This window comes from Pelobates fuscus, chromosome 1, assembly GCF_036172605.1.
Source record: "Pelobates fuscus isolate aPelFus1 chromosome 1, aPelFus1.pri, whole genome shotgun sequence".
In the NCBI taxonomy this organism is placed as follows: Eukaryota; Metazoa; Chordata; class Amphibia; order Anura; family Pelobatidae; genus Pelobates; species Pelobates fuscus.
In genome coordinates this window covers 382,118,009-382,262,187 of record NC_086317.1, presented here as the reverse complement: position 1 = coordinate 382,262,187, position 144,179 = coordinate 382,118,009, and the positions used below count along the sequence as shown (strand labels likewise).

At 42.6% G+C, this 144,179-nt stretch overlaps 1 protein-coding gene across 3 annotated transcripts; it reads left to right on the top strand.

Annotated features, from left to right (window-relative positions):
- Window positions 1-36,944: 36,944 nt before the first annotated feature.
- Window positions 36,945-129,411, top strand: LOC134567661 (nck-associated protein 5-like). Of its 3 annotated transcripts, XM_063426047.1 has the most exons (14): window positions 36,945-37,109; window positions 38,185-38,279; window positions 97,284-97,345; window positions 111,357-111,460; window positions 115,133-115,201; window positions 116,856-116,894; window positions 117,211-117,330; window positions 118,239-118,334; window positions 120,661-123,173; window positions 123,367-123,532; window positions 123,616-123,682; window positions 125,085-125,387; window positions 125,888-126,003; window positions 128,511-129,411. In XM_063426047.1, the coding sequence occupies exons 3-14, from the start codon at window positions 97,339-97,341 to the stop codon at window positions 128,739-128,741; spliced, it is 3,831 nt and encodes a 1,276-aa protein (XP_063282117.1). In that variant the 5' UTR covers window positions 36,945-37,109; window positions 38,185-38,279; window positions 97,284-97,338; the 3' UTR covers window positions 128,742-129,411. The 3 variants fall into 3 exon arrangements, with proteins under 3 accessions (XP_063282117.1, XP_063282119.1, XP_063282118.1); XM_063426049.1 differs by lacking the exons at window positions 36,945-37,109; window positions 38,185-38,279 and adding an exon at window positions 38,926-39,017; XM_063426048.1 differs by lacking the exons at window positions 36,945-37,109; window positions 38,185-38,279 and adding an exon at window positions 91,302-91,388.
- The last annotated feature ends 14,768 nt before the right edge of the window (window positions 129,412-144,179 follow it).

Here is a 144,179-nt window from a genome sequence, read left to right as displayed (position 1 = left end):
GGGTGATTGTAAGAGGGAGGGGGTGATGAGGAGAGGGGGGGATTGTGAGAGGGAGGGTAGGTGATGAGGAGAGGGGGGTGATTGTAAGAGGGAGGGGGTGATGAGGAGAGGGAGGGGGGTGATGAGGAGGCGGGGTGACTAAAAAAATTACCTTAAGTCCCTGGTGGTCCAGTGGGGGCTGCCTGGTGGTCCGGTGGGGTCCCTGGTGGTCCGGTGGCCCTCATTTCCGGTCTGCAGCTCCGCAGAGCTGCAGACCATGGATCTCGTGAGACCCAATCAGAGCGTTGCCATGGTTACCCGCGGCAACGCTCTGATTGGGCAGTGCACGCGAGATCCATGGTCTGCAGCTCTGCACATTGCGGAGCTGCAGACCGCCGGTCTCGGCGATCGCGGCAGGAGGGGCATTGCAGTCTGCCCCGGGCACCCCCCTAGTAAGTGGCACCCGGGGCGGACCGCCCCCCCGCTCCCCCCTTAGTACGCCACTGGTCATATCATATGCGTAGAATTTCTCCTTATTTTCGGTTCAGTGTTTTAGTGTTCACTGTTTTTAGAATAGTGTAATTTTAATTTTGCTAACAATTTGAATGTAGGCCCCTCTTGATATTGAGGCCCTAGGCTGAAGCCTAGTTAGCCTATAGGAAAATTCGGCCCTGGCAATACCCCAAACAGCCCCTCACAGACAAACACAATGTGACATATCCATCCACACACAATTCCACAAGCAACCCCACATACACAGCCCACATTCATAGATATCATACATAACACCCCAAACTACTTGTGAACATATACAATATAATAGCTCATATACGCACAAATACAATGATACAAAGCAACTGCAGTATAAATAACACAAGCAGATTACGGCAACATGCATACCTCAATTTAAAAAATAGGACTGGCACGCTATAGGACTTTACAATCTTATTTCAGCACAATGCTGCTAAAAGGTTGCCTACCCCTGATTTAGGGTTTGGTGTAGAATAAGATTTGGGTTAGTCTAAATTAATGCATAACCCTAATTTTAACCTCATGAGAGATCAGATACCAGATATACAAATTAACCAACTTTTGCATGACATCAGCATATTAGCTGTTAAGCTAATGTCAGCTTTCTTTGTAAAATATACACATTTATATAGCATTGTGGGTGAAGAAGAGCTTGTTAATTTAAATTGAGCATGAGGAATGTAAAAACCGAGCCCAAATTTATGGAGAGATGTCTGCACGCCCAGAGCTGATCTCTGTGATTCCCCACACTCAGTGTAAGGAAATGAGAACACATCTGCTTGACTTCTGTGTTAATCCCCCTGGTCTGCATGACACCTCCTTGTGCCACAGTTCCCCACAGCGACTGTCTGTTTAACCAAGAGGTATAGCCGGCCCTGTGCTTGATGAAATGAAAGCTTTTCGATATGGTAAAATAGCACATGTGGTAAAAAGGTTGATAAAAGCATTGATACCGGAGAAACTGACGGAAGCGAAGCACAGAGAGATGGACACAGGTTTCTTCAGGAAGGAAGAGATTCTTTATTGGATCACCGATCGGGACTCAGAGGGACTAGCGTCACCAAAATACCACAAGTTCTGAGCCCCGGACAATAGTGCAGGCTCCTTATATAGGCACATAACTCCTCCCATATTAAGCTCCACCCGCACATTCTCTTGACCAATCAATACAAATAAGAATTAACTTCCTGCTTGACCGCATGGCCTGTCCAGCACAATGGAGGAGGGGAATACTACATCCTGTATTCTTGCACATGCTCCGTACACTACTGATCGTATCTTGCCTCGTGCAACCAACTGATCGATACGTCAGCATATGCACGTACACATGCCACGTGGTAATCTCGGCCTACTAAATTTATTTTTACCGAGATTCCACCACATTCCCCCCTTTGATGCCTCTTGATATTTCACAATTACTTGAGGCATCACTTAACCTTGGTTTGCATACACCGCAAGTTACCCTGAACCAGACCAGACTTAACTTATGATGTGAATCTTCAACACTCATCTTCCTGCATTGGTTCTCCCTGATCTAGAGCCTCATATTTATAAATTGCCATTATCTGTGCAGCAGCCTTCCTGTCTGCTATATTTTCTATCAGGCTTTGCACAGACCTAACTACTAAGGGTATAAGACACGGCAGGAGTAGACACAACATTAAAATCAGTAGGACTCCACCTACCACTGCCTTAAGCCCTCCAAACCACTCATACCAGCTACCAAACCAACTACTTGGATTATACCCTTTCCATACCTGAGTAGGCACATGCGCTAGTTTAACCATATGGCTAGTAAGCTCAGCTATTGCTTGCCCTTCGTCATCTATTTGAAGACAGCAATTGCTCAGGTTAAACTTCCCACATACACCTCCCTCTACTGCCAAAAGGTAATCCAAGGCTAATCTATTTTGGTAGACTGCTGTCCTCATCCTGGTATTGTGCTTCGCTAGAAGATTGAGCGCTTGTGATGTCTCGTTAGTAATAATCTCAACCACCGCCTGTAATCGTATAATACGGTTGAGCATATAAATAGGGGTTCTATAACCAAAGGTACCATCTTCTGCCCACGTGGCTGGCCCATAATAATCTATAATACGCTGGGGAGGCCATTCATTATCTTCCCAGGCGCCTATCTCTATGGGTCCCCTTTTCTTCCTATGATTCACATCATATACTTTAACACCTAAAGTCTCACCTGTTTCAATAGGTAACAAGAAGAAGGATGGTTTGAGCATACCTAACACACATGCCCCTTCCCAGTCCTGTGGCAACTCCGAATAGGCTTTCTTACCACAGATCCAGTACAAATTTGCTGGGGCTCTCCAGGTAGATGTGATGGATAAATCAAACCACACATCCTTTAAATTGGCGTATCTAGCAAACGGGTTAGATGGTTCTGAGACATTTGAAGCCGACCACCAAGTTGTATTCTTTGTATCATCATCATAAGCTTTTTGCCCTAGACAAGTTAATTCTCCTACAGAAGTATTATACATTATTCCTTTCCTTGCTATGCAAACATAACCTATGATGGAGGTCTTTAATCTCCACTCAGATTTACCTCTAACACTCATATGATAATCGGCTTGTGTAGATATTAGTTGGTCAACTGCCTCAGAACCGGACATTACCTCCTTTGCTTCCCAAGGCCATTGGTCTCCCATGTTAGTACCTCCACACACATAGCAGTTGGTAACATTAAGACTACCGGCAATACTTTCGGCTAAATCAATGAACAGGTTTTTAGCATTATGGGGGATCTTATTATCTATACTCATCTCTTCATAAAAGGAATGGTATACTTGATGAGTCTGGGAGGATACCGTATCAGTCTCTATCCCTATAAACAATACTGTCCCAGGATCTAAACCCGTCCCATATATTTGAAACCCAAATAAATTACCATACTTGTCTAAGAACTTGTCGGGGTTATTTATAAGTATATGGACTGGATTGCATTCCATAGACTTACAATATGGGCTGGTAGGCAACTTAGTCACAATCATGTCCTTGTCTACTGTCTGTCCCCAAGTTGCCCACCCCACACAAGACCAATATGGGCAAAAGTTATAATCTCTATTTGGGCATCTAGGACTCACATATTTATTTTTACTACTGGGACAAATATATTTATCGTTAGACCCATACGTCCTCTCCCATCTAAGATCCCCACATACATTCCACGGCTTTCTACCACTCGATATCGCCTTACACGCATCAAATAGCAGAACACCCGAAGAATGTACGGATTCTAACACCGTCTTATTAATTAGGGTCCCCTGAGGATCTCCATTCCTGAGAGTCAACCAAATTGTACGAGGTTGATACTCCGGACTGAAGCACCTAGGTTCTCCTACTCCTAAATGACACACACTATAGTCTATATTAAGGTATCTACATCTTGATACATCTCCTTTACACTCGTATTGTGAATGCCAAATTAGGGTTTGGGAAATATGGTTACCTGTTCTTGTAGTCTTAATGCATACCTCACAGCTAGGAGTGTCGGTACCTCTACCTTCCTGAATATAAAAATACACATAAATAAACATTATCATCAACACATCTTTCGCCGTCATCCTCAGTCTTCGTCCGTGCGAAGGCACCTCAGCTTCCAGGATGTAAGGGCTGCAGGGAATGGAGTTCTGCTCGTCTTCACAGGAGTCCCTTCGAGACTTTCCCTGGCTTATACACTATACGTCGGTGGGCGGACAGGCTTTATTATGGCCTTCTCACTCACGCACCAAATCGCAAAAATAATAAAATTTTGTAATCCACAATAGTTCCTCGTTACTCCGACTGAGTCGTGCGTTTTAACCGGATCTTGCAGGGATTCTCTGGATCTGCTGTAACTTGCCAAGAATCGACTGCTGCTGGTTTAACCCTGGAGTGATGTATCCACGGAGTCACTTCGGCTACTTTTATCGCTGTAGGGGTAGACAAAAGAACAACATAAGGACCTCTCCACTTGGGCCCTAACGGTACATTATTCCACTCTTTAATCCACACTTGATCTCCTGGATGATAACTATGAACAGGGGGATAAATATTCACAGGTAATCTATCTTGTACCCATTTCTGTACCTCCTCCATAGTCTTACCCAACTCTACAACCTGCTGCCGGGTAATTCCTTCTCCCAACTGACTCAAATCCCCCCTTAAGTTACCAAGTACGGGAGGTGGTCGCCCATACATGATTTCAAAAGGAGAGAGACCCATCCTTCTGGTAGGGGTACTGCGGATTCGCAATAGAGCTATGGGTAAGAGAACGTTCCACTTAAGTTGGGTTTCCTGACACATTTTAGCCAACTGATTCTTAATAGTTCTATTCATTCTCTCTACCTTACCAGAACTCTGGGGTCTATATGCCGTATGAAGCCTCCACTTTATACCAAGCATATGAGTCAGTTGTTGTAGGCACTGATGAACAAAAGCTGGACCATTGTCCGATCCTATAGAACAGGGTAGTCCATATCGGGGTATTATTTCTCGTAACAGGAATCTCACAACTTCTCCTGCTTTCTCTGTACGAGTAGGACATGCTTCTACCCAGCCTGAATAGGTGCACACAATTACCAACAGGTAACGATGTCCACCCGATTTAGGCATCACTGTAAAGTCAATTTGTAAATCGGACATGGGGAGTCCCCCCATAAACTGGACTCCTGGTGGCTTTACTGGTCCTTGTCTTGCATTATTTTTAGCACACGTTACACATCTTCGTACAATGGCCTGAGTCAAGTTGGACAATCTTGGTATGTAGAAATGTTTTCTGAGAGATTCTTCTGTGCTGTCTCTCCCAGAATGTGTCCCGTTGTGATAATTTTGGACAATTTCTACCGCTAGTGATGCTGGTATGACTATTCTTCCATCTTCTAGCTGATACCACTTGTTCTCCAAATACTTTCCTGGTTCAGTCTTTAACCACTCGTCTTCTTGAGCTGTATAAACTGGAGTCCATTGAGACAGTGGAGTTGGTATAAGAGCAGCTATATGCCCCACATATTCCTGTCTTCCTGATTCAGCAGCACGCTTAGCTGCACTATCTGCCATCCGATTTCCTTTGGTTACATCACCATCTCCTCTCAGATGCGCTCGGCAATGTATGATACCGACTTCTTTCGGCTCCCACACTGCTTCCAATAGTTGTAGGATTTCAGCTGCGTACTTGATTTCTTTGCCTTCTGAATTCAGTAGTCCTCTTTCTTTATACAAAGCTCCGTGGGCATGAGTGGTTAAAAACGCATATTTGGAGTCCGTGTAGATGTTCACTCTTAAACCTTCAGCCAATTGTAACGCTCGTGTCAGTGCTATCAATTCTGCCTTTTGTGCTGATGTTCCTTTCGCCAGTGGCCGAGCTTCTATCACCTTGTCTATTGTTGTTACTGCATATCCTGCATAGCGGATCCCTTCTTTCACATAACTACTGCCGTCGGTGTAATATTGAACATCGGGGTTCTGGATGGGAAAATCACGAAGATCTGGTCTACTTGAGAATACTTCATCCATTACTTCCAAACAATCATGTTGACTTTCAGTAGGTTGTGGCAAAAGGGTAGCTGGATTTAAGGTGTTTACAGTCTCTAAATGCACTCTTGGGTTTTCACACAACATTGCTTGATACTTGGTCATACGGCTGTTACTAAACCAATGATTTCCTTTGTAATCCAACAACGTCTGTACTGCATGTGGGACTCGTACATAAAGTTCTTGACCCAGAGTGAGTTTATCGGCTTCAGCTACTAGCAGGGCGGCTGCAGCTACGGCTCTTAGACAAGGTGGAAGTCCGCTGGCCACTGCATCCAGTTGCTTAGACATATAGGCAACAGGTCTTTGCCATGATCCCAAGTACTGTGTCAATACTCCCACAGCCATTCTTCTTTGCTCATGTACGTACAGGTAGAATGGTCGTGTGTGATCAGGTAGACCTAATGCTGGGGCACTCATCAAAGCCTTCTTCACATCTTCAAATGCCGTTTGCTGTTCTTGAGTCCATAAGAAGGGGTCGTGCTCTGTACCTTTGATAGCTGCATACAGAGGTTTTGCCAGTATCGCGTAGCTGGGAATCCATATCCTACAGAAGCCTGCTGCCCCCAAGAATTCTCGCACTTGTCTTCTATTCTTGGGTATCGGTATTTGGCACACAGCTTCTTTTCTCTCAGGCCCCATAATTCTTTGACCTTCAGAGATATGGAATCCCAGATATTTGACAGTTGGCAAACACAACTGAGCCTTCTTTCTAGACACCTTGTATCCTGCCTTCCAGAGAATGTGTAGTAGATCGTGCGTTGCTTGCTGACATATTTCTTTTGTAACTGCTGCTATCAACAACTCATCTACATACTGTAACAATACACACTCTCCTGGGATGGACTCGAAATCCAGTAGATCTTGACTTAGAGCTGAACCAAATAGGGTAGGTGAATTTTTAAACCCTTGGGGCAGTCTTGTCCAGGTCATTTGGCGTTTTGAGCCCGTTACAGCGTTCTCCCATTGGAAAGCGAAAATACATTGACTTTCTGCGGCAATTCGGAGGCAAAAGAAGGCATCTTTGAGGTCTAAGACTGTAAAGTAAGTAGCCCCGCCCGGAATTAAAGCAAGCAGGTTATATGGATTGGGTACAACTGGATGTATGCTAACAACCGCATCATTGACTGCTCTCAAGTCCTGCACAGGTCGATACTCATCTGTGCCGGGCTTTTGAACAGGCAGCAATGGGGTGTTCCAGGGGGAAGTACAGAATTTTAGGATACCATACCGTATGAACTTATCCAGATAAGATTGGATGTTCTTCTTAGCCTTCTGCGGGATGTGGTATTGTCTTAGGCTCACTGGATAAACCCCAAGTTTTAGTTCAATTTTAATAGGTGGAATATTGCGGGCCAGTCCTGGTGGGTTGTTCTCTGCCCAAACTCCTGGTATGTTGAATAAGGACTCATCACTCCTAGGGTTTTGGCTAGTCAACGCTGTATAAAGTCGCCACTCTTCTTCCTTTGGTACGGATAATGTCATAATACCTGAAGGTCCATTAAACTTTAAGGATGTTGTTCCATTTGGTAGGAACGTAATCTGCGCTTGTAATTTAGATAGCATATCACGTCCCAGCAATTGGACTGGACATTCAGGCATATAAAGGATTTGATGTTTTACTACGTGGCCTCCCAATGTACAGAGTCGACTTTTAAGAACCGGTTTTTCAGCACTTCTTCCAGTTGCTCCTATTACAGTAATAGTCCTTCCAGATGGAGGAGCAACTAGATTAGTCACCACTGAATGTTCAGCACCAGTGTCGATCATGAACGCACTCCTTTTTCCCCCTATTGATACATCGACCATAGGCTCCGCTCGACCAAGGGGGATGGAGCCCGGTCGGTATCAATAGTCCTCCATGACCGTGTCAGCCAATCCTACAAAGTCCCTGCCTTCTCTATCGCGGGACCTTTGCGCTGCTGGGAAATACCTATCTTCCCTAACACTTCCTCTGTTCCCATTGCTCCCTCTATTACCATTACTCCCTCCGGGGCCTCCTCTACCTCTCGCTCTGCCTCTAAAGTTTCCATAACCTGTCCTAGGTCTGTCTCTCTCACACTGTTCTCTTCGAGGACACTCATTTCTCCAATGCCCTTCTTCCCTACAGTATGCGCACTGATTTCTACTTAGAAATCATTCCACTTACTATCGCCTCTATCTGGGCCCCGTCTATCTACGCCTGCGATCGCTACCGCTAGCATATCTGCCTTTCTACGCATCTTGCGCTCTTCCTCTTTCTTACTTTCTGTTTCCCTGTTCATATACACCTTATTCGCTACCTCCATTAGTTGGGTGATAGACATACCTGCAAACCCTTCTAACTTCTGTAGCTTGCGCTTAATATCTCCGTAAGCTTGGCTGACAAAGGCGGAGTTCACCATTCGGGAATTATCTGCGTCTTCCGGATTAAAGGGGGTATACAAGCGGTATGCCTCCAATAATCGGTCATAAAAGACACTGGGCGCTTCATCACTTTTCTGAATCACCTCAACTGTCTTCGACATATTAATGGCTTTCTTTCCTCCGGCTTTCATGCCAGCAATTATAGCGTCTCTATAGGCTCTGAGTTGAACCATATCAGCACCATTTACATTCCAATCGGGATCGGTGTTGGGATAATGTGTTGCGGCCCATGCTGATGGATTGGCTTGATTCAAAGTACGGGCTTTATCCTCTAGCGCTTTAATGGCCGCTTGATTAATTCTTGTCCTTTCCTCATTGTTAAACAAAGTCATTAATAACTGCTGGCAATCAGCCCATGTCGGGTTATGTGTCTGTACTATTGAGGTGAACAGATCAGTCATAGCTTGTGGTTTCTCAGTATACGAGGAATTGTGGGTCTTCCAATTTAAGAGATCGGTTGTCGTGAACGGGACATATACGAAGACTGGGTCAGCATGTGCCATTTGACCTGCGGCATCGATATAGGCTGACCCGGGATTCAGACGAAGAGGCATCTGATAATGTTTTAATTGTTGGGTACCGGTCAGTTGTCGGGTTTGTATGGGGCTACGTAGAGGGGCGTCAGTTATGGGTTCCAGTCGGGGAGAAATAGGGCATGAGGACGTGGGAGCTTGGTTTTGGGAAAAGGTAGTAAATAAAACACTTCGAGCCGAGCTAGAAGAAGCTTGACCGGAAGTCTGAAGTGGCGCCAAATCAGGATATTCGGATCTAATGGGGATTGGCTCTGGTTCCGGAAGGGGAGATTTAGTACGAGAGGGGGTGGATTCTGTACTGGAGGAGGAAGCGGAAGTGGATGAGGGCAATGGGGGAAGGGTTGCAGGACTTCCTGCATTTGCGTCACTTCCTCTTAACGGAAAGTAAGGGGGCGGCAAAGGGATCTCGGACTCAGGGGGCGTGTCCAAAATGGGCCTAACACCAGTCCTAGTGGACAAACAAGTCCTAGCCACCATGAGGCGACATTGCTCCTCGTGGCATGTCTGAATCCATTTTGGCGAGTCATTTACGGCCTGTCTCCAACAATCAATATAAGGAAACTGGCCGTAAAGTTCAGGCCTACCTGATACAGCCACGTGTAAGCGCTGTACCAGAGTTGGATCCAAACTGCCACGTGGCGGCCATGCCGCAACCAAAGTAGGCCACTCCCTAGTACACAAAGTGACCAAACGTACAGGAGACATTTTAACCCCAAAATCACAAGTTTTGAATCCCTTTTTAAAATTCTTCACCATACAACCTAAGGGATCCGGAATCGTTGACTGCGACGCGCCCATACTTATCAATGGAACGTCGTTGACAACGAATACTATGCACGCGTACTATTCAACAGTCACACCCGTTTCCTCTGGCAACAGCACCACGTGGTACAGTTACCAAGTGAAACGTACACAATAACACAATAAACACTCAGGGAATTCCCGTACACACACAGCTGTTACACCAGTCACTAGATAATCAATATTATGCCCTTTGGCGAAACTATACAGTCACCCACGCTATAATTCTCTATATACGAATTACCCGTCTATAACACACCCCAGTAACATCGTCTTTTACAAATAGCGGTTACAGTACGGTTAGCATAGGTCAAAGCACAAGTTAAGGTCACAATACAATTATTAGTGGTTATGGTGTTAAACATGCAATGGACGACAATGATTAGTACTTATATACAGTGTCAGTAAATATACAGGGTTATGGTACCGTGCACTATAATACAGCAACACACTATTAACACTCTCGCTAGACGGCTGAGCTCGCGCTATCTAACAAGATATACACTTTACTAACAATCTTTATCACATTTACAATTCCCAACTAAACTATTGGCCAGTACCTTGAATGGACTACCAAAAACAATCTACATACGTTTTGGTTAGCCACACTGCCCAAGCACCACATATAGCGAGCTAGAGGACCGAATTTACACAGACGCCTCTTAGTCGATTACTATCAAAAATCTAGTGGGTTCCAAATTTACACGCCTTCCCACTTAGCCAAGATAGGTTGAGAGCTAGCGAACCGAATTTACACAGACGCCGCTTAGTCTCCCGGTCCCTCCGACCTAGCGAACAAAATATACACCCTAGAACGCTAGTCTAGATAAGACACCGGTGTCCGGCTAGGGCTATTTACACCAGAGCCCCGCCTGACTAACAAAATCAAACGGTCTGACTAAAGAGCGTTCGATCGAGCGGTGCGCCTTCGCTCCTTCCCTCCGACAGAGGGGGCAGATTCCATACACAATTCAAACCCCTGATGGGCCTACCGCACAATCGGTATACCCCTAGTGGGTCTGCCGTCTAAAACAGCAGTTGTCTTACCTCCTCGTTCCTGAACCTGAGTTCACACTCATCGACGGGGACACCCCAGCACTTCTCACGTAGAGGCCGATGATCTCCTGGACAACAGACCAGTGGCGCCGAGACGAAGGGAGGTCCACGCAGAAGTTCAGGGGTGCAGCCGTAGAGAACGTGGGCAAAGATAGACCGTCTCACGCCTCTGCCTCTCAGCTACCGTTGAACGATGAGCTTCCCGGCCAATGCACCAAATGATACCGGAGAAACTGACGGAAGCGAAGCACAGAGAGATGGACACAGGTTTCTTCAGGAAGGAAGAGATTCTTTATTGGATCACCGATCGGGACTCAGAGGGACTAGCGTCACCAAAATACCACAAGTTCTGAGCCCCGGACAATAGTGCAGGCTCCTTATATAGGCACATAACTCCTCCCATATTAAGCTCCACCCGCACATTCTCTTGACCAATCAATACAAATAAGAATTAACTTCCTGCTTGACCGCATGGCCTGTCCAGCACAATGGAGGAGGGGAATACTACATCCTGTATTCTTGCACATGCTCCGTACACTACTGATCGTATCTTGCCTCGTGCAACCAACTGATCGATACGTCAGCATATGCACGTACACATGCCACGTGGTAATCTCGGCCTACTAAATTTATTTTTACCGAGATTCCACCACAGCATGACTTCAAATTTTATCAAAACCTATATTTTGATACTAAATAAAAGTCAGTTGGCCTATCTAGTCTGTTCACTTGTGAACTAAAAATCAGAGGGAAATATGGATGGAAATCAAAGTTTATATTAAAACGTTAATGAAGAAAGGCACCTAAACTGCTTTAATGTGAATTTTTCTGTAGGAGGGAGTGGGGTGAGGAGTTCATGGAGATACACATTACCCCCTGCCTAGAGAATATTTATCTAACCTGGATCAATATAGTCATTATAGTCAACGGCTTCTGGTTAAGTCCCCATGCTCGCTAAATTCATCATCACTTGTGCAAACTAAATGTAAGATTGTTACCTTTCGAATGTTTTACATTCTATTCAATCACTATTTTTAAAATTGTATTGATTAATTGTGTGTTATCTTGTAAATGGGGAGCTTGCACTAAAGTCTGTAGGATCTTTAGTTTTTACCCCATGTGTAATATATTACAGCACAAATTCCTGAACTGTAAAATACTCCATGAAATAAATGAAACTTCCAGTAAATAAAACCTCAAATGTGGTACTGGGATACCCTCAAATCCTAAAAAATGAACAGCATAAAATACACAAAAACAGGTTGCGCCAATGAATGGATATGAGTATTAGAAGTATATATTGAATAAATAATAAATAGATGTATAAAGTCCAATATTCACAGTCCAATTATCACAATCCCAGCTGCTTTACATTCTTGATAGGTATCAGTTCTTGATTAAGGTGCTTGTCAAGAGATGTAAAAAGATACAAAATGAAAGATAATAGTGCAGACTGTTTAAGCAGGAAGATAAAACCCTCAATAATAATGCTTGAAATTGCACTTACATTTTGTAGACCTTAAACTAGTTCTAAGTAAAATTGCTTGCAGCGGTACAATCCCCACTGAAACATATTAAACTCTGAAGGCCAGTGTCTCAGTGTACAGATGGTTACATAAAAAACAAAGAGATGGAGGCGGAGCCAGTGCCTGAACGAGCAAGACGCAGTTTGCCGCACAGCTCTGCGTTCTGGGCCCAATAAAATGGATCTACCGGTTTCTGAAACGTACCTATTGGGCTCTGAGAAGATCCCCCGAGTACCCTGCACCATGGGGAAACAAAACAAAGAAACACAGGGCTTTGACTTCTGAAATCCGCTTCTCAGTGTCCTTGTGTGTTCCCAGCTTGCCTCATTGCAGTCTATAATGTATGAGGTGGCTGGGCTGTTCTTCATGTCCGACTGTACTTCCCACATCTCCTCCCTCTGTCGGTCCTTACACTGGGTTCTTGTAATATTTAGGGGTCAATTTTAAATTTGGGTACTTGCTGACAAATCTCTGGTCCTACCTATCTATCCTCACTAAAACACAAGTATGTCCCGTCCAGGCTCCTATGCTCTGCTGAAGACCTGTGTCTATCCACTGTTTGTACTCACACCCCTGACGCCCACCTTCAAGACTTCTCTAGGGCTGAACCATTCCTATGGAACTCCCTTCCCTGCTCCGTTAGACTCTCTCCCAAACTCTGGTCCTTCAAAAAATGTATTGAAAACTCACTTCTTTAGGAAAGCATATCAATTAAACTTTGAATAGATTTCCCTCTCTGCACCTTGGTGACCCACCCTGCATCCTCTCCTGCAACTGTGTCATCCAAAAACACTAACCCTTCATTGTAAACTCTTCTAGCAATGTACTTTTGAATTACATCCCACCCTTACCTCTTATGTCACTTTACCCCACTCCTTCTAGAATGTAAGCTCAGGGCCTTCCACACCTGCTATTCCTGTGCGTTCCTACTCGTCTTGTTGCAAATACTTATCTGTTGATCCACCTATTTTACAATGATGCAGAGTTCGTTGGCGTTTTATAAATATTAATATAATATAATATATATAATATAATAATGTTTTGATAATTGTTTTGGTGATTTGTCAACTGACCACAACTTTTCTATTTTCCAATGGATACTATTTTCCCTGTCCTTCAGAAATTTATTTACAATAGAGTAAAACTTCTTGGAGATCCTATATGTGACGGGGCTCCCTGCACCCCACCTGGGTACCTCCACCAAGCTTGCTCCCTAGCTGGAACTGGGAAACCTGAAGCGCTTTTGCCACAGTCACTGAAGCTTGACTGGGGTCCTTCTGGAGATTTTCCAGGCTGCAGCTTTCCTTCCAGGCAGGTATCGTCCCCTCTGCCTATTCCGCTGCAGCCCTTCTTCCAGGCAGGTATTCACCACTGCCTGCAATGTGATTTCTATTGCCTTTACAAAGGAAATTGCTGCTCTTAGGCCTAACTCTTTTGGCAAGAGGAATCATTCACCCAGCCAACAGGTCCAAGCAGGGCCGGCGCATCCATAAGGCAGCACATGCGGCTGCCTTAGGGTGCCAGAGCAGGGGGGAGCAAAGATCTGAATCCCTTGCCTCTGGCTGGGGACTTGGATTTTTCAACTTACCTCACTCTCCTGGCAGCCAGCATATAGGAGCAGTGCAGTGAAGTCAGCCGTCCTCTTCTGGTGATGTCAGAAGGGGGCAAGACTTCAACTGCTCCTAGACTCCCCAGCAGTCCTGACTCTATCTACAGTTCCAGCCTTCAGTGCAGCCCTTCCCACCCGCCCACCAGGGGTAAGGTTCTCCCCTCCCTGGCCCAAGGTAAGCCTCTGGAAGGTGGGTAGACCTTTCAATATGCTTTTTTTTTTTTAAAGTTTTTTTAAATGAAAAGTTTTTGGGTTTTTTTTAGCAGCCCCTCTCTACTGCCCCTGTGCCCCTCTACTGCCCTGGCCCCCACCATACTGCCCCTGCCCATTCTACAGCCCCTTCCCCCATCACACTGCCCCTGCCCCTTCTACAGCACCTCTATGTCACTCTACAGTCCCTGTCCCCACCACACGGGCCCTTCCCCCCTCTACTGCCTCTGTGCCCCCTCTACAGCCCCTCTATTTCCCTCCACAGCCCCTGCCCCCACCATACTGCCACTGCCCTCCCTCTACAGCCCCTGTGCCCTCTCTACAACCTTTTTTATTTTCCCCTACAGTCCCAGGGGAGAGACCCACAGAAAAGGGCTGTGGGAAAGAATGAGACACACAAAGGGGCTGGGGGAAAAAAGAGATACACTTGGGGGATAGTAAGAGACATACAAGGGAGTGTAAGACATATAAAGGGGGATACAATACACTAAATGGGGTAGGAATTTAAAAAGGCTGGATATGAGACACTGCTTAAGATGCATTTTATTTGTGAGTGTGGGGAGGAGACAAAATTCATCTTCGCCTGTGTAGCCAAAAATCCTTGCACCGGCCCTGGGTCCTAGTACTCTGTCAGTGGGATCCCTAAAAATCTACACAGAAACCATGTTGCAAAAGGAACTGACATGCAATACTAGCCTATATGATCATAACATATACATTGCTGTGACAAACATATTAAAATTCGAATAATCAAAACATGTTACCAAATAAAAAGGAAATTACAATAGCATAATAACATATTGATAAAGGGATTGGGAAGACAATAATCAGCACAAAATATCTCTCTGCAGAAATAGCAATATGCAAATCTACCTGAGTATGCAAATTAGCAATCCTTGCTATTCAGGTAGTGCACACAGTAGTTGCTAGATCCTTGCAACCAACAGGTGGCGCTGTACAGGCTCCACAGCCAACTCCACCTAGTTGATTACAAGCATTAGCAATACAGGAGAGTACACTAACATGTAACACTAAACAATTACATGACACACACATAATAAACACCCTGCACTTATAATGGGCACAGGGTGACTTAGACATAAGAGCCATTTAGGAACCATTGTAAAGTGTCCTCCCAGTGATGGTGACTACCATCACACTGTAAAAATATCAGCTCTTTATAAGGAGATCTAAACATAGACCAGCTTCCACATAAACAATGGACGTTTCCTGGTTGTGGAAGCATTATCTCACTGCTAACCAGTGGTGTATCCTGGTTTTGTGCTGCCCTAAGCATGACAAAACTCAGCCCCCCCTGCCTTCTAAATACACACACACACACAGTGGTGTATCCTGGTTTTGTGCTGCCCTAGGCATGACAAAACTCAGGCACGCCCCCCCCACCCCCCCCGCCTTCTAAATACACACACACACACACACATTCACTGACAGACACTCATACACTAGCTAACAGACACACACACACTAACAGACACACTCACTAACAGACACACACACACACACACACTCACTCACTAACAGACAACAGACACCCACACACACATTAACACACTCACTTTTTTTTTTAAATTCAATCCTCCCAGCCTCCTTACCTTTGGGAATGTGCTGGGGGGGGGGGGGAGGAGGGGGTGGGAGGGGGTTCTCCCTTTCCCTGGGATCCAGTGGAGCTGCTGGGCTGCTGGGCGGGCGGCGTTGACGAGGGAGCACTGATTAATGAGCTCTCTGCTCAGCTCCCTCGCGCGCCGCAGAGTGATGCCCGGAGCCCGCCTGGATTGTCAGTTAGCCGCCAGGCTAACAAGGTATTTGCCTGGGCATTTGGAGACAGCTTTTTTTGCCGCCCCCTGGAAAGTGCAGCCCAAGGCAAATGCCTTGTTTGCCTCGCGGCTAATACGTCCCTGCTGCTAACACATTAGGATTATTTACTAAAGTGAGAATTCAAAGTTAATTTAAATTGAATTTCAAATTTAAAGTCAGAGTAGTTGAACTGAAAACATAGCTAACTTAGATAATAATTCCAGCTCAGCTATGCTAAACTTAAATTTGAAATTCACGTTAAATTCAGTTTGAATTTTCACTTTAGGGAATAACCCTGCATGTCTCTAGGTTTACATCACAGATGTTATCATAGGCAGAAGCACTGGCAGAACAACCGCGGTTGCAGGGGTCGCAGCTGCAACCGAGCCTGTCATTCCAGGAGGCCTGGCTACCCTGTCGATCCCTGTGACCGGGGTGCCCACCAGCATTTTGATGCGGCCCCGACCGTGCAGAAAAAACACCGGGGCCGCATTGAAGGAGCCCATCGGATAACCCATGCTCTTGGGGCCACGTGATGGCAATGGATTTCCTGGGGCACTTTAAGAGCGTGACTGGGCCCCAGTGATGATGTCAGAGCTGGGAGGAAGCCGTCACGTCCTCCCAGCCAACAGAGCGCTGCGCAGGAAAAGAGGAGGGAGTCAGAGTGGGAGCTCTGACTCCCATCAGTATGAGGCAGCCACTGGATCCCAGGTGAGTCACAATTTGTTTTTGTGTGTGTGTGTGTATGATAGAGAATGTCTGTATCAGTATATCTGTGTGTGTCTGTCTGTATGTGTGTCTGTATGTCTATGTGTGTTTGTCTATGTGCGTGTGTCTGTATGTCTGTGTGTGTGTCTGTATGTATGTGTCTTTCTGTATGCATGTGTCTCTGTGTGTGTGTGTGTCTGTATGTATGTGTGTCTGTATGTATGTGTGTGTGTATGTATGTGTGTGTGTGTGTGTATCAGTATGTATGTGTATCAGTATGTATGTGTCTCTGTGTGCTTGTGTCTGTATGTATGGGTCTCTGTATGTATGTGTGTGTGTTTTATGTATGTGTCTGTGTGTGTGTGTGTGTCTGTATGTATGTGTGTGTTTGTGTGTATGTGTTTCTGTATGTATGTGTTTGTCTACATGTGTGGGGGGTGGGGACATGTGGGGCATCGGGGATGTATTAAGGGTGGGAGTTAGATGTATGGGGGCGGGGACGAATGGAGTGGGGGGGAAGACATATGGGGGGGCCCCAGGGCAATTTTTGCACCAAGGCCCTGTGGTTTCTAGTTAAGCCTCTGTTTCAGTACAATAATTAAACAATAAAAAAGAGTCAGACCCAGGGGCGGATCCAGAACCAAATCTCGGGAGGGGCACTGGTGCTGGGCTGTAGCGGGGTGAAAAGCACTGTAGCGGAGGGATAGGGGGCTCTAGTTTAGAGGATATGAGGCTGTACACATATGCGGCCACACACAGGGATATGGAAACACAATAACACACAGATACACACATGTACCCACACTGACACATACACGCAGATACAAACATTTACCTTCAGACACATACACTGGCACACACACAGATATAAACATATACCTACACAGGCACACACAGATACACACACATACCTACACATACTGGCACACACACAGATACACATACCTACACATTGATACACATAGAATATACAGGCAAAAATCCAGGTACTGAAGGTGTATTTATTGGAAGTAAAACACCCCATAAAAGTGCAAAAGTGTGACGTTTCGGCCTAAAAGGGCCTTAATCATGCTTAAGGCCCTCTGGGGCCGAAATTTCGCACTTTTATTGTCCCTCCAATAAATACACCTTCAGACAGTACCTGTAGTGTTTTCTGTATATTCTATTACCTTGTATTGTTGGATGGATTAACATTATCTGTCAAATGCAGAGCACCTTGGAGGCCCAGAGTGAAAAGTGGAACCTGAGTGCAGGGGACTTCGTTGTCTGTGGTACACACAGATACACACACACACATACATACTCACAGATACACACTGACACTCACAGATACACACAATAACACACAGACATACTCACAGATACACACTGACACTCACAGATAACTACACACATACACACACACAAATACACAGATACACATGGACACTCACAGACACACACATATGCACACATATACACACACAATTGCCCATACACACACAGATACACATAGATACACATAGAATATACAGGCACAAATCCAGGTACTGAAGGTGTATTTATTGGAAAGTAAAACCCCATAAAAGTGCAAAAGTGTGACATTTCGGCCTAAAAGGGCCTTAATCATGACACACATATGCACACATATACACACACAATTGCCCATACACACACAGATACACACACTGACACTCACAGATACCTTCACATACACATACAGACACACACAAATACACACAGATAAACACTGACACTCACAGGCACACAGATACACACACACACACACACACACACACTCACAGGTACACACTGAAACACAGATACACACACATACACACTAAAGGGGCTGATCCTGATGAGAGTCTGAAGCTGCAGAGCACTCCCTCGTCCTCTCTCTGCTGCATCCTGTGTCCTGCCAGCCCGTGTGGTCTGTAAGCTGGAGAGGAAGTAACAGTCACTTACTCCCAGCACTCCATGCAACTTTTTGGCATGGTCTTCCAAAGGGGGGCGTGCGGTCTTCCTGATGAGATAGCTCCACCACTGGTCAAACCAAGTGTTTTCATACTCCAATGCTTCCCCATATAAAAACATTGGGAGACTATTGTGCAGGCGTTGCAAAATGCCATGCTGCCAATCAACTTCTCCTCATAGAGATGCATTGAATCACTGTATCCCTATTGGGAGCATTAACGTAGGAGCTGCACACTGTGCAGCACTGATCCAGGAAGCACTTCTAGAGGCCATCTGAGTGACTGTCACTAGAGGTGCTATCAGACAGCAATGTAAACCTTGCCTTTAGTCTGAAAAGTCAGTGTTTACATTGAAAAGCGTGCAGGGACAGTATATAGACTCCAGAACAACTACATTAAGCTGTAGTGGTTCTGGTGACTATAGTGTTCCTTTAAGAATTGTATTTTTGACGTTGAAAAAAAATCTGGCTAACTTTTTTAGCTGACTCCTAGATTTCAAGCACATTTGTCAAGCCTTGCTTTAAGAAATATGATAGAACACTAAAACCAATCTATACATTGTGCTTGCAGCATTGATAACAAATGCATAGAATGTCTTCAACATCTGTTTAAAAATTGCACCCTCTTCTCACCTGTCAATCAATGTCAACCAGTGTCATAAAGGTCTTATGAGGAACAGGAGAAAGACAAATTCACTTACACTAAATATTGCAGGAGTCACATTTTTCACGTACCTGTCACCACCAAGGAGAGGTATTTGCCCAGATAAAAATAGAAGATGGGGGGGCGGGGCCGGACCGCCTGGCTGGACGGTCGCAGGCAAGAGAAGCTCCTGCTACATGACTCAAAAACCATTAAAAACCTACATTTCTCGCCAGAAAAACTGACCGACAGCAACACTGACCAAAGCAGAAGGCCGGCTGATACCAGGGAGAGGCTGGCTTACCAAGCTGCAGTCCCCTGGAGGAGAATACTCCGTGGTCCCATCTGGGGCCTTCTCCGGCGGTGAGTGGGGCGGACGGCCGCCGCCCCACTACCCTGCCATACAGCGCCTAGCCTGGAGCCAGAACCTGGGCGGACCCGGCCCTGTTTCCCCCCCCCCCATGGACCGGGGGGGTGATCCCGGTCCCCACCCGGAGATCTGACCACCGGAGCTCAAAGGTACCGCAACCACACTCGAGGGCCCGACTGCATCACCTAAGATGGCGGCTGCCGCGTGCGCCGGAGTCCTCAGAGGGGCCTACCTTTCAGTGGAGCTCGAAACACTCAGCGTGACCGACAAGCACGGGCTCATGGGACCAGAGGAACTGGTGGCTCTGCCTCATCGCTGCCCAACAGGCAACCTCAAACCTGCACACGCCACGAGACAGGCGAGCAGCAGCGGAGGCCTAAACGGAAGCCTGCCTCAAGTTACACACACCGCCCGACCCACAGCTACCAACAACCCTACGACAGCCAGGAAAGATGGCGGAGAATCGAACTGCCCGTTTTCCAGGCACAGAACGGCGAAACTACAAATGCAGCTGAAACAAAGAGCAGGAGAGCAGCCATACCCCGGATAAAAGACCCACCTCAACGACTCCCATCATGCCCAGAGATCTACCGCACCGAACCCCCACCGCAAGACTCTGACAACTGGCCACAGTGAGACCTGCTGGCGACAAGCACTTGGTGATCATAGGACTCTGGGCACAACGCTAAGCCCGCTAATAGGTGCACATAATCTGCAGCCGGTGGACTCCCTCTGGGTGGTAATACCCTCATTTATCCTGTAACTAAATTCGCCTGCAAGGCTAAGTCCCAATACATATATGTGTACAATCTGTTTTTAGCTAGTCTAAGTTTAATTTCGTCACTATCTAGAGTCGGAATTGTATGTGTATGACTACTAGATCAGGCTGACTACAACTGTACATATTGCATATTGTGACTAACAAGCGTCTAGTTTACTTGAAAATAGCACATATACGCAATCTTGAGAACTTCAGCCTACCACACATTTAAGCGTAACTAAATCTGACATACTCACTACTAGCCTAGCATGCTTAATGTAAAATGCTAAAGATACACACGCTGTTGTTTTCATGTCCTTTTTTAAAAGACAAAACAATTTGTGTTGTTTAACCTAACGTGGGCAGCAACTGATAATTCTATTGCAAAACTATCTTCCTGTTTTTTCTCTTGATGTTAATAGAATCTCAATTTATACAATGCCTAAACAGCGTGATTTAAGCGTGTTCATATGTATGTATAAAAAAAAAATAGTGCACCGTACTACTATACCCTAATGCTCTCTATGCTATGTGATCTTTGTTTTGAAATACGCATGTGGATTGCCTTTGGGGTACCATGTACCTGTATGTTACCCTCATGTGCACTGCAAAAATAAAGAATTAAAAAAAAAAAAAAAATAGAAGATGGACTCAGAGACGGACGGTCAGTTTTAATCCGGGATTCATTAAACTTCTAATTCTAGGATATATAAATCTGAAATTGGCACATTAAAGCTAAAATAGCTAGCTCATCGGGAAGAAAATGTTGACTAAGGTAGAGTACCAGCTTGACTATTGTAGCTGTTGTTTTACTATTTTTATTTTCATTGACTACAATTTGGAGTTTAGTGATTAACGTTAAGAGTGTGTGTCTCAGTGCTAGCTCACAAACATGATGTTAATCAGTTCCTACATATGTATTTCAGGCGTTCACATGTTGACAGCTGCAGTGCACTGCACACGTACTATATAAAAGATATCACGCACATGTATCCCAGGCTGTGAGTGATGCTAATTACACGCATGCGCACTTTAATGGTCAGTCCAAGCCTGCTGGTACACTTGATGCGTTTGTGTCAGTGTTTTGTATGAATATCATGTATTTTTATATGCAATTTAAGAACAACTTTTTGTTCTTTCCATCTTGCACCAAAGCTTGTTTTTCTGATTCTCTTTACATAACTACAAAGCCTACACTGACCAATGCACATATAGTAGACAGCTATAGTAATTTTTAATCTCAAAGAAGAAATCATTCATGTAGCATAAACAATGATACCTGACAGCACAAGACAAGTTATGAAAAAACATATGTGTGCTTTCTCCAAAGGGATGTCATCTTCCATGCTGGAGGCATGTTATGGCAGGTTCCTTACCTTGACACATCTAGTTACAAAATATGTAATAAGAGGATACGATCCTCTCATGTGAAAAAGTACCATGAAAAATCCCAAGCTCCTCCAAAAGCGTTACTAACTGTGGAATACTCTTCAGACAGGGGGACACGGATCAAGAATTAGCCTTGTGCCTTTCATCATCTGGTTTAACGCACGGTTTGGGAGGTGGTTTGCACAGCTGTGTTGTCATAGTAACTGAATGCTAGGGATCTGGCCGTCATGGGATTAAAGAAATAAAAAGCAGTTACTGCTTGGTTTATTCACTAAATTTTCAACAGTGACGAATTATCAAGGGTGTTGCAAATCCCATTTCAAATTAGCCGCACAGGGAAATATAGCGGAGTTGAATCATTTTTCCAATTCAGCTATTTTAGCCAACATTTTTCAATTCCCTGTCAATAAACCCCACAGTAAAACATCTTACTTAATGCTAAGATTTCTAGATTCTTGGAATACAGTAATGTCACATATCTTAGGAGCTCGGAGCAAAATACACCTAGAACAGTTGGTCACAGATATTTTGCACGTGGCATCCTAGCACTAGGGTAGACTAATTCACATTGTTTTCCTGTTAAAAATATCCCTTCTTCATGCTAAGGGCAATACATCAAAAGTTCTGCTGTGCAGTATGTGGAGTTACATTAGAGAAATTAGCTGATAAAGTTAGAATTACAAAGGATCGTACATTGGTTAGATTACGGCGTTATCTTCCACAGCTTTTGAACTCTATATTCAAACTGATGGAGAGGTATTTGCCCAGATAAACATAGAATGTCCAGCAATCCTACTTAGAACTGAAACATCTGTGGCTGCTCCTTGATAATGCACAAACTCCATATCCGTTTTGTTTATTCTAACTCATTCATTCTTTGTGTTTTGTGTTATTTTACTCCACAACTGTTCCTTAGAATTTATTTCAATGTATATGAGTACTTTTCTTTCTCTAATCAATATTAAATCAAGGTAATCCATTCGTTGTATACAGACCAAAATAATTGACTCTAAATTCACTATCGACTAAAATGTGAAACTCCACCTCCGAACTTACGTCAAATTAAAATCGGGATTAATAAATACTTGCCATCCCCTCAAAGTCCAGTGATCAGGCCAGTAAAGAATGCATAACAGTGACATATAGCAGTAATTGTCACTCTTCTGTAATCTTTCAGCCTCCTGCAAACAACAGAAAATTGGCTGACAGAACTCTTCAAACGTCAAGGCTGTTAAAATCTACTGTATCTCACTTCACATCCCATAGCACTTGTAAAATAAATTTGCATGTGTCTCATAATATTGCTGACACATTGAAAATGTTTACACATACGTGCCAAAATTTTGAGAGTATAGAATCCCAGAAGCAGGTAGGACCCCGAAAGGCCTGTAATGGAACAAGTTCCGAATTTGTGCGTGAATCAAGAAACTGAACGAATAATTGCCTGGGGAGAAACCAATGTTACAACATGGAACTTTTCTGTGGATCACATGCAGGTCAAGTAGCCTTGTTGCTTCATCTGTTCTGTGAATCAGTGCTGACAGTAAAGATTTGTAGATCAGCATTAAGGCCAAGGGTCAGGGATTTGGGACATATGTTAGGCATCCAACATGCAGAAGCATGAATAAGATGCGCACGGTACTGACTGTTTTGGGGGGAAAGGTCTAAAAATGACTTTGCTTTGGGCACAAGAACTTGGAATAACCTGGCACTTTCAGGAGCTTTGCCAAACAGAACCCACTGAACTGCCAGTAAACACAAGAGAAGCTACTCTGGAGTCATCCTAAGCTTCTATAGGTAATGTCTTCAAGTTCATAAACACTTATGCATGCTAATCAGACATAATTTCTATGGATAAACCCAGAAGTAGTGGCAAGGGCAATGCACCGGTTCTGAGCAATAGTTTAAGTGCCCGTCCTCGCGGCGCAGTGATGACAGCCTAAATTAATTAGACAAAACAATGACAAAATAGTCACTTCCAGAAAAGCATTTTTTTTGTTGTTTTTTTTTATTCCCCTACAATCACATAATATTGTCTGTTGTTCCTACTTTATCTGTACCTAACATAAAATCACCACTATTAACAAAGAAAATGTTTCAACGTATAATAATCTATTAAATATTTAACCTAAACCTTTAAATTTGAACATAATCTTGAAGCTCGAAGACGAGGTACAAATACTGATAAGTGAGGTGCATTTGTTGTGTGGATTATAAAGATGATGGAATTAAATGAATGCTGCTTGTAAAACTATTTGAAGTTTTTCATCTGGTTCACAAGCTGCATGCGTGAGAAAGGAATTTATAAGGGCATGCAAGCTGTTTAAAAGCTGAACCATGTTTATTATTAATGACTGCCCATACTGCCCAACTTTATTCCTGTAATGACACCAGACATTGACACTGTATTATGATAATTATTATGTCCATGCGTGTTTTGCATTGAATGACAGTTTTTTATGTTCCTGCAAACAATGAGGCCTATATATGCCGGGGCACAATGTTATTCAGACAGAATGTACTGGTGTGTTCTCTAAGCAGCTGTGAGAAAATTCCTGGAATAATCTGAAATCAAAATTGAAGCCTTTCTACTTGCATAACCGTGGTTCACAAAGTAGGCCTTAATGCCAGTTGTTCGTACTGAAAGCAGATTGTTAGTCAAAACACACAATTTCGTTTTCAGCGTCAGATACCTCATTAATCATTGAAATATGTTTAAAATGGTGAAGACTATGTGCTTCTGCCATACAGCATTTTGGAGCTGGGAAAGAGCAATTGAAAATTTGTACCTCAAGAATCTAATGTATATCATACGGTTTGAGAGAAAACAAACTGTGATCCATGGTGCAAGTGTCTATTTCTATGTCTTGTTAGGGCTGGATATAGGGATATGAGTTAAACGGAAACTATAGACTAGAAATACAAGATTGTATTACTAGCACTATAGTGCCCCACTCGCTTGTTCCCCCCACCCTCTTCCCACAGCACAGAACCCTTTTGTCACTTACCTGAGCCTGCGCCAATGTCTCTCATATCCCGCTGGATCAGGCTCTGCCTCCGCTAATGCGCATGCTTTCTTATGGTGTTTTAGCTGACGCTGGAAGTTCTCATGCTCAGTGTGAGGATGTCCAGGGCCAGTTAGGCAACCAAACGTCGCCTAATGACCCAGAAGCACCTCTAGTGGCTGCCTGGTAGACAGCTATTAGAGGTGGAGTTAACCCTGCAATGTAATTATTGAAGTTTTTCAATAACTGCAATAATTACAATTGCAGGGTTAAACTAACAGGGACACTGCAGCCAGACAATTTCAATAAGCTGAAGTAGTCTGGGTGCCTATAGTGTCCCTTGGACAATGCAAGGTCATTAACAGAGGAAGGACACAGATGCTTGCTATTGGACAGCGATATGTGACAAGGGACATATTTGTACAGAACCATTTAGCCAAATTGTACCAATTTAGTAAACCTCGCATAAACTCTAATGCATATTAGCATATTCATTCCTGCAGTTTAAAAAAAAAAATGTTTTCTTTTTATTAAAGATTAGGAACAATTTCACCAAACTCCCAATTACAATCTCCTAATTAGAGTAAAATGTTATTTAAAGAATATTATGGCACATGATTATATTTTACATCAGCCATTTATCATATTTAAGATCTTCCTTCTCTTACAATGGTGCTACCACAAGCTATAAAATATAACTTCATTTCCCCATTTATATAAGCTCCACCAATGCACTTGTTTACAAAGTCTCTTTTCAACTATTGTAGCCCACTTTTCATTGGTCAAGTAATTCTCTCCCAACTTGTCTTTAATCTCTCCTGACCTCTGAACTGATAACTTTTGATGTTTTCTTGACTTTCTGAACTCCTGACCACACTTCCCAAGTCTGCATTTCACACAGCACCTGTGCTGCTATTTAGGATCAGAACAGATGACACACTCCACTTCAAACTAATTTAAAGCTCACAAAGTAAACCACCTGACTTAGTTCAAGTTAATGGGGACCTAGTTCCAGTAAATGATCATACACTACATAATCCTGCCATAACGTCAATGTAAGATGTTTTTGTCAGGTCCTAGTCTCTACCTCATTGAAGTCCCGTTTTAAACATTGTACTGGAGAGAGTCCAAAAATGATGGATGCCCCAAGGTAAGTGAGTTAATCTCCTAAAAGCAGGCATTAGAATGGTGTAGAGTAACCGCTGCCAAAAATATGGTATATTGTATTTGGCAGGATAATGCTCTGTATGATCACACTGTAATTAATTCCTCATTACTTTTATATGTCTGCCCGAGATTAGGGACCACCAAATATGCAGAGGTGATCTGTGTATTATTGCCCATTTATTATGGTATGTATTAATAATAAGGGTACTGCTAGTGACCATTTTTTTAAAATGAAATTAAGATTTAGAAAATAATAATTTTTTTAATAAAACAAAGATACATTAAGCAATGTGGTCGAGCTATTTCAAGTGAAATAAAACAAAACAAATTAGTTTGGACAGTGGGTAAGGAAAATAAATTAGGCAGTACTTGGGCTGGCAGAAATCAATACAGAAACGAATGAGAAGGTTGAAGAATTACAACAAACAAGACGTCAGTCAAATACACAGTAACAACAGAGGAAGCTCTCATAATACAGAGCTAAGATGTAAATTATTCAACATAAGCTGTAAACACACACACGCACACACACACACACACACAATCTCTTGATGCAACTTCAAAAAGAACTAAAGGACAGGATGAAGAAGAAAACAGATCATGTAAGACTGAAAACAAAAGTAAACTATTAAAAACAAGAAGATACATTTGTCAACTGATGCTAAATTAACCTCACAAGCAGTAATTGTTTCATGTTATCAATCTTTTCTTTATATGGTGCCAGTCAAATGGCTAGAAAATGCATAAATAAAAAGTAATTTAACACAAAATAACTACTGTCACACTTCTGGTGCAGACATTTAAAGTGTGTGGGATGCTTTGCAAGTCACTGGAGCACATACAGCTGTGCATACAAACAGTACTAGCATCCACTTCCGGTGGTACATGTTTTTGAGAAAAAAAAAAAGTATTTACTGAAGAGACCTTGGTAAAATATACAGTCATTCCGCATGCATGGATTTATGTAAAATTTTCATTCAAAAAGTGACATACATACAGGGTTATTCACTAACGTGAGAATCGGCAGTAATTCAAAGTGAGTTTTAAATTTAAGGCGAAGAAAACCAAACTTAAAAAACTGAATTATTATTATTATTTTATTATTTGTATAGCGCCATCACATTTCGTAGCGCTGTACATTGGATGGACTAACAGACATGTCATTTTAACCAGACAATTGGACATACAGGAACAGAGAGGTGGTGGGCCCTGCTCAATGAGCTTACATTCTAGAGGATTGACTTGGAGATTTTTTTTAAAATTTCATTTCATTTCTATTTTGACTTACATTTTGAAATTCTATTTGATTGCCCAGTAATTCTTATTTTAGTACATTTTCCCAATAGTGACATATAATATTTTGGAAACTGGACTGTGAAACTGGACTCGCCACTTGTGCCTGGAGAGGATTGCTTGCCAGCCTCTTGCCCTGTGACTATGGCCCTGGGATGTATTGCCCTTCTAGGAACTGATTTGGGCATGTTGTATTGTATTATGCTGCTACTGGCCCTTTAAAAACCATCTGGGGACATACTGTGGAGTTACTGGGTGGCCACCATTTCATGTATCAGAGGCACATGGTGAGAACAATGGATGAAGCACATGGTGAGAACAATGGATGGCGGCCATTTTAACTCACAGACACTGTTGTGAGTTTTCTACACGGTGCCATCTCGCCGGTATTTGGTGCACAAAGACATCGTGCAGTAGTTTTAAACTATACAACAGGGGACACATTATACAGTAATTATTTTTCATATAGCCTGTATATGTTCTGCGGAATCTGCATTAAACTGTATCTTCCAAACTACTGAACGGATCTGGGTGAATTTTGGATATGTGGTTCACCCAGATCCCCCGGTTTTTTTTATGGGGTTATTGCATGTTTTGGGGTCCCTGTGATATGTTTTATAAAACTGTATTTCTCTGTCTGTGATAATTATATTACCCATTGTGTTCAGTAATCATATCACAGGCAGAGGGGAGGATTTTGTGTGGGAGTGTCTGTGTGTATTGTACGGATTGATTGGTTGTTCTGTAAAACCCTGTGGGCAGTACTATGTTTGTGGATTGGGAATAAAAGAGGCTGTATGTGCCAGTACAGTCAGTTCTGCTTGACCTCAAAACGAAGTGTCGTCTCGTTATTGGGGGAATTGGACTGTATGCTGATTGCCAGGAGTGTAAGCTGATTGTATGCTTTTCCTGTTCAGCTGTTTACAGCATTCATATGCTTGAGAGCATTCGTATGCTTCTCCGGTTCGGTGGTTGTGGTGTCTGCTGCAGTGCTTGGAGTCCTCAGGAAGCGCAAGCATCCTTCAACGGAGGTACCCAGTCGGGGTGCCCGTCGATCCGTTACACGGACAGTTAAAATTTAAGGCCAAATAGCCGTATTGGATGCAGAACTTTTTTCAATATTCACGTTTGAATATTTTGCTCTTAAATTTAAAATTCATATTCACTAGTTGAAGAAGTAAATTTTTAATTGCTTGGTTTATAAACACTTCACCTCCCACATAGGGGTTTAACCCCTTAAGGACACATGAATTGTGTGACATGTCATGATTCCCTTTTATTCCAGAAGTTTGGTCATTAAGGGGTTAAAAGCCAGTTCCTCGTTTAAAATAAAGTCCTTGGGACCCCTCTCTTGCTTGTGTGGGAGAAAAGACCCACTCGCCTCTCACGATTGAAAGGTGCTCTTGAGAATCCATAACATGTTTATAATAATGAAGTGATATAATCTGTCATTACGCTGAGTCACTTTTTACCTCACCAAGGTCCAATCAAATGTTTCCCATAGTAAAGCATTTGGTTATACTGATTTCCAGGCTCAGAGAACACTTTGAGCCAAGGAGCGGATGGAGTGTGGGGAGGACATTGGTTTGGCTTTAAATATAAAAATATGACAAGTGTAGAATGAATCTAGGGAGGTGGGTAGGGCTTTGAGGGATCACAGGAGGGAGGTAATATAAAAGCCTCCCCTTGCAGTCCGTGTTGTGAGTGCACCTGTAAAGGGAAGCTTGTATGTCCCCTCCCGAAGTGACATGGAAGCTGATTATGTCAGTCACCAGAGTGCAGTGCATGTACATAGGCAGTCTAAAACAGAGTGCCGGGGGTGCAACTAGACCTTGGCACAACATTGCAGATATCCGCATGTGCAGGAAGCAGAAAGGCTGCACATAGATATTGCTTGCTCCATGATCACTTCTAAAAACACAAGTGGTCATCCTTCGAAGAATTACATCAAATTTCTCCTTTAAGTAGTAAAGATTACTTTAGGTACGTGCAGTTACAAGATATCGCACATCAAGACAAAGTTAAAAAGAGACAAATGCTCCTTACCCTGGACGTTTGCCACGAACTCCTGGAGGAGTGTAGAAGCTGGCCTCCTGCCCACCGAATATGGGCCATATACATTGTGCCAAACTCACTATTTTCCTTTCTGTTCACAAGACATTTCCCTCTGATTTCTGATACCTGTTGGCAGTTATGTGGCCAATGTGTAACTTATCTGATCGTGCCTGGTGGTGGTGCCATTTTGGAAGGAGATGGGGACCTATTGGCTATCTGTCTTCTCCTTAAACCCTTGGCTATTTCTTCTATCTTGCCCTCTGGGAGGTTTTTCAAGAAGAGCACAAAAACATTTCAGCAAAATATCATTGGCTGCTAGGAGTGCCTTGCCTGCATTGTGGTTTGGTAATTCTGTTCCAACCAATCAAGGAGGTTTGGGCCAAAATCCAAGACCATCATTTCATAAATCATTTGACCGCATTGGTTTAGAACACACTTCCATCATCCCAAAAAAATATGGACTTCATGGAGGAACTACACTTCCTCATTGCAGTTTGAGTGTACATCTCTAATGCAACCTTGTCACAGCAGTGGGTTTTCCCCCCTTATCTTTTGCGTAGCCCTATATTCTTCTCCTATCCTTGGATTTGTCACTCCTTAGATTAAACTAAATGTAGGCAACTGGTACTGTTTGTGTCATCTTGCAATCTGTACTGTCTACATTGCACGATTCATAAATAAAGAATTTAAAAACAGAACTGGTCATGGAGTCTGGAGTAACTCTTTAAATGGAGTCTCTATTTATTTTGTTTCTAAGCATCCTTTTTGCTAAAGCCTGAGATTTGTTTTTCATGACATTACAATGCTGGACACAAGTTACTGAAAAGCGGGGGGCGGGGCCTGACCGCTGAGCCGAGCGGACGCAAGCAGCAACAGCTCCTGAGCAAACGGACAAAAACTCGCAGAATCTGCCAAAATCAATACCCAATCCGGGCCCTTGAACGCTGCTACCGAGCTGGGGACATCGAGATCTACCCATCGACACCTCAAACGCGGATACCCCGCTCGGCACCAACATGCGGCCTACTCACATGGGCGGCACGGGAGAGACGGCCGCTCTCCCACCGCTTCCATACCCGGCTGACACACTGCTGAGCCCACGTTCCCCCCCCTATGGACCGGCGGGGGTTATCCCGGTCCACATTCCACAGGACCCTAAAAGCCTCCGCGACTACCTGCATCCCTTACTCAGCCACCAAGATGGCGGCTGCAGACCAGGCTGCTGGGCCTACACTCACCCAAACTTTACTGGCGCGACAGGCAAGCGGGATCCCCCAAGAGGACCGCATAACAGCAGCCTTCGACCATTTCTGGACACAGCTGTGGGCCACACTGGCTCGGAACCAGGCGACTACAACAGTCTCTCCACTACCCACTACCTTGCCTGCACACAAACCGGCTCCCATACGCACAACTATGCCACAGACCGGTGCGAAGCAGCAGAGGAGAATGAAGGCTATGCCCAGACCACGCATTCAACACAGCCAGCCTGGGTCCCGACATGCCATGAGACCCCCCACACACTGCCACCCGCTATCCAAGCCGAAGCGACACACTCGGAGAGCCTACGCTCAGCCCGCGGCCAGCGGAGCTGGGAGGATGACACAACGCATCGGCCACCCAAGGACACGTTGTCAGGGTACCTGTGGTCTCTACCTCCGAAAGAGGTAGAGACTTAGCTGTTCCTCCATCCAGACGGTCTGATGGCTCCCTTCCCCGCGGTCTATCCGGTCATGCTAGGCCGGCCGCGAGGGAGTGACTGCCTTTTACAGCATCTAGGCAGGAAGTAGTCATCAGGACACTCCCCCGGAACAACCTGTCAGTCAATGGCTGCAGGACCAATCAGGACGCCTTGGAGGCGTGGTTACTGCTCTGAACAGGGTATTTAACAGAGCTTCTTTCATTAGCTCATTGCCCTGTCGTGGTTCTAGCTTGTTCTAGTCACTCAGTGCTTGTGTATTCTATTATCCCTTTTGGTTTTGACCCGGCTTGTTTACCTTACTCTGCTTATCTCTGTTACCCTTGATTCGGCTTGTCTCTCGCTTACCTGTCTTCTGTTACCCTCGACCTCGGCTTGTCTTTGACCATTCTATACTGTACTACTTACGTTAGTCCGGCCATTCTAAGGTCCGGTATACGTATCTGGCTACTGTTTGTACTCTGCGTGTTGGATCCCTGTCCCGATCCTGACACACGTACAGCCGCTACTGATACCCAGAAGGTCTATACCCCCTGCATCGAGAGTACAGGGTGTGACACTAGCCTACAGATCTACGTTGGGAGCGAAGAGGCCGACTTGCCGCCAAGCCCAGACCCCCTCCACTTGAGGTACTCACGGAAGACTGGGGGGCGGTGGTAGAGCCCCACCAGCTCACTTGACCGACGACATCAAGGCTCCAAGGGACTCTTTGGACAGCACATCGCTCCTGCCAACTATGGGAGTTGGCTGACTTTCGCTGCTGCACTGCGGGTGGGACTGCTGCCATGCCACCACGTCTATGCAGCTACAGTGGACTCTGCCTTGTATTCTTGTTTTGTGGTGGCCCCCTGACTTAAGGTACCATTGAGAGCTGGCTGACATGTGTGCCATGCAGTAGTAGCAATCAAAGGCTCACGTATAATAGGATGTAACCTAAACTGCAGCCTTAAGAAATACCCAAAATGTTACCAACAAGTGTTGTTTAGATGCGATATGATATAATGCTATCCTAACCGTTTTTATGTCTAGCTAGCCATGCAAGCTGCAAAACGTATACCTAGTTAGTTAATTCTCTTTCGACAGCTCCTGTACCGAGTGATAGGTATCAGACTCGACTGAATAGCTTAAGTTACAATATACTGAACCTAGCCTGCCTAAAATATAAAATTGTGCCTGTTATTCTTATACCCCGCATGTTACGCGACGGAATGCCTGAGGACTGCTTTCGGGGCACCTCAGACCTGCTTGTACCACTCTTATGCACTGAAAAAATAAAGAATTAAAAAAAAAACAAAGTTACTGAAAAGCATACAAAATCTGCGTCACCATTGTTTTTGTGGTTTTTTTTTAATGTTTGATTGTGTGCTTTTTTTTTTTGCTGCCATTGCTTAAATAAATCAAGTTTTTTCCTTACATAGGAAACTCAGAGTCCCAGACTCCTTAAAGTCAGGGGAGTCTGTAAATAAATGAATCTAATCATATAGGGAACAACACTGTGATCTGGCAATCTAATTATACAAACTACATGGATGCACAATAATGAGATAAGAGCTATCGTACAAATAAACGATTCACAGTAATTTGACTTTAAAAAATGTGCCAAGACAATGTTATTGTTTTACACAGCTGTGCAAGAACATGCTTATTATAAGCAGCGAAGAAAAGCAGTTCTTTCTAAAAAAAAAACTAAAAATTCTATCCATGAGCACATAAAGACTCTAGTGTTTGTAGAAAGGATGCAAAATTACCATAAAATCTGAAACAAATAATGATTGGTTATATCAATAAAAATATAATTCTGAATATAAAATGTTGCCACTGTGTAATTTATACCACCAGAGAATTATACTGTTTGCAGGGGACAAATGTAAGGGGTATCTACTCACCTTCAGCTCCTCATTCCTTGGTGAGCACAAAATGCGAGTCTATTGAAGATTTGTACATCATGAGATGTTCCATAGATCATATACATGTATACATGTGCAAAGAGATGCCACATGTTCTGCCTGATGTTGGATGAGAAGATTCATCTATGAAGGCTGACGGGAAAAGGTCAAGGCAAGGCAGCATGAAATGAATTCATATTCTGGTTTTGCCGTATTTTGCACTGCCCAATGCTTACATTCACCAAAATAAGAATTCAAAGTAAATGATATCAAGTTAAAGGACCACAAAAGGCACTTCATCTCAATCTATTCGAAAGCAATGGATTGGCTGAGATCGTCAATCTTGATGATCTTAGCCAAGGAGGCGGGACAAAGATGTCAAGATTGGTGCAAGGGAGAAAAGGTGAGTAAAAGTACTTTGGACAGGAGGGGGATGGGGTGGGGACCTAGACTATTAACAGAGAACTATAGCGTTACAATATAGGGTTCTTTACTAAATTGAGAATTGAGAGTGAATTCAAAGGGAATTTCAAATTTAAGGCCAGTAGCTGAAACTGAAAGCATAGTAGAGACTTTTTCCCGTTTGGCTATTTTGACCTTAAATTTGAAGTTCTCTTTGAATTCTCACCGAAAGTGTTTTTTTACATACATCTCTAGACGCTGTCTATCTGGCAGCCACTAAAGGTGCTACCACCTCCAGAACAATTTTGGTTCTTCGATCAAATGCTGTTCATAGATAGCATTAGATAGGAGGAGTGTGGCGTTTTGCAGCACATAATTATCTCGGCCCCAGTGCTTCTCTATGAAAAGAATTTCAGAAAATGTCAGCAGACTTACTGACTAAGATGGAGGCGTTGCAGGCAGCTGCAGCAGAGGTGTCTTGACACTGGAAACGAGGTATAAACAATTATTTAACTTAACTTTTTACCAGCAATGCGTGATGGACAGAGGTTACAACAATAGAAAGGTACTTATAGCCCCCCCAAAAAATATCATTTTTATTTTCAGCTGAACTGAAGGCATAGCCGACTTTGAGACCTTTTACAGTTTTGGCCTTAAATTTTAAATTCACTTTGAAATCTCTTTTTACGGAATAAGTACAATGTGAGTGTTACAATTTGTTTTTTATTTGACTGTTAAGTGAATAATCCCTAATATCTTTATGAAAAGTATAACAGATCAACTTCAATTCTTAGTAATAAAATATACTTTACTGTCTACTTGTTACGTCTGTCTTTTCCATCTGCGACCTGAACTGTCCTTCATAAGTGACGTTGCTATGCCTTGTTCACCATCCCTACTGATATACTAATCAGAAGAAGATTTGTAAGTATTTTCTTTTTAAATGCCGCATTTGTGGATATATATATCCAGGGTGGTGCAAGAATTTTGGGGTACACAGGTGAAGCATCTTCACCTATGTTCCTCTTAACCCGCCTTTTGTTTCTTATCCCCTTTTTTTAAAAGACTTACTCCTTTTAGTGTATCTTATCCCCTATTTTTCCCCATTGTGCGTCTTAAACCTCCCTTATGTATCTCTTACAACCCCCCTTTGTGTGTCTTACTCCCCCCAGCCCCTTTGTGTCTTTTACTATTCCTAGCTCCTTTTTTTTTTCACCCCAACCTGTCATTGTCCCCGCAGCCTGTGTCTCTTTTTAGTCTTCTACAGCCCCTCTATGTCCCTTTCCTCCCCAGCCCCTTTGTATTCTCACCCCCAGGCCCTTCTGTGTGTCTCTTTCACTCCCAGCTCCCCTGTGCATCTTTCTCCCCTCTCATGTCCCTCTGTGTTTCTTTCTCCCCACTCAGGCCCCCCTCTCTCTCCCCTCCATGTCCCTTAGTGTTCCTCTCCCCTCCCCTCCATGTCATTTTGTGGTCTTCTCCACTTCCTGTCCCTTAATGGTCCTCTCCCCTCCCTTTTTACTGTCCATCAGTGGTCCTTTTCCCCTATCTTCCCTGTCCCTTAGTGTTCCTCTCCCCCCATCCCCCTTAGTTTTCCTCTCCAATCTCCTCCCTGTCCCTTAGTGTTCCACTCCCCCCCTCCCTTAGTCCTCTCCCCTCCCTTCCCTGTCTCTTCGTAGTCCCCCCACTCCCCTTAGTGTTCCTCTCCACCCCACCCCTTACCTCTCTTTTAGTGATCCCCCCTCCTCCACTGAGTGTTTCTCTCTCTACCCCCCACACCCCTCAGCGGTCTGCTCCCCTCTCTCCCCGGTATGCATCATTACCTTTCTTGTAATGTGGCCAAGAGGAGTAGAGCGCACCGCTGTACAGTAGCTTCAATTTCCTGTATGTCCTGCACCGCGGTGTGCTCCCCTATGCTCTGCTCGGCCACGCTACACTGAGTGACTGGTAGGAGGGAGCACTGTGCCAGTGCGCCCTTAAGCGGCTGCCTGCGCCGCCATATGGATGCGCCAGTCCTGTATACACCTCAGACATACATGACTCATCTGCTCTAACAGGATCTCTGATGTCACCTACTCCCTTTCCGTTAGGCCTTCAAATGCCAGATGCCCTCAAAGACAGGGCCTCTGTATTGTCCTGTCTTCGAGGGCTGTGATTGGTTAACAGCATCAGGAACTGAGGTCACACCTCTTTAAAGAGTTTGTTGTCACCCAAATAGGTGTATCTGAATGTTTAAGGTGTTGAACATCACATGAGATCTAAATGCAGACATACAAACTCTCCCGGATATTCTGGGAGTCTCGCGCATATTAACTGCGGCTCCTGGACCCCCACGAGTTCTCTATAATATCCCAGTAACAGATTTTTTTTTTTGAGAGCGAGACTTAAATTGTCATTTCTAATTAGATATGAGGGGCTGGGAGAATTGGGGGGAGAAATGAAGGGATGGGAGATTTTGGGGGAAGATATGAGCGGCTGGAAGAATTGGGGGAAGTTATGGGGGGCTGGGAAATATTGGGGAAAGATATGGAGTGCAGGGAGACTTGGGGGAAGATATGAAAGACTAGGAGAATAAGAGAAAGATATGAGGGGTTGGGAGATACGGATAGAATGAGGGGTGTGAGATATTGGTGCCCCTATCTCTCCCACTAGAGTGTCTATCACCTCACATGCAGTCCTTATACCCTACTACAGCCCCTAATACACCACATACCCTCCACTATAGCCCATATTCCCTGACTACAGTCCGTACCCCCAACTACAGTCCGTACCCCCCACTACAGTCCCTATCCCCCAATTGCAGCCATATACCTACTTCAGTCCCTAAGCCCCTACTACGACACCTATCCTGCACTACATTTTCTCACGCCCCACTTACAGCTCATACCCTGCACTGCAGCCCTATCACCCCACTACGACCCACCACCAGTGCCACCTCCTGAGATTGCTGGAGGGAGAGGGGGCAGTAGCTGGTGAAACCACCTCCCTGAAATTAGTTTTTGCATGTTGGGAAGTCTGTAAATGAATACATTGGGTTACATAGCTAGGGTCCAAAAAGTCAAGGGACAGAGTCTAGATTCCCGACATCTTTAAACTTGACTAGCTCCCACTGCTGACAGCTGATAACAAGTGACTGGAGAAGTAAATACTAGAGGCAAAATTGCTCAACTGTGTATTTTTTGCAAACACCACAACATCGTCAAAGGAACTTTTATAAAGGTTTTAGCACGCAAGTGTATTTCCTAAAAATGCATGGTCTCCATATGTATTCGATTTCTCAACAGGTTTCCATTTTTATCTCTGAGCTCAGTTTGCTGCTTGTTGAAACGGTACCTTTAAATCAATGTGTTGTTCCACATGTAGATGATTGGAGGGTGTATTCACAGACATCCTACACTGAAAGTGAATTTAGAAGCATGTTCCAAAAAGGTCTCAGTGAGTCTTTATTTCAGTACAAGGGCCCCTTAGTATACAGCGGCCTCAGGAAAAAAAATACTCCTTGCATAGGGCTGCTGTTTCCGCCAGTGGGATTTGGAGCAAACAGCAGTAATGTAAACATAAAGGGAATGCAGCCTCTGGCTGCTCTGTGTAAGGGTAAATGAGACCCAGATGATGTGAGCCTCATAACAGGACACTCCAGAGTTGGGAGTTGCAAGATGTACTGCTGTTTCTTACACAGCCCCAGGACATTGAAACTAATTATGTGAGACAGTAGCTAGGCGTAGCCACATCAACTTGTGCAAGACATTGAGATGCTCTGTACAGTGCAGTAAGTGGTGACTCTCACAGGTAAGTGGGCAGGTATCTGACTCATGCAGTGTGTGGGGTTATCTTGCATGCCTTTAGAGTTAGGTCATGATGAAACCAAGATTAAAATCAGATTTCAAGTGGACACTGGTAATAACTGTTCTTGTGCATGATGTGTCATAAAAGTATCTTCTGGATGTTTGCATTCACATACAGGTTTATTCACTAAGGTGAGAATTCAAATTGAATTTCAAATTTAAGATCAAAATAGCTGAACTAGAAAAATTCAACAAATCCTGCCTTAAATTTGAAATGTGCTTTGAATTCTTACATTAGTAATTAAAATCAATAGTCTTGAAGGTCTTACAGTCTGTGGGGGTTTATTCGCTAAACAATTAATTCTGCTGAGTTTAAAACTGAAATGTAAAGACTAGGGCGAACACAGCCATATTGGAATAAAACAGCTGAAACAGAATTTTTAAATGTTATTAAAAAAAAATAAAAAAAATTAATGTTGCAGTTCTGTCTACAGTGCCACAGTTTGTTTAGCGAATAAAAGAAAAGGTAGGTGTCATGTATCTGCTGATACATAGCTGTATATAGTAACTTTATCGCTGCCTCAGAACTGTGATAAGACATATGTTTGTACTGTACTCATAAATGATATCATATTTAAATAGAATTTTAAGATCCCAAAAAGAAAAAGATGAAGAATTGTATTCACTTAAAAAGTGTCAGATCCGAACAGTAGCTTACCAGTAGATATGGTAGAGGCTTTTTAGAAAGGAAATTAGCAGACCATAGCATCTTTCTAGTGTTTCTGTGCATAAACAACCCATGATGTATTACATTTTTGGTACTTTATTGTATAGGAGGTTACACAGGATGCACATTTGTCCTTTGCTTATCTTTTTATTGCTATGTTCTCACTAGCCTTATGTGAACTGGTCAATAACTTGTGATCTGACTGCAGATATTTGTAACTCTTTGCCTTGTGATTAAACGTTATCATTGTGTCAGTTGTGTGCTATCCTTGGCTTTCATCTCATTTCCCAGTTATAGATATACGCTATCTGCTTCTAATCAGATGTCCGATTGTTTCTTATAATCTTTGCAGCCCTGCCCAGAGTGTCATGTGTTCTCAAATAGAGAAGTGAAAACTGACAACTTGACACAAAACTCAGGGAGTCTTCTTTCGCAAACAATCCTGCGGTAAGAATGCATGTTCAAGGACTTACTAAAATTAATTTGATATGTCTAACTGTGCACGCCTGCTATAGATACAAGTACAATAAATACAATGTTAGGTGTTCTAACACAATTATTTGGCCATTTACACTTTTGTGATCAATGTCGGATATTTAATATCTGTGTTACCTTAAAATAGTTTTAATGAGTTTTATATGCATTTTATCATTATTATTATTATTATTGGTATTTATATAGTGCCAACTTATTCAGTAGAGCTTTACAATATTAAAAAATGGTGAAATAATTTAACAATAAATGAGACAATTACAAAATGTTACAGGAATCTTTTAATGCTGTCAGTTCTGTGTCTGTATTAATAATAATAATAATAATAATAATAATAATAGCTGTATGTATGGGTATTCGTAGTGCTGGCTGGTTTATTCTTGCTTGTGTTTCTGTGGCTGTCGGTGTGCCAGAACTTTATTATTGTTAAAGTCCCCCCTTCCCCCTGTAGCCTGCATGAGCTCCACACCTCCAGGATGCTTTGGGCTGCAAATGGGAAACATCTGGGTAGCGGCTGCCCTAGCCGGGCTCTGATTGGCTGAAAGAAAAGAGAAGGGGGGGGGGGGGCCAGGGCTGGCGCTTTAACTCGTGACGTCACGAGGCCGAGGCCGTTCTGTGCTGCGGGTACCTGAGGGCACCCAGAGCTGGAGCAGCAACCGGGGCAGGAGGGACCAGGCGGGGGATCAGCACAAGGTGAGAGCCCGGGGATCGGGCCTGGTGGGTGACTGTGTGTAATAGGGTGACAATGGCACGCTCTGCCCTCAGGCTTTCCTGTGAGGAGCCCAGGCTGTCTGGCAGACACTGCACTAGACATGGGCAGTGAGTGTTTTGGGGGGAGAGAGACTGTGTGTGCTGGGGGTGTGGTTATGGTAGGTAGAGAGGGGGAGGAGGGGGGCCTATTGTGTGTAAAAGACATGTGGACATGCTTAATATCAATAATGGAACATGAAGTGCTTACCTAGACCTTGTATATCTCAGGTCAGTGATGGCAAATCTTGCCAGCCCAAATAATAATGATCTGTATGTATCTGGAAGCTCAGCAAGCCTATAGGTTAGCTGGGCATTTTGGGAAATGTCGTTTTCTGGTGTTTTGCTGCCAAGGATGGCCATTCCTGCTTGAGGTCCTTACCTTGTCCCTGACTCATCATTTCAGATTTTGCCACTGTCCTTAGGTGCATAGGATATTGTCAAAACAGATCCACTGTCCTACATTGTGTCCTGTTTATCGCATCATATCAGTGTAATAGGGCCTAAACCTAGGGTGTTTTACTAAATCCAGATTATATATCTGCAATACACAGTCGAAATTCAATTTAAAGAAGGCCTGGGTGGCATGTTACCTGTGTCTCTCTTTTAGATCCAGGTCGAAGCAAAACTGTTTTTATATTCATAGCTACATTGTAACATAAATGTTAAATTTGAATGCACTGGGTATTTACTATTATTTGAACCTACAAACAGAGTTTATAACCCACATGAAAACTGTCTTCTTTCCATAATCCAGCCTAAAATACTTTAAATTCCAGCCACAGTAGGGCAAAAGAGTCAAAATTCTGCTCTGAATGTTGGTGTAATTCTTTTATTTAAATATTTCTAAAATGTTAAAGCCACTTTAGTACAATTGACTTGACTTATTTGTTTGAAGAATGTTGAAAAAACAACCTCGAAAAATCTGTCTGCTGTGTATATTTCAGGAAATATATAATTTTTTTTTATCATTTAGTTAACCCTTCACATTTGTTTTTCTTTTTTTTTTTTTTTTTCTTTTTTTTTTATCATTTCTGGAAATTGTATTCCCCTGTTAGTTTGACGTTCTTTCACCTGAAGACATGTTTGTGACAATTGTTGTGCCATTGTGCATACTATGTATTTGACTTTGTCAAATTTCAAGCTAATTGTATTTTCACTTTCTTTCAAGTAATGCCTAGTTAACTATTAACAAATAGTGCTTTTTAAATTGGATTAGAGTGGCTCAAAGTTATAACCAATAACATGCAAAATGCATTAATTTCAAAGACTAGTACATATGTAAATATAGTTGTGCACAATAGTGCGGGTTACAGCAGACTTACGCTTTTGATAAAAAAAAAGGGAAATGGATAGCTGTGGAAAATTGATGCCCTTGCAAATGAAGGTCCTGCTTAAATCACATTTTGCTGCATAGTTCATCGTTCTTAATATTGTGCAGGTATACATAAGTGGTGCATACAGATTAAAGGAATTTAGACTTGCCTTACATTTTGCTTACTAGTTCCCTGTCTCCTTGGACCTGTCACTAGTGTACACATTTGCAAAACAGTGACTGTACCACTTTACTGAAAGATCTCTACACTTATCTTTTTTTTTTCTCACCTGTTTGTAGGCATTTGAAAATTAACATTATTTTAATAGGCAAAGAGGATTAATTAAACATTTTCATGTGCCTTATTGCTATGGTGGTATCTAGTAGTCCTATCAAGAAAATGGTGGAATGCCTCATCCTTACCAAATTTTTACAAACATATATTTTATCTGGGGTGTTATTGGTATTGGAAATTGTGATTTGAGAGAGCAGTCACCAGTATATAATGTTTTCATTGCTGAATTAGATGCCGTAGGTCCTTATCTCTCTAATATGTCTTCCAAGTTTACAGTGGGAGAGATACTTCTTAATGTCAAGACTGCTGCCTTCTCCAATGCCTTTTATATATAGGCAACCATGACATAGGAGCATACAGCTAGCGGGCTGTTTTGCTTTTACACTCTGTGATGCCATAGGTGGCATACATGGCCACCCAACCCCCCCATCAGATGGTCTTCTACATCAGTGGTTTCCATTTATTTTACTTCAGTACCCCTTGGTAGCCCATTTCCATAAATTGTACCCCTCATATTAACAAAATATAGTTGCTGTTATTTTAAACATACATTTTTTTTCTGCCTTGGGCTCCCCCCGCTCCTCTTCTGCCCCAGGCTCCCACCGCTCCCCCTCTGCTCCATGGTTCCCTTGCTCCGCTGCAACAAGCACCCCTGAACCTCCTCTGCCCAGGCTCTTCCTGCTTCTACTCTGATCCAGGCTCCTCCTCTACCCCAGGGTCCCACTGCTCCTTTTCTATACCAGGCTCAACTTGTTCCTCTATTGCCCCAGGCTCAACTTGTTCCTCTATTGCCCCAGGCTCAACTTGTTCCTCTATTGCCCCAGGCTCAACTTGTTCCTCTATTGCCCCAGGCTCAACTTGTTCCTCTATTGCCCCAGGCTCAACTTGTTCCTCTATTGCCCCAGGCTCAACTTGTTCCTCTATTGCCCCAGGCTCAACTTGTTCCTCTATTGCCCCAGGCTCAACTTGTTCCTCTATTGCCCCAGGCTCAACTTGTTCCTCTATTGCCCCAGGCTCAACTTGTTCCTCTATTGCCCCAGGCTCTCCTTGTTTTTCCTCTGCCCAGACTCCCCTGCTCCTCTTCTGCCCCAGCTCCCCATCCTGCTTCTAAAGATAGACATGCAGACATACACTGATACACCTGCAGATACACTGACTCACATACAGATAAAGACACTGACATGCATGTGGGTGCAGAGACACATATGCAAACAATGACATTCATACAGATACAGACACACAAAGACCCAGATACAAATACAAAAACAAACTCAGATGCAGGCACACAGATCCCAACACTGACATACATACATATGTACAGACACACAGATCCAAACAATGACACACTCATACAGATACACCTAGAGACACACATACAGATGCATAAATAGAAACAAACACTGACACATACTAATACAGAAACATAGATACAAACACTGACACACATGCAGTTGCACAGGCACACATACAGATGTACAGACAGGTACTCACTGACATACATACAGATACACACACTGACACACATGCAGTTGCACAGGCACACATACAGATGTACAGACAGGTACTCACTGACATACATACAGATACAAACACTGACACACATGCAGTTGCACAGGCGCACATACAGATGTACAGACAGGTACTCACTGACATACATACAGATACAAACACTGACACACATGCAGTTGCACAGGCACACATACAGATGTACAGACAGGTACTCACTGACATACATACAGATACACATATCAATGTACAGACAGATACACACACACACACACACACACACACACACACACACATTGACACACTGATGTATAGACATTGACATACATGCTGATACACAGATGCAAACACTGATACAGGCACACAGATACACACACTGACACATACAGATGCACACTGACACGCATACAGATATACAGACAGACACACAGATGTAAACATTGGCACACAAACAAACACTGGCACAGATACACATACTGACACATACAGGTGTGCAGTCAGATACTCAGACTGACACACTTATACATAGACTGGCACAGACATACACACTGGCTGAGCGCATCAGCTGATCTCCGCTTAGCTCAATGAAGAGAGCTGTCAGTGCCAGGGCACTCTGTAGTGGTTCTGGTGGTGGCAGTGTTCCTTGCCTGGTGTGATGAATCACTCTTTCTTTTAGATCAGGTAGATGGCTGGGTGCGTCTTCATTGTTTCCCTATGGAAGATAATGCAGCAGGATGTACTGTGGTAAGAAGGCTGGCTGGCAGAAGCAGTTTTATGGTCTGGGCAATGTTCTGTCTTGAACTTTGGGTCCTGGCATTCATGTGGATGTTACTTTGACAGTTACCACCTACCTAGAGATTGTTGCAGACCATGTACACCCCTTCATGGCATTGGTGTTCCCTGTTGGCCGTGGTCTCTTTCAGCAGGGTAATGCACTTACCACACTGCAAAAAGTGTTCAATAATGGTTTAAGGACAAAGAGTTTGAGGTGTTGGCGTGGCCTCCAAATTCACCAGATCTCAATCCGATTGAGCATCTGTGGGATGTGCTGGAACAAGAAATCCAATCCACAGAGGCCCCACCTCGCACCTTGCTGGACTTAAAGGATCTGCTACCAATGTCTTGGTGCCAAATATCACAGGACATGTTCAGAGGTCTTGTGGAGTCCATGCCTTAACGCATCTAAACTATTTTGGCAGCGCGATGGAGATTTACGCAATATTATGCAGATGGTTTTAATGTAGTGGCCAATCAATGTGTCTAACTTCTCATGCTGGGCTGTTATTTGGATTTGCAATAGAGGGAGTCATCTGAGGTATTGACATCCATCACTGCCGCCGACACTTCTTGGATTGTTACCCCTGAAGAAATAAAACCAGAATGGTTCAGTATGGGGTTGTTTAGGTTTAGAGTTTCTTCCAAAATGGCTTTTTCCTTCCCATTTTTTTGTCTGTGGTCAAGTAGCATGTGCATTTTTCACTTTTTGATAGGATGCATTTGTTCTAAAATTAACTAGATAAAATGTATGGATGACTGCTACCAAAACAAATCTCAGAGTAATGTATGCAAGTACGTCTGTAGAAAATAACTTGCTGTCAATTAGTTTGTTGTAGAAAATTGTGCATGAAGGCAAATTGACCTTTTCATGATAGAATCCGGTTTAGAACAGAAAATACTCTTAAATAAACAATCGCGAACAAAATCCTTTCCTTGGAGACTTTAAACTCTGTTGTGATACTAACAGAACAATAGCCTCTAAAGAAATGAATGGAGTCATTTGATCTTTCTTAGCCAAAGGCACCGGTAATATTGTGTAGTCTCTGCAGGGCACCTATTTTTGTAGAAAAGTTACTACATTGGTAAAAGGAAAAATGTCACACATTTTCTTTTTATCTGTATCAACAAACCATTACTTTGGTTATTACTGCTCTCTGCATGACACCATGGAAATGTTGTAATTATATATAAATAAAATCATAATTATTGAAGTTTGCTTAAAAAAAAAGAGAAACTCAAATCTGCTCAGACCAGCCGCAAGAATTGTCAAGTTAAATATTTATTTTAGAGAACCATTTTTTTTTTTTAAAGCACCATAAACGTAGACTTAAAGGGACCCTATAGTCACCAGAACAACTACAGCGTATTGAATTTGTTCTGGTGAGTAGAATCATTACCTTCAGGATTTTTGCTGTAAACACTGTGTTTTCAGAGAAAATGCAGTGTTTACATTACAGCCTAGTGATAACTCCACTGGCCACTCCTCAGATAGCTGTTAGAGATCCTTCCTGGGCCATTGCTGCCTAAAATGCACCCAAACATTCAGTGTCTCCTCCCTCTGCATGCAGACACTGAACTTTCCTCATAGTGATCCAATTAATCTCTATGAGGAGTTGCTGATTGGCCAGGGCTGTGTTTGAATTGTGCTGGCTCTGCCCCTGATCTGCCTCCTTGTCAGTCCAATGGAGACGCATTGTGATTGGATCAGGCCACCACTTCTGATGATGTCAGCAGACAGCTTGTTTTTCTGAGGCAAACAGCATGCAGAGCTACAGCTTCAGGCTTGAATACAAGCAAGATTTTGCTATATTTATGGAGGCATGAGGGGCCCAGGGGGGGCTAGATGGTGGTTTTAACACTATAGGGTCAGGAATACATGTTTGTGTTCCTGACCCTATAGTGTTCCTTTAAAGGCTTACTATAGTCACCATAACCATTACAGCTTAAAGGACCACTATAGTGCCAGGAAAACAAACTCGTTTTCCTGGCACTATAGTGTTAATAGGCCCCCCTCCCGCCGGGCTCCCTTACCTTTCGCCAGCACCGGGCTCCCTTGGCGCTGGGGACTCTCCTCCTCCTTCCAACGTCATCGGCTGAATGCGCATGCGCGTCAAGAGCCGTGCGCGCATTCAGTCAGTCCATAGGAAAGCATTTCTCAATGCTTTCCTATGGACGCTGGCGTCTTCTCACTGTGAAAAGTGCGGAAGCGCCTCTAGCGGCTGTCAATGAGACAGCCACTAGAGGCTGGATTAACCCATATGTAAAAATAGCAGTTTCTCTGAAACTGCTATGTTTACAGCAGACAGGGTTAACCCTAGATGGACCTGGCACCCAGACCACTTCATTAAGCTGAAGTGGTATGGGTGCTTATAGTGGTCCTTTATTGTAGTGGTTCAAGTGTCTGTAGCCTGACCTCTAGAAATGCTTCATGTCAGTGGTGTTTAGCTTATCCACCCTCTGCATGGAAGCGTTGAAAGTTCCCCAAAGAGATACATTGATTCAATAAATAGTTTAGCACTTTAGAGTCAGGAATACATGTTTTGTGTTCCTTTAACATAAAATTATCATTGTACATCAATGAATTTGGATATACCCCTGAAAAGAAAAACTTTTAATACTCGAAGCAAAAAAAAAAGGTTTTATTGACATGTGAGTATATTAATCATTCAATAGAATTGAATACGTTTTACTACATCTAGTATCAACATGCATAGTGGCACTTGGTGTGCATCAGCAATAAAAGTAGTACTGGGTTGGCAGATTTTTGCCATTTGCCACACGTGGTTTGCATGGAAGGACATTAGCGTTTTGTAATTTGTCCTTCCAACAAAATGTGGTAGCACCAAGGTGTGAACTCTATTAGGTGCGCATGACTCAATTTATTTCCCTATTTTTGCCTTGTGCTTTGCATGCTCAGTGCTTCAGAGAAACATTTTATTTGGACAAAAGTTATAAGGATTGATAACTCACAGTAGGAGGGATTAAGCTGCAGTGAAGAGGGTTTTTTTTTTTTTTTTTTTTTTTTCATGATTTTCCCCCACATCTTTTTAATTTTTTTTTATTTTTTTTCTAAACAAAATATTGTTTTGTGATTATAGAAATATAGAATGTGACTGCAGATAAGAACCATTCAACCCATTTAGTCTGCCCAATTTTTTAAAATACTTTCATTAGTCCCTGGCCTTATCTTATAGCTAGGATAGCCTTATGCCTATCCCACGCATGCTTAAACTCCTTTACTGTGTTAACCTCTACCACTTCAGCTGGAAGGCTATTCCATGCATCCACTACCCTCTCAGTAAAGTAATACGTCCTGATATTATTTTTAAACCTTTGTCCCTCTAATTTAAGACTATGTCCTCTTGTTGTGGTAGTTGTTCTTCTTTTAAATATAGTCTCCTCCTTTACTGTGTTGATTCCCTTTATGTATTTAAATGTTTCTATGATATCCCCCCTGTCTCGTCTTTCCTCCAAGCTATACATGTTAAGATCCTTTCACCTTTCCTGGTAAGTTTTATCCTTTAATCCATGAACCAGTTTTTAGTAGCCCTTCTCTGAACTCTCTCTAAGGTATCAATATCCTTCTGAAGATACGGTCTCCAGTACTGCGTACAATACTCCAAGTGAGGTCTCACCAGTGTTCTGTACAATGGCATGAGCACTTCCCTCTTTCTACTGCTAATACCTCTCCCTATACAACCAAGCATTCTACTAGCATTTCCTGCTGCTCGATTACATTGTCTGCCTACCTTTAAGTCATCTGAAATAATCACCCCTAAATCCCCTTTCTCAGATGTTGAGGTTAGGACTCTATCAAATATATCCATATAGATTATCAGACTAAAGCCCTGTCTGAAGAATGAGGAATAAATCAGTTCTGTCTTGACTTGGTTTATATGATTGTGTTTATTAATCCCTATATGTAGAAAAATGTTCTTGTGAGGTCTTAAAAAAATAAAAATAGAAATTCACACTTCTATCCCGGAACTTGACGCCTTTGCTGCTAGTGAACATAATGGAAGAGAAGAAATCAAAAAAACATTGTTTCCGTTCTTCTCATTTTCATTGAGTGCCCTGGCTGTGCCTGGATTGAACTGGATTATGATGTCATTTGCTAAATACACATTTTTAAGAAAAAAATATTCTGCAGGATTAGAAGGGAGTCAGAAAGAAGTGGATGTTTTTCTTTCCCTGCAGGTAGTTACTTTTCGGCAGATGACATTACAGAAGGCAGGGTGTGGGATTAAATACAATTCCTGAAATAATGCAATTAATGTAATGAAGCATAGCAGATGCGCTCTGTAAAATGCAGTTGAAAAACACTAAAAAGAAACAAAGATAACATGAAAAATTTCTGAATAGTATACAATTAGAACCTGTTTAAAGGGACACTAAAGTCACCAGAACAACTACAGATTAATGTAATGCTTCTGGCGCCTGTAGCCTCTCCCTGCAGGTTTGTTAAAGTGACACTATAGTCCCCCAGACCACTTCAGCTCAATGAAGTGGTCTGGGTGCCAGGTCCGTCAGGATTTAACCCTTCAGATGCAAACATAGCAGTTTCGGAGAAACTGCTATGTTTACATTTGGGGTTAACCCAGCCTCTAGTGGCTGTTTTCCAGACAGCCACTAGAGGCACATCTGCGACGTTGGAGGCACATTTCCCCATCATTGCGCAGAGCGTCCATAGGAAAGCATTCGGCTCAGCTGATGACGGACGGGGGGCTGACGTTGGCGGGGGTGGAGAGGTCATCCGCGCTGAGGGAGCCTGGCGCTGGATTAAGGTAAGCTGCGGGAGGCGGACCTTGAGGGTGGGGCACCCTCAGGGCACTATAGTGTCAGGAAAACTGCTTTGTTTTCCTGACACTATAGTCATCCTTTAATGTTAACACTTCCTTTTCTCTTTACGTTACAGCCTAGGAACACCTCCAGTGGCGGTCACTGAGACTCCACTAGAGATGCTTCCTGGGTCAGTGCTGCACAATGCCCAGTACTGACGTTCAGCTTCTCCATGCCCTGCATGGAGGCGCTAATCATTCCTCATAGAGATGCGGTGATACAATGTATCTCTATGAGGAGATACTGATTGGTGCAGGGCAGTGTTTTGCCACCCATATGCAATAGCCTCCCAATGTTGTTCTATGGTAAAGCTTTGAATTGTCTGAGAATGTCAATTTTAAAGATCTCAACCAAAGAGGCAGTGCGGGGAAAGGGCACTCTCTTCATTTGCATGGCTGCAGAGGAATCGCCTATACCCCAAAATAATTTCATTAAGATTAAGTGATTTTGATGCTTAACCTTTCTAAGATAACTTTACTAATTGTAGATTATGCTAGCTTTAGTGTACCTATAATCTTAATTTTATTAATGACAGGAGGCGAGTATTTGCTTAAGTCTCTCTTTACTAGAACTCCACAGCAGCACAGAAAACAACCAATCAGAAAAAAGTTAGGTACTATAAAACTCCCCTCCCCATGCATCATTTCCTCTTTCAAGCTGCGACAAAACAGAATAAAAGGCAGAGAACATCATGGGGAAGAAACGAAGTCCTAGATACGATGAATATAACGATGTCCACCATCCAAGTGTAACCGTCGAACTAGATAGTGTAGATGGACTGTAAACTGAAACGAGATAAAAAACAGAATCGAACAGGTTGATTATCCAATGAAATGTACTCCGAATAAACATGAAGGTACCCAATGTAGCAACCAAATTAACCTAATATGTAAATATCCCAACCCTATGAATGGAAAAAAACAGACATAAGGAACAAGCGACAGGTAGCAGAGACAACAAACAGAGTTGCATACTTACCTGATAATCTAAACTATAACATAAAACAAGGGAGGGACAAGAATGGGTGGGAAATACTCGCCTCCTGTCATTAATAAAATTAAGATTATAGGTACACTAAAGCTAGCATAATCTACAATTTTATAACATGACAGGAGGCTTCGTATTTGCTGTTTGAAAGCTCAGTTCACCAATCCAACGCTGTTTGTGTCGCTGGTAATTATTCCAGGAAATATCAGAGTAATCCTAATTGGACATTCCAATACGATAAATCACAGCCGACGGGTCAAAGAAGATGCCAACCGACAAGGTATCTCAAATACGGAAAAAGGCACCCTCCGTCGGTAAATCCATTGTACGTGGCGTAGCAAACTGTTTCCTAGAAGTCGGTCCATGAGCTGGCAAGCTGACCTATTAGTCACATTCCTGTAGTTGTATAACTTCAAAATCCGCTCTATGACCTAGGGTCGCGAGAAGAAAACTGACACCAAGTCTCAACTCATGACCCATAAGGCGGCTCCACCGATCGTGCCAGGGCCATTTGGCGATGCGGCCTTGCAGGGAGATCTCCAATCTCAAGGAATGCACCGAAGACCACCACCAAAATCGCAATAGAAGCCGAGGAGGATCTTCGTACCTTCCTGTCCTACCCGGTGGGGTGACTCATGCGAGCATAAATTCATAACGCACACAATGAGAGTGTGGCCAGACCAGCCGTATACAAAGTGATTCCAATAGTCCAAACAGACCGTGTAAACTTCGGACGCCGTAGAGAAAAAGCTCCAGAAGACGTCCGTTCAGGGTTCCGAACTGAACTTGAGTGGAGGAACGGTGGTCGACTATTCTGGGAATAGGGAATCCCAGAAATCTTCAAAGGAATGGGAAGTGCAAACAGGAACGCAGATTTCCATCCTGAAATGCCCTCGTCCCAGAGTGAAAGATGTCTGTGTGAGAGTCGGGGTATACCAGGTACCACCATAAGGTCTCGTAGGTCTCCTCGACGATAGTTGAAAAGTAGGGTAGCGCGAATCCAACAAGATGGCTCCCGTGAGGAATAACTAGAGTATAGACGGAGGGTCCTCCATCTCCGAACCCTGATCACCAGGTATGCGTTTCGGGGAGACGGGGCAGTCCTGCCATCTTATCCCAAGATCTGAGGACCGGGGAGGTCAAGACAAAACGGGGGTTTCCGGTCGTACCCTGTGAACCATACGTACGGCTTTTTACCTTCAGAGCGGGTAATAGGCTCTCCTTAATCCTGTTACCCGAGCAAGGTAGAGCCCGTTTGCTCCATGAAGGTCCCCGTATCTCCTGCCATCTAAATATGGGAGAAACTGTCTGAGCAGTTGTGCGCGCGCGCGGGGTCCAGGCGAACCGTTGGTAGTCTGAGGAAAGCTGGAGACGTTCTCCGCAATCCACGAGCACCCGGGAGGTCGGAGGAGGTCAAGTCAGGCCTCTCGACGACCCGAGCGAAAGGAAAAGGAAGTCATGAAAACGAAAAAGACAACAAAAACGTAGAGACGAGTAGAACGCAAATTCTATCTCAGGCAAAAGGCAGGCCGGAAGGCAAGACAAGTAAGCCCCACTGAACAGGGCCAGGAGCTAACCTTACGCAGGAATAACTACCGATAGTTATATGGACACCGGGAGACAGATACGGAGTTAGTTGATAAAGACAAGAAAAACACAGCGTTCTCCTGTAGGTGTCTGAGTACCGGTCCTTGTCCTTGCAAAGTTCTCCTCGGAGAGGTGCCGTCGCCGGACTGGCGCAACCGCGGAAGTGTGTCCGGGGTCTTAATAAGAAAACTTGCCCTTCAGGTCTGAGGTTTAGGGCCTTCACCCTACCTACCATATTCAGATGGCCGTATATTGGTGTCCTCTTGGGTAGTATGGCAATGGTGCTTGTCCGGACACCCGCCCATTTCCATGTTACTGGTGGGCACTGGCTTCTCCTCAGTGATATTCCCCCAGGCCTGCGGCCAAAAGGGGATAGAGCAGGCCCAACAGGCCAAACTAATGGACACAGAATAGTTGGCCAAGCAAAAGGCACCGACATAGTAGGCCATACAAATAGGCACCGACATAGGAGGCCAATAAATGGGGCACCGCCATAGCCGGCCGAGCTTATGGGCACAGAGGCCGTTCCTATGGGCACAGACATAGCAGGCCGTTCTTATGGGCACAGACACAGCAGGCCGTTCTTATGGGCACAGACATAGCAGGCCGTTCTTATGGGCACAGACATAGCAGGCCGTTCTTATGGGCACAGACAATAGCAGGCCGTTCTTATGGGCACAGACAATAGCAGGCCGTTCTTATGGGCACAGACAATAGCAGGCCGTTCTTATGGGCACAGACAAAAGCAGGCCGTTCTTATGGGCACAGACAATAGCAGGCCATTCTTATGGGCACAGACAATAGCAGGCCGTTCTTATGGGCACAGACAACAGCAGGCCGTTCTTATGGGCACAGACAATAGCAGGCCATTCTTACGGGCACAGACATAGCAGGCCGTTCTTATGGGCACAGACATAGCAGGCCATTCTCATGGGCACAGACATAGCAGGCTGTTCTTATGGGCACAGACATAGTAGGCCATCCTTATAGGCCCAGACATAGCAGGCCGTTCATAAGGGCACAGACCAAGCGGGCCAAACAATGGGCACCGACATAGCAGGCCAATCCTGGGTTGAATATTATATCATATGAGTATCTGTTATTTATATAGCGCTACCCAAATCCACAGCGCTTTACCATGGGTCTTGGAAGAGTAATGGGGATCTCCGTAATGCCGTGAGAAAAAACTGAACCGGGACTGGCGGTCCCTGAATGCCCAGCAGGCAAAAAGCGGTATCCCAGCTGTATTGTTATAAGCGGAAGTAGTTTCAGTGATTACCCCGTCCACGAAAGTAAGCAACATGAGTGATACTCTCCTTAAACTGTGAATTGGAATGCATCTGCACACACAGATCTGTTGATGTTTCCATCATCAATATAGATACCATCATCATATCTGAAAATATTGTATAGTATCCGTCTGTAATTCACAGCAATCCGTGATCTACACTGTCGGCGTGATAAACGCTGTCAGTAAAACTCCCAGGAAACTGCGATATACATCAGCAAACACACAGCAAACCGTGATATACACAGTCATGAAAACACACAGTGATCTGTGATATAACTGACAGTAAAACATCCAACAATACGTGATATACACTGGCAGCAAAACGCGCAGCAAAACTGTTTGCCATAATAGGGTCTGGTGTACCATGCGAAAAGTGGGTCAGACGTAGGCCCCTGATACAGTAGATATGTATGCAGTGCACAGGTTCCCACTGGAAGTAAGGGTATGAAGTAAGGAGCCAGTGGTAAAATAAGGTCTGTGTCACAGACAGAGCATAAAATGGATATTGTCTATAGGAAGTACTACAATCCAGAAAAGATATCATATAAACCCATATCACAACAATCATACACACACACATATCTACATATATATACAAATACATACACCCACACATACATACACCTGGATATAGACGAACTCATGGTAAGTGTCAAATACAGTCCCATGTAGAAGGGGTCAGCTCAAGGCTGCCTTAGGTCCCCCAAAGCAAAGACTAACGTGCAGTGGAAGACGCTGAGCTGGTGGAGGCAGACCTCCAACAAGAATGCACCGACGGGGGAGGGACCGCGAGCGGTCGCACTCCCTCCCGGTTGAACTCTCCCCCACCCGGTCGGACACACGCGGTCCGCGGGCGGAGGCGGCCGCGGCCACGTGGGGAAGAAGATCCGGCCGCTGGGGACTCGTGTTGCGTACGCGAGTGCCCCCGCGACCGGGAAACCACATGGGACCGCCGGAGATGAAAACTCCGCGGTCCCGGAGCTCGGGGCCGAAGGAGGCAGGAGTAGCCAGCCTCCTGAAGCCCCCCAAGCGGCACGCACAGCGCCAGGCAAGGGCACATAACCGGGAAAAGCAGGCATAAAAAGAAGTGTGAAACGGACAGGGGGTTGGGCACAAATCTAAGTTTGGAAAGACAGCAAGGACCCCAAAGCCCCCACAAAACATACACAAATAAGGGAAAATACAGTGAAAGCCTGAAGTACAGGCATTAGAAAACCCCACAAGGAAATATAACAGTACATTGGAGTAAAAACCCACACAGATATAAAAACAGTATATAGGAGTAAAAACCCACACAGATATCTAACAGTATATAGGAGTAAAAACCCACACAGATATATAAAACAGTATATTGGGATAAAAAACCCACACAGATACATAACAGTATATTGGGAAAAGAACCCACAAAGATATATACCAGTATATAGGAATAAAATCCCACAAGGATATATGACAGAATAGAAAAGAATACATCTAACAAGGGCAAAATAAACAACTGGACATAGATTAAATCCCACAAGGGCAATCTAGAATATAGAAAATAAATTACTGAAAATAAGAACAAAGACCCAAAGCCACCCACTAAGCAGGAGGCAGAGGTACTCTGACCTGTACTGGTGCGGAGCAGCAAAGAAAGAGGAAATGATGCATGGGGAGGGGAGTTTTATAGTACCTAACTTTTTTCTGATTGGTTGTTTTCTGTGCTGCTGTGGAGTTCTAGTAAAGAGAGACTTAAGCAAATACGAAGCCTCCTGTCATGTTATAAAATTAAGATTTCTACATTACTGCTTTAAAAGTTTTATGTTTCAGTCTTATTTAGCTTGAATTCTATATTGTAAGAAACTATTGTCCTAAAGTTTTAAACTGTAGAAGGTATCATGCTGTTCTAATCCCTGTCTTAGTTGTGCATGGGCTGACTGAACTTTCACGTAAATTATTATTTAAATTGCATTGCTGAAGGACTTTATTCAGCGCTGTCTTGCCATGCTCAGCAGAACTGGCAGAGCTGCTCTATACGTGTTCACTTGGAGGTATAAGTCTATTAATTGTACCTGTTTTGTGGTGTCTGGAAAACGACTGTATGCTCTCAAGGGTATTACAGTAAATTAATTGTGTAAAAAAAAAAAAAAAATGCTGTCTCCAAGGCCTTACGGACTCATTATGTTGGACGAAGGATAGTACAGTAGAGTCTGCTGATTGCTATTTACTAGCCATCCGTAGAAAATCCATCCTTCCCCTTCATTAAATAACATTTACGCTATACATGCTACACATGATTTAAAGGTTATCAGAGGGTAAAGGTGAACCCTATTTTTGTTTCCCCACAATGAATGATGGACTTCTTTTTACAAATGGAATTCTTACATGATTACGATCTTTTGTAAATGTGCTATTTTTTTTGCAATTTTTTTTGAAATTTTGTGCTATAGTTTTTTGCAATTGATCGGTCAGGTTTGCTGTCAATGGCATCTCTCACTCTCTAGTGATTCTTTTTGACCTTTTATGTAAACCATTTAAACTGGACACTCTGGTTTGGTTCCATAGTTTAACATCTCACAATATGGCACCAGTGTTCCTTCTACTTGAAACAAAATATATTAAGGGTGTACAGAGCTGGCTGTCTTGCTACTTGAATGTTCACTCCACTGTTCATGTGTGCTGAGCTAACACACCCTTTTCCCTGTTTTTCCACTAAAAGACTTTAGGTGTATGGGATGAAAAGACTTGCAATTCTGGGGCAAGTTATTGGTAAATCTCCCAGGATGAATAAAATAAAAACGTAGATTGTTACCACAATGTTCCAGCTCACTCATTGCCTATATGTTCTACACATGTAGTGTATTTCTAAAGAGCTCCTAGAATGTGAAGGCGTTTGGCCCATCTAGTCTGCCCAGTTTTCTAAATACTTTCGTTTCCTGGCCTTATCTTAAAGCTAGGATAGCCTTATGCCTAAACTCCTTCATTGTGTTAACCTCTACCATTTCAACTGGAAGGCTATTCCCTCTCAGTAAAGTAATACTTCCTCATATTATTTTTAAACCTTTGTCCCTCTAATTTAAGACTATGTCCTCTTGTTGTGGTAGTTTTTCTTCTTTTAAATATAGTCTCCTCCTTTACTGTGTTGATTCCCTTTATATATTTAAATGTTTCTATCATATCTCCTCTTGTCTCGTCTTTCCTCCAAGCTATACACAAAAAAACAAAAAAAAATCTTTATTTTTGACTCAGGTCATAGTCGTAATAAAAAGCAGTACAGAAGAGAAGCAATTTATGCATGTCATCAAAAACAGTCAGTGGAGCATAACAGACAGGGTGTGAAGCATAGATTGGTATTGGGCCATGAACTGAGGGAATTTAGTTTTGGGTAGTGGGAGTGAACGTTTGATCTTAAGCCTAGAGTGCCTAGGGGCATGATCTTATAGCCGATGGGTCCGGCGTTGCTAAGGGCATGTAGGCTGAGTTGCTTATAGTACAATAATAATAAATTCCGTTTGCCAAACTGGGTTATGTGAAGAGCGTGGTCTCTATAGTTTGGGCCTTTAAAAGTTGCGCTCCTACTATGTAAATATAACCCATAACCCGGGTGGGGGGGGGGGGGGGGGGGGAGAAACAGTGGAGAGAGAGAGAGAGTCTCTCTTGCCGTAAGTGGCATGCACATGGAGCAAGAGGGCTGGTAATAAGTAAATATTAGTCCCTGGATTCTTCAGGTAGTAGCCGCTGTGGAGGCTTCCGCTCCAGCCCTTCTGGGTACGAATGGTGTCCCCTTCGTAGCATCCCTTGTTGTTGGTAGTCGCTGGGTGGCTTGGTCCCGCATTAGACAGTCCTGTTGCAGCCCCAGGGCTGGCAGGAGATCTCTGGCGCCTTGCATATCTTGGATCTTGAATGATGTGTCACCATGGTGGATTAAAAGCGCTTGAGGTCACCTCCATTGATATTTAATTTTGTAGCGAAGAAGAGCCGTGAAGGGTTTCATCGTGCGGCGCCAGGCCAGGGTCGGCCCCGATAGATCTGCATGGTTTTAAACACATATGGCGTTTGGTTTCTTGTCGCTTGAAGGCTTGAAGGACCTCTGACCTGTCTCCGTGGCTCAGGAAGCACACCAGGAGGTCTCTTGGTGCTGCGGCCGCGGCTTTAGCTGTTCGTGGGAGGCGAACCCCCCCCCCCCCCCAGGGCTGCCTGTTTGGCCTGTCTAGGGGGCAGGAGGGCTGACAGCAGGCGCCGAATGAAGTATCTCCTCATCGATGCCCCTGATCCTGAGGTTCAAGGTTCGCCTCTGGTCTTACAATTTTGCGAACCGCTGGTCTGTTTTGCAAGACTTCTGTTGCAGGTTGTGTCTTGTGTGTTGCGGCGGGAGTCATCTTCCAGCGTGCTCAGGTGTCCTGTCAGGCCTTGCAAGTCTCTGCGGATTTAGGCCATGTCAGCCTGTATGGTAAGCTGAAGCCCCGCTAGCAGGTCCTTCATCACCGCTGTAGTCACAGGAGATGTCTGCTTGTGGATGGGTCTGGGTAGGAGCATCCAAGATGGGAGAGTGTGGTATTTCAACCCCGCTGGTAAAGTCATCTGAGATATCAGAGCAGTCTTCGGCGTAGTCAGCTATGTTTGTGCCCATGTTGTTGCGGGCCTGCTGCCATAAGTCTCCGTATTTCCGCTCTGCCGAGGTTTATCGAGCTTGACCTTTTTTGTTTTCTGGCCCATCTCTTTTACTGTAGCTAGTGGTCCTGTGTGGTACCATATTGCAGTAAGTTTTGGTGTGTGTGTTTTTTGTTTGTTTTTTTCCTGTTTGGACCATTCCTAGAGTTGCCAGCTTTTCTGAAGGGGGGTAAGGAAAGGGAAACAGCCATGTTATTGCTGTTATTAACAGCCATGGTATTGCTGTTAGACCATAGTAAAACTTTTATACTGGTCTGCAAAACACTGGCTTAATAGCAGCCCTTATTTCCTTTTCAGAAACACATACTCTTCTTAGAGGGAACCCAAAAGAAATACTTATTTTGGATAGAAGGGAAAACTTCTGTTTCAAAACTTTTTTTTTCTTCTTTTTTTTTTATAGTGGAAATAGAATGTGTTTGCATTGTTGGTTTTGTACAGCTGTGAGACAGGTAATATACTGTATATTTCAATGCATTTTTATTAAATCTAGTCAAAGGGTGTGGTGACTTAGATTTTATGGAGAGGGAGAGAGTAGTCTAAATTGGAAGGGGTGGTGCAGTCTGTTTTAGGGAATGCATGTTGATATGTGGTCAGTTGAGGAATGACGAAAAGCCCTGAGACGAAGGGGGAGTGGGGGGTGATCTTGGACGGATGAGCTCCGTTATTAAAGAGCCAAGTTGGTTACAGATGTTAACATTGATGCAATCTGTTTCTCAGCAGCTATTTATGTTCAGCATTTTTGTTTGTCTTTATAAGCAGACTTGTATATTTTGGAGTTTATGTATATAGAATTTAATGGAAAAATCATACATTGAGCTGGTATTGCATCCTCTTGAGTCCTTCCAAGTGTTATATTGAACAGAGACATTCATAGTTTGATAATCCTCAGTGTGTTTTTTTTTTAAGTTCTTTTAAGTTTAATACAGAAAAAAGAAAATATATTAAGTTTAATACTCCAATTTTTTTTTGCAAATATGATTATTTGACAGCCCTTGGATATTGATTAGCATCAGTCAGAGGTGGGACACGTAGGTTACGATGAGACCTTAGTGAATGTAAGCACAGAAGACTCGCAGGTCTCGGATATGTCAAGTTAAAACAAACGCTCGAGACTCGCAGGTCTCTATTTTATAACATAGTATAGCAAATGCTGGACGCGCAGGTCCTTTGAGTCATTGTGTTAGCCATAACGAAGAGTCACATATGTTAGCGTCTTAGAATTATTGTACAGGCCCCTGACAAATATTTTTTCTAACAAGTATCGGGGATAGTGGGATAGTAAGGATGGAAAGAGAGAGGGTGGGGATTGCCATTATCTAGGCTTGTCAAAGGTAGGGATGTTGACCGACTTAGTGCGGGAAGGGTGTAGTAAGAAGCATCATCCTGGTAATGGAGTTTGCCAGCAAACCCTTCTCCTGCTGGTCAGCAGCCAGTGTGCCCAAATGTCTAGGCATTTTTGTGTTTTGTCTGTGGACTTCATGTGTTGGTCCTCAAGTCTTCCATCTGGGCAAACCATTTTTCCCGTGTGGGTATTTATTTGCTTTTCCAGTATTGGGACTATCTGTTTTTCTACATTCAGGATCCTAATTGTGTTTTTTTTTTTTTTTTAAATCTAGTGCTCAGTATGGTAGTGTGGTGTAGGAGCATTGCAGCAGGGTCAAAGGGGGGCTGGTCAGTAAACTCTTGTAACATGTTGTGTATTCCATTCCAGAAAGGTTGTATTTTATTGCACTCCCATCATATATGCAAAGCCATCCCCACTCCGGCATCACATCTCCAGCACTGCGTGGGGTAATCCAGGTGCAACATTTCGGGGGTGCGATACCAGTTCGTAAGCAATTTGGATGCGACCCAACCATGAGATGTGTGGGTATGACCATTCCTGCATGTCTCTCTTAAACGTATTCAAAATTGGAGCGAAATTCTCTGTGTAGAAGTCTGCACTATTATTAGTTAGCCATATGCCTAAATATCGGATTTTAGATTTTGCCCATGGGAAGGCATAGCTCTTACGGGGCAGTTCCACTCGGTTCCTAGGCACTCATACGTTGAGGACAAATGATTTGGTGAAGTTTATTTTCAGGTTGGAGACTATCCCGTACTCGTGAAAAGCTTTTAAAATGTTCTGGAATGAGATTTCTGGGTTTGTGATGAAGAAGAGGAGATCGTCCGCATATGCTGTGATCTTGTGATGTGTGGTTCCCCTCTCCACCTCCGTAATGCCTGGATTTTGTCGAACTGCATTTAGGAACGGCTCGAGGGCAAGGACGACTAGCAGCGGAGATAAGGTACATCCCTGTCGGGTGGCATTATGGATGGTGAAGGCCCTGTTCGCGATCATGTGTGCCTTGGGCTATCTGTATAGTGCCTCTTTCCATCCCCTCATGTGCGGTCCCAGGTGGGACAGCACCTGAAACGGGTAGGTCCAGCTAACCCTGTCGAAGGCATTCCACGTCAGTAGACCGCAGAAGAAGGCCTCCGTGCCCGGTCGACCTGATGGTGTTATCCCTGGCCTCGTAGCCCGTCACGAACCCCACCTGATTTGGGCGTATCAGTGTGGGGAGGTGCATTTGTAAGCATGTCGCCAGGATCTTTGCCATAAATTTCAGATCACAATTGACGAGGGAGATGGGCCTGTAATTCCCACAGTGCTCTCCGTCCTTGCCCTCTTTTGGCAAGATTGTGATGTGTTGGCCCTCTCTAATTGCATTATATGAGGCCAGCAGTGGTGTGTAGATAATGTCAGCGAAGCATTTATAGTATCGGAGTAGCCGCCCGGGCTCTGGCTCGGTTTCGATGCCTTTAAGGCCAGTGCCAGCTCCGCTAGGGTGATGGGTTCATCTAATCGGCTACTGCCTTATCCAGGTATAATGAGGTGTGTGTCAGATATGATTGTATAGTGTCCTGTAGGCAAGTCTGAGTCCCCCCCCAATTTTGGTTGATAGGTGGTGTAAGATCCCCTTTTTGTCCCGTATTTTCTCAATGTAAGTGATTTGTCTGCATTTAGCGAGCATTCTCGCCAAGAGTTTACAGCTCTTATTCCCATGCAGTGTAAAGAAAGCTCAGTGTCATAACGCGTCCCTCTGGTGTCTGGCGTGGAGAAGTGTTGTCAAGTCGCGTCTTGGTTGTAGCAGTTTTGCCTGGTGTGTCAAGTGGCGGTCTTGTTTGTTAGCTTCGTCTATTGTGTGAATATCTTCTATGATAGAGGTAATTTGTGCCTCCCTTTTGTCTTTAGTTGTGCTAGATGGCCTCTCACTAAGGTTTTATGTGCTTCCCAGATCACTGTGGGTGCTGTCTGATCTGGGGTGTTAATGGTGAAATATTCCCTCAGGATTGATCCGACGTCGGTGTGCACGTCCGGGAGGGATAGCATGTATTTCTTCAGTCTCATGTCATCACTTTAGGTCTGTATAGGTGGGACGCAAGTGTGATTGACACGGGGGCATGGTCGGACCACGTGGCGGTCCCATGGTCAGCACTTTTTTTTTTTTTTTTTTCATTCTTTATTTATCATTTTTGGTGCAAGATATTTTAGTTTCATAGACATGTGTGCACGTGAGTGCTCCAAAAACAGTTTGATAGAATATCGTTTAAGGTTTGCACCAAATTTTGGGTCAAGCAATAACGTAGTCAGAAATAACATCAACATATGAAACTGTATATGAGGCGCTATCTAGATGTGTCCGTATGTTTTGTATACCCTCGTGAGTAGGGTGGAGCTGAGTGATTGGTGTCAGCACGTGCGGGTTGTGGGTCTGCTGGTGTTGGCGCTCCGTGTGGGCGGTGGTGCGTTAGTGTGGTTATGGTGTGCCTGTGTTGCGCTTAAACAGAGTTCGTAAGTCTAGCTCTTTATGTGGAGCTGAGTGAGGGAGTCTGTCGCAGGTGGTGCTTTAGCATCGATTGAGTACCCCTAACCAAGGGGGCAGCGGGGGGGGAGAGGGGAGGTGTGGATGCGTGGACGCCAAATGTGTGGGCACAGGTTGTGCTGAATCTTATGGTGCTAACCGTTTTGTGGCCCTCTGATAGAAGGTTAAGCGGTCTTGGACCTGTGGTGGTGAAGCCTAAGTATAACTAAAGCGCTAGTAGTGAGTGTAAGTTAAAAAACAGGACATAAAAAAAACCAAAAGACAATAAACAATATCAAACGAGTTGAACATTAATGTCCGAACATGGAAGGTATGCCACTGTTGTGTTGGAGAGGCTGGTGGAGTCAATTCACACCGGTCATGGGACGGGGTGTTGTGATCCGCTGTGTCCCGGCTCAAACGGGTCGGTGTTCTCTGGGTCCTCGCCCGTTATTTGAGGTCTGTGTAGTGTTCATGGAGCTAGTCAGTCCCAGGGTGTCCAGGAGGGGTGTTGCTCCTTCCACCGAGGTCAGGACATGAGTGGTTCCTTTATGTGTTATCTCCAAAGTTCCGTTAGCGCCCCATCTGTAGGCGATATTCGCTGAACGTAGCTGTGTGGTGAGCGGTCCATAGGATTTGCACCACAATAGAGTAGCTTTTGACAGGTCCTGGAAGAATGTCAATGATGAATTCTCAAATAGCAGTGGTGTCTTGCCTTTCAGCCCCGTCATTATGTGTAGTTTATCTTGTACAGAGACACATTTGAGGATGACATCTCTGGCTGGTGGGGATTTTATATGTGGGGCGCTAGGTAAGCGGTATACTCAATCGATTATGATTTTTTTTACGAGTGGTTGTGGTAACACAGTATTCAAGAGGCGCCTGACATAGTGCGTCAGCTCGTCGCCAGAGATCGCCATGGGTATGCCCCGGATTTTAATGTGGGAACGGCGTTGTCGGTCTTCCAAAGTCGACATTTTAATCGCCAGGTAGGTGTGTTGTTGCTGGAGTTGTCTGATGGTGTCTTCCATCTGGTTCATGTGAGTGTGAACCGACACTACTTCTTCCTCCGTGGCTCTCACCCTTTCTGCGACTGTGTGTAATTCAGTCTTGAGGATGGCTGAGTCGGCTGCCAGGAGTTTGTGGATCTCTGCTAGGAGAATTTTGAGGTCTCGTTTGGTGGTTGGAGCTGAGTCATCTGTGGACTCCAGTGGACGTGCCAGTGGCTCCTGTGAAGGCCCTGGGGAGTCAGGTTTGTGCAACATTGTGGTGTGTGCACTTATCTGCTGTAGAGCCTGTGGGTGCTCCTGAGAGTCAGAGCCCAGGCTTTCCCGGGTTTGCGGCCTTGCGGGTGTTGGTGCCTGGAGGGGCTCAGGGGAGGCAGGTTCAGGCTGTCTCATGCTGGGTGCCTTGTCCGGCTGTCTGTTCTGTGGGAAGCCAGTTGGATTGGGGCTCTGGTGGGCTGTGTTGGGTGCCCGGGCTAATTCCGGCCTGTCTGGCATGGTAGCTGGCTTAGAGGTAGTAGGCCGTTGCAACATGGCCCCTATATCCCTGTCCCCGGACATACCTTGTGGCTTTTGGGACCGGCGCCCCATTGCTGGTGTGTGAGCAGGAATGATGGGTATTTCCCACGGGTAAGTGGAATCCCTGAGTTCTGCCGGGTGTCCGCGTAGGATATCCGCGAGGCCAGGGCTCGACGGCGTTTGGTAGGCCCCGTTTTTGCAGCTCCTTTTCTGTAGCCGCTGCGGCTGGAAAAAAGGCATCGGGTGGTGCCGTGAGCTGTGCTTGTGCCTGTGCGGTAGGTGGCAAGGCTGGATGGGCGCTGGAAATCGTGATATCGGTAGGATTAGGCTGTGATAGTCGGGAGCTAATTGAAATGGCGTCCGTTCGGGTCTGGTAGCAGGCTCCGTCCCCCCCATGGTCAGCACTTTTAACCAAGGACAGGTGGTAGTGGTTTACAAAGAAGTAGCAGTCGTGTGTATGTGTTGTGGGGGGGAGATAGAAATTTATAGTCATGGAGGTGGGCCTTCCAGCAGTCAAGGAGTTGTGAACATTTAAGAAGGGACCTGATCAGGGATAGGTGTTGCGACCGGACGTGAGATGACCCTAGACCTAAAATGGGATTCGTATCAGGGGTAAGTTAAAATCTCTCCCCAGTATCAATATACCCTCTGAGAAGCTCTGTAACTTTCGGAGCGTTAGGGCAAGGAATCTGTATTGCCTCTGATTGGGTGTGTATAAGTTTGTAAAGAGATATTGTCCCTGCTATCGTGCCCTTCAAGAAAAGGTATCTCCCCACTGGATCCGTTAGAGGTGCTCCCCCTCAATTTGCCTGTGTGGTAGTCACTATAGTACTCTGACGGGAAACGGTCCATCAGTTCGTGCTTGGACCCTTCTCTAAAGTTTCTCAGGTTTATTTAGCCCGCATTCATAGTCAGTATGGTGAGATCCGCTGGCTGTAGTGACATGGCCTGTGTTGGGGCGGAAGAAACTGGGAAGGAGGAGGGTTGGTAGGTTGAGAAAAAGATGTGGTCGGGTATGGGAAACCTATGCCTATGGAGGCGCTGTGTAGGTGCAAGCATCAAGGGGCAGTGAATCACCTGTCCACTAGTAAACTAGGGCTCCTGCAGACCCGGGTTGGGATACTCAATCCTATAGGGGAGTCGAAGGAGGCGCAGAACATCTGAACCTGTAGGGTGATGTCGTTGGGAACTAGGGTATATAGTCTCATAGCATTCAACAAGAGAATACACAAGTAAACCTATTCAGAACATTATCCTCAGCATAAACCTAAATCGGGGTCCCAGTGGTACCTTTTTTCTTAGTGCCTGTCCCCAGCCCCACCCTCGCAACCTGTGACTGGAGGGTGTGAGCAAGCCTCTCTACTGTATTCCCCCCCCCCCACCCCCCCTTTACCTCCCATCCTCCATTTCCTGAGCCATGAACTTGGGCCACCTCTCTGCCTCTGTGGGCTCCACCCCCGCGCGCACCCAACAGATTGTCACGTATGGGCAGGCCAGTCAGGGCACCAAATCCCCCCTCCCCCACCACATGTCTATGGGGTTTCGAATATAGATCCGTAGGATAATAGGGAGTGGCCGGTTTGAGCAGTCATCATGTGCAGTTTGCAGAGTATATGTGCCGGGACCCTGTCTCCCTTATCAGTGGGTACCCCTGTTATGTTGGTTCGGTGCTCCTACCTCCCGCTGTTGGTGAGTTTAGGGGTCAGATCTTGGGGTCCCATAACGAAAGTGTAAAAGGCCAGAGGGTCAAGCCATTGCATAGGCACCAGAGGAAGCTGGAGTTCTTGGACCAGTGCAGCAAGGTCATCTGCTCCTTTGACCAGGAAAGGACTGGTTGTAGTAAAAACTTGTAGTCCTGTTGGGAAGCACCAGCGGTACCTCAGCTTGTTGGATTGTCCTTGTGAGCGGGCGCATAGCCCTGTGGTACACCAATGTACCCCGAGAGGTCAGGATAAAGCTGGAGTTCCACTCCATTCATCTGGACTCTTTCTGTCTCCCGAGCCTTCCGCAGCATGTCTTCCTTGAGCTGGAAACTTGCTAGGCAGCATATGATGTCCCTTGGGGGATCTTCCGGGAGCCGTAAGCCATAATCGTCGCTTTTATGAAAAATCACGGCTTGAACTATCTTTCTTTGCATGTAATGCGTCTATCTCATATATTAGTTTCCCCTTTTACGTTGCATTACTGAAATAAATGAACTTTTGCACGATTTTCTAATTTTTCGAGTATCACCTGTACCTACAGCAATCACTTTAACAATTTCCTTCCTTTCTGTTTAGGAAATCAAGCTGCTCTCCTTTAAAATGCTATACAAGACAACTCTCTCTTTACTCTGCTCTGTCTGTGACCACTTTCTGTGACCTCTATATTCTCCCATGGTCCCGTAGTGCCCTCATTGACCCAGATACACTTTGTTGCTATACTAGAGGCCAATATTTGTATTGTAAACAACAGTGATCCACACGGTCTCCCAACCTAAACCTTTAATTGCAGCACCACCTTTACCATCATGTATTTTTAACCCCCCCCTCCTACAAGGTTAGTGTTAGAACTTGCCTCTTTATAAATCACTGGTAAGACCACACATTGAATATGCTGTGCAATTTTGGGCACCTGTTCTAAAGAAGGATATTATGGCACTAGAAAAAGTGCAGAGGCGGGCTACAAAATTAATAAAAGGAATGGAACATATCAGCTATGAAGAAAGGTTAACAAATTTAAACCTATTTAGTTTAGAAAAACGTCGCCTGAGAGGGGATATGATAACATTATACAAATATATTCGAGGCCAATACAAACCATTGTGTGGAAATCTATTCACAAACCGGACTTTACATAGGACACGAGGCCATGCGTTTAGACTAGAAGAAAGAAGATTTCGTCTAAGGCAAAGGAAAGGTGTTTTTTTTTACTGTAAGAACAATCAGGATGTGGAATTCTCTGCCTGAAGAAGTGGTTTTATCAGAGTCCATACAGATGTTCAAACAGCTACTAGATGCATACTTGCAAAAACAGAATATTCAAGGATATAATCTTTCAATGTAGGGTAATAACTGCTTGATCCAAGGATAAATCTGACTGCCATTCTGGGGTCAAGAAGGAATGTTTTTCCTAGCTTGTTGCAAAATTGGAAGTGCTTCAAACTGTGTTTTTTTTTTTTTTTTTTTACTTCTTTTGGATCAACAGCAAAAAACATATGTGAGGAAGGCTGAACTTGATGGACGCAAGTCTCTTTTCAGCTATGTAACTATGTAACTTGTTTGTAAAGTGTGTGGGGGATGGCAAGAGGAAACCCCCACTGGACAGGGAGAAGGGGAGGTGCTTATTTATAAAACGTATGAAGCACTAAGCCATTTGCTGAGACACATAACTTCTACGCACAACAGCCAGAGGGAGGAGGGACACATCCCCCAATCTTTTTTTCCTTTCCCCCTCAATCTCAATAATCAAAAAGTAGAGCATTAGGAGCGTGATTTGGAGGCCGAGCAAGATGGCCGCATAGAGACTGAGCTCCCCGCCGACTCCACACACTTCCCTGCCTTGCCGTGTGTAAGGCTCCGCAATGGATAAAATGCATAAGAGCATCTCAAGCCCTCAAGAATGCCGAAGCCCACAGGGGGTCCCCGGCCTTGTCTCTGAGGCAGTATCTGATCACACCGGCGGATTTATCCTCCCAGGCCTCTAATAACTTCCCAGAAGGAAGAAACCAACAGTGCAATCTCACCTGCTAGCGCTCTTACGGATGCCTAGCCGGACTGGATAGCCCTGCTCCGCAACCTGCCAACGAAAGCAGACCTCAGAGAGACGAATGCAGACCTAAGAAAGTCCATCACAACAGAACTGCATGCCCTGCACGAGGATCTTCAAGGCCTACACTACAGGGTCTCTCAATTAGAGGCAGACTGCGACCACGAGTCAGCGGCGCAGTCAGTGAATACAGATGCCATTCGCACACAATCAGACCAACTCAGACAGATGGCATACCACATAGAGGACCTGGTTAACGGGGCTGGAGGCAAAACATTAGAATAAGGTGTCCCTGAAAAAAATTGACAACTCCGTACCGATACAGGAGACCCTTACTGAACTGTTCAAATAACTGCTGGATAGGCCCACAACGACCCCGATTGAATTTCCATCGTGCTCTACGTCCTAAAGGGCCCCCGGAAGATCCCCCAAGGGACATCATATGCTTCCTAGCTATTTTTTTCGAGTATCACCTGTAGAAGTGCTTCGTTGGAGACCTCAGATTTGCAGACTGTTTGAAATTTAAAGTTGCATTTACGTCCCAACTTTAATTGTAGCCTCCATCTGGAACATGTACATGAGTTTACAGGGCCATGTCATAATGTTGGACTCCTGGGAGGTACAACTCGTGCGTTGGGTGAATAGTGCAATAAAAGAAATGTATTTCTCATGTACTATTTGCAAACTAAAATAATTCTATGTATGATACATTGTTCTTCATCCCCCAGCCATGGGGTTAATGGGGTACTCCAACCACCTTGACTTTTTCTGATTCTAGAAGTGGTCATGTTTCTGCTTGAAACTATGCACATTTAGAGTTATTTGGCGATAGATAGTTGCACCCATGTCACATGTGACTCAGCCAGCTCAGAACCTTTATTCTGGGCTGCCTAATGTGAATTTGGGTTATGTTTGTTCAACCATATTTTACCTTTTTACCTTTTTTTTTTTTTGCAGTGCAAAGAAATAGAACAACAAGCGTGAGGTACCACAACGGCATTCCTCACGCTGAATTTCAGCAGTTGTATCAGTGGGGTATACAAGATTACTCGCACATTTTTTTTGATAGTTAAGATAACAGCGCGTTTATGGTGAATATTAAGGTATTAGCTACGTCTAGAGATAAATCATTAAGTCGCTTAACGGAAACATATTTTAAACAGTGCGCTAAGTTATGTATACGGTGAATATTAAGGTATTGGCTATGTCTAGAGATTCATCAGGTTCACTTATAGTAGACAAACCGTAAATATGCTTGAGTATACATTTGTTAACGGTGATAGCTGGGGTCACTGATGTTACAGTCCCTTCGATTAGCTAGACACAATATTGAGCTCATTTTGCTTTAACTAATATGGTGGGATGCGAAGTGAAGCCTTGAGGAGTACAAACGCCTGCAATACTGACTGCAGCTGTCGGCCCACATTGTTTCACGTGGAGCTGGATGGCGTCCATTAAGGTAAGGGAGTGTTTCTGAGCAGTGTACACAGAGCTTTTCCTGTACAGGATCTGTTGTGTAGTCCATACTCAGCCTTGGAAGGACCGGTGAATATGTGTGTGGGTCATGGAGGGCCTCAGGCCCCGGTATGTCGTATGGTTGAGGCGGCTGCAGGGGGACTCCGTCTGTGGGCCAGTTCAGGGCGGGGGCCTCAGAGAAATCCAGGCAGGTGACCTCTGCAGGTGTATGGGGACCCAGCCCCCGAAATGATGCGTTTAGCACACTCCTGTGGTTGGCAGGTGTGGGAGATCCACGCGACGGTCCTGATTGGCGGGAGGGCAGCGAGCCAGCAAGTTACCCCGGCCCCCGTGGAAGCCAGCATCGTCAATCCACCGGCCCGAGACCCCTGAGTGGTCAAGGCTATGCTCTACAATGGGCGGACGGGGGTCGCGGTGGCGTCCGCCATCCGCAGCAAGTTATCTTCCCCCTGTGTGGGTGGCATATTGTGTTGCCTGTGTGAGTGTCCTGCCGTGGGAAGCTTTCCCGCCATCCCCAGTGGGCCTTTCTTCATACCATGTGTGGGGTGGGTGATATTGGTACGTGCCTGCAGCTTGTCCCAGAAGGCTTGGAAGATTGCCTCCAACCTGGAGTCAAAGTAGTCTAGGCTTGTCTCACACGCTTGGCTGGGTGTCTGCGATGTCTGTAAAGGAGCCTCCGCCATCTTGTATCGTCTGGGCTCCGCCACGTGTCCGCCATGTATGAAATCCGTTGGCGGTCGGGTAGGAGCTTGCGTCCCGGGACACCAATTACACTCCGTATTCAAAAAAGTGTTGGGGAGGCTGTCTTGGTCATTTGGCATGTCAGTGGGAAGATGGAGTCCTGCCACCTACTCTGATAACTAGGTAGGTGGGGGTTGATAAATGTGCAGGTGGTCATGACATCTTATGTACATCCCAAGTGCCTTGTTAAGGCGTTCCTACCAATGCCTGGTAGGGTAGCAGTACAAATAAAATAAGGAATATGAAGTGGGTCTTATCATTTAGTACAGAGTGGAAGTATTACCACTCATTAACCCCTAAGCGTTGGGGTTGGGGCAGCATGAGAAAGCGCACCAGTACACACCACAAGTGGCCCCTGCCAGATTTGGTAAGTCAGAAACCGCCATCCAGCTGGATACATATTGTGGCCCGTTGAGGTATTCGTGGGGCCAATAGGCGACGCACAATGTGCTGCAATTCAGGGCCATCAACTGTTTCGGCAATACCCCTGATTTTTGAGGTTGTTGCGCCTCCGTGAGTCTTCCAGATTGTCTAATCTGACTTGTACAGCTGTATGGGCTGCTTGTAGTTGGTGGATCAGCTCCTTGCTGCTCTCGTGTTGGTGGGCCATGGTGAAGACCGTTTCTTCAGTTGCTCGCAGCCATGCTGTAACCAATGTAACGTCTTCTCTGATTATGTCAAGGTTGGCATTAAAGGTCGGCATTAAAGAAGGCCCGGATATTATTCATATGGGCCCTGATGTCTCCTTTTGTAGCTGGGGCTGCTTAATCCTCTGTTTACGGAGTGGCCACCAACCCCTCTGTATGGGGGATGTCGTCAGGGGCGTCCATTACTTCCTCCTCCGAGGAGGAATAGGGAGACTCGAGCGGCGCCACTATTTTGGGCTTAGGCCGCAGCTGCAGAAAGTCGCTGATTCTGCGGGAGCCATCTCCCGCCATAGTTTGGAGTTTCTTCGCCTTCTTTCCCATAGTATGTGAAGTCGTGGGATTTATTTTCAGCCCAATTTGGGGTAAGTTAACGCCATAGGATGCAGGTATGTGGTGTAGGCAGGGCCGGCGCTTCCTATAAGGCGAACTAGGCAGCCGTCTAGGGCGCCCTGCGCCCCCATCGATGGCCCTTTAAATGCTGCAACTGCCTGAGCGCCGCACTGCCACACCACCCCTTCCGTGTAGTGTGGCCGAGCTCCTCTCCGGTCCGCGACCCGCCCGGACTGACCGGATTTACCCAGTTACGTAACCTGCAAGCAGTAGGTTATAATTCCCTAAATATTGCTGCCATTACCACTAGAACAAGTTTCCCTCTTGCCAGGCCTGGGCACCTTAAGAGGTCATCAACGCTCTTCGTTTTCAAAGCCCTGATAGGAGGTTTTGTTTTTTTAAATTTTTATTTCCTTCATGTTTTATAAGCCTGTATCTAGCAGCAGTCTGAGATGTATCGGAGACTACATAAAACAAAACTGTAGCCTGTCCAGACCAAAACCTAAAATAAATACCCTTAGACCTTCTATAAGACGTTCTACCAAATTGATATAGACTATTGTTTCCGGCTGAGAACATTACTTTCTCACATACTGATTGCTATGGAAAAGCTTGGCTCATAGTACAAAATGATTATGTGGCGGTGAACCAAATACAGGGGATTGCATATTTGTCATATTTTTATTTAACACTTATGGTGGTATAATTGGAGTGTCGTTTGTCCAGAGTGTGTATATTTGTGAATTAGATGTGTGTGAGGACAGAAAATGGTGGATAAAGAAGGAATGGAACGCTATAGGGGATTAGAAAGAGAACAAGCAGAGTCTTCACAGGCTTTTTTATTTTTTATAAATTTATTTTCAAGCTGCATTTATTTTTTGGGTAAAGACCTTCTGTCCTGTAAATACTTGTGAGAGACATTTTTGGTCACTTGGATAGAAAGGTGGATATGATGCTCCAGATCTTTGACACCCATGGAATTTATACCCTCCTATAAACTGGTCCTGTATTATGGGACCAGCGTAACTGTATTAGTACAAACCAACTTGGAGATTTCCTGAGCTTAGTATGTATGGGACGGATGGGTTAGACATCCCTTCCTATTTTTGTATTTTGACTAGAAGGCTTAGGGATCCTCTAGTGCACCGTATATGGTTTACCCTATGCAGTATTAATATTGCGAGGAGAAAGGGGTTAAAGGGACACCTCAGACACCATGAAGACTTAATCACAATAAAGTTGTTATAGTGCAAGGAGGTCCCAAGCGCTGTCTTGCCTTAAAGGGTTAAACCGCGAGCGGTTTAACCTTCAAAGTTTGCAAAATGGCACCTCAATTCTTATGCAGGTCTGACGCTTCCATCAGGCTGTCTCAGATCTGGCCACATTGATGAACTGAGAGCATCATCAGTTTCTCGATATCCATTAAACACGGTGAAAGCACTATATCTTTTTTCACTCCATTTAACAAGTTGGGAGCTACTGATGGGCTGAGAGCATCAGTGGGACTGCGGCTACCTGATTATAGCCTTGAACCTGCATACGAAGTTTAAGAGCAGAGATATCGGGCGCTGTCTTGCCAACATTGTAGTTAAACCGTTTGGAAATGATTCAGCCCCTTAAGGCAAAATGGCGTTTTGTACCTCCTTGCACCATAGGAAATTAATTGCAATTAAGTTGTCATGGTGCCAGGCATGGGCATTTTTAAGGAGTTTGAAGAAACAAGATAATTACCTATCAAAACTACTCCGTATGGGTGGAAGAAGAGAGGACATTTTTTTGTTTAGTTTCCCCCCCCCCCTCTCTTTTCTTCAAGATGTGTCCCTCTAGTTATATTGGGGTCTTCATGACTCCCAATACTTCCTTCGTTGACAATAGGAATACGCAGGGAGATGGCTTATTAGGGACATGTCCTGGTCTGCCCAAGATTAGTAGGAGTTACATTCCCAAGCGGAATGCTATTATAGAATGGAGTGACTTACTGAATCCCAGGTTGGCAGGGGTCTGCAAGTCTTATTCACATAGTGATCTGAAGAGGGAATGTAGTCTAACAAAAACATAAAGTCTTACACTCTCTATATATTTACTGCTGTATTTTATCCTGGGTGATCACAAATCTGAGGACAGAATACTGCTTGCTAACCTGGCTCCTGCCAGTACTACCTCCTGCCATGCTGTTTAATGGACTGTGCCAGGTTTCTGTGACTCCATTTCCTCAGTAGACTGCATCTAACTTCCTGTCCTATCTCTGATAATGACTCCTGATCGGGTGGCCTTTCCTGCCCTGCTTCCGGCTTCTTTGAAAAAGGGAAGTAGAGATCAAATGGTTCTTTAGTTTTACTGTGTAGATAGGCTAGATTTTTCTATCACCTTAATACCGGAAACCACTTTAAAAAATAAATACAAAATGTTTTCTTTTGGAGACTAATTTATACCTGCCCAGTGAATGGACTGAAATACCAATATATAGTACATGGCATCACAATCCTAGCAAACTGTTCTCTCCTGTTCTGTAAATTTGTTTCCAAATTATTCTTAAACCACTAGTTTACTGAAGAGCACTTGCTCTGCGTAGACTTCTCAATTAGCTGCATTGGGAAGTCTGTAATTAGACCGCCACGGAAAGTCTAGGCGGCGTTAGAAGGTGTGGGCTTCAAAAGACAGCAGACAATAGATCTGCAGTTTTTGCAGGCTAGTTTTAGATATCAAATGCATCTGTTTTGATTGGGGGCATGACTTTTAAACTGATTTTAATTCATTTATATTTTTCTGTTTGGGCAGGTGAGTATCCATTTTAATTGTGCACATCAAACAAGGATATTTCGACAGCAGTGGCAGATGCATGCGTATTTGTGTGTCCTAGAAATTCTAAGTGGATGGCGCAATTGAAGTCCAATAAATCTGATAAAGTATGTGTCAAGTTAAAAGACCAGTCGACGCATGAACTTTTGATTGCTCTTGCCCTTGTATTAATACTGTATTTTTCAAGTCTTTTAAAAAAAATTAATAATAAATTTGCTGCTTTCTGCAACATAGGTTCAGGTTTTCCTGATTGAAGGTATGCAGTGTAGGCTAGGAGTGATCAATTGAGACCTGAGCAATGCTACTCAGCCAGATAGAAATTTGCATATTTTTTTCTAACTAACCCCCCCCCCCCCCCATGTTTGACAAAATTTTAGAAAAAAAAACCTTTTTTTTTTAAAAACTGAGAAGTGATCATTCGATAAGTTATCCTTTAAAGTGGCTCTGTCACACCCCTCCCACCCACTTTCCAAAATAAACACAAAATCTTGATGAAATGCTCATAGTCTTTGCTGGGATTCCACTGAAACTCATTAAAAAGAACAAATTAATACAACAAATTCTGGAATACTATGTAATTTTTTATTTTTTTTTCTGTGATTGACAAAAAGGCGGAGCTACCACTGTGAAGGTTTGTCAAGCCCTTCAGCTGTCACTAATGAAGGGAGAGAAAAAAAAAAGTTGTCTATGAAAGGCCTCACGGAATCCTTCATAGACCTCACGGAATCCTTCATAGACCTCACGGAATCCTTCATAGACCTCACGGAATCCTTCATAGACCTCACGGAATCCTTCATAGACCTCACGGAATCCTTCATAGACCTCACGGAATCCTTCATAGACCTCAGTGTTGTACTCTTGCATATGCACTGCCTGCACCCCTCTGTCACCATCTGGGGCCTTTGAAGTCTATTTATTAACAGAGTTGTTCAGACCTACTAAGCCTTATATCTTAACTGGCTATATAGATATAGATATAGATATAATTCAAGGCCCACTTATATTACCCATATTTATGTATGTGTGTGTATATATGTAAAATCTACTCCATGTCTTGGCTATTCAAGAAAAGAAAGAAAAAAAATAAACAAAATGTGGTTGTAAATGATAATGCAAAATCTGCAGCAATGGCCATTTTGACTGTAAAATTAAAGGGTGAAATGTAACAGATGAGCTTTTTTAGTTTCCTCCCTATAGATCTAATTCTCACTTTTTCTATGACTTGTTCTATGAAAACGCTAGAGAACGTGGACATTTCTATACATAGTAGAAGAGAAATGTTCAGATCTCCATCACTTCCTTTTTAGATTTAACAAAAATGTGTACTTAGCGTTTTTTTAATTGAAAGAAAACTATCCCACGCTGTAACGTAATTAACACAAAGGACGGATCCCATTTGTTTTTCATTTTTCTTCTTTTCTTTTGTTTGCGGGTGACTCCAAACAAAAAGAGACTTGTTGAAAGTTTCATGGGTAAACATGGTTTATTTTTGTTTGATGGAGTAAAAGGAATGCTTCTTGAAAATGTGGTCCAAACAGCTAAAAATAGAGGTTTGTAATGCTGCCTTTCCCTACCCCTTGTCTGTGCCTCACACTGGCAATGTGAAGTCCCTGGTAATTGTAAATGCCTGAGTAGAGAAAGCAAGACCTTTAAAAACAGGCACGCAATGCAGCTTACATTGGATGCGGCAGGGACGTCCTTTGCTGCTACCCTGCAGTAGATTGCAGACTTGGGCACTGTACAGGCATCACAGTGCCTGCATTAGAAAACTGCTTGCCTTCCCGCTGGCTTTTTTTCTTTTTCTTTTCTTTTTTTTTTTCTTTTTTTGTTTCTTTGTAACTCTGGTCTGTCCTTTGCTGTCAGTATACAACGTGCTGCAGACATGACTGTTCTAGCACTGTGTGCTAGGCTAAAACTCCCACACACTGAAGGTTCCAGTGATCGTTTACTGCTTCTCTGCTCAGCTTCCTACATTCCAACTACTCTCATCATACTAAACCATAAAGAAGCATCTGTTTATGGGCAAAGATGTGGGGGTTAAACCCAGTCATTTGTTTAGATGTGCTCATTGATAAGTAGACCTGAATAGGTTTTGCAATTACATTTTTTATAAACAAACCTGATATTTTATTAAAATAATTAGCTTCTCTGGCATTTTCATTTTGTTTGTTTTACTGTATTGGTTCAAAGCAAATTTCACTTCTTTGTGTCAGAGGGACATTTAACCAAATTTCTAGTTATGATGAAATCAGGGTACCGTAAAATGCACTTTCCTGGCATATAAACTTTTATGCCACTAGCAATGTAAATAACGGTTTCTCTGTATAATCCTACATGATAGGGAGACTGACTGCAATTGTCTGAGCTTCTGTGTGTCTATCTATACTCCTAATCCCTGAGCAGGATCTAAAAAAGCATGGCTTTTTTTTTTTTTCTCTAACTGTAATAAAATCCCTTTTAACTCCATCAGGACAAGGAAATTGTCAAATCCTTTAATGCCATATCTTGGTTCATCTGTCACAAAGCGGGTAATAGCCTGAAAAAGCAAAGCGTTCTTATACAAAGTCGTGGAAAGATATGGTAATTGTCAGAATTTACCTTCTGTCAGTTGGGCATGTTTGCTAAACTGTGAATTGAATTGAAATCCAAAGCAGTCTGGAGTATTTGCACTACAGACGGTGACAGAGCCGCTTTAACTGTCCAAATATTTTGTGCATTGTGGACGCACATTGCAGACTGATGTTGATCAAATCAGCATCTCTAGTGCTCATGATGAAGAACTGCACACTACCAAAAGGGGATGGTGCAGGGACAGTGTTCACGTAAGCTCTAGTGGTTTTATGTTTTAGTGTCAATCTAGAATATAGGATATTCTTCAGTCACTTCATGGTCTGTGCGCATGCCTACAGTGTACAGAGTGGTGAAACATACAGAGAAGGGTGTAAAAGACTAATACTTAAGATAATGACATGAGGACCTTGTCTGCCAGATAACTGAGATTGTGGTAAAATGAGTGTTTTAGATTAGGACAAGTCTTGCTAAAATAATGAGGGATGTCAGAGTCTCTTAAATAGAGATCCATAAGACAAAGTAGTCCCTGTTTTATCAGTAAAATTTAAGAGGAACACTCCAAGCACCATAACTACTACAGGCCATATTTGCTATTGGTTGGACTTCTTATGTGAATAGTGCACTGTTGTGGTTATGGTGCTTGGAGTTTTTCTTATTTTAAAAGAGCACTTTGTGTACTGTAACCACTATATCTATGCTTAATAAACACTAGACTAGATTGTGCTATGGTAGCTTTCCATTCTTCTTCCTATTTATTTATTATTTAAAAGGCTTGGCAGCATAGACAATGATGCAATGGCATCCTGCCTTGAAAGCTTGCTGTGACTCAGAAGTTTAACTAGAAAGCACGGGGCCCCGGTGTGAGAACTGCCCTGGGGCCCCCCCATATGTGTACCCCCCGCCACGCCGCCCATAGATCTACCCCCCCCCCCCCCCCACACGGAAACAAACATACACACTTATATGGACTTGCAGATAAAGATACAGACACAGATACATACAGACACATACAAAATGTTTTAGTCACCCTCCTGTTTCCTTCCTTTTACGTAAAGGAGGGTGTCTTTCCCTGGGGTCCAGTGGTGGCTCAGCCAGAGCTCCCACTCTGACTCCCTCTTCTTAGTCCCGCGCAGCTCCCGGTGTAAGATGGGAGGAGTGACTGGGGGCAGTCACTTCCTCCCAACTGTGATGTCATCTGAGGGGGGGGGTGTTATACTGCGCAAGCTGGGGCCGCAACACATGACGGCGGTCGCAGGGCGGGCTGGGCCCGCTGGAGTGGTAGTCCTGCCACTGCTGTGACTGTTCTCTCAGTTAACTAATAAGAGTACCAACTTTGCATAAAATGTTGTGATTTTTTTTTTCCTTCTTCCATAGTGATATTAATAAAAAGGGAAACTAAATAATGCTATGAAGAGAAATACTTTTTTTTTTAAAATGTGTTTTTTATAAAAAAAAAAAATTCAGGCAGTAATAGAAATTACTATCAAAGCGGAGGGAGTGAGAAGAGTTCCCCGTAAAAGCGGGGTCCTTAATCTCACTACCGCTACCCCCAGTCTTAGTATCAAAACAATAAGAGCAACGAAAATAACAAAAACTTTAATTAGAACAACTTTAAGGAAAAAATATAGTATCAAAAAAACACACCACCTATTAAATCACCCCACTCTGTGAGGGTTAAAAACAAGATAATGCGATGCGACTGTAAATGTAGACTGGCGAACCAGTGTGGCTGGGTACCTATTGGAATGCAAATAGCAACAACAATCACAAAAAGTACTAGTATGTCAAGTTTCTAGACACAATATAGTTTGTAGAGATACATAATTGCTAATTGCTAATCTTGCTTCCCTTGGAACCTCAGCCTACCTGTCACTGATTAATGCCAGGAAACAGCACCAAAGCCGGGGGATTCCCCCAATTGCAGTGTAACTAGGAACAGCTAATATCTAGTTAAATCTGTATAATAGCTTCCGAGAATCCTAAGGTGTACTTAAGTTAAGTCCAATATCAAAAAGTGCCTGGTAATTCTAGTGCACCAAAAGGAGGTAAATCGAAAGGAAAGTAAGATCAAACAGTATATACAGAGAAAACAAAGTAATGAAAGGGACTGAGTCTAAACAGAGTTATGCAGATAATACAATTACCATTACTGCTCCTAACTCAGAATAATCCCTCTAGTCTGTACCTAGGGCTGTGAGGTTTCCCTCAAGTTGTCAAAGCAGTCAGCATCGAAAGTATATCAGTGTGTCCAATCATGTGGAACGAACTGCCCCATGTTATACTGCGCAAGCTGGGGCCGCAACACATGACGGCGGTCGCAGGGCGGGCTGGGCCCGCTGGAGTGGTAGTCCTGCCACTGCTGTGACTGTTCTCTCAGTTAACTAATAAGAGTACCAACTTTGCATAAAATGTTGTGATTTTTTTTTTTCCTTCTTCCATAGTGATATTAATAAAAAGGGAAACTAAATAATGCTATGAAGAGAAATACTTTTTTTTTAAAATGTGTTTTTTATAAAAAAAAAAATTCAGGCAGTAATAGAAATTATAGTATTTAAACCAAGTGATGTATTGATAAATGGTGTAGTAGACCATAGAGGAAGATTCTTATGAATTACCAGGGAAGGAACAGTTGATTAATATGATGTGAGAGAAGAAAAGGCTGTATTAGGGATGGTCTTTCAATTAAACTAGTCCAGAAGCAGTTGGTGACCTAATGTGTTGAAAACAGCAGATATGGTAGAGGCAGAGTTATTCAATTTAAATCCTTGATTTAAATGTGACTATTTAAAATAATTAATAATAATCTTGTGTTTTGCATTATTTACATTAAAAAAAAATAATTCATTAACCTATTAAGGACCAAACTTCTGGAATGAAAGGGAATCATGACATGTCACACATGTCATGTGTCCTTAAGGGGTTAAAGGGTTACTACAACTCGCATGACCACTTTAGTGATTTTAAGTGGTCATGGTGGTACGAGTCTGTATGTGCAGCATTTCCACTGGAAACTCTGCACATACAGAACAATCTGTATGAATTATTTGGCCTAAAATGTATTAATTCCTGCTCAGTTCCCGACCATTCATGGTTTAGTATCCTGTTGGTATGTTGACAAAAAAAAAATTGAATGCTGTGTTTTATTATCGGTTTCATACTCCAAGATATTTCAGTTTGGTCAGATACAACCGAAAGGGCCTGTGGTGTAAGTAGATAATCAGGAAGTGGGTAAACAAAAGTATGGTAAGTGCAAATACACAGAAAAAGAAAAGGAAAGCAAGATTGTGATAAACCTCAGCTATCACTAAGAACATTTTAAGTGTGAGTTTGTAGATAGGTGAAGGAAAGTGACAATCTACAGTGGGCAGCCAGTCCTTATCTCTGTCAACTTTTTGTGTTGAGTAAACTAAAGAGAAAAAGTATCTTGTGCAGTATAACACTAGGTATACATTATATATTCAGGACGTCTTCTTTCTCAAAGGGATGTCACCAGATGACAATGTGTCCTTTTTTGAAAAGCAACTTCCATGCCCTAAATAAAGATGTGTGTGTGTGTGTGTATATATATATATATATATATATATATATATATATATATATATATATATATATATATATACACAAAACCTATTCCCTTTCCCTATTTGTATCCCCACACACCTTATTGTTTTGTATAAAACCAAAACTAGAATGTTTGTTTATTGCAGTTTATTACCACTGTGGATATACCTTTTTGATTGAGATGTACCTACGAAATGTGTGCTGTAATATTCATGAAAAACAAACACACTTTACTGTTTAATCCCATTTTTGTGAAAGGTAAAGGGGGACATTTTTTATTTTATTTTTTCTACTTCGGATTAATGCATTTGCATTTTTTTTAGGTTTAATTTAATGACAAAATCATTTTTTAGTTAGGTACTGCTAGTTTTGATTTGCAGAGTTGTACATGCCTTTCACTTTTTATTTGTTGTAATTGGCATCATCAAAAATTATTTTATGGGTTCTTCCTAATTGACCTCAACACTTTTTTTTTTTCTCCTCATTTGCAGGGGTCTGAAATATATTCTACTGAGGTTTTCGTACTCTGCAGCTTTAAACTTGTTACCAATCTTTTATTGTATTCTGGTTTAGTCTGGTTGTTTAGGTTTTTTTTTTGTGTGTGTTTTTATTTTTGCATATGGTAATTGAATTTCTACCATTAATTAGGCTTGCCGCATTTTCTTCTGCGTGGCTAGAGCTGTGTTTGCATTATTATATTTTCTTTTTTCAGTAAAATGGAGGATTAATTAAGTATGGAAATATTGTTTACACCGTAGTAGTTAATCAAACTGGTAAATATTGGCCACTGTACAGAAATACTGTACCTCTTTTGAGGACAGGGTTGGGAACCACTGGTCTAGATGATAGATTTTGACTTTTTATTTTTGTTTTGGTTTTTGTTTCTTTTTGGGGAACAGTGTTTTACACAATTCTGCATCGTAATCCTTTCTCATCTGTCCTATCTTCCCCCATTCTAAAATACTTGATATTTATTGGTTCCAGTACTTTTATGCAACTACATTTCTGTTCCTTCCTTCGAACTTGCAGTTTTTTAGTAAAACATGTATAAATCACCAGGAAGCATAGAAAATATTTTAGAAGTTTTAGCTCAAACAACTCCCAACAGAAGTTAAATTAAATATCAAGGAGTGCATTGAAAGATGCTCGTCTGCCTCTTCCACTATGTTGAAGTACTGTTAATATGTTCAAAAGTTGAATCCATAGACTAGAATGAGTCATGTGACTGACCAAGCTACTTCCTGTAGTGAGCAAAGATCATGTCTGATGATGTAATATATGAAGATATGTGCAAATAAAAATGGCTTAAAAAAACAAACATCAATTTTATTATTTTTGATTGTTTAGTTTTGCATATTTTAATGCATTATTTTTAAAACGCATTAAAGAATGGGTCGATTCCAGTGCCCCCTACCTTTTTTTTTTTTTTCTTTCTTTCTTTCTATAAGTGCATGTGCTTGCTGTACATATCCCAGTAGCAATCACTTACTATGTCCTGCGCATGTAGGACTACATCTAGTAACTAGTAAACTGAACAGGGAACACCTTAACCATAACTAGGACCTAGTTGACATCTGTAATCATGGAAGAGGCACAAGCCATGTATGGAGGGACAGTTTACTTGTCTTCTCATGCCATTGAGAAGCGTAGGTGTTGGAGCTTGCACAGTATCCGTCAAATTCCCTATGCACACATGAGGGAGAAAGCTGAGTGATTTGAGACATCTTTACCTTTCGCTTGGTTACATGGGTACTAATTAGATGCTGACAGTAGGGGAAAAAACTTACAAACAAAACCTCATGAACGAACATGTTACAGGATTAAAGAAAATTAAAATGAACCTAATTTGAATTTGTCAAATATTAACCCACCCAAAGGACTTTTGCTGTATCCCCAAATCATCTCCTCTATACTTTTCAAAATCCTGATAAGAGTGCTTAGTGTGTGTGTGTGTGTGTGTGTGTGTGTGTGTGTGTGTGTGTGTTTGTACACATATATAATGTATAATTTTATAAAGGATGCCATTTCAAGGGATTATCCTTTATTAGTGGGCAGCCATTCACGTGCACTGTAATGAGGCACATGGATGCCAAGCAAAGGTGCAGCAGGATTGTGTAGACCTAGATATACAGCTGAGACCCCACATGCCTATATGGAGTGACGACTGTTTCAGCTCACATGCAGGTAAAGGAGAAGGAGGCATGTAGGCTTATATAACCCATTTACAGCTGCTGCCTGAGAGGACAATCTCTTATGAACTAGGTCACAGTGTGATCTCAGTGAGTTACAAGTCTGTGTGCATCATTCTGAAAGCTTATTTTTTTTAATTTTTTTTTTTATCTTTGATGTGGCTTATCTGTAAACACTATATTGATATTAAACTGATACCTATTTAAATAATATATATTATTATATCCCTTTAATAGTATATATATTTTTTTTACTATTAAAGAGATCAAAGCTGTATTTCTTTCACTATCGCTTATCCATCCCTCGAGCCCCCCTTTTTACTGGTAAATAAAGTGTTTTAAAAAAAAAAAAACATTATTTGCTTACCTGATCCCAGCGCAGATGTCCCTTGCTTTCCTATGGGGAAAAATCTGATGCAGGAGGTCCTCATGCAGAGCCTGAGGACGTCCAGCATCAAATACGGGACCAAAGGTCCCTTTTAAACCAGGAAGCCCTCTAGTGGCTGTGTGGTAGACAGCCACTAAATGCTGACTTAGTGCTGCAATGTAAACATTGCAGTTTCTCAGGAACTTCAATGTTTAACATTGCAGCACTGATGGCAATAGAGACATTGTACCCTGACTACTTAATTGAGCGGAAGTGGTTTGGATGCCTACAGTGTCCCTTTAAAATGTAGCTGTTAGCATGAGCAGGTAATTAAAGGGCAACTATCCCTTCCTATGACTTTTAATAATGTTTACTTATATTGTATATTTAGCAGAACACTACACTACAAGTACCATAACCACTGCAAATCATTTAAGAATAGTTTGACTTCTTACCTCCGAGTTCCCTGCGACCACCTCTTCCGTCAGAGGGTCCTGCTTGAGAGCTTCTGTTGGCTCTCCTGAGCTAAACCCTGCAGTACAAGTCTTGCTAAGTGGTTGAGTGCATAATCTGATTGCTCCGAGCACTGCAGTTGCTTAGCTAAGATAGTATTTCCAGATCTCTGTCTGAAGTATTAGAGGCAGGGAGCAGTGCCCGGCAGACCCCAGTTAAGAAGTCAAACTAGTTTTTACATTTACTAACAATGGTTGGGGGGGAGGGGGGTGCAATAGTGGTTATGTTACTTGAAGCAAGATATGGGATCTGAAAAATACAATTAAACGTCCAAAATGCAGTATTTACCTGTAGCCTGAGCAGGGCAGGTATTTCTATTAGGCAAATTAGCCACCTGCCATGTAGGGGCACCTATTTATTGCACTTATAATGAGGCTTTTGGAGCTGAGGGGGGCTACTGAGGAGAGATAATTACCAGAAGCCTTGGCCAGTGTCCTCAGTTGTCCAGACGGCTTCCTATGCTTGATAGCAGAGATGGTGGAACTGTAAGAGGTAATTAAAACTCTGTGTTGTCTTGGCACTTCAAGTGTCTACGTGTGAGGCAGGACAGTAAGTGGAAGGGATAAATTCCCATTTGCTCACACAGGATATGCTTTGCAGGAGGAACGGGGGGATCTCTTAAGTGATAAGCACTGTATGTCAGCTTTTGCAGTTCTATCAATCATAAGAGGGTGAGGACTTGCAAATAATCCTTCAAATTCCACATCCCTGTACCCTTAACACCTCTTTTTCCCTAACATTAACTTTAACCAGTCCCAAAGCCTAAACAAACCTTTTCCTTTGTCCCAATTGTAAGCACGCCAACTCCCAACATAAAACTTAATACTATATCTTATTCCTAGGTTTAAAGGGGCACTGTCATGGCCACATGAGTGTTTTTTGCATTTATTTTTTAGTTTAGTATTCCTGGATGATGTGTACCAAAGGGCCTTCACCTGCTCACACTAGCTTGTGCTGTGAAATTCCAGTGCGTTCCCACTTGTAGACTTGGGCATTTGCTTCTGTCGGCATTTCAGACTGAAATTTCGGCTATTCATCCTTTCTTTCAAAAGACGAATGAACTAATAGAAATTACAATGAGTGAAACGAAGACCAAATTGCAATTAGCTGTTTGCTTGTTTAGTTTATTACAAGGAGAGTGCTATCGGCTTGCACTTCCCTCCTTGTAATCTTTAAAAATAACCTCCTCCCTCTCTACGAAGGTCAATATGACCCCCAAGTTGGCATAAGGGAGGTTAAATTATTCCCCCTGCCCCTACTTGCTGTGCCCTGAGTAGAGGCATATCTAGTAAACCGAGAGCAGCCAGTGGCTACTTACTGTTGTAAGAAAAGATAAACGACAGGGCCGCTATTACTGCCTATTGGCTAATCCAATTAAGGGGGACCTGACGCAGCACATGGACTAGCGCAGGTCTAAAGAATATAGCCCAATTCTTTGCCACAAGATGTTGTTTTGTGTAAGGAAAGCTCCCATACAGAGACACTGTATGTACAAGAGCAACAAAGAACTTGCAGGAAATTGCATAAACAAGAACAGAAACAAAATGCAGTTCATATAACCGGGCAAATATGAACCTCATCGACCCCAGCAATAGTCAGGTGTTGGATAGCCCTCTACTCTGGCTCTTGGTAGACAGGCACTATGTTTGCAGGGTCCAAGGCATGTGTGCTATCCTGCTTAGAAGTGTTGGTGCAGAGATTTCCAATGCTGCTAGAAAGGCAGAAGCCTCTGTCAGAGGGTAGTTTTTGCACAGTTGCATTGTGAGTCACCAAGAGGTAATCTAGATGCCCTCGCACCTGTAGCCCACTCCAGCTGAGCGTAACTGGAACATGATGGTACTGAGGGACCTGCACCATTGTAGGGTCGCCCTGACAGGACAGTTGAGTCTTCAAAGGACAACAGCGTTTTATTCTGCAGCGCAGACAGAATTTGCCCCTTGTCATGGGAAGAGATGCAGCAGAGGATAACATTGCTTGGATCTGTAGATGAGGATTTGGTAGGGCCAGGTAATCGATAAGCCCCATCTATAATCTTCTTAGCCACCTGTGGGGATAGTATAGATGCCAGGAGGCACCGTATGTAATGTGGCAATTCCTTGGCTTAGATTGCAATTGGTATACTGAATATGTTAATATGATAACACCTGTAACAATCTTTGAGGACTGTAGTTTGCATAGTAAATTCCTGTTTGGTAGATTAGAACATATGGAGTATGTATTTCATAATATACATACAATATACATACACATTGGTTTTGATCACTGCTAGGTCTTCTGACAACTTTTGGATATGGTGAAGAGGGTCTGGATGTCCTGTCTAGTAGCAGGGGTCGTTCCCATAAGGGAGTCCAAGGAACTAAGTTCATGGGAGGCTTGTGGCTCCTGTCGCTCAGGCAGGTCTGAGGAGGCCAACCTGTCTGGGCTCTCCTTGGCAGTCATTTTGAGTTGCACTTGCCTCTGTAGGATTGTACTTCTAAAACAGTCCACAGGGGAAGGCTTCAAGCACTTATTTACAGTATGAGGTAGGCAGCTTAAACAACCCAAACCAGAGTCTCTTCTTTCTGGTCGTAGATGAATACTGGTAGGGAAAAAAAAGGGGGGGGGGTGAGAGGGGGGCTTGGGAAGCAGTGCCTTCGGGGTGTCCTCCAATCCAAATTCAGATGGGCAATAATGTAAAAGAAAGGAGGATAAAGTGCAAAATATAGTGCAGTATGTTCAGGAGAATTAAACAAAAAGTAATGCCTTACTAATAATTGGCTCCAAATGTATGTGCCTGTGTGGTAATTGTACTTGTGTCTCGTCTGTCAGCCACTACTCCAGGTTGGGGTTTCTGGGAATATTGCCACATTGTTGGTGCATTGTCCATGTATACAGGTAGGGACTGGGCCACTGTATTAGTGTCTCCACTTGTATATGAAACGCTGAGGAGTGTCTCCCAACCAGAGAAGAACAATGCTCTATAGGACCCAGAATTTCACTTCTGCCCAGTGGTTTTCAGTGTATGGAAGAAAGGCATCTATAGATGCAGAAGCATCCACTGCTTCAAATGCGAGGTTGGTTAGAGCTGGATGACCCTTGTAGCAGGGGAAATTTAAGTAAGAAATCTGCTTACCTGTCACGGTAAAACCACCACATTGACAGTGGGTGAAAAAATTTGTTGGAAAGAAAAGGCACGATTTTGTACCTATTTACCTGTTTGTTGGATGCGATAAATTTTGAGAACTCCCAAAAACTGAAACTAGGGCAAATTACTGGAAAATAAAATTAATGGGGGGTAAGGGGGGGGGGGGGGGGGTATACTGTCGTACTCGTGAGACTTGAGCACAAACACATGCATTTTATTGCAGTAAAAGCTAGCAGTATTATAAATATTTGATGTGAAATGAATGAAAGTCTTATTTCTTTTGAATAAAAAGATATATCTCAATGCAAAATCCTTGCACACTGGCTGTCCATGTAGTAAATGAAAAAAATGCCGGGTGCTCACCGTGGGATTTTAAATATCCAAGTATAAACAGAAAGGGTAGCACTCACGGTCTTCAATTAAAAAAAATCTTCTTTGTTGTGCAAGAGTTAAAACAAAGTTCCAGGATCCTGATGAAAGTCCTGAGAGAGGACTGAAACGTTGATCCTGGAACTATGTTTTAACTCTTGCACAACAAAGAAGATTTTTTTAATTGAAGACCGTGAGTGATACCCTTTGTGTGTGTGTGTGTGTGTGTGTATATGTATATGTATGTGTATATATATATATATATATATATATATATATATATATATATATATATATATATATATATATATATATATATATATATATATATATATTTATTAGTGGGTGCAAGTAATATAAAGTAGGTGAACTATGATTGAAGAGACATACAGCTCAAATTCCAGATTTTGTTTTCATTTAGAACTTGTACAATTGCCTGTCCTTAAAGGGAAACTCAGTTTTCCTGGCACTGGAGGGTCCCTCTCCCTCCCACCCCCCAATCCTCAGTTACTGAAGGGGTGGAAAACCCCTTCAGTCACATACCTGAGGCAGCAGCGATGTCCCTCGTCGCTGTCTCCTCCTCCGCGCCGCTCCTCCTCTGTATTGCGTCGGCCGGTGGGCGAGACTGATCCCGCCCACCGGCTGAGAACACCTAATGCGCATACGCGGCAATGCCACGCATGCGCATTAGCGCTCCCCATAGGAAAGCATTGAAAAATAATTTCAATGCTTTCCTATGGGGAAATGAGCGACGCTGGAGGTCCTCACACAGAGTGAGGACGTCCAGCGACGCTCTAGCACAGGTTTCCTGTGCTATGAAGGAGGAAGTGACCTCTAGTGGCTGTCTAGTAGACAGCCACTAGAGGTGGAGTTAACCCTGCAAGGTAATTATTGCAGTTTATAAAAAAAAAAAACTGCAATAATTACACTTGCAGGGTTAGGAGTAGTGGGAGTTGGCACCCAGACCACTCCAATGGGCAGAAGTGGTCTGGGTGCCTGGAGCGTCCCTTTAAGGTATATGTGTGTTTGTTCTCATCTCCTGTTCCTTTCTATAAATTTATCGGAAAAAGGAATTTTAATTTTATTTGTGACCAATGGTAATTTTGAGCAACGTTTTCCTAAATTGGTGTAACAGGAATATTCTGTTTACACATTTTTAACTTGACTCCAGCTGAATGACTGCAGAGAGCCAAAACCGCCCAATACTTGAGATGGGTGTTCGGAATCTAGAAACTCATTGCAAAATGATATTTACAATAATATATAGTGGTTATGGTTTATAGAGTGTCCATTTAACATTAAAACCACAACTTTTTCTGTGTGGACTTTTCTTTGTTGCTAATTAATCTGTCTACCTACCTAATGGCTCTAGAAGCCGTAGAGAGCACAGCTCTTCCAAAATGAATCTGAAATAACCTTTAATAGAAATTGAGGTTAAATTCCATGAAGGCTCTTAAGGTTGGGGGTCGGGGGTTACCTGTTTATATATGCTCTGAACTGAAGAAGGTCATCATTTCAGCAAAATATTTGCAACTGCGATGGGTAATATAATGTTTTTTTTTGTTTTTCCAACAGATTAGCCAATCCTTCACTGCCGCTAATCTGTAAATATATACAAAAAAATTATTTATAGTGTTCTCCCCAGTAGTGAAAAGGATGAAGTCTCCAGAGGTTTCTCCTTTTTGAGAAAAGAAAATCAAATGTACTGGGAGCTAACGCATATGCAATATATATAATGAGATTGGGACTAAATCGCAGTTCATATTAATTACCCTTGATGTTACACACAGCAGATCTCATGAAATTACCCTGGAGCAAGGATCCCACTAGAGAAGATGAGAACTGTGCGCAGAAGGTTTTTAATAACATGATTGGATACTGTTTGAAGATAGCGGTTTCTTAAATAAGTGTGGAGAGATATCAAACAAAAAGCTCTGTATTTAGATATCTGCTTATTAGAGAGCAGGCAGAAATCCAGCGTATCTGTTATCTGATGATTGGGGAGGGGGAAGGGGGGGTTGGAGAATACCCAGCAATAATTCCTACTCATTTGAAAGAACTAGACATCCTTTTGTACGAGAACATGCAGTAGGGACACAAACACACGTGCATATGTTTATATTGACATGAAACTGGAAGTATGAAGTAACCGTGTTATTGATCTAGCATGGGTCACAGTCAAACATATCGAAGACTAAAATTTAACTTGTGCAAAAACAATAATTTTATTATTTTATTAAATACTCTACTTCCCGGTCTCCTATAGTACATTGCCCACTCGGGACCTGAATCATTGATTTCTCGATCTTGTGTGTGTGTTTGTATCAGTGGAGACTTGTCTGTAGTCTAGAAGTAGTTTAGAAACACCAAGATTCTTTTTCTGGAGGGCAGGGTGGTAAGCCAAAAAACATGGGGACACACATAGTATCTCTTTAAAGGGATCTTATAGTGCCAGGAAAACAAGTTGTTTTCCTGGCACTATAAGGTTAATAGGTCCTCCCCCCCCTCCCACGGGGCTGAAGGTGTTAAAACCCCTTTAGCCACTTACCTGAATCCATCGCTGATGTCGTGCTCTGCCCATGCCCTGCTGTTGACCACTCTATTCAGGGGTTACAGTGCCCACTGGAGAGAGAAGCAAGAACCCATATTGGAAATGACACCGAGCGAGCACAGCAGCAGCTCCTTGTGTGTCTGTTTCGGTGTGTCTGTTTATATGTATGTGTGTCAGTATTTGTCTGTATCTGTGTATGGCTGTGTTTCTATGTGTCTGTGTATCTACGTGTGTATATGTGCATACATCTCAGCATTTCGCCTACACTACACACAAATACAACCCTGCATTCAAATGTCAATACTACTTAAAAACACACCACCATATTCAAAAACCACACTACAGAAAAATGCACTCCTGCATTCAAATGCCAATATGTGCAAACACACCCGTACATTCTCTCACACATACTCCATACAAAAACGTGCTTACATTAAAAATATAGAAACACTGCTCAGTGCTAAATACATTCAAAAAAATTGCGGGTGTTTTTTACATTTTGACGCCAAATATAGGATCCGCCCCAGGTGCCAAATGCTCCAGGTACGCCCCTGCACCTACTGCACATTATCACCATCTTATTTAAGATGCTCAGTCACTCTACAGCGGAGTCCTGGATCACTGGAACTGTGGCTAGTTGAAAAGTTGTGAAGCTTTAAACTGCAGGCCTAGGGCTGTGACTCTGATGACTTATCAGATTTCAATCTTTGTTTAATCTGTAATGGCTGTTAATTCTGTTACCCATGTCAGCTACCTTTTCGCTGACTCCATATTAGCACTACAGATTAATTATATTGCCATCTGCTCAGGTAGTAAGGAGTCTCTGACTACTTTAACTGTGTGCTGAGAGCTAATGGAGTAGCTGACATGCTTCATAACAGCAGCAATATTTAATAGAAAGCTAAAATAATCATAGCAATAGCTCTACTGAAGAAAAGGTAGAGCTAAGAGAGGGTTAAAGGACCACTCTAGTGCCAGGAAAACATACTCGTTTTCCTGGCACTAGAGTACCCTGAGGGTGCCCCCACCTTCAGGGACCCCCTCCCGCCGGGCTCTTTTTCCAGCGCCGGGCGGGGAGCTTTCCTCCTCCTCTCCATCTTGATCGTGACGTCATCGGCTGAATGCGCATGCGCGGCAGGAGCCGCGCTCGCATTCAGCCGGTCGCATAGGAAAGCATTTACAATGCTTTCCTATGGACGCTTGCGTGCTCTCACTGTGATTTTCACAGTGAGAAGCACGCAAGCGCCTCTAGCGGCTGTCAATGAGACAGCCACTAGAGGATTTGGAGGTTGGATTAACCCTCATTATAAACATAGCAGTTTCTCTGAAACTGCTATGTTTATAAAAAAAAGGGTTAATCCTAGAGGTACCTAGCACCCAGACCACTTCATTAAGCTGAAGTCGTCTGGGTGCCTAGAGTGGTCCTTTAAGAAGATAGACAGCTGGAGCATTATAAGGAAACATGTACTGTGTGGAGATCTCTATATTAAAGCTCTGTGTAATCCAGGGCCGCCATCAGGGGGTGACAACCATGACGGTTGTCACGGGCCCGGCGGCCCTGGGGGGCCCGGACTGCTCTGGCAGTCCTGGGCCCCACTTTCCCTCCCTGCACACATAGATAGCGAATATCGCTATCTATGTGTGCAGCCGCGGGCCCCCGGCTCCCTGTTACCGCTGAGGGGGCCCAGGCAGCACACAGCCTCTTCTCTTCTCGTTTCTGCTAATAACTCTCGCGAGACCCGGTTGCCATGGCAACGCTCCGCGGGTCTCGCGAGAGTTATTAGAGGAGAGAAGAGGCTGTGTGCTGCCTGGGCCCCCGTCTGCGGTAACAGGGAAGCCAGGGGGCCCCACCATGCCACCGGACCACCAGGGATGGAATCTCCCCCCTCCCTATACACAGGTAAGCAGGGAGGGGGGAGAAACAATTTAATTAAATTTAAAAAAAAAAAATTATGTTAAAATGCTCCCCCTCCCCCTCACCCCAGATTGCACATTTACACACATACACTGACACAACACACACACACTACATACACTGACACAACTCACACACACACACTACATACACTGACAACTCACACACACACTACATACACTGACACAACACACACACACACACTACATACACTGACACAACACACACACACACACTACATACACTGACACAACACACACACACACACACACACTGACACAACACACACACACACACACTGACACAACACACACACACACACACTGACACAACACACACACACACACTACATACACTGACACAACACACACACACACACACTACATACACTGACACAACACACACACACACACTACATACACTGACACAGCACACACACACACACTACATACACTGACACAACACACACACACACACACACTGACACAACACACACTACATACACTGACACAACACACACACACACTATACACTGACACAACACACACTCTGCATACACTGACACAACACACTCTGCATACACTGACACAACACACACTGCATACACTAACACAACACACACTTCATACACTAACACAACACACACTGCATACACTGACACAACACACACTCTGCATACACTGACACAACACACACTCTGCATACACTAATACAACACACACTCTGCATACACTAATACAACACACTGCATACACTAACACAACATACATACTACATACACTAACACAACACTGCATACACTAATACAACACACACACTGCATTCACTAATACAACATGCACTCTGCATACACTACACACTAACCCACTCACTGCATCCACTATACTGACACACACTCTGCATTCACTACACTAACACACTCTCTGCATTCACTACACTAACACACTCTCTGCATTCACTACACTAACACACTCTCTGCATTCACTACACTAACACACTCTCTGCATTCACTACACTAACACACTCTCTGCATTCACTACACACTAACACACTCTCTGCATTCACTACACACAAACACACTCTGGATTCACTATACTGACACACACTCTGCATTAACTGTACACACAGCATCCACTACACAAACATCCTGTATTCACAGTACACACACTACATCCACCACAAATTGAAACACTCTGCATTCACTATACACAGACACTGCGTCTAATACACACACTGCATCCACTACAGACACTGCATCCACTAAACACATTTCATCTAGTACATACAAACACTACATCCACTACACAAACACACACTACATCACTGTACACACACTCCATCCACTACTCAAACACACTCTGCGTTCACTATACACACTGCATCCGCTACACAAACACACACTCTGCATTCACTGCACAAACAGTATTTAATATACACAAAAACTACATCCATTACACACATTCTAATTCACTTCCACTATACACACCACATTCAGTCCCGCATCATTGTCAGCGGACTAGGTAGGGCATGGGCGGGCCCGGGACGGAGGGGTCGGGGGGCCCAGACCTTGTGCTTTGTCAGGGGCCCCAAAATTTCTGATGGCAGCCCTGGTGTAATCCATGTTGTGTGGAATGGTTATCTCCTTGTGCCCAACTTTGTGTTGTTTATCTGTATTTTACTCAGCTCTACCTGTTGTATGGGTATCTCTATAGTCATCCCAGCTCTGTGTCTTGTATATGCATCTTTGTGTTGTGCTCAGCTCTGTGTATTGATTTTTCTTTTTCCTCTGCTCATTTTGTGGTATGGTTACGTGTAGTGTGTGTGTGTGTGTGTGTGTAGAGCTCTCTCTCTATATCGATAATCTCTTTCGATTGTGCTCAGCTTGTCTTATTGTAGGAGTACCTCTGTACTGTATAGGGAGAAGTAAGAGTCTGGCACACCACCATCCTAAAACTTCACCAGTCAAGGTGTGTGTGTATATATGTTTGTGTGTGTTTTATAAGGATGATGTGACCAACAGACAAAATAGTTGTTTTTATTTGTATTATTATAGGTTGTTGGGATTTTTTTGTTATTTGATCTATTTTCATGGTACTTTCAGTGTTCTGGCTGGTATTTGGAGTATTTGTTTTATGAAACTAGAACCATATCACTCTGAGTAAAAACATATACTGTGTGTGTGTGTGTGTGTGTGTGTATGTGTATATGTATATGTATATATATATATATATATATATATATATATATATATATATATATATATATATATATATATATATGTGGTCAAATATATATATATATATATATATATAAGTGGTCAAATATATATATATATATATATATGTGGTCAAATATATATATATATATATATATATATATATATATATATATATATATATATATATATATATATATATATGTATAAAGTGGTCAAAAATTGTCTCCTGCATCCCCCCTGCTCCTAATCTGACAGAAGGGACGGCTCTTTCTCTCTCTCGCTGCTGTGAGGGTAAGGATTCTCCCTCAGGGGGGATTTCTAGCTGCAGTGTGTATGTGACGTGATTCCTGACTTCACATCACAGGAGGCAGAGGGGGACAGGCACTGCAGGCCGGGAAGAGCACACACTGATCCTGGCAGGGACTCAGCCTCCTTCCCCCCCCGCCCCCCTTACCGAGCTCCCTCCCTCCCTCCCTCCCTCCTTCCCCGCTGCGCCTGTGCTAGCTAACAATGCAGCACAATAAGCAAGGCGGCCGGCTCTCTCAGAGCCTCCATGGAGTGAGTGGAGAGAGGCAAGGGAAGCGGTGAGTTGGACTCGGCACAAAGACCCTTCCTGTGCCCCTGGTTCCTTTATTACCCTGCACCCTGTCTGCATGTATGATCTGTCTGTGGATACAGCCTGTCCTTGTCCCAGCATTCTGTGTCCCTTACCATCATCACTGCACTCTGCCTCATTTCCAAACCCCTTCCATCCACCTTCACATAGAAGTTGCCTCCCAATGATTGCAGTGGGTTTATTGTCCTAGCTGCCCTTTTATTTCAGGTAGAGTATGTTTACCTAGAGATAGGCTAGTCCTAGTTACATTCATTCAGCAGTTGGAGGAAGTACACCAACAATTGAACAGCCCAGCAAAATATGTTGGTGCTATAAATGCATTGTGCACTCACTTCAATGTCACTGATACTAGACTGACTTTTGTTTTAAACAAAAAACATATGTAAAGGGTGTAGGAAGTGGCTGCTGCATTTCCTATTGCAGTCAGGGCAATCTGTCCTAATGAAGTCTACCAATTTTCGTGTAGTCCTAAACCTGATAATTGATCACATTGCTTTTTTTTCAATGCCAGTTTGTTAATTTAATGTAATTACTGTATTGTGCCATTTTGGGTTTTAGATGTTCAGTTTTATGAGTACTCCCTTTTTCTTTTCTTTTTTGCTTCATCAAAGTTTAAATAAGACCAGTTTAAAAGCACAATACAGACTTCACTATATCATTACTGAATATGATAAGTTCATTAATGATTCCACTTTTTTTTTTTTTTTTTGTAACATCCAATTACTGGTAAATGTACATGTCACATAGCTAGAATTAGTCATGTTGCTTTTACAAAATCCTTTATACTGTGCAAACTGCTGCTAACATGCAACTAATTATTCTATATCTTTAACTATATTTATGTTTCTGTGAATAATGTATCCATGAAAATAAAGTGGTTTTCTGTTTAAGTATCATTTGTTTACTGCTATATCTGGACTTTAGCCAACTAAAATGTCATTATTATTTTTTTCTGTTAGAATGTACATATTAAGGATCTAGAACAAGATACATTTTGGGTTTTAGAACCAGTGTGTGGCTTATAGGCTCTCTAGCGATTGCGGTCTCCTCTCTCTGATCTTGTATGGTTACGGTGCAGCAGGATAGAGTCTGGTGCAGCCTGGCAACTGAGGTCAGGTGCTCATTCTAGTTGCTGGCTCAGTTACAAAAGATGCTGCACAAGGTCAAAATGTGCCCTGTCTTTTTGGAAGACCATGGCTCCATTTCTATACTGTGGCTGATTTTTAAATGCAGTCTAGAACTGCAGATATTTTTTAACCTTTTATTTTTTTTCTTCTATGGGTTTTTCTGTCTTGTGCTGTTCTATATATGCAATTTCTATTAGAGTGGATATAAGTGGTGTTTTTGTCAGTTATCAAAAAAGTTACTGTAATTAAGAATGTGCTAGATTGTTTGTAGTGCTCGGACTTCTCAATGGTGCTGACTGGCCTCATCATGCTCTGCACCCAAACATCTTTCATCCAGTGGGGAAAGAGTTAATTTTACAGTGTACATGATTTTCCAGAGGCATAGCTATTGGGTAAAGGTTAATTATGGCTTTGAGCGGCACATCTGTTGCAATGCATTGCAAATCTATGACAGTGTTTTCCTGTTTAAGTGCCTTGGCAATCTAGTGGTTGTTTATTCCAGCAATAATGGAGTTAATGTGGCAGTGTATTAAATTGCAGTGCAAGTTATAATGTAGCTATCCCATCTTACAACACTGACTGGGTTTCAGCACACCAATGACTTTGCTGTATTTAATCATAATGTAGTTGCACTGATGCAAAATAATTCACTGAAGCAAAGTGTGTAATATATATTGAGTGTTTAAGTCGCCCCCCCCCCCCCCCCCCAAAGCTTTTGGAAGTGCTGCTTTTTTTTTTAATATTTTTTTTTTTTTTTTTTTATGTATTCTGTATTTATGTAAACTTTAATCTGGAAACTCAACATTTTAAAATATGAAGTTTAGTAAAAAAAAAAATTAAATAAATCAGCCTGTCATTAATTTGTTACAGAGAAACATACGCAGCTCATAATCTATCGTTATGCTTTGACTAAATCTTTAAAGTAAAGAGGTCTTGTTTTTTCCCCAGTAGCCATGATGAAAAGTTACTCACACAAAATGTATTGGGAAAATGTTTTCATTGATAAGTAATACATTGTGATGGCCAAACAACTGGTGGTCTCACATGAGCACCAGAGGCTTAATGGCGACACGGGAAGGCCTACGGTTGTAGGTGGTTTTGGCACATGACTTACAATGTGGTAGTTAAGCCTGGCTAACATCCGTTTAAAGGAAGAACTTTTTTTTTTTTTTTTTTTAACCAGCAAATTTGGTCCGTATTCTGCTAATTTGCATAGACCTACAGCTCTGCAATCGACTGTTTGCATTCCACAAAACCAAAATGACATTACACAGTGGCGTTTGTTTTTAGTATTCTATGGTTTATTTGTTAAGCAGTGAATAGTGGTGAAGGGTGGCTAAATACTACAGGCAATGTTTGCCAATCAGAATGTTAACACTGACTATATTTCAATGTTTTCTAGCACTAAGAGCAGTTGCAATTTTTTTTTGGTTTTTTTTTTGTGTGACCTGCCAAGTGTTTTTGTACTTGCAGATGTTCAGATTTACTGTTTTGGTTGTGCACTCGGTTGTCTTCTGGAGGTATTTTTGTATGGTCTATGATCTCATTGTCCAACATCTGGAAACTGCATTACATTCTGCCCCATACCATTCACCATCAGATCCAAGACTTCCCTTCAGTTTGATCGTTGCTGTGTCAATTTACAAATAAGTGCCAACTACCATGCAGTAGATTATCCCCCTTCTTAGTGCATTCAGCTTTGGTTGTACATTTAACAGAGAAAAGACTTAAAAGCAGGTGCTAAACAGAGCTCTGAAGAATGTAATACTCCATAACCTTTGTTAGAGCCTCTTATCTCTGTCTTAAGGTCACTAGAATAATGCTCCCAAAACTTCATCTGGATGGTTTCATTATCTGGTTATCTTTCTGAAGGTCTGTAACACTTGGCACTTGACTATGCAGTGAGTTGGTAATTACTTTGTCCAGGCCGCCGGTGATGTCCTTTGTTGCGTGCAGTTTTCAGGTCAGATAACAAGGCTTTCTCGTTCCTTTTAGAATGTCCTCATGTCACCGGCACGCTACATTACCCCGATGTACACAGCAACAATTCCCTCTAGCTGGCCTCTTGTGTATCCTTGCATGGGATGCAGGGCTAGGACCTTGTCTCTGATATTGGGGTTGTCTGCATTGCAGCGTTTGCCAGTATGTTGCTATCTTTTTTTCTTTTTTCCAATTCACTTCAGTGATGTATTTCCACTGCACTTTCATCACATTTGTCTTCAAATCAAACAGTAGCAACTACGTAATTAAAATTCTTTATCAGGGGTAAGCATGAAGTTGTCCATTCTATATTCAATGGCACATAACGGTTTGGACTACAATATAGTCTGTTCGCATTACAGCCTGTTTCAGATATGCATTATTTTTTTTGTGTGTGTGTGTAATCCTCCTTTCCCAGATTTAGTAGTATGCCATCTGGCGAAAGAACAAATTTATCTCCGTATTCCCTATATGAATGTTTACATCATGTCCAGGGCCGGTGCAAAGATGTTTAGCTACACAGGCAAAGTAGTATTTTGCTCCCCTCCTCCACCCTCTCCCCCCCAAAAAAACCCACAGGGGATGAGACCACCTAATTTGTGGTGGAAAGGGGCTGTAGATGGGGACAAGGGGCTCTAGAAGGGATTCAGGGGCTGTGGTGGGGGATAGGGTATGGGTATGTACAAGGGGGGACAAGGTCTGTGGGGGACAATGACACACAGGATCTGTAGAGGGGAGGAACACCGGGGCTGTAGAGGGTGGCAGGGGCTATAGAAGGGGTAGGTTTGTAAAGGAGGGGACATGGGCTGTGGTGGGGGGCACAGGAGCTATAGAAGGGGTGGGCAAGGACACAGCGGCAATAGAAGGGGTGGGCAGGGACTATGGAAGAGGTAGGCAGTGGCTGTAAAAGTGGGCACAGGGGCTTGAGAGGGTACATAGGGGCTATAGAAGAGGGGGGCATGGGCTAACAAAAAAAAAATTACCCCACCCCGAGTCTTACATGAGCCTGGAGCAGAAGCCTACAGCCAACACAGAGCAACCAGGGTAGCCGGCCTCTCCTGATATCAGGAGAAGGGGGTGTGACTTCCTCTGCTCTTCTCCCAGACTCCCCAACGGTCCTAGGAGAAGAGTCGTGGAAGTCACGTCCCCTCCTCCTGACATCACCAGGAAAGGCCGGCCGACTTCCATGGCTGCTCAGTTCTAGCTGGCTGGCTGCAGGAGAGAGAGGTAATGTGAAAAATCAGTCCCTAGCCAGAGGCAGGCGATTCAGATTTTTATGCCCCCTGCTCTGGCGGCCTGTGCCGCATTATGGACGCGCCGGCCCTGATCATGTCTGATGTCCTATTTTTCTATTTCAAATCTGCAGAATCAATTTTGATTTAGCACAAAAAATTTACAAATCTGTGCAGGCCTTTCTTTTAAGACTAAAGATTTTATATTGTACACTAAACTGTAGCAAGCTAAATTAAAAAAGAGAAAAAAATTTGGGTAAAATATCAAACTTTTCGGTCAAACGTTTACATTTTCATGGTGAATTCAATGTTAAGCTAATAAATTCCCTTGCACAATGCCCTGCCTAGAATTTAGTTGAAAGAAGGCAAGGGTGGTACACAGCAGTGTAGATTTATTTACTTGCATAAAACATTGAAAACAAAGAGTGGTCCCTTATTGAGTAGTGAGGAGCCAAGGGATGCTTTTTTATGTTGGAAATTCACTAGTATTTAAGATTATAAAATCATGCCACCCCCCAAAACATGTCTGTTTATTTTAAAGTCTGAAGCCTAGATTGCAAAAAGGAACATATTTGTATCATGCTTTATTTATTGCCTTTTATTTCTAAGTGAAATCTCTGGTCACTAGTAAGCATTGTTGAGGTGAATACTGCACCCCTCCTCCATTAACAGGGGTGTTGCATTTAGCACCTGACACTGCCTATATTGGCTGCATTCCATGCATGAAAATTAGCATTTTGTCCTATTTTGTGGTGACCTTCATCAGATCGTTTCACCATTCCAATCTGTTCACTAGTAAAGAAATGTTAAAGAATTGACCAAGGAACTCCAGTTTTGAGCCAGTGTAAAAAAAAAAAAAATTTAATTCTTTTAATTGGCTATTTTATTTTCAACAGCATCATTTTGGCCTAAAATTGTCAATTCACTTGTCATGAAGGAAAAACCTCAAAAACACAAGTCAGGAATTTAAAGTCAATTTAAAATTTAAGTAACGTGGATAGTGTTTACATCTTGACTTTTTCAGCAATCTTTCTCACCAGTATGCAAGTTAAAGATGACCATTTAGTTTCTGTAAAAAGCTGATCATCCTACACTTTGTCACAGACTGTATAGAAACTGATATGTCTGTGGTTTGAGAAGTAAAAGCAAGCTTCATATGACTATATGTCGCCCAGTGCTATTCTATAGCAGTAAGCATTCCGATGCTGGTTATCCTATTCTACTGAATGGCATGGTGTCCTAGATCTGTAATGCTGTATAGCATGAAAACACAGCTTAAAGAACATGGATCATTAAGGAGGTCAGACAGAATTTCCTAACAGATGTGATTTGAAGGCTCATGGGACTCGTGATCCTGAATTCCTCCCTTGCAGATGAAGTGCCGCTAACATTGGGCAATTGGAATGTATCCCTCTATTAAGATAATGTAGTTTTTGTAAATCTCAATATACATTTATCTGTTTGTTCTATATGTGTTCAGCCTTTTGATATTTCTTTATTGAAATAATTGATCTCTTTCTGCAGGTTTGATGACACGTGGAACGTTCTGTGCACATCCAGTTCTCTGGTATGAGATCGCATGTTAGGTAAGGGAAAGTCGTTGTTTTGTTTTTGTATGAGCACAGTGTGGTAAACTGTTTTTTTATTTTTTTTGTTTGTTTTGTTTAGTTTTTTCCTGAGACCTCGGATAAAGGCTTCTTATAATCATATACAATCGGGAAACTGGGCATTCTGGGAATGACCTACTCTAAATCCTTCTGAAAATCCAGATGGGGGATGTCTAGTCTATCTGTTGTCACCAAAGTGAAGCAAATAGCCTTTTGCTGTCAAATGGAAACATAATAGACATTTAACTATGTAAGCAATAATGACTGTCAATACAATCACACCACTTTTTAGCCCCCCCCCCCCCCTTTTTTTTTTCCTTTGGATCCTATTCTAAAATGGACCTTGACTCAATTACCTTGAAGACTGTATAGTGCTGGCAGTTCTAAATAAACAGTACATTTTATATTGACAAAATGTCTAGGAGGTCTAGAATATGGTAATTATAAAAAAAAAAAATAAAACCCTCTATTGGTTAAACTTTAATGGTGCATCAGGTTCTAAATTATCTGATTTCCTGATAACTTTGCTATATTCGGACCCAAATATTGAGCTTTTGATGGCTTATGTTTTGGTAACTTTTTAAATCTTCTCTGGAAATTCCAGCATTGTATAAAAAAATAAAAAAGGTTAATACAAGTTATAGGGGATTTTTTGATGTGATGCCCTGTAAAAGAGTTAGCAAGCAACATAACAGTCAATATCCATCCAGGCACAGCCAGGGCACACAATGCAAATCAGGAGGACAACCAAAAACCTGTTTTGGATCTCCTCTTCCACTAAATATGTGTTTAAAGGCAACTTTTATGATGAAGGGTTGATTGGGAGCCAAGTTGGTGACATCCAGTTCTGTTTCATTAAAGGGACACTATAGTCCCTAAAACAACTTTCGCTTAATGAAGCAGTTTGTAGGGGTATGATCCATACTCCAAATCTTACTGCTCATTTCTCTGCTATTTAGGTGTTAAATCACTTTGTTTATGCAGCCGTAATCATATTTCCCTGTATGTGACTTGCACACCTGTCCTAAACACTTACTTTAAAGAGAGGTTTAAAGGATCACTATAGTGTCAGGGAAAACAAAGCGATTTTCCTGACACTATAGTGTCCTGAGGGTGCCCCGTCCCGTGTTGCTGAAAGGGTTAAAACCCTTATAGCAGCTTGGCTTTTTCCAGCGCCAGGTTCCTCTCCTCCCCCGCCGACGTCAGCGGAGTCGCATGCGTGGCAAGTGCCGTGCGCGCATTCAAGCTGTCAATAGGAAAGCATTTTTCAATGTTTTCCTGTGGACGCACTGCGTGATGGTGGCATAATATGCCTCCAGCGTCGCAGATGCGACGCTAGTGGCTGTCCGGAAGACAGCCACTAGAGGCTGGCTTAACCCTGCAATGTAAAAATTTTTTGCATCTGAACGGTTAAAACCTGAGGGACCTGGCACCCAGACCACTTTATTGAGCTGAAGTGGTCTAGGTGACTATAGTGTCCCTTTAAACACCATTTATTGCACAATCTGTGTAATTTATAATGTCTTGTCTCCTGCTCTGTTAATAGCTTGCTAGACTTTACAGGAGCCTCCTGTGTGAGAATAAAGGGACATTAGAGTCACTACAATTTTTAATGTAGTTGTTATGGTGTCTACAGCCTGTTCATGCAGGCTTTTTAATGTAAACCCATTGTACAACGCTATGGAATTTGCTGGCGCTATATAAATAATAAAATAATAATAATACTGCCTGTTTAGAAAAAGTCAGTATTTACATTACTGCCTAGGAACACCTCCAGTGGCAATCATTTAGACGGCCACTAGAGCCATTGGTGAACTAAAGTAGCGAGAGCACTGGTGCAAGAATTGTTTGGGGTTTTTTGGGCCCCCCCAATTGCATTAATGGGCAAAAGGAATATCCCCCTCTGTCCTACAACTCAACAATGCTTTGCCAGATCTAACATTTGCCCATGTATATTTTGGCAATGGGCTGTATGTAGCATTAAGCAGTATTGTGTGTAATGTTGTGTTTTTGTGTACATCTGCTATTTGAAAACAATGGTTTACTAGTGTGTATTGTTTGCCTTTGAGTGTACGGGTGTATTTGTGTGTAGTGTTGACATTTGTATCTGGATGTGTGTTTGTATTTGGCTGTGTATATATCTCTGCATTCAGACACAAATGCTGATACCCACTCTGACACATATACAGATGCAAACAATGGCACAGGTATACACAGGACGGAGTCCATAGTACACGTTCTGATCAAAACAAAATGTAAACAAAAACTGCACTAGTTGTCTGTGCAACCGTAATTCACCTCTTTCATATTAAGTGCACCAACACTTTTTTTTTTTTTTTATCTTTATTTATTCACTTTTTCCAATTTTTCAATTTGTCAGGTAAAAGAAGGGTTTACAGAAGGGGATAAAGGGAGGGAAGTTGGACATTCGTTTGGAGTACACAGAAGCAGTAGTAAACCTTCAGTCACAAAGCATTGCTTATTTTTGCGTGTACAGATCCCGAGTTAGTTGAGTACTGGAGGGTATGCATAGTAGTAATTGCTATTTACACCAGACAGTATAGGTGTGCGTCTTACGGCTCACATAGTGTCGTACCCCTGTCTTTTTGGGCCTTCATGATGCTCCAGGGAGGTGTGTAAGCAAGGTGGTGTGGAACCATACCTGAGTCGGGTTATCAACAGGCCGTGCATGTGCGTGGGTCCGTCGGTGTCGGCACCACCAACACTTATTATATATCATTTTTTCTCAGGAGAAACCGGGCTTTAATTACTCATGAACTATCCATATATGAAACATAATTTATTATGAATAAAATAAAAATAAAGATTTTTAAACAAATTTGTAGTTCCGCCTGACATTTTAGCTGTAAATGTAATAATATGGTTAGCTTTTACTGCTATAAAAAGCACATATTTGTGTTCAGCAAAGTCTCACAAGTACAACATATTTGACGGTGTTTTGGAAAGTTACAGGGTCTATAGAATGTAAGCTCGTTTGAGCAGGGTCCTCTTCAACCTATTGTTCCTGTAAGTTTATTTGTAACTGTCCTATTTATAGTTAAATCCCCCTCTCATAATATTGTAAAGCGCTACGGAATCTGTTGGCGCTATATAAATGGCAATAATAAATAAATAAATAAAATATATATATATATATATATTTCCACATTAAAATTTGCCAGATTAGTAATGTTACCTTTGAGACTGTGTGGTAGCCCAGGAATGAGAATTACCCCCATTGCATACCATTTGCAAAAGTGCACAATCCAAGGTATTGCAAGTGGGTATGTCCAGTCTTTTTATGTAGCCACTTAGTAACAAAATACAGTTAGAATGAAATTACATATATTCATATATATATATTTTATTTATTATTGTAACTATACACGTGTGTGTGTGTGTGTGTGTATATATATATATATATATATATATATATAATCGTGTGTATATATGTACTTCATTCTAAGTGTATTTTAATACCAATATATGTAATTATATTAATATTAAAATACATTACGTACTAAGTTACATGTATATAAGATGTATGATATATCTATCTATATATGTGTATATCTATCTATATATATATATAAAAATTCAGACCAAGGTGCCTCTCAGTGCAAAATATATAAAAAAAATCAAAAGAAATGAGAGCACTCACTGGTTTTGAAAAGCTGTGTATTCAGATGCTAGGCAAACAAATCAACGTTTCGACCGTCAAGCGGTCTTTATCAAGATCTTGATAAAGACCGCTTGACGGTCGAAACGTTGATTTGTTTGCCTAGCATCTGAATACACAGCTTTTCAAAACCAGTGAGTGCTCTCATTTCTTTTGATTTATTTATTTATATATATATATATATATATATCTATATATCTCTTGCACTCCAACTATTATATGATGTACCTGGTGCTCTGGTCGCATATATATATACAAATGTAAGAAATACTGTCACTCCAAGGCTTTTTAATCCATAAATCTTCTTTATTCTTAGCTCCGATCAACGTTTCAACTACAAAGCTTTCATCAGGACATAAATATGTCCTGATGAAAGCTTCGTAGAGAAGTTGAAATGTTGATTGGAGCGAAGAATAAAGAAGATTTATGGATTAAAAAGCCTTGGAGTGCCGGTATTTTTATCATTTGGAGATATATATAAACACATTTCATTATTAATTATTTTATTTTTTTACACTACTCTTGACAGTCCCCCTGCTGGCAGATCCACAGCCAGCTATTGTGGCCATGTGATCGCTCTTTGAGAGCGATCACATGGCCCCGGGTCACCTGATTTGCCAGGGGAGAGCTGTTAGGCAGTCCTCCCAAAGAGGATCGTGGCGGAGGTAAGTACCGCGGACCTCCTGGGGGCTTAAGTCATTACAGCGTTCTATGCCGCCGCAACTGCTTTAAAGCCCATTATAATGGGGACGGCATAGAACGCCGTAACAGCGCTAAGGGGTTAAGCTAAAGTTGTTTAGGTGACTATAGTGTTTCTTTAATGCAGGCTGTGTGATTCACAGTCAGGGAAGGTGTGACTAGGGTGCATGGACATGAGCAAAAGTAATTGAGCTCCTAAATGACAGAGAATTGAGCAGTGATACTTCAGAAACATAATTTATACATAAAACTGCTTCATTAAGCTAAAATTGTTTTGGTTACTAAAGTGTTACTTTAAATCTCATTTTTATACCTTGAAAAAGCATGTTTTTACACACACATTTATAGGTGATTAGTAAACATAATAATAAAAAAACCCTGTGAAGCCTCCAGTGATATGTGTATTGCTCCTCTGTGTTGCTCTCCTAAGGCAGTATGATTACGCTTTTGGCAGCTGATATCTTTTAGTATGTTGTTCATGTTTAAACACATCTTGGTTCAGTGTCAGGGTTTTTTTTTTTTTGTTAGATTGAGCTAAACTGAATTTTACGTCCATGACTACTAATTTCTTGCAATGATCTCCAAGTTGCGGAGGTTAACATTATTAACTCCCCAGGCATCAGCGTGTTTCATAATGTCACTTTTTTTCTGTGGTTCTAACAGTGGGAGTGTGTTCTGTCTAAAAACTTAAAATGTTGCCAATATGTTTTTGTGTTACTGTAAATGGTTGGATTTATTTGCTGTTTGCTAAATGCTGACTTGGGAATTGTGTTTGGAAAATTTACACCAAGATGACTGCATTGGAATACATTTCCCAATTCAACTTGGCTATTTTGAGTTAAAGGGACACTATAGTCACCAGAACAACTATAGCTTATTGAATTTGTTCTGGTGAGTAGAATCATTACCTTCAGGCTTTTTGCTGTAAACACTGTCTTTTCAGAGAAAATGCAGTGTTTACATTACAAATATAGAGCAAAATACAAAACTCTTTCACTATATAGCTCTGTGATAATACAATTTCACCAATGTGACATAACACCAAGTGTTATAAGTGAATGAAAAAACTTTCCTCTAAGTTGTAGATTTTAACCCGAAGATCTCCTCAAATCTTCCATATAAACATGAGAACAAAATATGGGTCAATCCAACTATAGAGAAATAAAAGATAACAGTGCAACTCTGTTTGGTATATATATATCATAGTGATATGTGCCAAATGGATCACTCACACTTTAACTGTGAAAACAGGGCGTATCAAAATTCCTTGTGGCTCTCAGGTATTTCTCTGATTCCAAAATTATGATTTTTCAATCTCATTTATGTGGAAAAATAAGAAAAAAGCATCCAAAATGAAAAGTAGAAAGGCTTGTGCAAAGTACAAAAAGCATTTATTACTTACACATAGGTAAGGATCAATCAGCATAAAATCAAGGATAAAACTGCCCACAATGTGTCCAACGCGTTTCTTCCCACTTCAGGGACTTCCTCAGGGACCTTGCAGCAGTGTGGCAGGTGTAACAATGAATAAAAAAACATTCCCTCTACCTCCCTCTTAAATACACCCCACAATCAATAGATAACGTTCATTCATAGGTTCCACCGATGAAATTCAGCTGCTCGCAATTGAGATGTGGTCACTTTCTGGTTTCGGGTGTGTGACGTCATCACGTTCCGTTACGAACGTCCGCTGTGCGTTCCACTTGCGTTCCACAGATTTTTTACAAGTTTTTTCGGTGGATCTTTATTTCTTGTGTTTCACAATCGGTCCATCAAAGTTCAGAATCGATGTGTTGTGCATAATGTGAGCATGGAGGGGTGAATGAAGACATATTAAAAAAAAAAAAAAAAAAATATATATATATATATATATATATATATATTATAAATATGAATTCTTGCACATTTTCCCTTTCTATTGATTGTGTATCTATTTATATAATTCTATAAATACAAAAATATGTTAAATAAAGTTTCTACAGGCAACCATACATAGAACGATTATCTTATTGTTTAAAAGAGTATATTTCATGTATTTCAGACATTTAATTTGTTATAATGTAAATGAATATTTTTATCTGTATCAATAAAGTTGAACTTGTTTTACCTATAACCATAATATCTAAAACTACAAATTATATATTGGTTTGTTGTTTCTTTCTTTTTTTGTGTTCTTTTTGATATATATATATTTGCAAGAAGGAACTTTTTACACTTTTACATAGACAAAAAAGGATTGGGAAAAAAGTGAAATTACAATAGATATTTGGAAATAGAAATTCGATACAAATAATTCCCCACACCATAAAATAAAAAGGTGAAATTAAAACAAGCAAACAATGTATAAGCACAATAGACTGATTCTAATCCAAAAAACACCATAAATCGATGTCTAAATTGAGTCCCCTTGGTTGTAGGGTTTTTAGTATATTAATCCAGTATGCGTCTCTGTGTATATTATTTTGTATCTTACTGTAATTCAAACTCAAACATTTGTGTTTTTGTTTTTAACAAAAGAACACTAGCTTTCAGAATAATAAATATATATTTACTTAACCCCTTCAAAGGGACACTATTGACACCCAGATCACTTCAGCTCATTGAAGTGGTCTGGGTGCTGTATCTTTATTGCCCTTCGTCCTGCAATGTAAAACTTTGCTTACATTGCAGTACTAAGACAGCCACTAGAGGCACTTCCGGAAGCTCTGCATAAGGACATCCAGCATCAGTGAAAACCCCATTGGAAAGCATTAATTCAACTTCACTTAAGGACCACAGCATGGTTTGGAATTGTGTGTTGTGTGTTCAACAGCAATTTCCATCTCTCTCATGTATTGCACCAGTTTGTATGTCATACCGTTTTTGTTTTTTGTTTTTTAATAATTTTTATATTTTTGTTGTGCTCACAATGTCACAACAACATTAGTAAGCTGTCATAGTGTGAAACACAGAAAAACATTGGTATGACATTTGCAGAAACAGCACATTTTTAGGAAATAGAAACAGGCTAGATTTAAGCTAGACAGTTATGTCTAAGAAAAGGACAAAGACAAGAAAAACCTCATGTGTATGGTACACAGCTTAATAGAAAAAGTCTCGGTGGAGCTGGCAAGATATGAAGTAAACTTCTAAGATGAGCATTTGGAGGGCAGCCACCAACAACATGCGACAGATTAGCCGATGCCCAGTGCAGGAATAAACACGCTGTATTTGTTAGGAATGATGTGAGTTGCAGTAGGACGGGAACGATGCAAGGCACTCCCCCATCCCCATACTGGTTTGCTGGCCGGCTTCTTCGAGTCACCGACTCAGTCCCAGTCCTCCCCTGGTTGAGTGTAGCAGATGGTCATGGCAGTATAATGCCGCAATTTACAGCAGGACTTCTGTCTGTGAGGTCAATGCCGAGGGATCTTGCCCCTTGCGGTTCTCGGTCTGGGAGGGCAGACATCAGAAACTTGTGCTGCATCCAAAGGAAGGACTGAGGTAGACCCTGTCATCTCTCAGCCCCCGCTTTTCCGTTTGTTTGTCGGAAGGTTGTGCGGCATTGGGGCTAGGCGAACTGCCAGTGAAGTGCTCATCCAGTCGCTTTAAAAAGTGCACAATAGAAGCAGAGCGCTCCCTACCCAGCTATAGGGACTTAGAGGGGAGTGTGGACGCCACCTTGTTGGTACAAACCGCTTTCTGTGTTTGTAGTAGGTAATGTGCCATCAATTCACTTCAACGTGCTCTTGTCCAGTAGGGACTGGGATAACCCCCACCGGTCCAAAGGGTGGGAGGTGGGCAGAAAGATGTTCCTGAAGGAGCACAGCTTTGCTTCGGACAGGGGAGGAGCTGCCTCACCCGTCCGGCGTTTCTGCTAGGCCTCACAGGAGCCTCTGATATTTGCACGTTATGTGATCAACAAAGTGATATGAGCCTCCCGGTTGACTCCTGGAGCAGGTAAGTCTCAGAATAGGGCTTTTTGGCAAGCTGGAAATCCGTTAAATCACAAAATGTGAGGATCAGGCTTGGAGCTTAAATGATGTGCGTCCAGCCGCAATGTAGAGCATAAACATTTTGTTTCACAATTTTGGAAATACAAATGTGTGCATAATTAGTTCTGCGTAAGAAAAAAGTAATTGTAAATCAAGACAGATAAAATTAAGTTATTTTTAGAGTATATAGTATGTCTAGAGTTTCAGTTTATTTTTGTTCGCAACCGGTCAGAACACAGTCGCAAAATAAAATAAAACTTTCAGTGTGCAATTTTTGCAATTTGGTATGTTTTGTAAGCTTAATAGTCGCCACACAAGTATTTTTTTGTTTTTATAATTTTTACTTTTGCAGTGCATTCAGAATACAACAGGCAGATAATGACTTTACCGCAAGAACAAACCTATTATGAAAGGATGTCCTTACATGTCTAGATTACAGCACTTTTTTTTATTTTTTTATTATTATAACAGTTATCCTAGGAAATCAGATTCAAAGGACTGAGTTTAAATTAGTCCCCTAGGTGGAGAGGATGATACAAGTTTGAATCATAATGCAGTACTGCATTAACTTTTATAGAGAGCCAAGTATCTTTAGGTATAATTCTATGCGAGGGGATATTAAAGTAGGTATACCAAGCTTGTTATCGGCACTGATCTCTCTACAATGAAAGAAGGCGGAGGTATGTGTAAATATGAGCTTGTAACTAATATAAAAGGAGAGGGAGGGGGAAAAAACACACTAAAATATATATATTTATATAATCAGCCGTTCAGAATTGTCAGTGCTCCCCCATTTCTATCTGCACTCAGCCCAGTGATGTAGAAGGACAAACACATTAAGAGAGGCTTTCAGGTCATGACAAGATTTCACCTATTAAGATGTTTGTAGCCTCTACCTAGGGAGTAGGATTAATTAGACAAGGCCTAAAATAGTCAAAAGCCCAGGTACCCTAGGCGCAGGGCCTGTGCAAGGATTTTTGGGTACATAGGCGAAGATTTATTTTTCCACCCCCCCAAAAATAACATCTTCACCTATGTGCCTCTTAACCAGCCCCTCTCCCCGTCCATAATGGGTCCCCTCCCTTCCCTGTCCCTTAGTGTTCTTCTAGCCTCTCCCCTCTTTTCCTTGTCCCTTGGTGTTTCTCTCCCCTCCCTGTCCCTTGGTGCACCCCCCACCCCCTTAGTGGTCGCACTCCCCTTCCTGGTGTGCCTCCTACCTCTCTTGTAGCGTTGCCGAGTGGAGTATACCCTCTACAGGAGCTTCAATTTTCTTTACCTGGCCGGACTGACAGGGAGTGCTCTCTCAGTGAGCACCTCCGGTCAGTGTGGCCGGGTACAGGAAACAGAAGCTCCTGTACTGCGCTCCGCCACGCTACACTCAGTGGTGTATACACACAGTCACACACACTCAATGACAAACACACAGACTCACTGATCTGACACACACACTCATTCATTGACACACACACACACAGACTCAATGACAAAGATACTCTCACTGATTTGACAGACACTCACAAACACACACTGACAGACACACTCATACACTCACATGCAACACTCATACAATCACTCATATAATCACTCAGACACACACACACACACACACAGACCCACATACGCTCACGCACAGACACACATACACACATACACACTCACTTAGTCACTCACAGACAGTCACTCACAGACACACATACACATACGCTCACAGACAGTCACTCACAGACACACATACACATACGCTCACACAGTCACTCACAGACACACATACACATACCTCACAGACACACATACTCGCTCACACACAGTCAGTCACTCACAGACACACAGACACATCACTAATTATTTTATAAATAAACATTTTCCACACAGCCTCCCTACCTGGAGAGCTGGTGTGGATGAGGAATCATTCCCTGGGGTCCAGTGGGGCTGCTGGGTGGCAGGCTGTGATCAGACGCGGCGAGGGAGCTCTAATCTCACCGCTCCCGCGGCATCAGCAGACAACGCGCGAGGGAGCAGAGCAGAGAGGTTAGAGCTCCCTCACCGCGTCTGATCACAGCACTGCCGCGCCGGGGGTCCAGAAGGAGGCCTGGCAGGAGGGAGAGCTTCCCTCCTGCCGGTCACTGAAATCTTGCGCCCCCGGAGCCGATGGGCCCTAAGGCGGCCACCTGTGCCGCCTTATGGACGCGCCGGCCCTGCCTAGGCGGATAAGATGATAGAATCTGTAATTCTAGTGCAGTACTACCTGAGCATATGTATGACAATGAATGACTGGGTACATATATGTATAATTGCATGTCATGTGATTGAACATATCAGCCGTGTTATCTGCGCCAAATTCGCTCTCAAATAGGAGAAGGCAGAGGTGTAAGCAGTGGTGTATCCTGGTTTTGTGCTGCCCTAGGCAAATTGATATAATTGGAAGCACTACAGCAAAGCATAGTAGTTACATTTTCGGGTAAAATCACATGGATTCAATCGTGTGACTCACGCCGCCCGCAGAGTGAGGCTGGGAGCCGGAATATATACGTCATATTCCAGCTCCCAGCCTCATTCTGTGGCGCGTGAGGGAGCTGAGCAGACAGCTCAGGGGAAAGTGCTCCTTCGCCAGCCCATGAGCCCGCCCAGCATGTCAGTTAGCCGCAAGGCTAACAAGACATTTGCCCTGGGCATTTGGGGGCGGCTTTTTTTGCCGCCCCCTGGAAAATGCCGCCCAAGGCAAATGCCTTTTTTGCCTCGCGGCTAAAACGTCCCTGGGTGTAAGCATCTATAAGCTTGAGGGAGGGAAAGTATATACAGTCTTGGCCCTTAGAGTTGTTCTAGGCCTGTTGCTTCGGCATGCGTTTAGCACAGTAATGGATGCAGAGAATGGAGGAAACCCAGGAATATGAAGTTATGGACAAATTAGCCAAAGGAAAAAGGAAGCACAATAATTTACAGTCCCTGATCTATGATGTTATTGCGCTTCTTCAGTTGTTTCCCTATAATACACGAATAATAGGCAGCATTCGCAGTCATTTTTGCTGGTAAATTAGCGCTTGAAAGCCCAGTTAGATGATATTGCATTTGGAGGCATTTTTTGTAATAAGTATTTTGTAAACCTGATGTTTACAACTACTGTGCAAACCCCCATAATGTGTTCAGATAATCTTCTGAATACAGTGAATGATACCCCCATGTATGCCTTTGCCACTGTAATGTGCAGCTACAGACCCTTTCAGATTTTACAGTAAGTCCCATCAAATCCATCTATGAATTTCTATGTTTCATTTTGGGGCATTGTTGCAATTTGACTGTCCACATTACCACATAAATGCATACAATTTGTGAAAGTAGACACCACAAGATATGTCATATTTTGAATCTTATCGTACAGCCATTTTAGCACCAATTTCTTTTAAAGTTTGTGGTATTAATGTATTTTCGCTTTTTATTTGTTTGCATGCTCATTGCAATTTAGCAGTGTATTTTGTAAACATGATATTTGCTACTGTAGTAAAAAAAACTAAATCTAAATCTAAAATGAAATCTAACCGTAATCCTAGCCCATACCATAATCCAATGCCTAACTCAAATTATAACCTTTAATCATTCTCAATCCTAACCCTATACATAGTATAAGGATGCCCTCTGCTGATGTCAGCAGAGAAATTATCTTGCTGATTTTAGCACAAAGATTCCCTTGCTGGCCCTAATCCTAATCTGAAATCTAATCTCAATCTTAGAATTATTTGTAAAATCATTTTAAATCTAAACCTAATAATTCATATACTTTGTTTTGGTACAGTATGCCCAATGCATTGTGATCAGTGCTGAAAAAGCCCAGCATTGTTCAAAATGTCATGGGGGCATGGAGGGGGCTCTCCCAAATACCAAATTCAGTGAGATAATTGCTGTGGCAGAGCTCGATTGCTCAGGTGCAGTGTTCTATGGATTTAAAGGGCTATATGCAGTGATGACTTTCAGCACTGCATGCAGCTCTTCAAAAAGTCTGGGGCAACTAAAAATGGCACCAACTGATTGATGGAGATGGAGAGCCCCAGGTATCCATTGATATCTAGGACTCCCAGGTGAGAGCATGGATTTAACCCTATAAAAATGCAATTTAAATCCCTGATTGCACCACTCATTTTAAGCACTGCAGACTCCCTAATGCCTTATGCATATTCTGGTTCGCAAAGGACACAACCGCAATATACACATAATATCACATTTTTGCTAGCAATTATCATTTTTGGATAGGTGTATATTGGTTAAAATAGATGGAACTAGGTACCACCTACACATTGTTTTTCGGATGTGGTTTATACAATGGGATAGACCATGCAAAGTGTTAGAAGCGGATTCACAGTCCATCAGTAAATTCATACCCAGAGGTAGGTTCTCCTTTCCAGAAAGCTCATATAAATAAGCATATTCCTTGTCCCACATGTAGAATAAAGACTGAGATGAAACTAGCAAAGGTGGGCGGTAGCTTACATAGGGATTGTTAAGTGAATTGCGGGATTTAAACATTCTGTTTAAAGGACCACTCTAGGCACCCAGACCACTTCAGCTTAATGAAGTGGTCTGGGTGCCAGGTCCAGCTAGGGTTAACTAATTTTTTTATAAACATAGCAGTTTCAGAGAAACTGCTATGTTTATCAATTAGTTAAGCCTTCCCCTATTTCCTCTAGTGGCTGTCTCACTGACAGCCGCTAGAGGCGCTTGCGTGATTCTCACTGTGAAAATCACAGTGAGAGCACGCAAGCGTCCATAGGAAAGCATTGTAAATGCTTTCCTATGCGACCTGCTGAATGCGCGCGCAGCTCTTGCTGCGCGTGCGCATTCAGCCGACGGGGAGGAGCGGAGAGGAGGAGGAGAGCTCCCCGCCCAGCGCTGGAAAAAGGTAAGTTTTAACCCTTTTCCCCTTTCCAGAGCCGGGCGGGAGGGGGTCCCTGAGGGTGGGGGCACCCTCAGGGCACTCTAGTGCCAGGAAAACGAGTATGCTTTCCTGGCACTAGAGTGGTCCTTTAAGATAGCATTTTTATCCATATAGCTTATGATATAACTCAACCTTTTCTGCATCTGTTAGTGTGCAAACGCACAAATGAAATGTGAGAAATATGGCTCATTTTAACATTGTTTATGGAAAAACTGAATTTTATCATGTACATGGAACTGTGACTCGTACGGGCTAATACATTCTGGAGTTCTTTGCGGTTTTGACTTTCCTACATTTTCTTAGCAAATTTCATTATCTGCCTTCTCTAATGGCAGAATATCTTGCAGTAATAAACTGCAGAAAAGCATGTAATGTAAATCTTACCTATTTGTTAGAACTATTTTATTTTTTATTTTTTTTTAACTGCTATTTTGGAGAATAACCACATATATTGCTCCAAACCTTTTTCAATAATTTAAATGATCTTTCTCTTTACAAATAAAAATACATGCTTTTTAATGCACCATTGTATACTAATGTAATGTCAATAAGAACAGAGTAGTTAGTATACTACAAAGTACAAACTCTTTCAGGGCATCTTAAAAGCAAACTTACGGTAATTAGAAGCAGTACTAAGTGGATTGTTGAAGTCCTCTAAGATATCTATGCTCTTTCTGCTGAGCTTGTCTTTATTTCTATTTTTCCCATTTGTAGAAAGAATGACGTCGGAGGTGGAGGAAGAAATTCGGCTTCTCGGTGGAGGGGTGTCTGAGCCACTTGTCATACAGGAACTCCTCGATCGGTTGAGGGAGGTAGAGGTGAGGGTCTTTGAATTGAAGGTTTTGTGATAATTGTGGTGAAAAATATCCTAGGCATGCTCACAGAAATACAGATATTCTCCAACAAAGGGAAGGAGTAACTTGCTAAATAACTATCCAAAATTATTACATTGGTTGCTGTACCTTAGCCTGTGTGCATTCGTACGTACGTGTATATGTGACAAGCAAAACCTCTCCTGCCAAGTTTAGTTGGAAATCTCTTACATTTATTTTAATAATAAAAAAAATTATCTGCTAAATTGATTAAAAAAAATAAAAGAAATTCAAGCAACTGGTGATGGGGACACAAAAACATTCTGATGTTAGTTGACAATCTAAAGAGCAATTTAAAACCGTCACTAGATTTCCAGAGCCATATTGGGTACTCTCCTGCAACTGTCAAAAATGACCTACTAAGCCCTCATAGAATACTTTTCTAACAACCTACTTCGTACCCCTACTTTTACCTTTTGTGTCACTATACCCCACTCCCTCTAGAATGTAAGCTCATTGAGCAGGGCTCTCCACTTCTCTGTTCCTGTACGTCCAGTTGTCTGGTTACTATGACATGTCTGTTACTCCACCCATTGTACAGCGCTACGGAATCTGATGGCGCTATATAAATAATAAAACCATAACAATGTAGGCTTTTGTCCAGTCTGATAAGTGTGCATAAGAAACAATACGAGTGAAGTTGTACTATTCACAAAGGTCCGACTGTTAAACACAGAGCAGTCTCTGGATCAAGTAGGTTGCAGAGTTCAGCAGTTATGCACAGGTGGATGTTCTGTCTGCTTTGATGTTCCTTTGATAGTTCCTGGGGACCCAAATCTTATGAATCTGGCAGCGCTATTAGTCTGCACATTGGTTAACCTATTTAAAGGTTAGCAGTCATTAAATGATCAAAATAAAGCAAATTGTGAATGTTTTATAACTGTAGCCTAGTTTAAGATCAATGTGTAGATTTACAAGAAGTTTGTGATTAAAAATTGGTTTAATCTTGTTTACTGTGCACAGCATATCTCTGCAGCGGATCCACTGGGAGTTGGTTATATTTATTTTCAGCCGCTCTGGCAGAGCGATAGAGAAGGAATGTCTGGTTGTGGACAGGACATTGTTATTTCTGTGTAGAGTGAAGATGCCGTGCAGTGGAGCTCTAGTTATCGATCGGGGTGCTTAAAGGAACACCACTGCCCCCCTAAATAGTTTATTTGTTATTTTTATTAATGTCTAGTAGACATACACCTAATGAAATCATGAATGCATTTACGGCTTGAAAAAGCTGCTGATTTCTTGTCTACTGCCTTTGCAAGACCTCCACATTTTCCCCAGGAAAGACTTGATGCTTTAAGAATTATTCTTTAATAAGCCCCTGTACCCGAATGTAATGTAAAGAATTACAAAGAAACTAGTCCTGCGCTGAAACTCCCATTACTCCTGGGCGGCAGCAACGACCATAGTACACATCAACCAAAATACATATAGTAAAAACCAAAGGAAAAAAAGTTACCTGCGCTCTTTCCACATCCCTATGTATTTTTTTAAAAATTGAGGTTTTTAGTTACCTCCAATGGCCATGAGAGGATATGCCCACCTGCCACCTGCCACATCAAGGCAGACCTCTTAGGTGGGTCCTACTCTAACCATTTGCCTTGCTTCCTTGAGCTTCTGGCAAAAAAAATCTGAGACAGAAAGGGGTATTTTTTATATACACCCCTACATGCTTATTAACCCTTAATAGGGAACACATTGGATGGGCAGCAGCATTGCAACCTAGCTGTGTGATACAAAAGTGTATACAAAGAAACTAGTCCTGCGCTCAAACACCCATTACTCCTGGGCAGAGCACCGACAATAATACACATCAGCCAAAATACATATAGTAAAAACCAAAGGAAAAAAGTTACCTGCGCTAATGTAAATAATGCTTGATTTATTTTAAGCATTACTCATGGGTTTTCAGCTAGAACTATGTCCAGGATCCTTATAGTGGTATTATCATTAATTAGCTTGAATGTTATGACTGGATAGCTATGACACTTAAGTTTTCTTTCATTTGCCAAATTGTAGTACAGTCCAGTATTGTAGATTGTCTCAGTAAGAATGAGACAGCGGGGTTTTAGAGTTGATGACGTGTTCGAATAGACCCTCATCCCAAAATTCAAAGTTTTACCAAGCCAGTGAAAATGTATTTTAAAAGCGCTGTTCTCTCCACCTATTCCACACCCACAGCGACTGAAGAGGCGGGCCATTTAAAAAATATATCTATATATATATATATATATATATATGTGGTTAGTAGCGATTAAGGTTAACATTAACAGATTTACTTCTCGGCAGTCCTCTACAAATATACCATAATGTGTCTAAGGAAAATCTGGTAAAAATGTCTAATTTAGACAACTTTATATTGTTTTCTTTTGAAGCTCTTGTCGCTGGAGAGGATAAAAGGTAGCAGAGCAAAAACGTAAACAGCTGGGGGTCAATGATCTCTCAGCCACCCCGGCTCTAGTGTTAGTGATTTGGCCAATAATGGGTAGTAATTTGAATGTTCACGTAATCAAAGTGCCCATTGATATGGGTAGAATTTCTCATCTCTTTGTAAATGAAAGGTGTTCCAGTACCAGGTTACTCTGCCTTAGTACAGTTTGTTCTCTTAAAACCATATTGATTATGGTATTGATTTGCTGCCTGCTATATTTCACAACAAATAAAATTTCCGTTGATAAAATAATGCATATATTTTTATTCTAACCTTTTATGGACATAATTTTTTATCATTTTTGTGATACTAATTTTTAGATTAACTGTATTAATGATTCTGGAACATGTTAGTATGTTGGATTCTCAGTGGCTGGTTTTGTGAGCTTGTTTGGTATGGATCTTGTAGTTGTAAGATAAAAGATGCTATATTATATGATAAATGTGTTTGCATCTGATATCTAACCAGCCATACATCTAATGGCTCTTTGTGAATGTAAAATTATTTGCACAATTATTTATTAATTATATGTTGGCAATTGTGCTAACGGAATAGAACAATCACAAAATCATTAGTGCGATGGCTGTTCCTATTATAATTTAGATGTACATTCTAGAGTGCTTTCAGTAGGTTATTGGGATTCACCGCTTCACATCACAGCCCTTCCATTAGGGAATTGGCTGAATTGAATAGCAGTGACTTAAAATAAAACAAGCCACTTTCAGATGAAAAAACTGTGTTTTGTTTTAGTAACCTTTTGGAAAAACAGCTTAATGCAAGGAAAGTCAATGTTTATTTTTAGCTAGTGAACCTATTTAGCAGTTTGACCTCTTAATTAAAAATTCCCAAGAAATTTGTGAATCTGTACAGACCGTTTGTGTGTGTGTGTATAGTTTTGTAACCTTGGCATTTTATATGTGTACGTATGTGTTTGTATGTGTTATTAACATTTTACATAAGTGTGTCTATTCAGATTATGATTTCATGTACGTATCTGTATAAATTGTGAATTTCAGTCTTCTAGAATGCACTAAATTGCAAATGTGTGAGAGAGCTTTTTTAGATGATCAATATCCCTGCAGCAAAATCAAATGCAACAGCTGGCAAGATGTACGAGACAGCTGCCATCTCTAGAAATGTGTCCTGCTACATGATTTGTAACTCTGTTTTACTCCATTCGCTTTCTTTAGGCTGAAAATTCTGCTCTCGCGCAAGCCAATGAAACCCAGAGGGAAACTTATGAGCGTTGCCTTGATGAGGTGCGTGACGTTCTCTTTGAGTTTGAAGTGCTTTTAATCTGCATTTTATTATACTGGCACATTTGAATTTGACCTTTTTTAAGGGTTAACGGATGCCTTCCTTAAATTATTGCTTCAAAGTGTCTGTTCCTAATTTGATATAGAAAGCATATGTAAAAACATAAATTGATGTAGAACGAGGGTGTCTGAACTCCCCCAGCCCATCTGCAAGACTTCTTTCCCTTGGCAAAATGATTTTTCTGCAGCTGTGAAGTGACAAGTAGTAAGTAATTCAGTTATCTGTGTAAGGAACTCTACAGGTACCTATGGAGATTATTTGGTAAAATCTGATTCTCATTGGTGCTTCCGTATATACTGCAACTCTGCACTGTCTGCAAAGGCCAGGAAGCTGTGTAGTTTTAATGCAGATGTATGCATATCCAGTAAATTCCTACCCAGCAGGAGGTTAATGAGACATGTAGCTCAGCTTTCATGAACAGTATGATTCTTGGGGAGGAGGGAACAAAGACAAAGATAAGCAAGCTAATAGTAACAACTGATGCTTCTCTTTGCTTGCAGTGTATCTCCTGTATGATGTGTGTCTGTGTGTCTGTAACTTGTATGGCATATGCACACTGCACTAATAGTGGAACATAGCTTCCAACTCTGGAGTTGAATAGGGTGTTGTGGACCTATAGTTTCAGTGGTTTTTGCTAATGACTGTAATGAACTATATGGAGTAGTGGTACAAAGAATCCCTTGCTCCTTAACCCAGGCAAAGTGTATAAATGTTTATGATGCATGGTGTGTTCACTGAAACAAACTGTGCGTTTTGTTTTCTTAATCCCAGAGCAATGGAGAGTTTGTTACACTATACTGAGCAGGTCCCCCGTATCAATGAAGGGTCTGGAAATTGAAATAACTATGACTCTAACTCTTACAAGCAGCTGTGGGAATGCAAATATTTCACAGCCCACGGCTGGCTTCAATTATTATGTCACCGACATGGAATGCTAGAAATCTGGTTCTGTATTCGAATTCTGCAGATAAGACGCTTAACACATAACCACGCTCACAACTGGAAGATTGGAGCCATGTGTAAGGTTATGGCGTTATGTCATCTTAACCCTGTCGGGTCAGGCTGAGTGTGCATACTTTTTAGAACTTCAAAGGGCTAGAAAAATGTTTAAAGTAGTTTTAGGGAAGGATGTCAAACTGCTTAGAGTTGCCTTGCAAACACATTTGTATATCGAAAGGAGCCTTTTTTCAGATTTCAGCTTCTCATTGAGTGCAGCAAAATGGTTAATGGAAACATTTAACCCATTATATCCTTGAGGCGATTGAAAGCTCCATTCTTTAGTCCAATTCATACCAAGAGCCCTGAAAGGAAAGTCTTATTCAGTATAACTCCCTTGAAATTAAGACATGAAAAGATTTTTAATTCACACTGAATTCATAACCATTCACACTTTAAGATAATCTATAGATATTATTTTGTTTTATTTTTTTTGTCTTGACTTTTACACGGTCTTTACCTATATGGATAGCATGATTGCTGTACTAGGTGTCCGCCTTTAAACCTCTACCTATGTGTACTTGGTATGGCCTTACAGACCTGTTTTCTTCTGGTATTTACATTTTGGGTTTGCTTTCATTTTTCTATTTTTACTTGCAGGTTGCAAACCATGTTGTACAGGCCCTTTTAAATCAGAAGGTAAGATACCCGGAAACCATATAAATGCATAGATTCAGTGACTTTGTGCAGTTGATATATATTCTAACCTTTTGTACGCGTATAGTAAGTATATCTGGCCTGCTGTGCGGGAGTGGTCAGAGTCACTATGTAATAAAATCCGTACACCTTCATAATTCACCCCACTAAAGGTACTGGCCAAAAACGTTTATATATGCATGTATCATGAATATTGGCGAGCATAACAGTTTAATTAAAAATAAAATACTTTGTTTCTATGCATTAAATATATAAAATTTAATATAGATTTTTTTTAAATTTTAATTTTTGTCCTCAGGATCTCAGGGAGGAGTGTATCAAACTCAAAAAGAGAGTGTTTGACCTAGAGCGACAGAACAGGGCTTTGAGCGACCTCTTTCATCAGAAGCTTCAACGCTCATCAGGATCATCCCCCGAGGTAATGTGCATTCCCTTGGAAATGATGATTTATATTGCGTTCATTCTATCTTCCATTACAGCTTTAGCCCTTTTTGCAGTGCTGTAAGCAAACAACAAATAGGCTGCTTCATAACCAGGTTCCATTTTTGAAGTGAGAATGGAAATCCTCGTGGGAAGTGTACTCCACGGAAGCTGAACTCATAGTAGCAATGGCTAATCTTGGTACTTCAGGTGTTTTCAGAGGTACACCTTCCATAATGTACATCCAGCTTAGGTGCTGTAGTCCACAAACCTTTGTAAATTCTCTGCAGAATAAATTTGGCCCTTTTTTTTATTAATGCATTAAAAACAATAAAAAAAAGTATTAAGGTCCATTAGTACAGTAACATTTGAGGAAATTACCTTTTACATATGATAACCATTCAAAACTCATTACATGGGAAATAGTATGTGCAGGAGAGTGAATACATTAATAGATGAGAGCTGGATGGAAAGAATGTTTTAAATAAAATCAGTGGATTGAGAGCCAAGGGACAGAAGGGTGGGGAGCAATGAAGAAGTGGTAAAGAACATGGAAGAGTGTGCCAAGGCTGCTCTGAAATGGGATGACAGGATGGAAGAGACAGAGTTCGATAAATTGGAGACAGCAGAAGATAAGAGATGTGGGGACTGCAGTTTTAAACTGTGTCTGACTTTAACAAATTGAGATATATATATATATATATATATATATATATATATATATATATATCTGTCATATGATGTTCTGTTTTTTTATTTATTTATTTATTGAAGTTGGGGTCGATTTTCTTCAATTATTAGTAGATTGAGGACCTTACTGCATTGTTTATTAGTATGTGATGCCAGTTTGTTAATGGAGTATTTTTCTGCTTTTGATATATTTTTTTTTTTTTTTTATGGGTCCAGCTGCACCCGCTACAGGTTTTTACAGATACACAAGTAGGGGATTTGGAGAGGCTGTCTGGCTCCCTTCCTTTGGGACAATGTGCTGTGCAAAGAGAGGTAAGAAAATTTAATAAATCTCCCGTTTTATTTTCATTGTATTGGTTTCTTGTTGAATCACAAACATTTGAGTGGGAAACTATTCTTTTACTAGTACTACTACTATTCTCTTACTCACAAATCCAGTTAGTAAATTAATCCACTTATGCATAGGCAGACAAAAAGCGACTAGAAATGAGTAGGCCCCCTGTTCGATATTCATTTTTACGGTGATTGGAGTGGTTATGTTATGAAGAGTGCCCTAGGATCCACCCAGTGTAAGTATTCAAATCACTTTAGAATCGTTTCACTTCTTACCTGGGTCCCCCAGACACTGGTCACTTCAGATAGAGACAGCCGAAAGCTCCTACTAGGAACTTTCATCAGTTCTCCTGAGGTGAGGCCTTCCTTGCAGTCCTAGCTCTGGCAGAAAGCTTGTAGCGGTCAGAGAGGCAGGGACCTGCGCTGGCAGACCCAAGGTAAGAAGTCAAACTGTTGGCAAACGGTGGTGACTCCTTTTGCCCACGACACTACTAATTACAGTGGTTTGGAGTGTGGTTTTTAAATGCCTTAATTTTGCTAGAGGTTACGCACAACCCAAATTGGAGTTCTTAAAATCCTTGAAAAGAATAGCCTGGTAAGACCGGATATCTTCTATAGTGGGGAAAGCTTACACACGAATGTGCTCGAATACAGGCGAGCAGTATAACTTTCCCTGTTAAAATTGGCACAATGGTTACTTTACTATAGCGGTTTGTTGAAATCATGATTGTATTTTTGCTCCATGGGTCCTATCGCATAAAAATATACAGTAAAAAAAAGTTTTGTTTAAAAATAAATAAAATTTCATACAAAAAAAGAAATGACAATGTACCCAGTTATTTTAGGATATTTTGGGGTTTCTGCTGCCCAATGTCTGTCAAACTGCATATACCTTCTCATAGCACTCCTCATCTGGCTAGTGGGTAAAACTGGCCTCTGTGCACCGTTTGGGCATATGCTGCTCCTTACATTGGCCATAAATAAGAGAAAAGCAAAGGGATGAAGGACCCAGGATTATCCCTGCACTTACCCTACTGTTCAGATGTAACTTAAAGTCAAGTGCTTGTCCATAACTTTCATAACAAACTTTAAAAATCCTGTTTTGAAATAAACTAGTCATTTAAAAAAAAAAAATGCACAGCTTTGCCTCACCAAAACTAATTAGCAGTATCACCTATGCTAAAATAAGGCTATTACGGAATAGATTATGATAATTGTACCATTAAGTGCCACAATTACCCCACACAAACGAGAACAAAAACACCGATATGGGTGTATGATGGCCTTTGGCAACATCTAGCACATGTCAATAATGAGGAGTGCGACCTCAAGCTCCTGTTGTCATGGTTGCTGAATACTTGTTCTCTTGGGCTGCAAAAAAGACGTGAAGAATAGCTTTGGTTTCACAATCTAAATTTAAAGCTGATTGTATTTCATCTAAAAAATTTAATTGTAAAGATCATAAAATATTTGTCCCCTTTACAAAAAAAATGTTGTTATTGCTTATTAAATCTTGACTATTTGTCTACTTTTTCTTAATGGGAAAGTTTATTTTTTTAATACTTAAATTTTGTAAAATTATTTTTTTGTTACCTGATTTTTTTTTTTTTTTTTTTTTTCAATGATAAGACACATTTTAATTACCGTAGGTAACTACAGATGCTGTCTCCTTTTCGCTGTTAAGCTCCTGTACTGTCAGTGACCTATATCAGCTTTTCACAAGTCTTATAGGAGGGAAAATAAATTAAAATTTACAGATGAATTAGTGGCATTTTGAGGAATAAACCAGAGCATTGATGTTCTTTTTAAACTTTTAATGTGTACACAGCTTTTTAATTCACAATAACCAAAATATATTTTAATTCTAATTTATGCTAGTTAAATGTAAACTTGTCCAGATGTTTTGAAATATACTGTCTAAGCAAGAGTGTAAGGCACTTTTTACTGAGTCGGCGGAATATCGAAAATAAAAATGATATGGTAGGATACTAAAGTCTCATTTTCGAATTTCAAACCACAAGCAAATTACCCCAGCCCCCCTCCCCCTCTCATCCCCAACAGGGGTTTGAAAATTATTGTTGTATAGTTTTAATATAAAACACACTTGTTTGGGTTAAACATATGTGGAATGCACTAGAATTTTTTTTGTAATTGCATAAAATATTTACAATTTGAAGCAGAATCTGTTGGATAATAATGTGTTTCCACCTCTATATGCAGACATCCTTTTAATTTAGTCTCTGTAGCTGTAATTAAGATGTGAGTAAGAGTGCTCATCTGTAATTAGTTGTAATTAATTCTCTAGGAGAAGCAGCGAACCAGCCGTGCCCAATCATCTTGCCGTTCTATGGATGCAATGTCTCCATTTCTCAGGAAAAAGGCGCAAATTCTGGAGGTCCTAAGAAGACTTGAGACCACAGGATCTCAGCCTGGACTGTCCTGCACTGCCCCACCAATGCTCTTAGGGGGTCTCTCATCAGCAGGTGGGAATGGACTGCGTTTGGGATCAGAGCAGAACTTGGATTATTTAAATGGTGAAGGACTGATTCCTCCAGAACTTGGAGGCGATGAGCCCTGGACATCTTGCCTTCTTTTGGCTCAGAGTGGGTGGGAGGAGTTGTTCAAGTGGAAATCTATCCAACGTGAGCCACCAGCTGGAAGCCCTGGTGAAGGAGGAGGGGAACGTCTTGGACTGGCAGCAGGAGAAGAAGCACCTCAGTTGGCACGACAAGCTGAAGGAAGTTCTTCATCCTCAGATGATGACATTGGGGAGCCTCCTCCTCCTCCAAGTGACATCAGGCAGAGACTGCCATTAACTGACTTTCCTCAATGCTTAAGTCCTTGTATGTGCTACCGTGGGACTGGAGAGAAGAGGGCTTCCATTGAAGGAACCTCTGATGGAACAGGTTTAAGTAGGGGACATATTGGGCATCTCCACTCTTTAACCTGTTATAGTAGAAGCCTGCGTGATTTAGTAGAGATTCAGCAGGTGTCAGGAACACAACCAACTTCTACAGAAAATATGGATCCTGTGCCTCGTTATCAAAGTAAGCAGCTCATTCCTGATACCATTTCAGATGGACCTGCAAATACTTGCCCTTCCTCTCCTAGGACCTCTGTCAATCTACAAAGAGACACTACTGTATTTGTCCACAAAAGTTCAACCCAGGAAACTTTAGAGGAGTGCTCCCTACCCTCTTCAGTGGCCTCTAACCCATCTTGTGCAGAACCGCAAAATGTGCTTACCCCCCCTTGTGAACCTCGGGCACCACACATCCCCTCCCCAGCCAAATTTCTTAAGTTCCTTAAGCTTCCTGGGTCAGGTGAAAGATTGCAGAGCCCCAACCCCTTAAGACTCAGCCCCCAGCTTACCCAGACCTCCAAAATTCCATGTCGGAGCAATAATTATGAGGCCTTCCCCTCTCCACGTCTTGGTAGGAAGACTGTGGAACAGCCACCTGGCCCAGCCACGGACATAGATCCACCTTCCCCTTCAGATTTTCTCCATTCTGACACAAACAAACTAGGATCAGGTGAGCAATCCAATAACAGCATCATCACCAGATCTGGGACACAGTGCTGCACCAAAAAATCTCATGATTACGAGAATATCCCAGCTATGTCTGGTAGAAATTCTGATCTTCCTAACACAAACCAAACTGCTGAGACTATTGAGGCTCCTTGCCATTTAGTTGGGGGAGTGTGTTCACCTAGCTGCTCCCCAGGAATTTGCATGCACTCCCAAGTGAATTGTATAGAGGAGCCAAATGCTCAAGTGATCACACCTTTTATGAAAAAACCTGTAATTTCTAAGAAACCACCAGAGATTAGTGGACATCATCCTTTCAGAGAAAGAATGGGAAAATTGAGGGGCTCTGATAGCCAACATGCAGACATTACAGTTGCAGGGATTGATAGCAATAGAGTGGTGGGTGACAGTTCTGACCTTCGTCCATCTATGAAGAGATCGATTGCTGTTAGCAGCCTAAAGACTCCTGAACCTGGATCCACAGAGAGTTACCCACCAAGATATCATGGGCAAAAATTAGAGTCTGCCCGGACTCGTCAACCTGGTGCTCACTGTCCACCTGGATCTCCACATGGTGTTCGTAACCAAACTCGAGCACCTCCTATTCCCAGCAAATCTCCACGGAGTCCTCATGGTAGCCCTACAAAATTACCTGCCAAATCCCCAAGTAAAGCAACTGCAAAACCTCTGGTATCTCGACCCCTAAGTGAAGAGCTTAGGCCAAGTCCCCGGCCTTCCCCCCACACTAATGAAGACAAGCAGAGGATTCAGTCCAATGATATGGGCAAGAAAAATGGCACTTGTCCAGAATATGCGTGTCCTCGAACTGCAGGTCCACAGGGATCTGAAAATATCCCTCTCAGTGCGTTGCACTCAGCAATTGAAGAAAAGGTGATGAAGGGCATCAAAGAAAATATGCTTAGGCTTCAGGAACAACACCGTGCACCACCCCCTGATCCAAAACAACGTAATTCAAGTGGCATTGCCAGTTGGTTTGGCTTAAAGAAGAGCAAGCTTCCGGCACTTAGCAGGAGGCCTGAAGCTGGGAGACTGAAAGATGAGAAAAGGGAGAAAATTGGTTCCCCACGTTCCAGAGATGTAAAGGGAGAGAGCCTAAATATTTCTATGCTGATGGAGAAAGCTGAGGATCTGCGAAAGGCCCTACAGGAGGAGAGAGCCTATATCAATGGAATTTCATTGGACAAGACTTGCACAGCAACTTCTGTGGACCAGGCACAGAACCCACAGCCGTTGACTGCTGACAACTTTATGCAGCAATTGTTGAACCGGTGAGTACTAAGAAGGCATCAATAGAAAGAGAAAAAAAATCTTAACAGATATTGAGTCGTGTGTGTGTGTGAGCGCGCGCATGTTTGTGTTTTAACAGTGCGTGCTTTAACTGGCATAATCTTTTTGACTCTACTAAAAAGCTTTCAGAAAACAGTCTTCACTTTCTAATTTAGATTTATTTATTTTCTCAAGGGTGGATGGGAAAGATCTTCCTCATGAAACCCAACCAGAAGGGAAGACACCTCTTAGGGAATTTCCTCGATTGTCACCAGAGAACAAAGATTCCCGGCCCTACCGCCCCCCACGGAATGGACTGGTCACACATATTCAGCGTTGTGAACAGAAAAGCGTGGAACAGGTCAATAATAGGAAAGAGGACACGATTGGCTTGTATATTATGGTTTGGAGATTACTCACAATCCTTTACCTTTGTCTTTGCAGAGCAGGGAGGTGGCTCTACCATCTGATGACCGGATACCTGAACCAGTTACCACTCAACACTTTGCAGGTATATGCTTCCTTTAATTTTATGCACTTTCACAAGTTTGTCTGTATCCATTATTTTCTTAAAATATTTCTGTTTCTTGTTTCCATAACTTTTTTATTTTTCTGGTCACTAATGTTAAAAATCATTTTATTGCCCCCTCCCCTTTAGTTCTCAGGTTGTAGTTTAGCACTATAGTCTAAACCCCTTGTTTTGTCATATTTGGAGTATTTTGCAGTGACTTAAGGAATCACTCCAATATTTTATTACCACCACTTTTCTTTAGCACTGTGTAATGTGTTAAGGACATGTAGCGGTAACAAACAGTAGAATTAATAACTGTAAATACCAGGAGTTTTGCCTGTATGCCTAAAACCTTGCATGTGTAATAATTTTATAAAGCCTGCTTAGCAAAGTGGCCCATAAGGCGAAAGGTAGCAGAGAAGAATTAAAAGATGGAGAATGAAGAATTTAAAGACCACTATAGGCACCCAGACCACTTCAGCTCAATGAAGTGGTCTGGGTGCCAGGTCCATCTAGGGTTAACCCTGCAGCTGTCTCATTGACAGCTGCTAGAGGCGCTTCCTTTCTTCTCACTGTGATTTTCACACTCTCACAGTGAGAAGACGCTGCCGTCCATAGGAAAGCATTGAGAAATGCTTTCCTATGGACTGATTGAATGCGCATTCAGCGGATGACGTCGGAAGAGGGAGGAGAGTGCCCAGCGCCGGATAAAGGTAAGCGTTTATCCCCTTAACCCCTCTTGAGCCCGGCAGGAGGGGAACCCTGAGGGTGGGGGACCCTATAGTGCCAGGAAAATTAGTTTGTTTTCCTGGCACTATAGTGTTCCTTTAAGACCATAATACGAAATGCTATTTGTATTGTGAACAGTTAAATGGTACCGGTCTTGACAAATACAACTTAATCTTAAAGGATAGAGTCAAATTTAATCTGTAAGTGTTTGTATTTCGAACGCTGTAGAGTAATAGAAATTATTGGCAATTTCTCATCTGCACATATGATTAGTGGTTTATACACGTGTATGTGTGTGTGTTTTGTTTTAATGCACCTAAAATGGAGGTGAAATAAAGTATTGAATATCCCTTCATGTGTTACTATGAAGTTTGTTGTATCTGTGTGTTTGCTTAGCAGTCTGGTATATTTGTGTTTGTCATGTTGGTATACCTGTACATGTGTGTTTGGCAGTCTGGTATACCTGTATACTCCCTACACTCTCACTTTGGCAAAATTAATGTAGTATTTGAGAGGTACAATACACAAGATTCAGCGCACTCACTCATCCACTAAACGGAAACTTCAAAAGTATTTTAAGTTAGGTAGAATGAGTAAATGTCAGAGAGTGAACATTTACAGGTCTACGGTTTCCATTAGTTGAGTTTGTTTAATCTGTACTTGTTCCCCACAGCTTGTGACTCGTTAACTAGGACATTGGACAGTGGCATTGGAACGTTTCCTCCACCAGATTACTGTGGTGGAACACCAAACAAAAGTGCTCCCAAGTTAAAGCCCAGGCTTGAGTCGCCATCTGTCACCCCAGTGGGAAGGTTTTCTGCATTCCCCAAGGTACCAAGGAGGGCAAGAACTTTGGAAAGGGACATGCGAGGTGTAGAGGAGATGTTTCAAGCTGGTCAACACCAGAGTGTCCCAGCCTTCCATGCACTACTGGCCCAGCCAGAGCCTGCCTTGGGAAACAGAGTATATGTAGAAGGTTTGTATCATAAGACCTAGACACTTTATGTATCATGTGTTGACAGTATATTTTTTATTTTTGGTGCTTTGTAAGTTTGTGATGCAAATAATAATCCAAATAAATAGAGCTGTTCAATGTGATCTATAGAGTAAACCTTCTAAGTAACTACCAGCATACTTAAATATTATGCAATGATGGTGATTGTTTTGCTTTTTTTAGTTATTTTACAGAAGTGCCTTATAGATGCCTTATATTTAGTTGCTGCTAATGATCCACCATCTAAGCCGTTGATGTTGAGATATTACAATCTATTAGGTGCCCATTTAAGTCACATATCCCCTAGTTCTTTCCTTATTTTATTTAGTAAAGTGACAATACTACTCATTTTAATAACAGTCTGCTCCAGTCAGTGTTGAAATGCCTGTTAAGGACAGCATCTAGTGTATTTGATACAACAAACATTTTTACTTTACTTTGCTCGTTGGTAAAATGTGTTAACACAAACTATTCATTTGCAGAGTCCAGTAGGGATCGCATTCGTCCTCAGCAGGGCAAGAATTGGACCTTTCCAAATGCCAAGGTCAGCACAGGGTCTTCAGATGCATTCAGGTCTAGAACGCATGACCTAGAGGAGGTAAGGAAAGCTCATGAGAGATCAAAGGGTGGGAAGTACTATACCATCAGTGAAAACTTTTAACACTTTTATTGCCATTCAAGCTTCTAGCTTGACTAAAGATATTCATGTTAAATATAACCTGTGGTTTCCTTTCTTTTGTAAGAGCTGTTAAAAGCTGATGTTGGATGCATTAACTATGGATTGAAAAATAAAATTATTACTACCAAAAAAAGCTAATGTTAGAATGGTACTAGGCAACTCCCTGCACTCTAAGCTATGAACTGCAAAATTCCTTTATACAAAACCGCATTATGAATAATTGCCGTTTACCCCCCCTCCAAAGATGCCAAATAAAACATTACTACACTGGCAGTTATTCAGTAAGGACTGACGGGCACCAACAAATTGGCAAAAATAATCCAGGGGCATTTAGGATGCAAAATACAGACAGAATACTGTTCTCACAATTTACCAATGTCTGGATATTCCAATCCAGCCTCCAAATTAGACAGCGTGGAGACTAGCTTGTTTACACGCTATAGAACAGCTAAAGTCCTGTACCTAAATATATAAATATACAGTCAAAGGCTCAGGTACACTGATAATTAGCACAATAGGGAAAAATAGATAACAGGGCCCACTTGCATAACTCATGTTTCGGGATCCTTGTCCCTTTCTCAATGTAACAATGCCCTTTAGGGCATTAACTAAGCTGTGCATTGTATTTTTTTCTATATTGCTATTTGTTGTCTCTGCTGGTGGAGCCATAGCAGTGTATACAGTTTGCTATTTATTTTTTTTGGCACTGCAGTGTACACACTCCCATATCTATTCTTTGTTACATTAATAATTGGTGGCTTTGTACATTTTGAGTGGAGCAGATTTAGAGACAGCTGCCAATAGAAGCAATTGTTACAAAAACCTGTATTTAACATAATTTTCATAGCTAACTCCCCGGGAGAAAGCATTGACTACATAGAGGGTTCCAATATACCCATGTAAGCCTATTGTAACTTATTAAATGTATAGTCCTTTATTTATATTGTTGATTAAATAAATCCTACTTTATTTTTTTTTATTTTTTTAATTATTTGACGCCTGATTGTTTGCGTTGTCAATAGGCAAATACTGCAGATTTATGAAGATCTGACTGCAAAAAGCAGCTGAACTTGTTTTTGCGCATCTGCGTTCTTTTCAGTGTGAATGCAGCTCAAATTTGAGGTTTGATAAATATGCAAATCCTTTATTTTGTATAGGTTTTGGATGTCCTAATAACTTGCTTTAAATTAGACAATGTATCGTACCACATGAGATGTGCTCATTCCGTTGAAATAACTAAATTTCAATTAGATTGAAAAGCCTCGGTTACTTGGAGTATATTCTAAATGTTACGAAAACACCATGCACTAAACTTATGTTATCTGTAGGCTCCATGGATTGTGTTACATGTTTGTTTGCTGCCATTTAATGCTAAATTATTGTTGGTTTTGATTCTGCCGTCTAGCGGCAGCAGACATTTCCTCAAGGACCTTAATCATAGTTGCTCTCTTTTACAATCTCTTTACAAATTAATTTGGATTGGTGTGTCTGCCCTACACTCTACATGTGTGAATGAGACGAGAATGGAACGGCATCCCCTGCATTCTAATGAGTCGAATTGTTCTCTTGGAGCTTAGAGACCAAGAAATAAGCTTCTTTAACCCCTTAAGGACACATGACATGTGTGACATGTCATGATTCCTTTTTATTCCAGAAGTTTGGTCCTTAAGGGGTTAAACTGCCCGGAGGAGGCAGTAGGGAGGCATTTTTCTATTTACTGCTGAGAAACTGGATTATCTTATCCGCAGTGCTCAGAGTGCTCATTAAATCTTTGCATTAATGGCAAAAGGACAAATATCACCATTTTAATATAAAGGAAATTACCACCCTTAAATGGAGGCTACAATGTTTTATTTTTTTATTTTCTTGTTTCCATTGAGCCTTTGTTCACAGTAATTTACCTTTAAACTGTAGTGAATATATCATTTTATCTGTAAGTGACAAGAATGGACAGTACATGACTCTATTTCAAGACTCATCCTAAAAAAGACTGCTCTCTGAGTGGCAAATTTAAATGTTTAATTACTTTAAAGTAAAACTTTATTTGTTTAATAAATAAAATGTGTTCTTGCGTGCACACTTAAATGTTGCTATAGCGCAGTGCTCAAACTCGAACAGGCATCAGCTGATGTCATTGTAACAGTTACTGGCAGTAGTAGGTGGTTTTGGTTATGTTGCATAACTATATTGGACACAGTCAAATACTTCACATGACAAAAAGTCATGTTAGTTTTTCTAATTTATAGTTTAAAAAAAAAATCTATGCATCAAAGTATACCTTTGTTGCCTAACCTCCGCTATGCATCAGATTCAATAGATTGTGTGTTCTCACGGTTGAACTGTTGATTGTGTTTCAAGATCGATCATAATTTGACTTGTTATATATGTATGCATGTGTATATATATTTATCCTTTTTGTCTTGTAGATCCCATCAGAAGGGGACAGAGACTGTGATGTATCTGGTTATCAGCATCCGTCTCTCTGTTTCCCTGGCAGCGTCAGCAGCCGCACTCCAAGCACCTCTGAGGTTGGAGAAGAGGGAACAAGTGAAGCCAAATCTCGGGATAATGAACAGGGTCAAACCGGGCTGGAAAACTCTGAATCACTGAGCGACTCCCTATATGACAGTCTATCATCCTGTGGGAGCCAGGGCTAGCGGCATCCTTAGTTCTCCTGTAAACCTTTATGCAACCGGTCAACCTTGGCAACTTCACAAATGTGGATGGACAGTCTTGGTTGCCAGCGGGTGCTATTCTATGTGGAGTCCTTGTCCTTTCAATGACATTGTTGGTTACTCCTCTAGAATTACACTCTCTCTCTATCTCTCTCTCTCCCTTGAGCCTCCGTAATCCCAAGTATTAGGAACAGGCTAGAGCCTTGTTGTTTCTGAACTTACAGATGAAGGTCACGAATTTCCGTTTCTGCTCCATCCTCACCCAGAAGTCCAGATTCTGGATTTGCTCCTGTCCTTCATAGATTGCCATTTTTATTTGTGTCTACTATGGCTTACCCCCTTTTGCTATGCATTAATGCCACCAGCGGGTTTGATGTCATTCAGAGCAGAGAGACTGGTCAAGGGGAATTCACGGGTTTTTAGAATACCTCACATGTCTCTTTGATCCATTTGCCAGTAGTGTGCGAAAGCTCTGATCCAGATACAGAATTCCACATTTTCAGTTAGATTTATGTTTTATTTTCTTTCAAGAAGAAAGCTGGAGAAAATGCAATGTATTAGCTGCATATCTGGAAGTCTCCGTAGTAAGGAGTATTATTACGTTTATATGATTCATTGGTGTGTTTTTGTTTTTATCCTGGTTTCTCCTTGTGCCCTGTTTTTATTTTTTTAAATATATAATTTTATGTCTCTTCTTTTTATTATTGTGTAAGATGATCCATTTGTTATTTTACATCTTTAAGTGTCATTTTTTTGTTTTGTTTTTTATATTAATGCTGTTGCTCTTAAGATGGTGCTAACCAGGAAAAATAATCCTTGTAAGGTTTCTCCCTCTTCTTCTTTGTTGTTGTTTTTTTGTTTTTTTGTTGTTGTTTTTTTTTTTTATACTGATGCTTTTTATTTTATTTATATAAGTTATTGTGACTGTTTTCTGCCTCACTTTCTTTTTAAGCTAAAAATAAAAAAGGTTTAAAACATTATAGCTATATTTTGTTATTCTTGAGTACCAGATGTACTACATGAAATATGGAAATACGGGAGGCTGAGAGGTGAAGAATTCAAAGTTAATTTCAAATTTATAATAACAATAACTAAACTGGAAAAAGTCCAGGCTATGTTTTCAATTTGGTTACTTTGGCCTTAAATGTGAAAATCTCTTTGAATTCTCACTTTAGTAAATAACCCTGCTAGTCCACTTATCCACTGTGAGAATCAAGTCAGACTATAAGTAGCTTTTAGGTTACAACAGAGTCAAACATGGTGAGAGTGTCAAGTTAAGTAATACTCGCCTTTTATATCTGCACAGAGGGTTGGTGGACACCAGCATATGTAGAGCAAAACTATAGTGTTATGAATACATGTTTGTATTCCAAACACTATACAGTAGTGTACCTTTAATTGAACAACGATTGCCTACTGTGATGCAGCCTATTTTACTCTGATACAATAAAGTCTATGTTATATTGGTGGCCAATTTTTGCAATTGTTTCTACTCCCCTTATCCCTTCTTCCCTCTGTATTTTTATGTATTTTATTTTTTGTTCATTTGGAGAATGTTTTCAGTTTTGGATAAGTTGACCAAAATGTTGCATTTCTGTGATTTTCTTTTTTCTTTTTTTTTTTGTTTTCTTTTGTAAAGGAATAATTTATAATATTTTAGGAATATTTCTCTATTAAATAACCAAAAATTACCCCTATGATGACAGTCTGTCCCCTTCCCACATTTGTAATGTACTATAATTTTTCAACTCTTGGCATATACTGTTAACAGCTGTTGCACAACTTGGTCAAACATTGGGGGCATTGCTCAGATATCCGTGAAATATAGTTGTGGGCACATTAAACATTTCTAGGGTTGGTCTGTGTTTTTGTACTATGGTGTCAGGAGTGCCATGATAGACTCTTATAGTAAGTAGTACTAAGAATGTAGCCAATAGTAACTAAGAATGTTTTGAAAACTAACTTGGGTTCTGCAGGGTGCTCGCCAACATATCTGTTTTCCTTAAGTCCTGCGGCAGTGGTCTGTGCCTGCTGTAGATTGTAGTAGGAGGGCACAGAGCCCACATAACTTGCCTTATGGAAGAACAAGCCCTATAGGCACTTATCTCACCCCTCTGTGTCTTTCATGATGTGGGTGATGGCTTATAAATCCCTGCTGCCTAGCAGGTATGCACTGACGGAAAAAAGTCTTTACGTTTTAAAACCGTGCATCAGGAATGTATTTTTTACTTGCTCTTACTTACGCTTATGTTTGCTTTTTTCTACTTTTTTCTCAACTGTGAAGAGTGTTGCGGTCTTCCATAAAAATATAAATAAAAAATGAATTCTTTATTTTTTTGGTGCAAAGTTAGTCAATACGCAAAACAAGCATACAAGATATCAAGAGAATACATTCAGGTGGTTTGTACATAGAAAACTTAAACTTGGCAGGCATGTATGACCACTATCGATGAGTTGAGGCACCTCTTTCTGGTAACTAAGGACATGTGAGGTTGCAAACCCGGGATTAGCTCTATGTGGGTTGTGGGAGAGTGTTTTAACTGTGTCCCTGGGATACTCCATGCTGGGGTTTGACAGGATTCGTGGGCGTTCCAGTGAGGGCGAGTTCAAATGCATAGGGTGAGTTATGTGGCTTACTGAAACATGTGGGAGTTCAGGAGACCAATATTGTTTGTGTCTTATGGCTAAGGAGCTTTCTAATCGTGTCAATATGGTGGGTAGATAGCTATAAGCCCCACATCGAGAGTGAAGAATAGGCATCCGTGTTGGGCTGTAGGGTGTTCCTGCTTGACTCAATGAGGTTTTCGCCAGTCCAAAGGTCTTGCGCTGTAGTAGTGTGGCACTGGTGAGGTCTTGGAAGAATAGCAATTGAGAGTTTATCTTTCAGGGCCATCATGATTTGGATCTTATCGTGCACAGTTACACAGCACAGTATGACATCTCTCACTGTTGCGGCCTGAGTGCGTGCAGTGCCATGTACGCGGTGTATTCTGTCTAGGACAATTTTCTTGGCTGTGGCTTGTGACAGGATTGTAGAGAGAAGGCGTCTGATATAGTGTGGCAGCTCTTCGGTCGAGACCGTGCCGGGTATCCCCCGTATTTTGATGTGTGGTCTGCTATGTCTATCCTCCATGGACATTATCTGAGCAGCCAGCACGTGTTGTTCAGCTTTGAGATGCATCACAGAATCCTGAAGGTTGGTCACTGTTTTGTACATCTATCACAGTGTCCTCTGTCTTTTTGACACGGTCAGTGACTTGTTGTATGTCCACTTTAACCAGGCCGACAGGCCAGCAGCTTTTGTATGTTGGCAAGTAAGATTTTTAGGTCGTGCTTGGTTGTTGGGGCTGTGTCATCTGGGGACCTTTCAGGTAAGGCGGAGTATGCCTGGGGGCACTCAGAGGCTCCAGGCTCCCAGCTCTCCGGGCCCAAGGCTGTAATGGGGTCTGGTGGGCATTCCATCTCCACAAGCACAGTTTGCTCTGGTCGTTTCTGCATTTCGCCGATATCCCTACCGGGTGTGATGGCTGTGGCTTTATGTGTGCGGCATGTTCGGCGTGTCGGCCGTGCTGCCAGGCAGACGTTGTTCCACAGCACTTCGCACCTCTCCGCCGAGTAGGGCCTCGAAGACTAGTAGTGGTGATGCCTGGTAGGCTGCTGTCTTGCTCCTCCGTCCAGGCTGCTTTGGCGCCTGAAAGAAAGGCATCAATCTGTTCCTCTAGCACTCGGTGTGAAGTTAGAGCCGGTCTTGTAGCTTGATAGATGCGGGATAGTGAGAGGGGGGGGGGGTGAGAGAGAGGCCGGAAACCAGTCAGTATCTGGTCTGACCACTATTTGCCTCATGCAGTGCAAAACATCTCCTTCGCATAGAGTTGATCAGGTTGTTGATTGTGGCCTGTGGAATATTGGTCCACTCCTCTTCAATGGCTGTGCAAAGTTGCTGGATATTGGGAGTACCTGGAACACGCTGTCTTATATGCCGATCTAGAGCATCCCAAACATGCTCAATGGGTGACATGTCCAGTGAGTATGCTGGCCATGCAAGAACTGGGATGTTTTCAGCTTCCAGGAATTGTGTACAGATCCTTGCAACATGGGGCCGTGCATTATCATGCTGCACCATTAGGAAATGGTCGTGGATGAATGGCCCATCAATGGGCCTCAGGATCTCGTCACGGTATCTCCTGCAGATGAGCTTCCCTGAGACAGTTTCTGACAGGTTGCGCAGAAATCCTTTGGTTATGCAAACAGATTGTTGCAGCAGCTGTCCGGGTGGCTGGTCTCAGACGATCTTGGAGGTGAAGATGATGGATGTGGAGATCCTGGGCTGGTGTAGTTACACATGGTCTGCGGTTGTGTGGCTGGTTGGATGTACTGCCAAATTTCCTGAAACGCCTTTGGAGACGGCTTATGGTAGAGAAATAAACATTCAATTCACGGGCAGCAGCTCTGGTGGACATTCCTGCAGTCAGCATGCCAATTGCACGCTCCCTCAAAACTTGCAACATCTGTGGTATTGTGCTGTGTGATAAAACTGTACATTTTAGAGTGGCCTTTTATTGTGGCCAGCCTAATGCACACCTTTGCAATAATCATGCGGTCTAATCAGCATCTTGATATGCCGCACCTGTGAGGTGGATTAATTATCTCAGCAAAAGAGAAGTGCTCACTAACACAGATTTAGACAGAGTTGTGAACAATATTTGAGAGAAATAGGCCTTTTGTGTACATAGAAAAAGTCTTAGATCTTTGAGTTCATCTCTTGAAAAATGGGGGCAAAAACAAAAGTGTTGCGTTTATAATTTTGTTCAGTGTATATGGATGATTAGTTTAGTGAGCCCTCCAGGAGTGAAAAGGTTAGTGTTCTTTCCACCCCTGGAAAACCAAACAAAAATTACAGTAAGTAGATAAAAGTATAATTGAAGTTTTCTTTTGTATTGAAGTGTATTTTTGCTGGATTTAACAATTTCTCTGTCCTGACATGTATTTAAAGTGTCCCTGTATAAAACACCGTACATACACGGGCAGCCACCTGCAGGTACTTGACAACGCTGGAGAAATGAATGTCTCTCTATATCGGCATGATGGCTGCAAGCTAAAATTTCACACACATCACTAGCCAAGAGAACGCTCCAAGCAGAATCGAATGTAAATAACTCTGACTGCCATCACAGCACTCGTTTAAAAATAAACCTTTCCCTGAAGTGCTGCCAACCCTATAAAACGGTCGCTTCACTGACGTGGCAGGCTCTTAAAAGTCAGTGACATCAAAGAGGCAGATCTTGAAATGATGACTAAGTTGCCTCCTCCTCCATGCTTTGTGCTATGTACCCTCCTCTCAGAATCAGCTGGACCAAGCCAGTGTTTGCATCAGACATCCCAGGCAGCATTGGTTTGTCATTCAGACATTTCTATTAGGATGTCTAGGAATTCTTCATTATGTGGGCAGGGAGGGATATAAAATGCTGCCCGGCAGAATCTATGATCTAGATTTCCCCTGTGGGGAATTTGAGTTATAGACACCAAAGGAACAGACCTCATTAGTTAATTGAACTAAAGCTGTTGATTTTTATAGAATTATGCAAAATTATTCACTCAACTCTATAGATTATATGCTGAGAGGTGTGGGTTTTGTTTTTGTTTTTTTTGTTTGTTTTTTTTTTTTATACTTTACAGGTCGCTCCACCCAAACTATATATACAATATATGAAATTACAATTTATTCTAGGAGAATGATGCTGACAAATCAAACACATTTTCCTGGACATACATCACTTCTTCATGTTGATGGTCAGAATGTAAAAAGTACTGCCCTGTGGCAGTAAATGTAGAAGCATGTTATGTTTGAAATCTAAATCTGGTACTGTTTATCCTACTGGATAGGTTGTCCTATACCTAAACTATTCACACGTTGCCCGGTAGACGAGTGTGGCATTTTTATTTATTATCCAATGGCTACTTGGAGTCCACCATTTCTACTGGCTGTGTTATTGAATGGTGCTGTTTCTGCCCTGCCATTATAGCTTGCCCAGTCAGGGGTGCCATCAGGAGGGTACAGTCCATACAGGTGTATGGGGACCAGGCAGGAACTGGAAAGAAGAGAGTGAGATGTGTGTGAGAGGAGAGAAGTAGCTGGGAAGAAAGGGAGGAGTGTATTATATTAATATTTAAATGTGAATATATTAGAAGTATAATTGTGTATATGACATACTAGTTTTATAATATATACACACGAATATTAATAAATTGCACCTGCATTTGGATATAAAATGTACACACTACAGCCCCTACACACACCCATCTATACATGCGCTAAATCCCCTACACCAACAATTAATACATCCCGGCACGATGGACAGACGGCACTGACCACTGCTCTAAGTGCATCCAGCAACCCTCAAAGCGTTTAGATGCCCTTTGTTGTGACATGACACAAAAGTGGCAAAGTTTCAACCCTGTAATGGCTTCATAAGTTTGCAGTCAAAGCCTCATGCAGAGACTCTCTCTTACAGCCCCAAACAAACATTTGCACTCAGGACTCGGAGGTAGCAAGTCCTGTCTAAAAGTAGGGTTTTTCTTTCTTTCTCACTCTTTCAAAACTTGATGAAAGGATTATTAGATTAAATAGTTCTAAGGTGGCACGTGTCCTTTAAGAAAATTTCAATTTCATTTTCCAAGTTAATTTGTCCATAATCCAGCAGTCAAAATAATCCCTCACAAAGGCAAACTGCAGACATCACAGGCATAGGAGAACAAAATGGAGGTGCCCAGGTATTGAGTTCCAACGTAAGAAGGACTAGATAATATGAATAAAGGCAAGTTGCAAAACAGGGACTATATTTATTAAGATAAGAAGCATAAGGAAAGGAAAACAGAAAAAAAAAATGGCAATGTTGCATTTTTCTCCTGTAAAAATGTTAAAGAGAAATTACCAATTTACTACATATATAAAACAAAAATGTTAAAAATAAATAACATCAATATTTTGACAGGAATGTGCCATGCTACCAGATTAATTTAGTTTAGCTCAACATTTTGATTCTCTTGAAAGTCAAAAAATGTTCCGTGCAAAAGTATTTGCAGTTAGATCTGCCATGTGGTGTTTTGAAAGGGCTGCAGGATGCAAGGTCTCAGTACGCCCTCTACCTGACTCTTCAGGGTAATGCAACAAACTCTTATATGACGCTAAGCCTACATTAGAGTTTAATGTTTAGTGCTAGAATAAGCTTTTGTAACACAGATTTAACCATTATATGTCTGCCATGTCAAGGCAAAAGGTATTCTTATGGATATGAAATAAGCCCTGTGCTCACACTCCCACTACCATTAGACAGCAGCAATACCTATAGCAGTGATAGGCAACCTTTGGCACTCCAGATGTTATTGACTACATCTGCCATAATGTTTTGCCAGGATTCTGACTGTAAGCATTACGAGAGATCTAGTGCAGAACATCTGGAGTGCCAAAGGTTCCCTTTGTCTGGCCTATAGTACCTATCAGCTCAAATCACTGAGTGAGAAGAGAAGATGGAGTCTAGTTATCCATTATGGACCACAACAAGACCAAGGGATTTTAACCCTGACTACCTACAAAAAGAAATACTTTATACAAATATTATTTGTTGAAGTCCAAAAATACAGCATTTTCCTATTCTCCCAATCTTTGTTTCTGACTTCAACAAATTCACTGTTATTTTTGCACTCATCACTTCAGAATTGTATTATTATGATATTTATATAGCGCCATCAAATCCTGCAGGGCTTTACAATGGGTGGACGAACAGACATGTAGTTGTAACCAGACAAGATGGACACACAGGAACAGAGGGGTTGAGGCCCCTGCTCAATGAGCTTACATGCTAGAGGGAATGGGGTAAAGTGACACAAAAGGGGCAGGGTAGTATTAGACTAGTGACAGAACTGCTAAAATCTATACATTTCTTATATCTATGTATTTCCTGTAGTTTATTCAAGTTATTTGTAGAAAATACTATGCACACTATCTGGAGTTATGAATAATTTTAGTTATGTTTTAATGTAAAGGTTATGTTTTAGGACGCAAGCACATTTTCCTGCAGAAAAAAAAGAGATTTGGGCTGTGCGGTCGGTCTATTTTATGCAGAAAAATGACGAAGTCCCATTCGAACATGCGTTTGAATTGCCGAACGGGACTTAGTCTCTGCAGCTGAAAATTCAGTGTAGGAGAAGGTAAGGGTCAGCGGTGTTTGTTGAAATGTGTAGCCGATTTCAGTTCCATGGATTTGGCTACACATACCGCTGACCTCGTTCGAATGAACTAAGATGGCCGCCACCACGTGTTGGTTTGTCGAACGGCGGCCACGTCGACTACTTCGGCTGCATCCGAAGTGCCAATTTAAAGCTGCAGAACTGCTCCAATACAATTTAAAGGGGCAGCAAGTCTTTTAAAATCCAATCTGCTAAAATAGTCTTTAACAGGCAATCTCTTCCAGGGGCCATAGTCTTTTTTTTTTTTTTCTTTTTTTTTGTCGTGCATGTATCAACAACAGTTACTCAGATCCACACCAGCATCTGAGTGCATTTTGCAATAGTTGACAATGTCACAGGTTAACACAGCACAAATTTTAAGATTATAACGGAGAATGGAAAAAGCAAAAAATACAACACCGTCAGTAAACATTGAGTTGGAGGGCATGCAGCGTTCCATACATGGTCAGAAACAAATTCCATGTTGATAAGTAAAGGCAGTCTCACCTCTGATGTTGCCCATTTACATAAGAAAAGGCACACTGACCGTGGGAGAGGACCAGAAAATATCTGGGAAACATCGAAAAAATTACAGCCAGTGGACCTGCCCATATGATATACATTTATATTACCATCACATGCCTATCCCCGGCCAATGCCCAAGGTGACCGCTGCCGAGAATGAGGTAGTGTAGAGTGCGACTGGCGCGGCCATTAGACCGTGATACCAGTCTCCATAAATGCCCAACATGTTCATAGACTACATTGCTCGTCCAACCGTATCTCCGGGTCTAATAAAGGTGAAAAAAAAAAAAAGAACTCCACCTCCCATGGAAAAACCAGGGGGAGGGAAGTGATAGTGTTATAAAAGAAAAAAAAGAAAATAATAAAAAGGATAGGACAAGACTGAAAAAGGTGGAAAAACAGAGCAAAGCGAGAGGGAAAAGAAGAAGCAGAGCAGCAGCCTAAAAAATAGAAAGTAGATTAGATGTGAGGAGAAGAAGGGAAAAGAGGAGGAGGGGGGGGCGGGGGGGTCCCTACGTGAGGCCCTACTTTCTATAACAATATAAGGTGCCATCAAGCACTGCCCGAGCCCAGTAGGCTACTGTCCCATGGCTCCCAAATCTTTTGAAACGACGCCATTGTCCCCCGCACTCTAGCAGTCAAGTCGTCCATTATTCTACGTTCTCTAAATCTCGACGTCACTCCGGAAAAATCGGGGCCTTCTGGGGAAAGCCACGCAAACGCAATGGCCCGGCGTGCGCTCAGGGTTATCTTATGCACCAATTTTTGTTCCCTCCTGGTCCAGCCATCGAGAGACCTATTCAGCAGGTACACCCAAGGATCCATAGGCAGGGGTCTGTTGAACGTCTGCCTTAGGAGGTCCTCTACTGACCTCCAGAAGCCGGTGAGTTTTGGGCATTCCCACCACATATGGATATACGTGCCCCGGGAGCAGCAACCCCGCCAGCAGTCATCGTTGTCCAATTTGTGCATGCAATACAGTTTCACAGGTGTGGTATACCACCGAAGCATAGTTTTCCATGCCTGCTCTTGGAGAGTGACACAAACCGAGACAGTGGTATTTGCCTCCCATATCTCCCTCCATTCCAAACCCTCCAAGACTTCACCTAGGTCTGTTTCCCATTGATCTGTGTAATTTAGATTTCCCCATTCCCCGGTTTCTGTGCTCAAGTGTGCGTACAGAAGCGTAATCATACCCTTGGGGGTGGTCCCGTTGGAGCAAAGCCTTTCATAAAAGGTCAACTGACCCATAGCAGCCGTCTTAATGCGAGGTTTGCTAGTGAAGTCGCGAATCTGAACGTAGCGGAAAAAGTCCGTAGGGGTTAAATGGGCTCCTTGTTGTAACTCCGTAAATTGAACTACTGAGCCATTGCGGTACAGCTGATGTAGACGTTGTAGTCCCGTTCGTTCGATGTTACGGAAATCTCTGGGGGTCATGCCGGGGGGAAATTCCCCATTTCTAAGGATCAAAGTCATCGGGGAGGGGGACGTCGCCAATCGGTATTTGAGATGACATGCGTCCCATATCCGAATAGAATTGAGTATGGACGGACACGTGCTCCGTATTGCAGGTCTATGCTCTTTGGGGACCCACATTGCGAACTCGGGGGCATCGACCCCTATCATCTTAGATTCTATATCAGCCCATCTTCTCTCCTCTGGCGGGGAGTGCCACATGGCCACCTGCGTAAGCTGGGCCGCAAGATAGTAGAAGTATAAATTAGGAAGGCTCAAACCCCCTCTATCCTTTCATCTATACAGAACTTGTCTAGAAATTCTATGCCTCTTATTTTGCCAAATGAAGTCCCCAATTGATCGTTGCAAAGGGACCAATTGGGTTTTTGTGACGCGGATGCGAAGAGCCTGAAATAGAAAAAGTATACGTGGCAAAATGTTCATCTTGACAGAATGGATGCGGCCTATCCAGGAGATGGGTTTATCTGTCCACTTATCGAGGTCACCCATTAGGGCTCTAATCATCGGAGCGTAGTTAGCAAGGTATAAGCGATCAGGGTCAGCAGTCAGGTGAATCCCAATGTACTTAACGGAATGTGCTTCTATCCTGAGTTGGTACGTTTCCTTTATTCGTACAATCTCCGCATCCGTGAGGCAGAACGGGAGAGCACGAGATTTCTGAATATTTGCTTTATAACCTGATAACGCACCGTATTCCGCCATGACCCCCTGTAGCGCCAACATGGAGTCAATTGGATTCGTAACAGTCAGGAGGACGTCGTCCGCATAGGCCGACACTTTATATTCATCGGCTCCTACCCTGACTCCTGCGATATCGGGGTTTCGTCGGATGGCTTGTAGCGGTTCTAATGCCAACACAAATAGGAGGGGGAAGAGAGGGCATCCCTGCCTGGTTCCATTATACAGCCGAAACGGAGTCTTCGGAGTTATCTGAACCTGTGCTCGTACATCATGGTACATTGCTCTCGTCACGGTCACATATTCGTCTGGAAAGCCCATGGTCTTCAATACCGGGAAAAGAAATTGCCATCTTACCCTATCAAAGGCTTTTTCGGCATCAATAGACACCGTCAGAGTGGGAGTGCCAGTGGTCTTCTGTTTCCATATCAAGTCAATATTCCGTCTGGTATTTTCGAACAGCTGCCTACCTTGAATAAAACCGACCTGATTGGTGTGTACTAGGGTGGTCAACGGTGGGTTCAGCCTGTCCGCTTGAATCTTAGCTAAGATCTTCAGATCATGGTTAATCAGGGATATGGGCCTATAGTTTTCTGGTAGAAGCGAATCCTTTCCCGGTTTGGGCAACAAGACGATGGTAGCCAAAGACATATCAGGATCCAGCCGTCCTCCTTGACGCAGATGTTCGAAGAGTCGAGTCAACTGAGGTACAAGTTTGTCCCGAAAAGGTTTTATAATAGGTTCCGTCGAAGCCATCCGGTCCCGGTGCCTTGTTTCCTTTCAGGTGAGAGATTGCTTTGTCAACCTCGTCCTCCGTGATCTCAGCAGCCAGCGCTCCTGTGGCTGCTCCGTTCAGTTTGGGCAACCCCAAGCTATCTAAATATTGTAAAATCTGATCCTCCTCCCTCCCTCCATGGAGACTATCGCCGGGTGAGTGGTTGTACAAAGTTTTATAGAAGTCCTTCAGAAAGACCTTCACTATCTCGGCGGGAGTCAATTTCGTTGTACCGTCGGGGTGCCTGATAGCAGTAATATGGGTCCTGTCCTGCCTAGGTCGGAGAGTTCTGGCCAGAAGGGTGTCCATTTTGTTGGCATTTTCATAATATGTCCGCTTGGACCACACCATGGACCTGGCCGCGTCATCCAGTAACAGTGTACGAATGTCTCTCCGGACTGCATCTAATTGCCCATATGTTCTCTCATCCGGCGCTGTCTGATGTTTCTGTTCAAGGGTTCTCAATTGTCCCAGGAATGTTTCCAGTTTCTGATGTTTCAACTTCTTCTTCCTGGTGGCCAGTTTAATTAGGTTCCCCCCTCGTGATGACTTTATGAGCCGCCCATAGCATGCCCGCGTGGATGTCGGGGGTGGCGTTCAATTCTAAATATTCCGCGATCCCTGTTCGTATCTGTTCCCTTATTTCTTCATCCTGTAACAATGACGCGTTCAGCCTCCAAGTCCATGGTGAAGCCACGCATAAGTTGCCTAGTGTGATAGACACGTTGGCGTGATCGGACCACGAGATGTTACCCATTGTGGAACCCGCGATCCTAGACATGCCCGACGCATTAGCAAGGAAAAAATCAATTCGTGAATACGTGCCATGGGGGGGCGAGTAGAATTAATATGCCTTATCTCCTGGGTGATGAGCCCACCACACATCCACCAATCCTGTATCGGCAATGAAATCCCTGAGCAACATATCCTGCCCGCCCCTGCCCTGGGACCTAGGGATACCAGTGCGCGAGCTCCTGTCTGCAGCCGGGCATGGGGGTAGCATTAAAGTCGCCACCCAAGTACACTAGGCCATGAGGGAGTGCCGAGAGTTTGTCTCGAAGAATGGACCAGAAAGCAGGCTCCGGTTGATTTGGAGCATATATGTTTATCAGGTGGATCACATGTGAATATAAGGAACCTGAGACGATGACGAAGCGTCCCTCTGGGTCTGCGTCATGTGAGCTCACACTTAGCGGACAGCTGCGCCGGACGAGGATCGCCACCCCATTGCGTTTGCGATGGGACCTGGCTTCATATGAGCCTGCGGAGGTGTGATCCCTCAAGCGGAACTGGGCCTGTTTGGGCAAGTGGGTCTCCTGAACGAAAGCTATATCGGATGTCATCCGATTTAATTCTTTGAACATCAGTCGGCGCTTTCGTGGCGCGTTAAGACCTTTCATATTCAAGGAGGTTACCCTAATCGCCATCCCTAGGTACTGGAGCTCCGGCAATATTTACCCTTTCCGTCGTCCCTATGGTCACTGTCAAGTCACCAAGCACATCCCTCCGCCGAACCCCCTCCAACTCCCCCCGCAGGAAAAAGATGAAAAAAGGGAAAGAAAAGAAAGAGAGAAGACAGCGTCCGCACTTAGTCCAACGCCAAGAATCTCTGGTCTTACCAGATGCCAGAGTGTTTTTGGGAACGTGCTCCCACATTGCAGCCACGGTCAACGTTCGTAGGAACAATGGGACAATGAGCTCCTAACCCCAGGCGCCTCCCCACAGCTATATCCGCCTCAGAATCGCCTTCCCCCCTTGTGATGAAATAAAGGGGTCCCCTGCCCCAGCGGTGACCTTGCCCAATTGGCCAATTGCCGCGCGCGCCCATCAACTGACAGTTTTGGGGGGGGGGGCGTACAGCAAATCTCTGCCACTCCCTGCTCCATTACCCTCGCAAGGAGAAAAAAAACAATAGATCACATATATCAGTTACAGCATGTACTCATCGGGGCATCGGGGGCCCGCTCCCCACCCGCCCCCCAGGGAAAAAATGGAGGGAAGGTGGGGTGCAGACCCTCAACCCCACGACCCGCACCTGGTACCCAACACATAACCATTAGGCAATAACAGCGGCAGAGTCCATATATAGGCCGTAGCCGACATAGTCCCATCTCGACATCAAAAGTAGCTCCCGAGAGGTGGGGGCCGTCACCCGCTAGTGGCACAAGCTTCGGCGCAGGGGAAGGACAAAATTGAGGTAAACGTCCCCATCAAAGTCTCTGGCCACTGTACAAAAAGGGCATAGCCAGAGGGTCTGGAAGTCCAGCATATTAAAATGAAATAATGCAACATAACGTAACGTAAGAGAGGTGAAACTGGGGAATTTGTTTTCCCCTTCATTTTCCTTTTGCAATTTATAATTTTCAAACAATTTTTCTCTTTTTTCCCCAAAAGGTCCCGCCCGCCCAAGGAAAATGAGCGCTCAAAAAGGAGGAAATTTGCCCAGCGTGGAAACCCCTTCTCCGATCCTTGGGAAACCATGGGCCCCCCAAACACAAAGGTGGAGCCCCCCAGCAAAAAGGGAGAAAAAACCCCGGGAAGAGGCCAGGAAATACGATACCAACGGGTCGTCATCAGCGGCTTCGTGAGCCCACTTCACGCCATTCTGTTAGCAGTTGTGGAAGCTCTCCCGGGTACATCGCTACCGTCGGCAGGTCAGGAGGCGTCTGAATCCCGAGACCCTGGAGGAAGCGCTTCGGATCCCCACCAGGTACGAGTACATGTGCTCTCCCATCTCGGAACACCATCAACTTGAAGGGGAAGCCCCAGGCATACTTGAGGCCTGCTCCCCTCAGTGCTCCGGTAATCGGCCACCAGTCCCTCCGCCGCTGCAGCGTCGAAGGGGCCAGATCTTGGTAAAGGGAGAGTACAGTTCCATCATGCCGGATTGGTCCCTCTCGGCTCCTCTTCAGTAGGGCCTCCTTAGTGCGGAAATGTAGGAAGTTAAGGACAACGTCTCTAGGGGTGTTAGCCTCGGCCCGCTGTGCTCGCAGGGCCCGATGTACACTCTCTATGTGCCATTGCTCCTCCGGGATGGATGGAAGGAGAGGCCGAAAGATAGAGAGCACTAGCTCCCAGAGATCCTCCTTGGGCTCCTCAGGCAATCCCCTCAAGCAGAGGTTGTTCCTCCGAGATCGGTTGGCCAGATCTTCTATGGCCAGATTCATATCCACTATATGGGCCGTCATCCTGTTGACCCTGTCCACCGCCTCGTTATAGGCCTGTGTGGTAGTTTCCATGCGGGCCTCGAGCTGAGCTGTGCGCTCGCCCAGGGCTCCTATATCAGCCTGCAGGACGGCAGTTGACTTCGCTATCTCACTAGCGAGGTACGCCTTAAAGGGACACTATAGTCACCTTAACAACTTCAGCTTAATGAAGCAGGTTTGGTGTATAGAACATGTCCCTGCAGCCTCACTGCTCAATCCTCTGCCATTTAGGAGTTAAATCCCTTTGTTTATGAACCCTAGTCACACCTCCCTGCATGTGACTTGCACAGCCTTCCATAAACACTTCCTGTAAAGAGAGCCCTATTTAGGCTTTCTTTATTCCAAGTTCTGTTTAATTGAGATTTTCTTATCCCCTGGTAGGTTAATAGCTTGCTAGACCCTGCAAGAGCCTCCTGTATGTGATTAAAGTTCAATTTAGAGATTGAGATACAATTATTTATGGTAAATTACATCAGTTTTTTTTTTTCATGCAGGCTCTGTCAATCATATCCAGGGGAGGTGTGGCTAGGACTGA

Bases quoted from the DNA above. Each gene is read 5' to 3' on its own strand.
- LOC134567661 (XM_063426047.1), top strand. The intron at 111,461-115,132 runs GTGAGGGTCTTT...CGCTTTCTTTAG, and splicing joins ATCGGTTGAGGGAGGTAGAG to GCTGAAAATTCTGCTCTCGC. The intron at 118,335-120,660 runs GTAAGAAAATTT...TTAATTCTCTAG, and splicing joins AATGTGCTGTGCAAAGAGAG to GAGAAGCAGCGAACCAGCCG.